Below are 131,746 nucleotides of genomic sequence, written 5' to 3'. Positions count from 1 at the left end.
GCGCTTCATATAGTGACCCAACTGCGGCATGTGAGGACGTCTATATGCAAGACGACGTGCAACACCCGCCGAGTGTCCCCAGCTCAGTTGACGCACCCCTAACTACCCAGAAACACACTCTCAACTCGGACCTCTCAATGACCGTGCTTCGTAGACTCGGCCAACCTCTTCCACCAGCAGAACCGTGAACAAAACAACCAGATCCAAATTCGGCTCATACCATCAAAATAATTAACGTCTATCATCGCCCAAACAAACCACTACCCTCTTTTTCACCCTATTTTGCCCGATCTCCTCACAAGGATCAGGCTACGCTGGTGTTGGGGGACTTAAATTGCCCCCACCCCCTTTGGGGGTACACTAAGGCCAGCCAAACGGGCCGAACCTTGGCCACTGCAATCAGTCAGGGCCGTTTTTGTCTCCTGAACGATTCCGCCTTACCAACCCGCCTCGGCAACTCTGTCGAACGCGACACCTCCCCAGACTTGTCGTGCTTACAGGGCACAGGCAGCCCTTCGTGGTCGCACCTACACGAAAGCCTCGGAAGCGACTATTCCATTATTGAAATCCGTTTGCCGTTTATACGGGCCCAACCGCATCCGGAATCACGCGTGGCTCTCACCGACTGGCATCGTTTCCGCCTGTCGGATCTCCCCACCATTTACCCAACTAATCCCGACGCTTGGTTTCGTGCCCTCATGCGCAATCATGACCGGCACACTAAATATGTTGCCCCCACAGCCGATGCCCCTTTCATAGACACCCATCTCGTGCACCTTTGGCAATCCACCTCGTGCACCACGATATCTGATCGCCGATTTTAAAATAAGCCCTGTTGACAACCCGTAGCACATTTTTTTACCACACTAACACCTACTTTCTCGCATGTGGAACTTCTTTTTAGCGACCAGATTGATTCGAAAGAGCAGCGACAAGCGGTTGCTACCGTGGTCTGCGCCGGTTCGAGCCGCTGAGTGTGCCGAGCTGGCAGGCGCGGCCGGCGTGTGCGTGGACTGTTTCCGTAGGCAGAAAATGCTTCACGATTGCCTGCTTTATCCATTTCTTGCGAACGACGCCCGTATACTATACACAATTCCGTATTTGCAGCCCTCGCCATCTCAACTCTCGTCCCTCGAGGACTCCCTCCGAACACTTCACCGCATCGCTGTGGGAGAACCCTCCTACGCCCGAAATCTCACCCGAGGAGAGGCAGTGCTGATACGCCAACTACAGGTGCGCGCGATATGGACGCCAGTGTTCGCAAAACACGTGTGCCCTGAGATATACCAGACAGACGCGTGTGCGGTGTGCGGCGGCGACCGAGCTACCATGAAGCACATGCTCTGGGAATGCCAACCAACGGACTCAACCGCGGATCCGCTACCACCGCGCCTGCAAAGTGCGGTAACCAGCACGGACTATAATCTACAGCGAGAGGTCGTTCAGCTCGCGCTAGCGGCCATCGAGCGCCAGCGGCCGAACCCGCTGCCTCCCCCCCCAGGAGGCCGGCGGTAGTAGGTAACCCTTTTCGCAGGCCAAATAAATATGTTGTTTCTCTCTCTCCTACGCCCCCAGCGCCACCCTTCTGGAACTCGGAATATACAATACTCTTGAAGAACGCATCACGTGCCATCGCCAGGCCCAACTAGAACGCCTGCAGACTTCTGCCCAAGGTCGTGCAATTCTCAGTACACTTAACTACCCCACTTCGCAACTGCCCCTCATACCACCGGAACTCCCTCTTCGGGCCACTTCCGCTAATTTACGGGTTGAGTCTTTGCCCCGCCACATGAACCCTGATCGACACCCTGCTCGTCGTGCACTGCGTGTTCAGGCCCTCTCCAAACGAATTAATTTTCTACTCTCCCATGGTTCCACCGTTTACTTCACTGACGCCAGCGACATCTCCTCAAACTCAACGGGCACGGTTTCATTTCTCCAACTCCCTTCTTTAGACATGCCACGATTTCCTTTCTTTCTCCACCGGATTCGACCTCCCTCGAAGAATACGCCATTGTCCTTGCAATAGAGCACGCTGACGCCAGTCTATATCTTCTCCGACTGTCAGTCAGCCCTTAGTGATTTTGCTAACCATGAGACCCACCCACACACCGCTGACTTCATCACTCCGATACTTGCATCGAATCCTCGGCCACGCTTCACACTGGTTTGGGTTCCTGGTCACGCTGGCATGTGCGGAAACGCCTTAGCAAACGCGCTCACCCGAGTACCTTTCCCGGGTGCGCCCATGTCCTGGCCAACCTTGTACCTCCCGCCGACGGTTTGTACTCAACACCGCGCTTCCCGCCGTTACCAATTACACGCCCAACGCCTATCAAGCACCTTGTACCCACCGCCCAGTTCCCGTCTAACTCGTGAGGCTGCATGCCTCATTCGGCAGGCTCAAACCTCTTCATTCCCCTCCCATCACATTCTTCACCGCATCTATCGGCGCCCAGGCCATCATTCCTGTCCCACCTGTTCTTCCTACCCATCCATCCCTCATTCTTATTGGGACTGCACCCCGCCATCACTTGACCCATCCCTCGCCTCCATCACCTCCTGGGAGCTCTGGCTGTCTCCCCCGCCGACAGTAAACATCCAGGCTGCCCAGGAAGCTCTCTACAAACACGTGCACCGGATCCGCACGGGCATTCTGGAGTACTACGTGGATCTGGCGAACTGAACTTTCAAATTATGACCTGGACTTAGGTCCTGCGGAAAATAAAAGTTTGTTCTCTCTCTCTCTCTGCGGCGAGCGCATTTCTTAACGGCAAACGCGAAAGCAGCGTTTCCACAAAAACCAGTGGAAAACGCGCTGTGAGTTCGGATCAGGGAAGGAAACGGTTGAGCCAACACCAGGCATGCATGGGCGATAGTATCCGCCGACGCCACGTCGCGCTAGGACAGAGGTATTTGTCGAATGTTCAAAGACAAAAAGTTTTCTTCAATTGAGTACGAGCCAAATCCGAACTTATCCTAATATTGCTCAAATTTTCCGCATAATTATTTATTACTTGTCGCCATAGATTGTCTCTAGTTGACATCTAAAACATGTCATTTAATAGTTTTGACGGCATTGCATTTAGGTCCGGTTCCAAACTTTCGTTTTTTTTTCCCTCAAATTCTCGTTAGGTGGATTCGGCTCATTTCGAAAAAAAAAAAACGCCTCAAATAGCTATCAAGCCCAGGATTTATATGGCGGCGCTTTAGGATGTGTACGAGGGGAGGTATGGCCCGAAATATTTCGGGGGGGAGGGGGGGGGTTTCTGGATACGTCCCTGGTGGTCATCGTCATAGCCATCTGTATCTCGTCTTCCTCATGCATGACTGGCGGACCCGGATCGTTTTGTCCGCAGGCTTTCACATTTATCCCAAGGTGGAACGCGTCGGCACGCGCTAGAAGCGGCGGCCACCGGCTTCGCGAACCGGGCGCCTGTAGCACGAGCTCTCTTGTGCTCGCCCCTTGAGGCGCGGACGCACGTGAGCTGTTTTCTTAGTATTTTTTCCGGGTACCACGCACAAGCCTGGACGACGCCGGGAGCTCCTCGTAAGGTGCGTGCTCACGTGCGCGGTAAACGGAGGGAGTAACTACGACCCGGGGTTTTCTGATGACGCCACACCTGCACACATTACGGCCTGCAACAACAACCCCGCTGTTAAAACGTAATCTGTAGTAAAATGAGATGATGCCACCCCATTTTCTTCTTTTTTTTATACCGGCTCCAATAACCGTGTTTTCCTCCTCCCTGCTTCGCGATTTCATCTCGGCCTCCGGAAGACATCCAGTTATCCCTCCCCTGCAGATTGTATCTGGTTCTTTCTTTTATCTGTCTATTCTCTCTCTCTCTTCTTACCATTGCGTCGCCACCGGCGCAGACAAAACCAGCCACGACAGCGTTTGGGCTCGAATTGATTTATTCCACCATGAGCGCACGTGAGCGCGCAACTCGAGAGGAGCGCCTGGAGTCGACCAGGCGTTCATGTGGGCTCGCGCCACGTGTGGAGCTTTTGTCGTAGTCGTCTTCCGCGCGGCGGACATTTGGCGCGCCAGTCGGTACAATTGTGTTATTTAATTAAATAGCCGTATCAAGTAAGGACCAATCCAAATTAGCCGGTATATGAGGCTAAGGGCCAATCCAAATTAGCCGGTATATGAGCCCACACTTTAAAAAAGGAAGAAGACGAGGGATAAGAACAAACACATTGAGGGCATCATCGTCGTCGTCATCATCATCATCAGGAAGCAAAACAAGAAACAGTTCCAGTTCCTCTCTTTTATGGATGCAGTCAACATGCAAGCACCCAGACAACAGAGCGAGGGCCCTGTGTTGATCGTGCGCGGCCTCCACCCCTACAAGGTCAACGCAGACGGGTTGTTCAACCTGCTGTGCCTATACGGGAACGTGGAAAAAGTGAAGTTCCTTGCGGGGGAGCCGGGAAGCGCATTGGTGCAAATGGCCGATTCTCTGGGCGCAGAACGGGCAGCGAAGTTGCTGCACAGCGCCGAATTCTTCGGCAGCGTGGTGCAGGTATATCGCACGACGCTCGATTCCGCCGACTCCAGCGAGCCGCTGTTCAGGCTTGCGGACGGCACGGAGTCGCTGAAGCACTACGCGTACAGCGACTACAATCGATTCAGCACCTCCGCGGATGCTGCCAGGAACCACATCCGGCCTCCGTCACGGTGGCTGCACTTCTTCAACGCGCCCGCCAAGATAATCAGTTACGACATTCGCGGGCTACTCTCGCTTCTTGGCTGCTCCGCGCCGGAATCGATCACGGTGTTTGCCTCCAAGACAGGATTCACCACCTCTGGCCTCATTCAGTTCGAGACAGCATCGGCTGCAGTCGAGGCTGTGGTCGCCTGCAACCACGTGAGACTTGTGGACGACTGCGGCAGTGCCGGGCTCGTGCTCAAGCTGAACTTCTTCCCGCGCAAACACTAGAATACCCACGGTGACTACCCGGGGCGTTGAGTCGGCACCAGTAGCGTACGTGTGCATCATGGACGATCATGTCCTGACGCAGAGGCTTCGGAAGTGTTGCGCAGGACGGGTGATTGTTGTTTCTGTGATTCTGGAAACCAGTGCTTTTTTTTCGGATGTGAAATAAATAGGTTTTTCCCGGACGTCGGCCTTGGCGTTTCTAACTGAATTTTTATTCACCCAGTTCAACCATCCTACATAAAGCAAAGGAAATTTGGAATCCTGGATCAGGACGAATTTTTTTCAACTGCGAAATTTCCAAGAAGGCTGCAGAGATTTCCCTTGTAGCCGTACAGCTGCATTTTAGGTGTATGTCTAAATTTCCTTCGCAGAAACTTAACCCTTATGGATTTCCCTAAATATGGTCAACCCCACATAATGTACTAATTAAGGTTATTTTGTTGGTAACGGAGGAGCAATCACACCCTCTGCGTGTTATTTGAACAGCACTTGCAAGCGCCTTAGCACATACGGCTGGCATCATGCATAATATAATAATATAGAAATAATTTACTCTTCCCTACTGAGAGTGAGAGGGAAAAGTACTCCCAGCCTGCACCCCAAATGTATCGCAGGTAGTACCCCTCTTTACAGGATCCGTAGAACTGATAGTAATGTGTCAGTAACAAGTTACAAGAATAAAAGAAATCGCACATTTGGAATTCAGAAACTTGGCAGACGAGTCGTACATTATGGCAAAACGACTGATGTCACGTCCGTCATCTGTATCTACGTGAAATTTCTGTGGTGCCAATAATACCCTCCCGAACTTGCTTCGCTTGATTTGGTCATGTCTGACATTCGAAATCGGTCGATCACAGCTGATAGCCTACTGCCCGCCATAAATTACAAATACGGCACACCTGGAGCTTGTACAAACAGATGCCACTGTTTTCGAATGCACTGGAATCTACTCAGTCACCAGTGGTCTTTGCAAAGCAGTGTAGAGCTGTCTGACAGCCTTAGCAGGGCCTGCCGACGGACGACAGTGTTCCATCGGTTTCGTGAGAACTTTTGCCTCTTTCATCGCCTCCCAGTAACCCCACAGGGCCTCGGGCCTCTTTCTAAATAAAGTCATTAATTCATTCACTCTTTTTAGTTTTAGATCCATCATTCGTCAAATACTTAGGTACCCACATCAACTAGGATTTAACCTGGTACCACCCTATTAGTTACGTCACTAATGCAGGAAATTGTGTCCTTGGCTATTTGCATCGTAACATTTCCTTGGCACCATCCATTGTTAAATTATTCGCTTTACCTACCACGGTGGCTGAGTGGCTAAAGCATTATGCTGCTCAGCACAAAGATGTAGGTTTGATCCCAGCTGTGGTGGCTGCTTTTTTGGTCGAGGTGACAATCGGAAACATCCGTGGCGAGCTTTCGGCGCACGTTCAAGATCCCCAGATGGTCAAAATTAATCCGGAGCCGTCCACTACAGGCGCCTCATAGCCCAGGTAAAGTTTGGTGCCTTAAACCCCACAATCCCAATCAATCAATCAATCAATCAATCAATCAATCAATCAATCAATCAATCAATCAATCAATCAATCAATCAATCAATCAATCAATCAATCAATCAATCAATCAATCAATCAAAATTACGTGCTTACAAAACACTCATTATTTCAAAACTAGATAATGGCAACACCCACCAAGCCAACTTTTGCGACGCGCTTGAATCAGTTACAAAATCAGGAAACCAGGTTCATCCTTTCCGAGTATTTGTATAACTCGAAGCGTTTCGGCACTAAAATTGCAACTTTGCCTCCCTCACCTCACCTTCCGTTGAATAATAGCACGTCTGTCTTTTCATCCCCAATTCTTTTGTTGTTCGGCCCCAAATAACAAGTTAATCTTACCTGTTCCACGAGTCTCGTGCCAGTCATTGTAACGTTGCTTATCTGCCGAACACCCACACCACAACACTTTCCAGCATTCATTTTTCGTTAAGCAGCACACGACTCGAAAGACCTTCCTGCCATCATTGCCAATACCATTGAAAGCAATCGTTTAAGGGCTGCCCTAGAATTTTATCCTGTTATGTAACCCTTATTGTACTGCACTAGAAGAATTTCATCCTGCTATGTAACCCTTATTGCTTGTACCTTTACCCTCTATTCCGCCTGCCATTTTGTTTGCCCACCCCTCATGCGATGCCCCTGAAAGGGCCCTGGGGTGTCAATAAATAAATAATGAAATGATCTGGTTTTACTCAAAACCAGTATTTGAGTTCAGTGAATCTTGTCGTAGCGATGTGATATATTTTTTCTGCAACTGCAGTTGAGAATAATTGATGTCTATCCAGGAAACATGTGCAAGCATTGATCATCACCATAAGCCTGCTTGTGTTCACTGCAGAACTACAGTGTACTAGAACAACTCAATATTCTGGAACATCCAAGCAACTAAGGTATAAGCAAGACAAAGGGCTCTCCTACATTACTCCAGCTATTGCTGTCTTGCAATGCCGCAGTCCATTCTTTGCCTCTGAATTTTCTGATTCCTTCCCTCTGCCATGTGTCAGGGTACCCCCGGAGAGGGGATGCACCAACCCCCCCCTCCCCCCCCCCCCCCCCCAAAAAAAAAAAAACGTGAAAGACAAGAACAAAGGAACAGAAATTTGCAGTGCGCGGCACGAGCGCACCAATGAGCGAACGCCAGCGCCAAAACCCCGAGGCACCATGATGATGATGATGATTAGTGGCTTTCCCTTTAAATCGGGGCGTCGGTTGTCAGCAACCGGCTTGCCTGTTTTATTACGTTTACTTGCCCTACTCCCAGCTAACCTATAGATTTGCTTCCTCCCTCCCGGCCATCTCTCCCTCTTTTCTGTTTTAAACTCATCGCCCCCACCCCCCTTTTTAAGTGCTAATGCACTTCTTAAGCGACCCTGAACCTGCGTCCACCGGCGATGTCCGCGCACATGGAGATGGGCGCGCGCAGCCTGGACGCTGACATGGCACATACCCTGGCCACGTGGGGGATTGGCCAGGAATATCCTAGTCTTCCTTGGCAACGGGGGGAGATCTATGGGCGCGCGCTGCCTGGCCGCTGACATGGCACATACCCACGTGGGGGATTGGCCAAGAATCGGGCGTGAGAAGGGCTAATGCACCTGCTTAAAGGAGTACTGACACGAAATTTCAAAGCTGAGATCCGCTCTAGCAATCAAGTACAACGACAACACAAATAGGTGTCTGTGAATAAATGCATCTTTCTTACTTTGTAGTTGTGTGTGTGTGTGTGTGATCTCTCTTTCGCGAACATTACCGAACCGCGCAAATTCAACTCGTGCATTCGCACTTTCACATTCTTCCCCTCGGGGAAATGCGGGGAATTTTTTCTCCCCTCGCTGTTCTAAATTCTCGTCCGCGTGATTACTCCGCCTGCGTACCGATCCCTTCCCTACTTTTCCTCCACCACCACTCCAGTCGCCTCTTCGTCACCTCTAAATATGGCAGCGCGCTCGTCGGCCAATTAGAGAACGCCGCGCAGGATACCAGTGGCGTGACGACCATACATGAACATGGAAAAGGCAAAGAGCCAATGCCAATGAGAGTGCGCCACGGGAAAGCCCAGAGGGGATAAAAGCGGGGCGCACAAAGAGAACCGGGAGGCAAGAAACCGAAGAAACCAGGAAACGGTAGGAGCACGTGCGCTTCAAGGAACGAGCCATGGGGACGCGGCCAGGCCATCGACCATGCCATCCGAGTCTGAACGGGAGCGGGCCGACTTCGCATCGGCACCGTCATCCTAGGTGCACCACGGACCTGTGTCTTCGTGGCCCCAGCGGTCGGGCCACGAAGACACAGGTCGGGAAACAGCGGCCAACGTCCACGCTCCGTCGACGTTCGTCTCGACGGCCCCAAAAGGCTACGTTCGTGCCGAGCCTACCTGGGACCTCCAGCGGCAGCGGCTACCAGGCGGTAGCCACCGATGAAACCAGTCGGGACGCGCGGAGCCCACGCCGTCAATGGAGTGACCGCGCGCATCGAACGCCGGCACCGAAGCGGGACGAGGACGGCTACCACCGAGTCGCGGCCACGCAACGGGTGCGACACGTCAGCGCCGACGACAGCGGGATAGGCCAGTACATTATAGGGACATAGTTGTAGGACACAACTGAGGAGTTTTGGTAGGAGAGACTTTAACTAGGACTTGATGTAATTAGGTGGATTTTGAATAATTGGGTAGAACTTTATTGTGGAGACTTTTTGGGTTTTGGTGTGAATTGTATTTTGAGATATTTAGTTAGGGGTTGAATTTTGAATTGTTTATTGGCCGAGTGCTTATTTATTATTAAGTGGTTTGCTTTAGGGATTTTTCAAGTGTGTATTAAATGTTCGTTGTGTTAAACCTGTCAACGGCTTTCCTGTGTCCATCTCTCTGAGCTGGCAAAGACCTCACCATCCGTTCACGTGACACCCTCCATTGAGTTAGTGAACTGGCCTCATTAGAAAAAAATAAATGTGCAGGAGACAGCATTTCTAAGTTGGTGATCAATGTTGGCCTCGCTTTGGCCAATGTACGGCATGATCAGCCAATGGTTAGCTGCCGGTAAAGGCTGCTTGGGGCAGTGGCAAAGTTAATGGGAAATCCTTGCATCAGGCAATGAATGCACTAGCAAGCAAACAAGTGCCAGCATTTTGGGGGAAAGTTAAGGTCATTACACTTGCAATTAAACGAACTCTGCAACACTTGCGATAAAAACTTTCTATCTTTCACTTCTGAAAGCACTATGAAAGCTGCACTTATTGCCAGCATGGAGCCATAGATTTTCATACTAATATTAGTATGAAACTCTATGCATGGAGCGGCACTGTGCGATTTGCTCATCGCAGCAGATCTGCCTTCTGTTTGCATTTTGCTTTTGTGGTGATTGTTTTCAAAAGTGGCCATCGAGTGCGTTCACTGCAGCAACAGAAAGGAAGTCCGCCAATGGCCACTAAGTCGCTCTAATGACATAATTGGAGTGCTCCGAAAATGCCAAGATTGGAGAAGAGGGAAAAATCTTTTGAGTTAGTTTCTAAGCTATCTGATGGGAATAGAGAGGTAATTCTGGGCTGAGGTATTTTGCGACCCTTATTCTAAGTACTGAATGTGTTTGTTGACTCTGTTCTGAAAGCACTAAAGATTAAAAATTAAAAATAAAGTGTTGCAGGGTCCCTTTAAGACTGGAAGGCGCGCAGCAATGGTTACATGTTGAAACAGTTCAAATGACAGTGCAGGAAGGAAGATGAGGGGGGGTTGTCAACCATCAATGCTGTTCGAGCTGCTAATCACACTTCACTGAGAAGACACTGCCACTCTTGCCTGGATGGGCACAACAGCAGTTTATGCGGTGGTGGTGGTGGTGGAGTGACATTGAGAGACATTTACGACAAAATCTGGAACTAACATCGGACGTACATCATGTTCTACAACGAAAAGAATGTGTTTGAAGATTCAGTAGCCAACAGCCTCAATAGAGGTTTAGCACTCTCGTGAAACTTGCAAGGTTCCGCTAACTTAAACATTTAACGTGTACACAGAAACACAACAGTCGAATTAATATTCATACACAAGTGACCAGGTGTTTGTTATGAAGGGTATTAAAACACCTCCAGTAAGTACATTTTGTTAGTATAGCAAGGTAGCTTTTACATGCGCTTGATGGTTGAAATGTTTAGGACTTCAAGAGTTTCAATCAGCACTGGTACAATCTTAGCCAACATTCCATCATTCTTTCAAGCGTTAAGTTTTCATTTCAGTCAACCAGCTTGTGCGTTCTCTGACCAGTGCGCTTGTGAGAAAACAAAACGGTTGCTGTGGGAATTGTGTCGGCAACAAATTGAAATCTAATCTGCACATTCACCCCTGCATTAAAAGGAGTAACCTGGCGGGTCTTTTGTCATAGTTTCAAAAAGAACCTTGGCAGAGCACTGCTGAGCACATCAACGCACAGCAACCACCTCTAGAAAAAAAGTGAAAAGAAAAACCCTTCAACATAGCGAATGTTTATTATCATCGTCAGCTCACATTTCTACAGGAAGGAAATGCCACCATTTTCTAAAACAACGACAACAAATGGTACAGTCAACGCAAAAGTAGACGTCAACGAATCACATTTAGCAAAGGACTGGTCCTCCTATTCCCTAACACACCACCACCTATGGTTAAAAGGAAGGGTGATGTGCTGAAATGAGCAGTACAATAAAGTGCTCCGTGCACTGCCACGTATATTATCACAGCTTCAAAGGTCACTTCAGGCTCTACAAGATGGCGACGCAAACACTGCTGCAACAAGCTTCGGGAAAAACACAATAACGAAAGATCCACAGCACTCTCGGAAATTAGGAGATGAACAATATCTGCTACTTCCGATGACTTCACAAAAAATTGTGTCCACCCAAGCTGCACTTAAATGATGAGAGGTTGGGACGCAGGCCTCATCATAAAAATGACCTTCCACAATGCCACTCCCCCATGCCCCTGTGCATCTCAATATATTGGGAACCTGCCGTATATATTGCCGCCAAATTCAAACAAGTTGTCTGTGCTCTTCACAAAGTACTAAGAAAATGCAGTGGTTCCTGAGAACGCAGTCCCCCGAATTCCACCAGTGAAGCACCAGTGTCAGTTCGGTAGCTTCGCCCAGGCGTTTGCCAACATAAGTGTCGCAAAAGACGAAGTAACGAAGAGTCCGGCTGGAATGGATGACATCACCCACCAACTCCTTCCTGGGGAAAAAAACAGAAAAACAGAAATAGAAGTACATTGCATTAGGCCAGGGCTTATTAAGGGATCACACACATGGTTACAGAGCATGCATCTTTGAGTCCTCAGTACGAACAAAGTGGAAGTACACCAGGAGTAAGCATCATGTACCTTTAATGCCATTTTACCTGGACTGTAAGTCTGGTATAGAAAAGAAAAGGAACAGCAAAAAGGCAAAAACTTAAAAATGGGAACCAAGTGTGCTGGTTGGAATTGAGGGTCAGCAAATGAAACGCCAGCAAAAAGAAAAGCTACAAGTACTTTGAAGACCAATAAATGTTCAAACCAGGGCTGGACACAACAGCCATATCACTCTGCCCCCAACCTCCGACTGTGATGCCTAAAATGCCGGGAAATGTAATTTTGTGTGCGCAGACATTTTTGGCATGGATGCTACAAAATCGAATTTATGCGCTCTCAATACCAGGGATGGGTGAATGGTGAATTTGAGGTTCGAAATGAATTCGAACCAAATAGTGCCTTTCAAATTTCAAATCGAATAGTTCGATTCGTACACATTACAAATTACAAAGAAAAATTACCGTAATTACCCGATTCTAACGCGCCCCCGATTCTAACGCGCACCCGATTTTCCTGGCAAAAAAAAACCGAAAAAACTTGCACCTCCGATTGCAATGCGCACGGAACTTTGTGAGCCAGAAAAACGAGTGCGAGAGAAACGGGCGATTTATTTCTCGAAGTAATCTCACTCATCTCACTCCTCGTCACTCCCCGCTGACCACGGCGTCCTTGGTGCCGTCAAGCGCGTTCGCGATGCCACACTTCTGAAGGAACGTTCAACCATGATCAATGGGATCGTGGCCCACGCCTCGCACGCACATCCCACGAGCTTCTCCAGAGGCGCACGCTTATGCCGACCGCTCGTTTTGAACGCGTGAGAGCCGCTGCTGCCATTGCTGTTACCAAGCGCGCAAATGGAACGATTTGACGATTTGTGTGAACGCCGATAGAAAAACCTAGGCCCCTGTGCTTCCTGCATCCGAAAAAATGTTGCTAAAAGCTTTGGCGCCATCTTGAGATGGCGATGGCGATGGGTGGGACAAAATTTCCGCTGTTTCGGCAGTTTAGGTTTCGTATCCAATTCTAACGCGCATGCGATTTTTCGACCTATTTTTCCGGAAAAAAAGTGCGCGTTAGAATCGGGTAATTACGGTAGCACATTGTGACCAGACTAAGAATTACAACTCATGTAGGCACAGCACTTTGTGAAACTATTAACACGTGAGTATTTATTCAGAAATTACATGCACAGCTTTCCTCTACTGTGTTCACAAGTTTCCATGAAGAAATACTTGTTGCTCCACAAGCTCCAACCTCCGGGGGGAGAAATAGCTCCCGCCGGCTGCTGGCAACATTTCCTGCATGCTGTCCAGATCGTCCTCTCACTCCTCGCCTGCATGGCAGGAATTGAAAGGTACTTTTGTGCCACTTTGGCCAGCGCTGGGTGAAGCCAGCTGCCACGGTGCCTTCACCGCTCCAGAAGGTTTTTAAGACCGTGGGAGCACAGGGGCACACAAGTAGTGTGTCACTTGTCTGTCACAGCTCACGCAGTGAGCTGCCGTAATTTTTTTCTAATTTACTAAATTCTCAGCAGATACTGAAAACAATGTAAATACAAAAGTGATGGGCCTACTTAGATCAGAAGATTTATATTCAAGCGGAATTAGTAGTCGCCAAAATAGAAAGGCGGCACGCAGTTGGCTCCAGAGTTATGAGCGCTACCTAGAAGCTCCACTAAAGAAAGAGTATGGTAGCCACTAGTAGTACCTTTGGCCGTAGCCAACCAAAGTGCAAGTTACGGGCCACCATTTTGAACAGTGTTCCACTAATTTCGTATCAAATTGGCAGTACAAGTGCACCGGCTTGGTGCCGCTATGTTGTCAGCGGTGTCATTTTAGTGCCGCCTTTGAAAGGAAAGTGTGATGGTGGCTGAGAGCTCATCCAAACCTCTATTCAAGGCAACAACTTTGCACTGGTGATAGGAATATCCATGTTGGCAAGGTCTGGCGACAAGCCTGGAATGACATCTTGGAAGGCTTGACCGAAAAGCCTTGGCTTTTGGCTGCCAATTCGGGAGAGCCAAATAATTAGAAAATATCAAATACCTGCATTCGGGTCAAAGCGAATAATGAATAGAGAGCAATTCGATCGAATATTCGACAACACCGAATATTCACCCATCTCTACTCAATGCTGAGGTTCAAACCAATGCCTTGCAGGCGGAAAGGTGGGGATCCCCACAGCAGTGCCATGAATACAATGCCAGTTTGACAGCACGACACTGCAGCTTCCCGATATACAAGTTTCACAAAATATTCGAACATTTCAGGCATATTTCTGTGCTGACAGAAACACAGAAGAAGTAGAGTTCAAGCGCAATCTGCATGACCTGCAAGTTTTTTTAGTTAATTATTCTTCTGAAAGTCTGATGGCCACATCTAATATTTTGGACAAACGTTTGCATAAGCAAAGCTGATACTATGGCAGAAGGTCACTTCTGATGTAAATAAACCATTTATAATGCTTCGGCCAATCCCCTAGTGTGGACACGTGCTACACCATAGCTCATGCCGATTACGAGATTGTGGTTGCCGACTATCATTGGCATCGTCACTTCGGTTTAATCTTCCCGAGCAATTCTTTTTCTGAACATCCGTAGACCAGAAGCATTGCAAAGTTCTATGGCCATTCCCACCTCCTCAGCTAACCCCTTATGACATGGGCCTTCTCATAGCCAATGTGCATGCACTTTTGTATGTGTCCCACACAGTCATACTCCCTTTGTTTTGTTTTTTTTCTGTTTCAGACTGCACAGAGATGGTGCACTTGTTTTGGGTGCAACAAGCTGCAGATTCCTATTCCATTGGGATTATTTATCGATGAAGTGCTTACGCTGGTCTAATATGTCACTCTTCTGTGATGCTCAATGATTATTTCCAGAATAAAAGCTTATTTATCGGAATGCCAGCACACATGCATGCAATAGCACAAACTCAACGAATCCTCTTTAACACAAACAGATGACAAATTCGCTACTGAGGAGAAGGATCATGAAGTGTCATTTTGCTTTGCTGTCTGCTCATCCACCCCTGTGTCTTATGAGCAGAGGGCCAATGTTGCTGATGATGACTTGTGGCATCATTATCATCATCACAAGCCTGTTGATGTCCACTACAAGACGAAGACCGCTCTCATGTTCCTCTCTCAAGCTGTTCTTGTCTAGCGACGCACTAGTCCCATCCTTGCCTTCGAATTTCTTTATTTCATCCGTCCATCGGTTTAAGTTAACCAAACTTTTTCTTGAAGCCAGGCATAGAATCGTCCTGTACTAAAAAGAAGAAAGCCTCTACATGTCTCTTTAGAATCTACCAAGGGAATTCTAAATGTCTAGTAACTTCGGACGCTGCACTTAAAAGAAAACTGAATGACTTTGGGGCAAGATGCAAAGCCTTAGACCATGACTGCCTTGTTGCCTTCACCCCTCAAATGTTCAGCTTCTGCATCTTCCCCCTGATAGTTTCTGTGGTGAGACACTTGCAGGCATTCTCTGCTCGTTTCAGTATCTAACTAGTCAGATTACCACACCAGTCGATTCCTCGCAGCAGCACGTGCCATCACTGTGTTGTGCCCATGGGCAGGTTTCTTGCATCCCATCCCCTCAAAGATAGCATGCTTATGCTAATTCCCTTTACAACATGAAACAGACCTCACTGACCATGACGAAATGCGTCAAATGCATCAGATTTTATATTTGTGGGGTTTAACATGCTGACACTACTCAGGTGGTGAGCAGCGCCGCAGTCAACAGGTCCGGATTAATTTTGACCACCTGGGGATCCTTAATGTGGGCCAAAAATTCAGCGCATGGGTGTTTTTGCTTTGGGCCTCTGTCACAAAGCCGGCCGCCGCAGCCCAGATTGAACCCGTGTCCTTGGGTTCATCAGCACAACACCATAGCCACTAGCCAGATCCATCAGAACAATCAGTACAGGTGTGTTACACAAGCCAGGAGCTGCTGCCCTGGATCAGTCAGTAGTGCCTTCGCTTCGAGTCCATGGATCAAAAGAGAACAGGAAATCAAGATCCCCCCCCCTTCCTACCACAAGGTGAGGTTGACTATCCAAAGGTGACAGTCGATCACATTTGATTGGCTGATCGTGGTAACAAGTGTCGTGCTCACAGCAGGAGAGGTGATTACAAGTTGGCAGTTGTGCTCAAGCAAACCGCACCGTGGTGGCATTCCGCAAAATGCTGATTTTTGCATTGATTTTCACGATTGAAAATAGGGGGTGCAAAAGAAAATTGAAAATTTATGGCTATTGTTGGGGAGGTGCATTCATGATTTGAGTGTGTCTTCTACGCAAGCCAATACAGTGTCTTACTCTGTGGTCTGAACTTGTTGTATGCAGTGTACTGCTGTTGCTGTGGGAGCGCAGTAATTGTGGTGCAACTACACCTCCAAATGCTTTAATGTTTCAACTAGTCTAGCAAATGGCTAAGACAGGTTAATCAAGCAAAAAGCTTAAAATTGCAACAGTGCGATTTAAAAACTCAAAGCAAATGTGGACTTGTTGTCCCTTGGTGTCGCGGAACATCAAAATTAGTGAAACACCGCATATACCGCGAATATTTTACACTAGGTTGGCTTTCAAGTCATTGGCTGGAAATACACAAGGCAGGGACATAAAAACACTGCCTCCCTCACAAAATTTCCAAATATTTGGCTGCAGCCGCATTCTGAAAGTAAACCTTAAAATACATTAGCGTTTTATTCGTGTTACGGTAATGAAACCGTCATGCACTCTACAAACCAGAATGCCCTCACCACAGAATTTCACCCTCATTTCACACAACGGACTTCTGGAAGCATCATACAAGCTGCGATGCTCTAATGGAGGCTAGATTCTAAATTTTTGTAAGATGAGCCAGTCTTGTTCTAATTCCCTAATGTAAACACAGCCCCTCTAAGAAACTTGTAACTATTAAGTCAACGCAAGAATAGTTGTTCTCCGATGCCTCTCAAGAACCACGATAACAGGAAGTTCAATTAAAAGTGGAGAACGTCAGTGGCTAAATCTGTTGCATCTTGCTCCAGCCTTTTGCTGAAACAATCTTTCACATATGTGCAGGGCATTTAAAAAAAACTTGCAATGCCCACTCCTTTGCAGGCATTTTCTTTTTTTAAATGATTGTTTGTTCCTGTATATTACCGGCACCTTCGACCAACAGAGAAGTCGAGTCGGCCTTTTAGCTTTACATCAAAGCTGCTTTCGTAGGATGTGGTACTATATTATGTTTCACCCTGAATTAGTCTCCGACAGGGACTGGTTCAAATAAAACAGTTCCTCATGAACTTCCCTCACGTTGCAGCCCACAGCAAGCTGTGTTCTTTGTGTAACAGATTTAAGGTAAACTTGGCAGAGCTCAGAAATGAACCAATCAAGCTGTTGATGTCGGGCAGTTATTGTCAGGTGTAGTGTATGCACAGGAGGCATGCTATGCATGCAAAAAGGTACAGCGTTCCCGTCAGAAAAGATCCAATGCCTTGGTTGTTTCATCCCCTCAGGTGCCAATTATTTTAATTAGGGGACACTGCTGCAATAACCGAAAAAAAAGAAAAAGGTCACGCTTTCATGCAACCTCCACAAACACTAAGGGTCAGCGGGCTTCAGGCACACCAAACGAACGGCACTCCAACCCTGAGCTTCGGCAGCGGTTCTTGTACAAACGATTCGTCGTTAGCCAATCTCGTTAGCAAAATCATTAGTGCCCACCAGTTTATTTTCCTGGCATCCATGCAGGTGTGTTAGACTCGTGCCTTTCCACCTGAACAGAAGAAACAAACAAAACAGAACAGAATGGCTCACGAGCAATTAGCAGCCACTTAAGTTCTTTTTTTCTTCTGCACCGTTTTATTCAGCTGGGGTGAGAATTCAAAAAAAAAATAAAGTCATGCAGGAACCTTCATTTCCGAAACTCGCAAAACCATTCAAAACGAAACACACAAAAAAGACAAGAGGCAACTGACGGATTTGCGTGTTGGCGTCTGGTGTTGGGGTGACATCTAAATGCGGTCAGTAGACTTCGTGTTTGATCAGCAAAAATTTAACTTTGCATGCTAAAGCTAAAATTAATGTAGAAGCTGAAGGTACGTGGTGCGGTTATGTTGATCGTACCAAGCTAAAACAGTTTCGAAGTGCAGTGGCAAGCACCTTCAATCCTCTTTCGATGTCACAACTTGGCGTAATGGGGAAATACAGTAAGTGCTGGTTATTTAGTACTCTGCTTAACATAAAATGGCTGTGTCAGCCAGTAGCACAGAAAACAAGAATAACGTAAGCACTGTTGTAAAACCATGCCTTCTCAAGCATTGATTTTTACACTCTAACAGCGCATGTTAGAGTGTAAAATCACTCTAATATGCAAATCACTCTTGGCATATGACTGGCATGAAGTACATTGCCGCTGAAGATCTTTCTGTCTTGATTGCCCCCAGTGTTTTCAGAATGCTTTCTGTTGTCTCCGAGAGCTTCCAAGTTGTCTGGACAATAGATATTAACAGAATTACCGTATCTACTCGAAAATAACGCGAGGTGTTTTTCCGAAATCCGTAGTCAGTCTGAAAGTCATACCCCGCCTTATATTCGAATAAATACGGTAATTATATATACATAAACATGTGGCGATTTTTTTTTACCCCCCAAACTGCACCCTTGGCTTATAACCGTGACTGCCTTATAATCGAATAAATACAATACTACCAGTAACTGAAGATAACAGTTTTTGAAGAGGGTAGCACTTTGAAGACCGGAAAATGCGTTTGAGAAAATTTTCCTTGTCTAAGCAGCTGTTGTTTGTGGGTGAATTCTTCACTTTTCGAAAAACTAAGTAAAAAATAAGGGGAAGAAGTTTGCTCAAAAGCACTCCTGTGATCTAAAAATTTTCGCTCTTGAAACTACCAGTGCAATACTGAAAACCTCAAGTCTCCCATGGATGTACAAGAATGTGAAAACATGCGACGGCTTAGGCACATGACTGACACAAGGCGACTACTGGTTCAAGATGAACAATAAGGTTGGATTAAAGCAGCTGATATTGATGAAGCCAGACAAAGCTGCAATTATCGCAGCCAGGTTAGAATAATGAAGCTGAGCCAATCCTCAAAAGCATACCCCACGACAGCCAGCTTTAAATGTCACTGCTGCGACTACAGGCTTCTAAATGACTGCACCGATAAAATGCCCCACGATGCCGAAAGCTACCACCGCTCATGTTCTGTAAATCAACCTCCAAAACATGCAAGGATCCACAACTGATAATTCCAATCCAGCAAGATAAAATGGAGATCAATGAGCATCTGGTTCTAAAAACAGCTTCATTATGAAATAAATTTGAAGATGCTGGATACTATAATAAAGTGTAATTACCATACTAACACGAATTTTGATATTGAAAGCCAAATTTTCGATATTGAAATTTTGCTATTGAAATTTTGATTTTGACATTGAAAGCTGAATTGATAGCTGAAAGCTGCCTGGACTGTGTTATCACGAAACTCCCTACTTCCATAAGGAAGGAATACACATGCAACTGGATGTGATTTAATTCTAGACCCTTCGTCCTATAAGTCTCCCTCGTTGTTAGAAACACGGTGCTGCTTGGCAACAACACTCCTGCAATGCCATTGGTTTTGCTTAACAATGTTCTTCTAGAGAGCTAAACGAACTCATCGACTAGAGAACTAAATCAATTCATAGTGACCTTCTCTGAAATAGTCAATTATACATTCTTAAACTTTTTTGCACGAAGAAAGAAGTATTTCAGGAGGGGAATCCGCTGGGCTGAGACAGCGCAGATGGGCATGCCGGCACGGTAATGTCACTGTTTGGCGAGGAGGAAATGCAGCTTGCGGAGCAGCACAACAGATGACGCGTCAAGCGCGTTGCCATAGTTTACGTTCTTCTACGGACGCGACGCACAAAAATCGCAATATCATCGAATATATTGTGAAAATTGCCAGATTTATTTCTGTAAAATAAATAAATTGAAGTGCTGGACATTCGAGCAGCAGTTATTAATAAATACTGCCCCAGTTATAAGTCGCACCGCACTTGAAACGAAGCACTAGAAGGAATCTCGGAGCAGACGACATCTCCCGATGCCGCTTCTCGCCACGAGCGGTTCTTTCTCGCCGCTCTCTCCTTTTGCGGGCTTCTTAGATTTGTGCACGCTTATCATGTTCCACAGGCAGGGCGGGGAAGTTAGGACAGTCTAAATATGAACCAATGGCATAGAGGTTAAGAACCATCATTCACTGGAGCTCGTCACGCCTAGCTTCTCAACCATGTTTTTTTTTTATTGCAAGTTTCGTGTTCTAAAAAGAAATCACGATCCCTTCGTCTAGCGACAACGATGTTTGATACGCGAAGATTTCTTCAGCCGCAAACCGACTCAATGAAAGTCCAGTCGCGCGAGGGATTCTCGGCGTCATCTGCCCATGACGGCAGCCGGGTATGCACTGACTGACCTTGAACCGGCAAGCTTTTTCGAAAAACGCGCTGCGCTCGGTTTCTCGTGACAGAGGGCGCGTCGGTGCCGTGCCCGGCGCCGTGACTTTATCGCGCCGCTGGGGCAAGCCCTGTTGCGCCTCCTCAATGCTTCTTGCTCCGTGCTCTTTTGCAAACACGGCGCCCTTGCAATTTTTGTTAACTTGTTCAGAGATAGCAGAACTGCACCTGTCGGAAACAATGTCATAATGCACATTCACGCCCTGCCCAGCCCTGGTTTGAACAATGCTTTTAATGGCGAAATGCAGACAAAGCACATGGGTTAGCAGAGGCCAGACAGACATCCACCTTATGGCGTTCCTATTGCCTCAGATGACAGCACAAATTTGATGATTGTGGGCTTTAACTAGCCGAAGCCACAAGTGGGCTATAAAGCGAGCCGTAGTGGAGGGCTCCAGATTAATTTCGACCACCTGGGGATCTTTAACGTGCACCCAAGTTTCGACATATGGGAGTTTTCGCCTTTTGTCTCAATCTGGAAAGCAGCCATTGCAGACAGGACTGAACCCGCGTCCTTAGACTCAGCAGCACAACGCCTTCCCCTGAGGACAGCAAAAATTGGCTGGATCTTACTTACTACACAATTTTTTTTAACACCAGCTTTGCGTGGACACAGTGGGTTGTAATGCTGCCCGCAAAATAAAAGTTCTGTGCAAGGATTTAAAAAAAAAAATTATAGCCATTCCCCTCAATGTGAAAGCTTCCGGAAGTGCAGAGGAGTGATTAGCCATAATGGGCTGCAGCGCCATTATCCGCTCACTGCTACCACCCAATGCCATTCAAATTTCCCGCCTTTGCAGTGCTTGCGTGCCCCCTGCCTGAAACTGCGCCAGCGGCAGTTCTGTTCCTTTTGTGCTTGCTTTTCCTCCCGCACTAGACGGCTGGCACTGCCACTTTTTTCCGCTTACTATCGTAACAACCAACCCAAGCAGCGTTCCTAAAATGAATGCGGCCTTTGCCGGTTAGTTACGCACAATTTGCCTTAAATGTCCCTTCAGTTTTTTTTAGGCTAAACAACGAGATGTATGACAAGCACCAGCGGTTCACGAATTTCGAACGCTTATGACTATATATAAACCGCTTGGCTTTCGAAGCCTCTGGGTTACGCCGCGACGACGAAACGCCATGTGGCTCTACTTGGGTCCAGCGAGCGAACTACAGCAACAAGGCGAACCCCAAAAGTGCTCTGCACTTAAAAAAAATAAGTGAATGCCTACAAAAATAATTTTCTTAATTGTAGGCAGGGAGAATGCAATTTCTATACAAAACTGTGGCTTGGGATACACTGATGAAGTGTAACCTTAGTGGGCAGAGAAGTTGGCTAAAAGGAGTTACTGCACAACAACAGCACTTGAGGTGTTGTCCAACTAGGCGTTGGTTAGAAGTTACCATGAAATATCATAAATTCGCTTTAATATTCATTCCAGAGGAATACAAATCAGAGCCCCCCTCCCCAAAAAAGAGTAAACGCTGCCACCACTCCAGGGTTTCAGAGCTCTGCACCAGGAAGGTTTAGTTATTGGTAAAGATGATCCCACAAAAGCAGAGAGATAGAGAAAGAGGGCAAAAGAAAAATAACCACAGCAGACCTTTTCCTGATAAACCTGTTGAGTGCATAACATGGGAAAATCAACTGTCTGGCTGAGCAAGTGAGCAAGAGAGCGAGCAAGCAAGTGAGCAGGCAAGCGAGCAAGGAGGCATTTCTAGAATGGTGCACGGAAGCCTCATGCATGCATTCATGGTCAGTGCCTTATGCAATGTGGTTCTTTCTTTCCCACCCGATGACTCTAGCACCCGACTGCCCTTGGGTATGGGCCGTAACTGCCAGGTGCGATTTTTCTTCTAACATATGGACGTTTTGCCATCTGCAGTTATGAGCCATGATCAATTTTTCAGGAGCCTCTCTGACTTCATAAAATAATAAAAAATGTAAAAAAAACTCAAACTTTCATTATTAAAAAAGTAGTTGCAGCCAAGTGGTTATGATCTTCTGCCTCAGAACTTGTAGGGTGGGGTTTGACCTCTAGTAGCAACAAGTGTGCTTTATTTTCATAATTTGGGAAAAAAAAAAAAAAAAAAAAGTTCACTGGTGCATGCACAAAACTTTTTCTGGTGGGCTGGGCACTGCTAAAAGCACTTCATGCACAAAATGGCCCGCACACAAGACAATGAAAACAATACATTGTAGTGTCACCTTTTTTTTTTTCCTGCAAAAACTAGTCGCTCTTCATTTTTCATTTTCAAACTTCTCACATGTTGCATTTTGCGGTGCACTTCAGTTAACCACTAATTTTTGCAAGACCACAACTTCATTGGGTAATTTAGAACAAAATGTCCAGCTTCACAGAAACTCTGGTTTGCACCGTGAAAGTGCATAGACGCTACAGCGAGACAAAAATTTTTCAGCAACAGATCATTTTGACTTGTTGCGATGGACACACCTGCCATCAGGAAATCAAGAATGCAACATAACCAAGTGCTTGAAACTGTAAAAGCCAATAGGTGGGCTCTTGTAGCGAGAAATTCACAATATATTCGAGCCACATAACCCGCCGTACAGCCAATGAAAAGAATAACAGAAAAAAGGGTACAGCAGAATCTCGATAAACGGAAATCAGTTAAATAAAATTACTGCAAAGGTCGAGCGAACACCTTGGTGCCTGTTTTGTGTCAAGGCAATGTAAAAGAAGTCTTATTAATCAGAACCCACATTTTCTCAGCACTGTGTAAACAGAACCAAACACAGACTCAAAATCACAGTCAGTTGGGCAAGCCCTGCGCCATCACAATACATATCCCTCTCGGGTTTCCATCCCCGGTGGTTTACTCCCCCCCCCCCCCCCCCCCCCCGCTCGGTTCACTCCACACACTGCACCCACTTCTCTTGCTTGCAGCTGTGGCCAGGTAGGATAAATCCTGGTAGGATAGGATAAATCCAGGTAGGATAAATCCTTAGAGACTTTATTAGAGCCTAGAGACCGCTGACTCTGATCCTGTGACGACACCTGCGCAGGTGGAATTGGCAGTACAAAGGCTGAACAGTTTCCTCCAACGGGAAGGTTCCGAACTGTTTCTGCGGAGCCTGTTGAGTACATATCGTGCAAACTTGTGCACAAGAGACAGAACAAGCAAATATAAAGACATTTTTTCACTAGCCAACAAATCACAGTTGCGACTGCCTTTTACAGGTGCAATGAGGAAGTGGGCAGCTGCAATTTTTTTTTTTAATTCCAGTAGCACTTGAAAAAATTATCCACAGCTTACTTCTTTCCAATAAAAAATGTCCCCCATGGTGTAACATTCTCCTGGTAACCTAAATTTTGCAATCAAAACTCCTGATAAATGGAACATATTTTTCCATTCCCTTGAGGTTCTGTTTAACAACAGTACACTGTATATATCTTCCTGTGTTACGTGCAAGCAGACTCAACATGCAGTTGGCAAGCAGGATAAATGAACAACAAAGAAAAAAAATGACAACTTTTGGTACAGCTCAAAATGCCCCGAGAGAAGGAAAGAGAACCGCGTTGTTGTGACTTGCCTTGTTGCTTCCGCTTCGCCTCTTCCGGATTCACCTCCTGCCAGTGCAGTGACCTCGATACGGCATCCTTCCATTTCGAAAAGCGCTGCTCACGCTCTGGAAAAACGAAACAAAACAAAAAACGAATGGAAGGGCCCTGACTAAGTACGAAAACTGGCACTGCCTTCCACTCGTTTCACATCCAGTTTGGTTCATGCTTTTTCAAAGCGGAAATAATGTGAAACAATGTGAATTCACATTGCTTTTAGAGTATAGGCACTCTTTTCTCTTATTTTTATGTGCCGCCAGGATTTTCTTTGGTCGGTCGGCACCACGTGATGTTTGTTTACATATGGGCGCAGCCATTGTGTTTCTGGGCGCCTCTCCTCTCTCCCTCTCTCTGCTGCGCGGACGCTAGAGCGGCCGGTCGCACTCTGCCCGTCACAACTGGCGGCGGTTTCGTTGGGAGAGACGGCAACACTGCAAGCCAGAAACAAAATGGCCCCCAGACGCTTCCGGGTGCACGAAGTGGCGGTGCTCTTAACCGTAGCTTGTTTAGTGACGCTAGGTAGCACATGATAGGGGTGAGCAAGCGTAACACCTTAATACCTTGCTGCGCAACCAGGATGTGATTGACTGATTGATTGACTGGAGAGTTTAACGCGCCGATACAATGCAGGTAATGAGGTACGCCATAGTGGAGGGCTCCGGATTGATTTTGACCACCTGGGGATCTTTAACGTGCGCCGAAATCTCGTACACACGGGCATTTTTGCTTTCCCCCCTTCATGAGGATGTGGGTACAGTGTTGAAATGAAAAGCAAACATTGACTGAATGACAAATATTGACAAACCTTGACAAATATTTTTGACTGAATGGAAATGACAACAGAACATTATTTTCCCTCTGGAGTGAAAATAAAAAGTCAACTATATGGTTTTTACATCTTGTTACGTCCCAAGATCGCTCTTGGAGGTACAGATTTAATTGTTGCAATTTCGGGCAGGGAAAGGTAGGTGCCAGAACGTTACACTTAGGCAAAACGCTATGCTGACTGGCCCCACAGGTCAGCGTAGAAGGGCATTCATGGTTCCAAAGTGTGTATGTCAGTAGGCACACCTGCTGATTTCCTTCTGCTACGGCCGTCTTGCAAACAGGCACTCCTTAGTTACAGGAAGCGCATATCTTGCATGCCGTATTTTCGTGCACGTGGCCAGAACCAGTAATTGACAAATCTTAAAAGTAAAGTCGGGGTGCGGGCAATAAACAAATTTTGGGTAAAATGCGGGTGACGGGTAGGTAATACGCCATCTTTTTCCCTTCTCTATTCTAGCTGGCCGGCTTATTCTAAAAAGCACGAATGAAGTTTAAAGTTCACTCTTGAACCTGTGTTATCCTATTGTCACCGCAACCATGTCGGCCTTTTCTCAAGTTCAAGTACCCTGGTGAGATGTCTAATGGACGAGATAACAGGCACAAGCTGAGAGGCAAGCTTCCGACAACCTAGCAACTACCTCCAAGCAACTAGTTAAGCACATGTACCTTGCCATACAATTTCTCGGCCGCATTCTTTGCTCCAGTAATAAACCCCGTAAGCCCGAGTTCAGAAAGAAGTGATAACCAGTCTTATGTTCACTATCTGAATAAGCACAGTGCAATTGCTTGGTACTCTTTTTCTAAGATTACACAGCCAAAGGGGTCGGCAGCATAGGGGAGCGGAATGCATGCAGAGGTGGGATACACACACAAATATACAGGATCTCTCTTAATCCCGATATTGACGCTGCTCTTACTACTGCTTTAAATCCAGATTTACCCGGGGCGTATATGTACCAGAATGTGTTTTTGTCATTCAAACTGAAATATCATTACTCCGTCCAGCAAGGCTTCTGGTGCTCCGTAATTCGATAATATAGAACAAAATTGGCCCTTTATTTCGTAAATTATTTTTCACATGTCCCCTGTAACAGTTCAAACTGTTTCCAAACAGGTACTTATTGTTTCATAGCTGAACCAAAACTGAACACATATGAAAATGGGAACGAAAAAAACTTACACCATGCATGTAACAACGTTGAAATGCAATCTGCACAAATTTTTTTAGTCCCTTCTGTTCCTAAACAAAAAGTGACGTATATAAAACTGCTAAACCTGCAAACAACAAAGTGGGTAAAACGAGGGAGGCACGGGAGCACCTCAAAAGTCCCAAAAGATGATGATTAATGGTTAAAGATCAACAATCTATCAAAATTTATTTTTAATAAATTGGCACACAGCCATCATTCTCCCCCCGGGGGCACAGAAATGTTACACTAAATGGTAGTGTTGCATGAAAACAACATGATCTAATGTAGCGAATTTTTCAGTGCGCAGTGCAGTACGGCAGTCAGCTGTGGCAAGTTTAATGCCAGCAAAACCATCTAGAAATGACAATCACAGCGGCTCTGCCACCAGGATCTTTCACAATGTGCGCCAACTAGATAAATTTTGCAGATAAAAAAAGAGGGAAAGCCCTCACACCAGTTTAGCGCCAAGGCCTGAAAGATGACCCAGGAAGCCCGAAGGGCCGAAATGCTCACCGGCGGGCAGGATGGACGGCTCGAAGACGTCGGTGGTGATCTTGGGGAAGTTGCGGCTGTCCAGGCTCCACACGTCAATGCCCTCGGCTGCCCCAGCGGCAATGGCTGCTCCCAGCGCGGTCGTTTCCGGCATCTGCGGCCGCACTGCGGAGAATGTGCAGTGACTTACCGTGGCTAAGCCACTCTGTGCTAATACCCATGCAGCCCCAGATTCAAGTCCCTGCCTCCCGGTGGCTGCATTAATGATGGAAGTGGAATATTCAGCGCTTCATAAAGCTCCCCAGGTGGTATAAGCTGATCTGTAAACCTCGACTACAGTGTACCAGTAGTAAATCGACCAACACATAATTCTAAACAGTATCGAAAGAATCCAAAGGGAACCTTCACATCCGTATCAAAGTGCTCTGCTTTTTTATCTCCCCTTTCCTACTGTTGCCCTGTTTTGTTTTGCCACCAGTACAGCATCCTCAGAATAATGTACAATGTCTCTGCTCGAGAGAGGCAAACTTTATTAACAAGTATTAGTCTACCCGTGGAAGAAATATTTGCACACGTAGCAAGCAATAATACAATAAATGAGTCAAAGCAATCTATGATATCACAACCAACATACAATGCGGGCTCGACATTACGCTGGCTGCAGCAGGGCACTCACCGACAGGGATTCCCAGCAGATCAGCCTGCAGCTGCATGAGCAAATCGTTGACCGCCATGCCGCCGTCCACCAAAAGCTGCTTCAGCCTGGTCCCACTGTCATGGTCCATCGCGTCCAGAATTTCTCGCACCTGCACGAAATGCACAGAGCAACGCAAATTCCACACACAGAATGGGCTGAGAAGTGCAAAGTACACACAACACAAAGACCCTCTGACATCGGAAGACACATTCTTGCAACTGAAATTTGTGCAGGAAACTTTGTTAAGCATTCCCAATACTCCTTACCTTCCAGGCTGTCTCTAGCGGTTTAAAAATTGGCCAACCCCCCCTTACTCTTTTTACTTTGTGACCACAAATACCTCTGCAGCCATTTTTAGACTGGCAATAAAGGTAATCACATGGTTTCTCCACCTCATTATCAAAATAAGCCCACCCGGTGTACGCTACACTTACTAAGCATTTTTGCATTACAAATAGAAACAAGAATGGTTATTGTTGCATGCAAGCATACTTTGAGGTGGAAAGCTCTCGTGCTAAAAACATTTTGCTTCATGAATGTTTATTCAAAATTATTTTTAGCAGTGAACGGGCTGATATGTTTTGCTAACCGTGCCACTGCTTCAGCCACTACCCCACTTCCTCGTTTGAGGGCCCACCTGGAAGCAGACGGCCTCCAGGGTAGCCCGAGCAATGTGTGCGCGTGTGGTGAACTGCGTCAGCCCGCAGATGATCCCTCGGGCATCTGGCTGCCAGTGGGGGGCGTACAGGCCGGAGAAGGCCGGCACAAAGTACACGCCGTGGGTGCTGCCCACCGTGCGGGCAACCTTCTCTGCACAGGGGAGGAGGAGAAGAGACACGTGGCACAAAACAAAACACATTGCTTCCATCAAAAGAGAGCCAGCCAGACATATGTGCTCACTACAGTGCAACAGAAAGGTAGACCGTATGAGCTTCTTTTGCATTTATTAGGTATCTTAGCTGGGGACACATGCACCAGCACACTTCCAATCGTATTGAAAGAACACAAGTTTGTTCTTGCTGAGTCGTGTTATACGACACCACATCATTCAGTTTCAGTTTATCCAGAACACCAATTTTAGTGAAATAAAAGTTGCGAGTAGGTGCCCCATGAGTGGAGTCAGTGCTGTCTCCTTTGAGTCCCATCTCCTTTCTGCAGTAGCAAGTATAATATGGTCGATTCAACTTTGCTAACCACTCCTTTGAGAGCTACAGCCAAGCAGAGGAAGAGTTAGGCTGGGTAGGGATATTTCACTGATGCTGCACAGGTAGAGCACAGCACATGTGGGCAGATAAGTGCCAGAAAATTCATGCTGTACACCCCCTAAATCCCTTTACTCTATCACACTTCCCATACACTAGCTGCCTTGTCAACAAAGGCATAAAAGATAGTTAGCCTGCAGATGCCATCACCAACCTAATTTTACTAATGCTTTTTGCCAGTTACAAGGTTTGTTTGAACAAAGGTTGGCCAATAGCTGCGTCCAAAAAGTAGCACTTTTTATAATGGTAAACAACAGCTCATGGTTGACTCAGCCAAACCAACCAACCAACCGACCAATTATATCAATCAAATTACATCTCAAAGCCACAGCCTGATACTACAAATTCCAGAAATATCCTGCTCTTAACCAATGATTACATCAGATAATTTCAATGCAATGGAATTCTTTCTCTACTTCTCAGGGTGTTTTTTGTGCATCTAACCTCATCAAAAACCAGTCTGTCACAGCCCACATCACGCCTCGTGCTGGAGAAAAAATGGCATCACGCAGCATGCCCATCTAGTATCTTACAGCGATATTTGGGGCTTAGAGGCTCTTTATGCAAGAATTCCCTCGCATTTCACAGACATTGCCCATAACGGTTCTAACTTTTCCGTGCCCATCTGGCACAGGCCTCACCTAGCATAGTTTAGTTACAATGGAGAATGCAATAGGTCACCCTTTCCAAAGCCTCCCATACACAATTATTGTGCAGGTCCAACACAGAACTGCAAAACTTTTCAACTGTATAATCACAGTGGAAGAAATTTTGTTTTTTTTTTCTAGCTATTTGCTTACATTTTGTAAAAATGTCCTCGCGTAAACAAACCGAAGGACAACAAAAGCACGCAGAAGCACAGTGGAAATCCCAGCGTGCCCTTTACCTATTTCTGCGCTGCTGCTGATCAGGCTGAGGTTGTCCCGGAGCCAACGGACTGCAGCTCCCGCAATGGCCACAGACCCCTGGGGATAATTATAAAGTAAACGAACAGATGAGTATACAAAACACACTAATATATCAACCAGAAAACAAATAAACCATAAATTAAGATACCCATTCTTGTCACACTCAAATGATCCCAAGAACGGAACCTCCCATATTATTACATACCACTGTTACTGCCACAATCGCCTATCCACTGACATGCTTTATGATCCTGTCGTGTAATCATGATTATGCAAATACTTTCCACTTTTTTAGAGTCGAATGGTTTGGCCTTGTCCGCACATAAAATTTTACATTCAGTTCATTGCCCAACAACAACACATAAAATGAGGCCAACCTTGCGCATGACAATACAAAAACGAAAATTCACCGTGTATAACCAAAAGCCACAATATGTACTCTATTGTTACAATGCAGGAAATTATGCTAAAGGTCACCTTTCTGTGCCTCTCACCGCAGCATAGACATCTTCTGTCAGCCAAGCTACTGCAGATTGTTAAGTGGGGACACTGGTCTTAAAACCACTTTTTAATTTTCGAGTAAACTCTGTGAAACTTGTCAGCCTTGCTGCTTTTTCCCCACTGATTTCAAATATGCCATTATTTTTTCAGTTGGTCAATTAATTGATTTGATTGTAGTGTTTAAGGCGCCGACGCAACGCAGGCGATGAGGCGCGCCGTAGTGGAGGGCTCCGGATTAATTTTGACCACCTGGGGATCTTTAACGTGCGCCGAAATCTCGTACACACGGGCGTTTTTGCTTTTCGCCTCCATCAGAAAAGCGGCCGCCGCGGCCGGGAATCGAACCCGCGACCTCGTGCTCAGCAGCGCAACGCCTTAGCCACTGAGCCACCGCGGCGGGTCAGTTGGTCAATTAGTTCCCAAGGTAATTAGATATAATTAGCCATTTCTGGAGGAACAACAGACAGAACAGTGCTGGTCGTAAAACTGTAATCTTTACATTTTCCAATACTCTGAACCCTGGTGAATGCAGTAAGAGAAGCAGTTTTTCAATGCACCACTCAGAACTAATTTTACAGCTCATTAAATGTTGGTGGAACCAGGGGCAAGGAACCATTTTGAGTGTCCATTTCAAACACTGGAGTTTAATGAGCTGTAAAATTAGTTCTAGGCGATTCATAAAAAAAAAACCGCTTCGATTATTGCTTTCACCAAGGTTCATAGTATTTGAAAATATAAAGATTACAGTTTTATGACCAACACTGTTTTGTCTATTGTTTGACCAAAAATGACTAATTATCTCGGGAACTAATTAATTGACCAACTGAAAAAATAATGGCCTATTTGAAATCAGTGGAGAAAAAAAAACAGCAAGGCGGACAAGTTTCACAAAGTTTACTCCAAAATTAAAAGTTGTTTTAAGACCAGTGTCTCCCCTTAAAACTTAAAGCAGGCAACAATGAAATGTGCTCTATCGAATGAATGTGCCTGTGTACCAAGAAACGTAGTTCTTTTTTTTTTTTTTTTTTTTTGAAATACAGTGCATGAACTAGTCCATCAGCAAACCGTTCTGCATCTTAGTTTGTTTTTAAAGAGACAATGAAGTGCCATGTGCTATATACCCTTTTGCAAACCAAGCCAATCTATTTCTGCCAGTCTTGTACACAGGGCGTTAAGGAAGGCCAAGTGTTCCAAGCTGGTCAAAAAAACTGGTCAGGAAGCTCTTCTACCTACAGCAGAACCTAGTGCAGCCCGTTAGAGAGTTAAACTGGGGCTTAATTCTTAAAGACACGGGCGTTGTTTCGAAGCTATGCCCGTGTTTTAGAAATTTGAGCGTGCACTCAATTTCGGAGCTCCGAATACATTCCTACACAGATGTCGCATGAAAAATCTTGGTGCTGCAATCGGAAAAGTTAAAACAAAACTGACCACAGTCTGTGGGAGAAAAAAGGAAGAGGTTACTCGCAAGGAAAGAAAAAAGGGGGGAGGGATTTCCAATGAATTCCCCCCTCCAATTCAAAGACATGCTTTGTAGGTATATACTACTATCTCATTTGCAAAGCCCCGCTGATGCATGCACCGAGTAACCCTGTACTTTCTTCCTCCACTTTTCAGCGAGTTGTGGTCAGGTCGATGAACGCCAAGGTGGTGTGGGCAAAGCGTGCATAAGTAGGTACTCTGGTATCGCATTTTAGTGAAGCCAAAGGCAAGCATAACAGAATGAATAAGCGGAAGTGGAGTGGAGAGGAATCCCTCACCTCCACGGCATACTGTACAGGCCGTTTGGGGCCCAGCTTGTAGGCCACGGTTGTCAGCAGGCCGTGAGAGGATTGAACCATCTGAAACGAAGACCAGAAATGCAGTCAGAATCATGTATGTCCCAACACAACATCTGCAGCGTTACCTTCAGTGTATAACTTGCTGGTGAAAAAAAAAAGAGAGAAAAGGGGGAAAGAGGGATGGCGGGTGATGCATGTGCGCTCAATCAGTTATCTCTAGGATGGTAAAAAGTGCAAGTGAGAGCGAAGTACGAATGGACCACTCATTTCATCACCGCTCTCAGGATCTCTATTCAATGCCGAGTCTTATCTGGGTCATCCAAGTAACCTCGCACTATAACCTTTCCGTGGGAGTATCACGTTTACACATCTCTCGCAAAATTGTTTAGTATAAAATTTAGTATTAAATTTAAGATAAAAAAGAAAACAAGAGCCAGGCAGTACAGTTCTCTACCAGAGATTTCCACAACTAATGTTTTTAGCCTCATTTTCGTCGAGAATGAGCCTCAGCAGAATATCTTCGCAGTGCAAAACAGACAGGACTAAGGGAAAAAAGGAACACAGGAAAAGCGCTGAATTACAACGTTACTTCTACTGAATGCGAGCAGCTTCACTGCTACATTATCTTCACCCAATGTCCTTCAGAACTGCAGTGAGTGACAACATTTTGAAGAAAAAGAATAAACACTTTGTTAACTTTATTACTGCATCTTTCTATTGAAAATTTTTTTTTGTCATCCTTCATTCTGCTGTGTTCGTCTTTCCACTGTCTTCAACCTCCTCTAGAGCACCCTTCAGGAACAGCAGCTATATCTCAAAAAGTAAATAAACTACACCACTGTGAGCAGCACTCTGGCTCTTACGAAATTTGCAAGGAAAACAACAGGAGGGGAAGCAGAAAGACATCGCGTCCCCTGGTGGGGACACGACTGGTGGCACGACGTGGCAGGACAAGATTAGGTTCGACTCAATCTCAAGCTGAACAATGTTGCCAGCAAGTAAGCAATGAAGGAAACAAATTACAAGGAAACAGAAGCCGCCAGCAATGCCCCAAAAGATGCAATAAATCTAAAACCATGCAAAGAAGGAGAAATCACGTAGAAAGGTTGCTGAAACATTAACATAAAATACCATCAGCGGGCTTGTCCTCCTAAAAAAATTTAAACAGAAGAAAAGCAGTTAGCTTTCCACACACCAAAAAGGCTATACAGGTTAAAGTGTTGTTTCGTGAGGCCTTGTGAAATTGCTTGGTGCAGGAAAAGAAAAAGTGCACGCAGACCTCAGAAATTCCTCTCTTGCAGAGTTGCTCAAGAGCATGGAAGACACACACATTAGTAATTTGGATATGCGCCTAAAAAATGCGCATATCAAGCAGTTATATTACCTCTAGGCCAGTGTTGCACAGAAGGAAGCATCCAGTTCCATACCTAGGCAGAAATCAAGGAGGGAAAAAAAAGGGGGGGAAGAGCATTCTTAATAAATTCCCCCTCCAATTCAGAGACATGCTTTGTAGGTATATAGTACCATCTCATTTGCAAAGCCCCGCTGATGCATGCACAGAGTAACAGAGCCACCCCTTGTTTAGCCCTCCATCAAACCTAATGACGCACCCACATCTACCGCAAATCTCTGCCAGCTACCTTAGCATATTAGACCAACACATTTAACCAATCTAGCCTGGAACACAACTGCATCTGGTGCATATTTGCAGCTTTGTAAGCAAGGGCAAACGTTTCATTCAGTAACTTGCCTAGCATCGCTTACCACACAAAGTGCTCACACACAAGACTCTGTGGAGAGCTTTTTCTTCAGAGCAAAGAACGCAGTGCAGCATCTAGCAGCATGCTCCTTAACATACATGCATTCTTTTGACCCTCTGCTAAGGGCACGAAGACCCGGCAAATTTTGATAATTTTTCTTGACCTTTGCGCTTGGACAAGGTATTTGTTGCCACAGGTTTAGGCCCTGCATCATGACATATCTATGCTCGCGCCTGTGATGATGGAATGTTTAATATCCTTTTAGGTCAGTTTTACCAGAGGGCGCAGTAAACCAATACACTCAGCAGCACTAATCACTTTCCATGCCCTGTGCCCATGACAACATGGACACACACAGCCGTTACTGCAACAAAAATGCAAAACTGTAGCTCAAATTGTGTACATACATGAAGGGCTCTACACTTTTTTTTTGTTTGCTACAGAAAATTCACAGCCATTATTAATGAGATCAGGCACTAAACTAGTCGAAGTGGCTCACATCTTGCGTTCTATCAGAATTATAAAACTTTATTTTCTAATAAAAATCACCACGAAGGTTGTTTGTACAGGGATTTTGATTTGCTTTGATTGTCGGGTTTAACGCGCTGATGCAACGCACGTGATGAGGTGTGCCGTAGTGGAGGGCTCCGGATTAATTTTCGACCACCAGGGGATCTTTAAAAGGCACCGAAATCTCGTACACTAGGGCGTTTTTGCTTTTCGCCTCCATCAGAAAAGTGAGTTTGTACAGGAAAAAAGAAACGTGTTTCTTTTAAAGAAATGCCAAAGAGAAAGCTGTGCTTAAACCTGCATAGCTTGCAAGCAAAATGCTGATGCGTACCAAGTTCCCTGTCACGCTGCTAACAGAAACCAACAGGATCGGAAACTGATGGAAATGATCCAAACTAAAGCTAGTGGCTCAAGTGGACTTGTTTCCACACTTGCACACAAAGTACCGTGCTTGAAAAATGGTGCAGCTACTGTATAAAACTGCTATGACTATACACAGACACCAAACTAAATTCTACAAAAAATTAAAAAAGAGAGGGGGAGGAGAAGCTGGCTCTTTGGCGTACAACAGGAGCTAAAAAACAAAACTGCAGAAATTCCTAGAATTGTCTACTAATGCGTAGCATTCTTCTGCCCCTTGTATATAGTGCGAGTTCTTTACAGCCGAATTTCTTGGTTTTTCTAAGTTCTGTTTGACCAATGATCTCTATTTATGCTATTATAACGATTACAGGTGGAATTCCGCCAAATCTGCATTTTTGTGGGAATGCATGGTTTGCCACTTTTCACTATTTTTCCTTTCTTATTTTTAGGTTTTTCTAGACTAATCATCTCCATTTATGCTATTATAACGATTACATGTTGAACTTCTGCCAAATCTGCCTTTTTCTGAAAATGCAGGGCGTTACATGGTTCGCCACATTTCACCATTCTTTTCCATTTTTCCTATTTTTAGGTTTCTCAAAATTCTATTCAACCACCTATAGCCATTTACGCCGCTACAGCGATTACAGGTGGAACTTCCACCAAATTTGCATTGCTGTGGAAATGCGGGGCGTTACACGGTCCTGGCTGTGGGGGTGCTTGGCAAAGAGTGCTACGCATCAAAAGAAACGAGAGACATCCAATTAGGCACTACTCACGTGCACTTTGCTTGCCCTATGTCAAAGCATAGCTGGCCTACAAGGGCAGCGCTTTGGTCTCCAAGGCACTAAAAATAGAAAAGAGAACATTGCCAGTGAGGTGAATGTAAATGAAGCTGTCTGATTTCATTTTATACAGACTGATATCAAAGAGATGTAAAATTTTAGTAGCGGCTGCCAAACAACTACCAAATGTGATCAGCCATCTCTGTACAAACTGGAAGCGGGTGCTTCAGCACTTTAGAGGACCACGAAGATAAAATGCAACTTCATTTGAAATTGCTTTTGAATTGCATTGAAGGTTAAAATAAAGGAAATTTAAGAGATTTATGCTGCTACACCAGAGTAACGAACTTCTTAATTTCAACAAAAACCCCGATCCCCCAGGCCAGACTTGGCTTCCCCTGTACGCAACACAATGCAAGGGAAAGTGCTGTGGGCAGTGCAAATGAAATGACCCACTTGTCCAGGAAAAAAAACCTCCGGTTGTTAGCTGCGCTACCACTCAAAGATTCCCAAAAAAGATGCTCAAATGCAAAAATCTCGTATATTTACGCAACATCCATTTTGAATTTCAACGACAGCGGGGCTAAACTAAAAGCAAAAAAAAAAAAAAAAAACCACCACCAAGAAATATAGCTCCTACTTTATTCGTCAGTGTAACAGCCCCATGTACCAGCTAAAGTGATTCGCGTATGGGGATAATTTATGCAGAAATTCAGTCAGAGGACTGATGACATGGTAGCAATATACAGCAATTAGTACTGTTGTAAAAGTGCAATGCAGGTAGCAATTCTTGGATCAAGAGATTTTTACGAATGATGCCTGTTGTCACCCAGGTGCAAACCAATCAAAAGCAAGTACCAAGGTCCTATGACCAAGAGAGGAAAAATGGCACGCACTCTCACACGAGCGGGGTCAGGGGTATGCACGACCTTGACATGCGTGAAAAATAGGAGTGCACACTAGACTTTCCATGGAAAAAGTGGCACTGTCATTGACATGTCTCAAAAAAAAAAAAAAAAAGTGCTCTGACAAGGAATGAATGAATGTGAGGAGGAATGATGAAGCGCAATAATGGCTTGCAATCGCCAGGCGAAAGAGATTTCAGATGCCACGGTGCCATGGTTGACTAGCAAACAAAGGATATGCAGTCTTGCGCTTACATTAAGTGGAACCACACTGATACGTCCGCCAGGGTTACGACGGCCCACTCTTAACAACGGATCGCCGCGGTCCTGGCACACTCCCAATAGAAACAATACATTAAAAACCCCAATTATACAACGCTCGAGTGCACGCGGTCCGCTTCATATGACGGACCCCGATGGGGATAAACCGGAATTTTCCCCATCTTTTACACTGCTTCGCCACCTCGCCCTGACCTTTCTTTATTCATAACCGCTGTTTGACGCCACTCGATATGCAAAGGTTCCGAATGCGGGCCAGACCACTTGCTAAACGGACGCAAGCAAGCAGGCGGGTGCGGGCAGGAGTTAACCTTCGACGGCCCCCTGTGGCAGCAGAATGCCAATGTGCCAACCACGGGAAGTCAGAGTCTAGGTGACCGGCGGAATGCAAATTTGAAGCTCCCATTGAGCCTGCGAGCGCAAAAACACATATGACGCAACCTTACGGCGATGACGAAACACCCGCTTTTCTCACCCGCTCGATCCAAGTTTTTTCCTTTCACGACGCTCTCCCCCCCCCTTCTCTGCTCTCTGCTTATCAGCGTCTTTCAAAGTCCTGTTGTCGCTCCGCTCCTTTCTATGCCGCCTTGTACTATCATTTGTTTCGCTTGGCCTTGGCAGTTTCCCTCTCTCGCCTTTTCCACTCACAATCTGCTCGACCACGTGGGCCTTATCTTGTGCCCCCAAGGCGCAGAGCCGGCGAGCTATAAATAGTACCGGATGGCATGGGGATTGAGTAGCGCACAGCACATGGCTGGCGGGCTAGCGGTGACGCCATAGAGGGAAGGGGGGCACAATATAGGCGTTTTATTTTTAGAAACTTTTCCATTTCAGTTACGGGTTAACAAATTTATTTATTTACACACTCTCAGGGTCCAGGGGCATTACAGAGGGGAGTGGGTGATAACAAAATTATTTCAGAAAGATACAGCCAATAATATAACGACAAACAGCTCTTTACAGAAAATTATGAGAGAACGAGCTAAATATAATACGTCGTCAGCTCACCTGCCGCGTGAGACCGTCTACTAGGCCGGCATTTACCCATACCCCGGTCATACAACACTCCGTTCATGCGATGCTTTTGCTTTTGCGTGGTCCTTTGAAAGTCATATTATTGGGGTTCCCCTGTACTACCAGAAACATGAGAAAACTACTACCTTGACCTTACACAAACACTTCGCAAGACAGTCCAAACAATCCAAACTAAACGCCAGCAGTGCGCAGCAATATCCTTGGTGTACAATGCTTGAGCACATGCTTGCATTTCATTGCAGCTGAAAGGAAATGGAAAAAAAAAAAAAAAAGAAATAAAAACTTTTTTCCGCTCACCCCCGATATTGGAACACCCATAAGTGAACCTTCGCACATTTTCCCATAGATTTCGGAAGAGCTGTGGATCTTGGGAAGTATCGACATGGGTATGCCAAAGAATCTGGAAGAGCAAGGGAACCAAAACGTTGTTGGTTAAAAATATACAGCTTTGCTGTAAAAGTCTCTTGTCTTTGAAGCATGAAGCTCTCTAGCGCAAGTGTAAACGAGTGTCCTGGTGTTCTTTTTAGCAAACGTTACGTTCTAGCATGAGGCGTAAATGAGTTTCCTGGTGTTTTAGTATCGTGACTACCTGAGACGATGATTACGATGACGGCGACGTAGCCCCAGCCCTTAAGGGGCTTCGCCCCTAAAAGGAAACTGAAGTTTATGCTATTTTGAATCTAACGTATGCATTTCAACACACAAGTTCAGTCTGCATAATTAAAATCAGACATTGAACAAGTTATTGAGCTTTGAAGCAAGCATTTTGTCTGGATAGAAAAAGAAATAAGCATCAAAACGTCCTAGTGTTCAACCACACATTGCACACCACATTCATTGTAGCAGCATTACATTTCTCCCCAACTCAAAGGAACACTAAGGCTGAACGGAATTTATTTTTAACTGAAAAATCATGCCTTTCGTAGCTTTCTGAGCATTTGTTCGACAAGAAACAGTGCATGATTTGCTGAAAAATCCATAAATAAAGCTGGCCTTTCTCTCTCCCGTGTCCCTTTAATTTTTTTGTGACATAGCTACTGTGCCACAAAGTAGGAGTGAGGCACTGGTGCGATCTAGGCTATCTCACATGGGTAACTAACAGTAGCTTTTACATCTCCAAGCCATGGCCGACCCCGACAACGTTGCTCCTTCTAAGTGCAGAGCACTTTAGGGGCTCGCCTTGTCGTCGTAGCTCGCTTGCTGAACCCAAGTAGAGCACCCCGGCGTTCCATCGTAGCGGCTGTCGTTGAGGCATCTCACAGAGGCTTCGAAAGCCAAGCGGTTTATATAGTCATAAGCGCTCAAAACTCGTGAACCGCTGGCGCTAGTCCTACATCTCCCCGTTGTTTAGCGCAAAGAAAACTGCAGGTACATTTGAGGCAAAATATACGTAATTAACCGGCAGCGCCCGCGTTCATTTAGTCAGGAATGCTCGTTGGGTTGGTTTTTATGATAGTAAGAGAAAAAAAGTGGAGGTGCAACGCCGGCACGTGCGGCAGGAAAAGCAAGCACAAAAACAACAGAACTCCCACTGGCGTTGTTTCAGACAGAGGGCGCGCAAGCACTGCGAAGGGCGGGAAATTTGAATCGCATTGGGTGGTAGCAGTGAGCGGATAATGGCGCTACAGCCCATTATGGCAAATCACTACTCTGCACTTCCGATAGCTTTCCCATTGAGTGGAACGACTTTAATTTTTTTTCTTCTTCCCTCTAGTTTTTCCTCCATGCGGTTCTCTGACCAAAGAGGCTGGCTTGGACTATCATGATTTGTCACCGACAGAATTTTAAATGCTTTCAAATGCTTGAGCGGCCAGTGTGCCCGCCTATGCCGCCCTCCCAGACAGACCCCATTGAGCCGGCTGGGCGTGAAGCCTCTTCTGAAGTGACAAGCGCCGTTTCGAATTTCAAGCTCGGTGTCCTGGCTAGCGCCGTTCTGGTGGGCTTCTTCACCTCACCCCGTCTGGTGACCACAGCCATCTCATATCTTCTTTCGCGTGAACCTAGCGTGAAAGTAACACTCTCGTCCCCACAGCCGTGTCGAGTAGTCACCGCTGCCCGCGCTACCCCTGCCCAAACATAACAAGGGCAGAGTGACGTGTGATTTATAAATTATCAAGAGCGGCTTGTAGTGAACGGAAGAGCACAAGGTCAGATCGGTCAGCTAACTACTCACAGACAGCTAACTACCGACTAACTACCCGCGGGCAATAAGGTTTGAACCAGGCTTGGGCATACTTTGCCGATAGCAACATCTGCACGTGTAGAATGGGAAATTGGAAGCTCAAATGGTTCGCTTAACCCCCTGCAGTGCATCTTGTTCCTTTTGCCACTATCATGGGTTGACTTGGCTAATTCGCCTTTTTCAAGACACCCCTGCGCATGCGCGAAGCCCTAGCGGTGAATGCGAGAAACTGTTTGGAGGGCCACTGCAACATCCGTCTGCAGCGTCCACCGATACTCGGCTGAGGCCCATGCATCGTCGGCAACGTGAACTGCAAATATCTAGCCGCTTTTGTGTCATTTGAATGCAATGCCGCTTTCGTGTGCTGCGTACAAGTGCACCTCTCGGGCCAAGGGGGACTAGAAGAAGCGTTTTTTTCGCTTCCCACCAGCTACGCGCGACAGGCAACGCCGAGAAGCCTGGATTAGGGCTGTGAGATGCCAGTCTGAAAATGGGAAGCAGAAGTAACCGCAGTTAAGTTTAACCATGGTTACAAAACTTTAACCGCGGTTAACACAAACTGCGGTTTTGTCTGTTACACACAAAATTCCGATTGTGGTGACCACGGTCACTTGGTTGTGAGCGGAACAAAAATAAATTACCACACTTTTAACTTAACGAGAAAAAACAAAAGAGAAGCAGTGTAGACAAAACGAAATATCGTTAAAGCAGTCGCTTCAGACCCAATCGCATCGCACTCGCGCGCGGCGGGGAGAGGGGCTTCCCCAACTGCTCACAACCGGCTTGGTTTGCTCAGGTCTGCTCGGTGTTGGGAACTTTAGGCTTAGCATCGCGGTGGATATTTGACCGCCGCTATCTCAGCAACTGCGAATTACAATCCATAGCACAATTTTTCACCGCATTGACATCAACTTTCTCGCATGTGGAAGTTCTTTTCTGCGATCAGATTGATTTCGAAGAGCGGCGATAAGCTGTTGCTGCTGTCGTCTGGGCCGGTTCGAGCCGCTTTCAGTTCCATGCGGGCAGGCGCGCCGGCGTGTTCACAGGTACGGCCGACGTGCGCGCCGATCGTTTCCGAGTGCTGAAACACTTCATGATTGCTTCATGATCCATTTTTGTGGCGGTCGACGTGCGGAATTTGCAAATTTAGCACGGCTTTTGTCGTAGCTGATTGGGTGGATCGGGAAACGAGCCGCTGCTGATGGGCAGTCGCGCTGCTTGCGAGAGCAACGCAAAGAACGCCAGCGTTGGGGAGCCCGCTATTTGAGAACCTTCGTCTCCTCCGAACGCCAGGTGATTTTTTTTTTTTTTTTTTTTGCCTCTGCTGACGCGCCGCCACTTGCGTTTGAACTGACTTGCGCGATTTTGAGCACTGCGGCTGCGGGAACTGTGGTTAGCGTGACTGAACTGAGGTGGCTAAGCTCAGTTTGCGTTAATTGTAGTTAGCGGGGTAACCGCAGTTTCACCTGCCGTGTAACGCAGCAAACTGCGGTTTTGCCAAACCGCGGTTCGCTTAACCGTGGTTAACTGCCTGCGCCCGTATAACTAGGGTATCATGGGTAGTCGAGCGGGCCACGTCTGTCCAGCCGTTGGTAACGGCAAGAAAGCCTCCCGGAATGAATTGTTCCCCTGGCGATTGCATGCTGATGCAGTTGCAGTCGTCATCAGGGAAGTATAAGATTTAAAAAAAAGCAACTAGGTGAGACGGAAAGCTACCTTCTCCTCGAGCGACTAAAAACAACGCGCTCACGCCGAACGCAAGAACCACGACGCACCGCGCTAACCTTGACCTCCGATCTGCTTTCCGTCGCTACCTCAAGAGGGCGCCACACCGCAGTGAAAAAGGTGGATTACACACAAACGCTTTTCCAAAACGAAACTGAAACATGACGGCTGACTGAATAGTGAGGGAAGCAGCCCACTTTACGATGTATAAAAGCTGTAGTCTGTGTTTTTAAATAAAATTAGCTCATGGAAAGCTTCGCTTTAAGTTTATTTCACATGCTTAACCACTTCGAAACTGTTTATTTCAGGAAAACATTTATAGATGCTTCTCCAATGAGCTCTTGCCGTTTACAACTTTTTGTGACGTCACAAATTGTAGTACCCAAAAGCGTACGGGGCGTTGACACCTGTTTTCAGGTTCCTGGTATTTTCTGCCTTATTAAACAACTGCTAGTTGTGACAAATATGTATTTAGATTATTGACACCATAATCTGCCTATACAGGCCAACTTGTTTCCACCCTTTAGTGTCCCTTTAAGTTACCAATATCTCGCACTACAACAAGCCTGCTGTAGAAATTTTCATTAGAGGGCCACCCTTAAAACAAGAACAAACTTCAGTCGTGTCAGCATGGCAACCTAAGCTTGTGGCTTAAGACTGCCATTAAAACAGACACCGATGTCGCTTATTACCGTCTATAGCCTACTTCCACACTCCCTTAACTAATCAATACTTTTGAAGAAAGCATCGTCTTTGAAAACAGAACTACCCCCTTCCCAAGAAGATTTGTCCGAAACCCGTGATATAGATGTGCTGACTAGTAAATGATGCAGCGTGCTCCACCCACTTGCAAAGGTAGTGGTCCCACTGCAGAGTCTCAATGTCCATGAGCATGGTCCGACTGGCATTTGTCACGTCCGTCATGTGGACACCCCCTCTGGCCCCTCCCGTGAAATTCTGAAAGAAAGGAAAAACCACAGCCAACCAGCTCAAAACTGCTGAGAGCAAACCTGTCTGCAGGGAAGTACACTTGATGTTAGCGCACAAACTGCTACTCACATGATAAAATATGGCAAATGTTTTAGCCCACGAGAAGATTTTCAGTCTATTTTTTATTTTTTTTTAGTGTATGCAATTTGGATTTACGTATTCAGATTATTTTACCACCCTGAGCCCAAATATACAGTTAGTGTATAAAGATTTACACCATGTTATGTATAATGTATCGTAACACCCCGTATCATGACGCTTAACGATTGCTAACAAACTATATTTGCAGTGTCACTAATAAAATTACAGGCGCAAGCAGCAAGGCAAAAAGAATGAGGGACGAAGGGGAATGAGCACGGCTAACAGGCCACAGCTTAGCAAGCCCCATTACATAAAACACATTAAAAAGCAAATACTTAAAATAGTAAAACTGCATTGTAAATTCAATCGAACAGCAAACATCACTTGTGAAGTATGTATTAAAATATTTGCACACATCTGAAAGCCGTGTCTCATTAGTTAGTGAGCAGCCAGTTTTCTGGCTAGCCAATACTGCACCCACAGCTTGCTTCTAAAACTACAGAACATATTTGAAAATATAAATACTATGACTCCACTCTCATCCTCACGAAAGCTCCAACCTCACGAAGGTGACCACCCCACCAAACAAATTTGTTGCAATAAGGGCTCAAACATAACACAAATAGAAACTGATGGTGAAAAGATGGCAGGTGGAAAGAAACGTTGAAATCGTAAAAGCCCCATTGCCATGAATACGAATAAAACTTGCCATGGCAAAAAAAGAAAAAAAAGAAGTTGAGTCCCCGGCTCTCAGACTAATGCCTCTTGCTCAAAGCTTGTTAACACATTGCACAGACCGATTTCATTATTAATGTTATTACTAATAGCCATGACATCTAAAAACACATGCTGCTGGTAACTTTCACAATTCCTCTAATTGGAGTAACAACCACGCCCAATGCTGCACAATATACGTACTAACATTTTATTTCTTTCCCATTATACAGGTTGCAAAATGTAATCAAATGAAAAAATGCCTGCCCCGCCAGACATCTGCCATCATTGCTGTCATTATCATTATCAAGTATAGTAAGCCCCTGCCATGACGAATTTTCGAACTGAAAACTTAGAAATTGCCAATTATTTTGCATTGTGGATATTAATTTAAAAAATGGACGCCCTCCCACCCTGCGCAAAAAAAAGTGGATGTCCAGCGCAGCTGTTGTAAACCACTACACATGCTGATGGGTGGTATGAAATGTTCCTCGTTGCCTTGGCTGGCTTGCCACTAGCACTCTGCTTCTCTGGCGGCAAATGCTGGGTCCTGACGCATGCGCTCGGCGTCTTGGGCGAGAACTGCTGGGTCCTGCCTGGGTTTTTAGTTTATGACAAAATTTTCCAACCAACCTTTTTTACAGCTTCGTTGCAAAAAACAAAAAAAAAAAAGCACTTTCTAAAATGTCTACACTGCGCTTAGAAAAAAACACCAGGGCAGTTACCTGTTCAAGACCGTAATTCTCTTGCCCTTGAATAAATAGAATAAAAAACCTCACAGGAATGTGTTTGCTTTGTGTTGGCACTCACGTATATGAGCCACGAGTCGACTGTGCCAAACATGCACCGGTCTTCAGCAATGGCCTTCTGGACTTCGGGAACGTTGTCCATGAGCCATTTGAGTTTGACGGCACTGAAGTAGGTGCTCAGCGGCAGGCCACACTTTTTCTGCAACGCACAAAGCCGAAGCCTTCAGCAAGAAGCCAGGGTGACAAAAGCGAGACAATCCCGCAATGCTCTGCAAGGGGCATCGCATCACACTCTCCCATAAGGTGCAACCGTGATGAGTCAAAAATTAGGCGCAGCAGCTCGCTAGCTGATTCAGAAACCCCACCTTTTTAGTCACAAAGCAAACAAGCCACTTGGGGGCTATCAAGGTGATCACAACTGAAAAAAAGAATGCTTCCAGCAATGTTTTGACGCACAGCATCAAAATCAACACTGTCAAGGGGGTACAGTAGCACATGTGAAAATGCAAGGTAGTGTAGCCTAACAGAATCGACCCTTGTGATGCGACACCACCATGGGCATCACAAGGCTGGAAAATGCATTGCTCTCAGCTCTGGTTTTCCACCAGCAATGCCTGGTAGCACGGAATTAGTAAAAAGGTGGAGAAATGCACACAGTTTGTGGCGCTTATGTTGGCTGGGGTGGAGGGGTTCACTACGTGTCAGGCATTCCCCATGTACACTCCTAGGGTTCCAATGTAGATCAGTACAATGTAGACACCTGTACTTTGCAGCTCTTAGGCTGCCACGAGGTTACTTTGGTTACCAGCGGAGATTTATGGAGCACATTTGTACTTGCACACACGAGTAATGCAAAACAAACACAGCAAGGTCGATTTCAGCCCTGTGTCCTCCATCTGCCTTTCATTCCACTTCTGCCCAAACCTGAACCAGCCAAAATAAAATGTTAAATCTGATTCTTTTTCTTTTTTTTTGATGGGGCAGGGGGCTCGAGTAGCTTGACAATGCTTCTAGATACAAGAACCAAAAAGAAAGAACTGCATTTGAAGTTTTACTTGGCGCTTCTAATGTAATTTAAACACAAGCAATGCAGCTGCTTTCACACCGTATCTGAAAGCCGTCAGTTTTTTTTTTTATGCTGCACAACTGTGTTCTCTGTTATGATTGAATCCTCCATCTACAAAGACTAAAAAATCGGAACTCAAACCTCACCTTGAGGAAATCCTTGTCGTGGTTTGGCACCTTTGCCAGCAAGTCCTCGACAGTGCCCATTGTCCTGTTGTCCAACCACACTGCAGAATTCAAAATGAGGCAAGAATAAATGACCGGGCGTATGCCCGTGAGCAAGCCTTTAAACATCACATCGGCTCCCATACTGAATGCACACTTTGCATTGATCATTGAAGTCATGAAGCATTAGAAAACACGGTAAGTCGAAAATGCGGTGCCCCTGGTACACGCAATGGCTCACCGCTCAAAGAACAAAAAACCCGTGAGAAAATGGTCGGGACGAAGGCGAATTTTTCAGGAAAGCACCTGTAAACAAAGTAAAGTAATTGAATTGAAAATAAAATTGGGCACAATTGAGTCTAGGTTGGATTTGAACCAAGGATTTCCAGGAATGTGAGACAAGCCTGCAACTCCAACCCCACCACAGCACATTTATTCTAGCTGAGTAAAAGTGTATGTAATGAATGCATTGTGGCCTTCCCCTAAGAAACACGTGCTAGACACATGCACTGAGGCCTACATGAGTAATTTTAGCACGCTAATATTTACAGAAGTCGATAATTTAAAACTGTATAAGCTTTCCCATTCTTTTAAAGTAGAGCTATACAGAAAGGACAAACCCATAAATAACCTAGCAAATTTGACAGAAACCAACCTCTTATAATAACTGCCACCCTGAATTATGGAAGGTCTCCAGGTGTCGAACAAACTATGGAAAACAAATGCTTAAATACAGTCTCCCCACTATGCTAAATTATGCGTGTTTCCAACAATGACTTAACCAATATTACTTTCAAAAATTCGTGCCAAAGTTTTGTTGCGAAATGGAAACATGTTGTTGTACCTGTTTATCCTTTCATTTGTCCTATTTCTGGTTTTTACTAACCACATGCCTACTGCCGTGTATGCCAAACTGCCTGAAGGTAATCACGGCCTGTCAAGCTGTTCCAAGCTTTTCTCCTGATTACATTATGTGTCAGGGAACAAACGCGTGTTAAGGACATATTAGTAAAAATTAAGAAGAAATGAATGTGGGCAGGGCATGTTATGCGAAGGCAAGATAACCATTGGTCATCAAGGGTAACAGAGTGGATCCCTGGAGAAGGCAAGCGTGGCAGGGCGCGGCAGAAAGTTAGTGGGGTGGATGAGATCAAGAAGTTTGCGGGGATAAATTGGTCACAGTTAGCACAGGGCCGGGATAATTGGAGGTTAATTGGAGAGGCCTTTTTTGCCCTGCAGTGGGCGCAGATAGGCTGGTGATGAAGACCTTGTATAATGTTAATTATGCAAAATAAAGTCAACCTGAAAAAAAAAAAAAAAAAAAACTGGAACTAAAGTAGCAAAAAGGACAGTAGCAAAGTGCACTCCCATTAAATGTTCTCTTTGCTTGGCGATGTGAATGCAGGTATGTGCAGTCCCAGTAACCGACAGGAGACGAAAAAGACCCAAGGGAGAATTGATGACGATAACAATAAGAGGACAAGTTAGGCAATAAGACACTGGGGCTTTTGCAATCACTGAATCATAAGAAGTGCCTAAATGTACTCGCAACTTTTTTTAACACAGCCTATGTGTCTGACCAGAAGAACACAACCAAAATTTGTGTTTCGCAGAATGCCACCACTCAGCAAGCTGTGCAACTAGCTCCATCAAAGGTGTCCCACAAATTTCTCCTTTTATCACACGATACTCCCTGTAGTTTCCAATGCGGCCGGAAAGATAAGTGGAAGTTTGAGAAAACCCTCATGTCACTTCGTGGTAAACACACAGCAGGCCTCATGACATACTCAACAGGGAACAAGAAACTCCCATTGAATTACGATTTCTTTGGCATCCGATTGTACAGCAAATCTATCACTAGGTGCTAAGGGAAGCTTTTTCTGCTATATGAAACAAAAAACAAACATTTTCCAACTGCCACTTTTTCCCTGATCCCAGAGTATGCTTGCGTCCTAGACCCATTTTTGGACGTAAAAGAATGATTTGGAAATCGTGTGGAAGAGGATATAATGACATGTGGCATATACTGCCAAAGCAATCCACTCTTGCGAATAAAATTATTCGAACTTCATTGCATGCCTTTTGTGCGATGGGCTTTCTCGCCATGCTTTGCTGCATGGCAGAAATGCCAACTTAAACAGGCGCTGTGTAAAGAAGACAGAATGATCGATATGCATTGAGGCTAAAACGCTTTGCATTAACACAATGGCTAGACAGAAAAAAAAGTAAAATCAAAGTGAGTGAGGGTATTAACCCCCCTCCCTCCCACCAAGACAGCGAATATTCTCTGTATCATCAATTCGAGGTCTCTTCTGTCATAAATAAAAACCTACGCTAGCGTTTTCACCATGCTAAGGTGGTGTTTACTGTATAACGACAATTTCGCAGACTCCATTTGGCTAAAAGACTGCTATTAAAGAATAACTGGTCCACATACGTGGAGGCTGCACAGGCCGTTTGTTTAAAAATAACACTTCAATAACAATAATAATAAAAATAAGCCTTCGCTCCTGTGACCAGGAGCAAAATAAAGTCAAGAAACTAGTTCGACACATTGTTTTGCTCAATACTTGCCGCACATACCGATGGCATTGTACAGGGGATTCCCGGTTCTCTTGTCCCACACAATGGTCGTTTCTCTCTGATTGCTGACTCCAAGTGCTGGAAGAAAGAGACAGGGAAAAAAATGCTAGCATTACAAACGCCCATGAGATATACCAGAATAGCACTACTGATCTCAATACCAAGTCCTGACGAAGGTTACAGGGGCATGCTAATACGAGAACTGGGCCAATCCACCACGCGTCCAAAAGCTGGGTTGACAACCCACGACAATTGAATTTGTGGTTATGATCAACAAATAACTGCCACCAAGCCCGCAATTAAGCCACGAAAAACTGGCCCATGTCAGTGTTGGAGAGAAATACAGACAAGGCATGGACAGCAACCGTGGTAACCAAGGAAGGAGCTAGGCCAAAATAATTATAGGCAGGTTGCTGCACTTCCCGTAGCACAAGGCACGGGAAAAAAATAACACAGTAATAAAAATGAAAAAGGGCAACAAATGAAAAACAAAAAGAAAGTGAAACACTGACACAAGCTATGAGAATGTAACTGTACTTCAGTCAGGGGCTGTGTTCCCACGAAATATTTAAAAATTCAGGAAATAGGGAAGCTACCAAGTATATTTTATAGCCCCGATCCAACTCGCTTCCATGTACTTTTGTTTGAGAATTTCATCTTCCTTTATTTTTATTTCACAGGCTTGTGGTCTCACACTTTTATGCTGCTAAAACAGTATGTTTTCCATGATTATGCAAATAAAACAGAAATACATGAGTGAATAAACCACTCGCCAAAGGGGCGTCCGCATCAGGCCCTGCATTTTGGGGGGTTATTTTCTATTCAACACCACAAGGTACTATATCTCTGTAGTTCATTTTCTAGAGAAGGAATTTGAAGGTTTCTTGAAGCTGCCCATTCCGGGATGGCAAGTGTTTCAGTTTTTATTTTATAAAGAAAAATTTCATTTCAAATGTTAAAGGAGGAGATACAGATGAAGTACCCAGAACGTGAACATGTGAATTTTATGGCATCAAAGGAACCGTACTTCATTAAAGCGATTTTCTCTCACCTACATTTTATATTTACTGAACAAAGTAAAGTTGGGGAGCACTAAAAATCATGTCTATAATTACGAACACCACAAGTTCATAGTACTAATTTACCTACTTCACAACTGTATAAGTGCTTGTTGCTAGTGTGCGATCAGTCAACATACAAGACCTCATATAAACAATTATTAACAGCCAGAAGAGTAGTGCATATGAGTACAGCTGGGTGCAAGGTGGTGAAACAAATACGCTGGGTTTACAGAGGCATCAAAATTGATATACCTATGTAAAAAATCAGTCTTTCTTTTCTTCGAGTGTTTTCGGAGGATTTAGGGGATTAGGTTTGCTCAGAATGACATCCAGCTAAATATTGCTTGTCTGTCTTACTGCCCCTAAATGTACCGCTATCACAATAGTCAACAGAAATTCTCTTAGCATTAAGTTACACATACGTTGTGAAGCACTGCCTACTGAAATCATTGATTGATTGTAGGGTTTTACGCACTGACGCAACGCAGGCAATGAGGCGCGCCGTAGTGGAGGGCTCCGGATTAATTTTGACCACTTGGGGATCTTTAACGTGCGGCGAAATCTCGTACACACGGGCGTTTTTGCTTTTCGCCTCCATCAGAAAAGCGGCCGCCGCGGCCGGGAATTGAACCCGCGACCTCGTGCTCTAGTGAAATTATTAACTATGCCAGCTAAATGCACAAGCTGAAATGAGGCTTAATGCCTCTTCCTAAAAAAAGCACTGACTTATCTAAACACTTTACTGCATTTACGCACCGAAACTACACCAATGCTAAAAGTTGCCCCACTGTGGATAGCTATGGATTACTTCAGACTACCGGGAGGTACCTTTTGAGAGCCCCAAACTTTCACCCCCATCAGGAAAGCAGCCACTACTACTGACAAAATGAAGCATTCAATGCCACTCAGCCAAACCGGCAACATTTGGAACGACGAGTGCATTTTTACTGCACAAGATGGACACGTGAGGCCTTCAACTCTGTGAGCGTAACTGAGTAGCCGTATTTTAAGTAAGCTCCCCCAGCGGCGGCGCGCTGCAATCTAATCACTGGCCACGCGAGAGACGCAAGACGTCTTTGATATCATTTTTCGCAACTGCGAACCAAACAACTCAAAGTCAGAGTTCCCGACTGGCTGCCTTCTCATGGAGCTGGAGGCTAGCCAACATTGTTGCCATATCACGGCAAGGATTCGGCTCCAAGTCTCCAATCGGGATAAACAGGAACATGTAGTGATATCCCGCAACCACGTTGAATTTTGATTACCGCAGTCAATGTCCCATATATAGGTGTTTTGAACAAGCCGCACCTTTTACAACCCATTGTAATGGGCAGATAATACCACAGTCAATGTCCCATATACAGGTGTTTTGAACGAGATGCATTTCTTATTACCCATCGTAATAGGGCGATAAAAGACATGAGGACAGCCTACGCATCGAAAAATGTTGATAGGGTGGCAAGCCATAGAACGCCTTGCTGAGTAGACACTGCTGAGTCTTTCTTTATGCCAGAATGAAAAAAAAAAAAAAAAAAATGCAACTTTTCAATTTATCTATGCATGTCAGAGCGGGGAATTAGCATTGACATAAATGGCAAGGCTGATGTCATATGTACGCCTTCAGGGTTTTGCTGAAGAGGCAGGTGGGAAGCTTTTCTGGTAAACTAAGGGTGCTGTAACAATACTTTCTAAAGACACACTACGCACGAGTGGCTGTGACATTCATCTGAAACAACCAAATAAAAATCCTTCCGGCCCTAGCAATACCTTGCAGTACGTACGTGCAGCTGCTGTTCTTATGCACCGAAACCCAAACTACTCCATTGAATGCTCATAGCTATGAGCTGGGACAATAAAGAGTACTTAAAGGAGCCATGAAGAGAAAATACAAGTTGGGTTTATTAAAAAGACTGCTTAGTCCCGATAAAAATATCATCGCAATCTTCGAACAAATAACGGAGATATTGAAGAAAACGTGTGAAGCAGTCGCGACCCCCTAGCCAATTTCCCGCAACTTTTCTATGACGTCACGGAACCTTGTTTGTGCGGTTGGCGGCCGCCTAACTGACCTGTCGCGACGACACATGACTGGACGTCTGGTAATGGGGCCTCTAGTTCTATTTGACCGCATCACTTGAATGCTAACGTGCAGTGAACGCACTGAAAATCATGTTTTATTGTTGGCCCGTATGACGTCATTCTTGCTCATAACACGTCACTGTGGCGCAAAATTTGAAAGTTTTTAAATACTTCTTGCTTTTTTTTTTTTCGTTAAAAAAACATCTTTTGGGGCTATAATGGAGCTGAGTGAGATACTGAATCCCAGTTCTTTCAAATTACACAAGTTGTATTTTCTCTTCATGGCTCCTTTAAGCTCCTGGTTTCACTAAATGGTGGGAGAGTTTGCAGATTTCTCAGCATTTTGGGGCAAGAAAATATGTTTCCTTCTCTAGAAATTCTTTTTTTTTTTGTTACGTAGACCAAGGTGTCACAGATGATAATTAAGCCAGCATAACATTCAAGCACCAATGAAATATTAACCTAGCAAAGGTTACAGAAAACACAATCCACATATATGCAAGCAGTACATGCATTTAATTGTACTCTGCCATACCTGAGTTTTATTTCTTATTTATGGATTTCATCTAGCACACCAACCTGGCTTCCCTGCTATAATGTTTAGGTGCCTGACTTTCCCATAAGCACTACGGCTACATAATAAACATATCAACAACACCAACACGCACTACCTTAATCCCTATAAGTGGCTCCTGCAATCTGCTTTCACAGATATATCTACAGCGGAAATCCATGTTTGCACAGCTTTACTGTCCTATACTAAATTATAAAAGCTGTTACCACAGACTGTGGCATGCTTTTTTATTTAGATACATATTTTCATCTTTTTTAAAGTCCCTTAAAATACACCAAAACAAGAAAGAAACGAGCATGGGAAACCAACCTTTGATATCACTGGGGTCAATTTCCAGGGCCCTAAGCTTGTCGACTGTCTTCTCTATGCACTCGTGGACAGACTTGAGTATTTCGCTCGGGTCCTCTTCTACCCATCTGCGCAAAGGTAGAGTACAGATTACGACAACGGCTAACGCACAACTGCTGAAACCAGCCCACTGACGTTTAAATTTAAGCGAAAGGCGCGCAAAAGCGGTAGACATACCCATCGTTCGGAAGGACGTGCTGTATTTCTGTTTGATGGTAGGCAATCAGCTCGGACGTTTTGCTTGCAAAAACCTAGAAGAGCCGGCCAGAAAGGGCAAAGTCAGCAGGTTCCTCGTACACCCGTACACGCGAATGTGTCGTCAAACACGGTACGCTTAAAAAAGAACCCGCAATCGAGGAAAACCCTTTTATCCTTGCTTCGTGTTCAAAATAAGGTGACATTTCCGCACGGTACGGGGAAACCATACATTCGCCCTGTTGAGGATTTGCTTGAGCACTTCAGATAAACAAAAAAAGAAACTACGCGACAGTTGCGAATAATGCTCTTCCGAATAGCAGTTCAGGTGGAATGAATGAGTACTGCACGCGGGTCCCAAAAAAGGTCCGCACAGTTTAGGATAGGTCACGCGCAAAGCAATACGGATCAGAACTCCGTTGCGCTCGTAGACAGGGCCCCACATCTTACACGTTGTAGCAGAATCTTACCAGAAATCGTGTGCTGCTCGTTCCTTGGTCGATGGCACCAACGAGAGGGCCATGTTTACTGCGTACGAAGTTTGACTTCGTTGCCATTGAAAGCAACAGAATGGCTTCAGAGAAATCTGCGTTCCCGGTCAAACTAACAGCCGAAGCACAGTTGGTAACGACGGGGGGTTGTTCCCAGGTGGGTCCACACACCTACAACGTAACGCACGCAGAGGTTACAACGACTACGGCAACAGCAACAAGCCGGATAAGTCGCGTGCAAGCGTGCTGCGGGAATGAACGCATGTTTCTTCCTTGGTAGCAGCTGGCAGCCGGCGGCATGGACATCGCTCTTTCAATGTTGCAAACCCTCATTTGAAATTATGCTCAATTATTGAAAGTTACGGTTTCGTTTTCGCCAGGAACAAAATTTATAGCGTAGCACTCCGCAAGTTCCGGATCCACCGTCACTGACTCACTGCAAAGCGATAATTAGCGCAGAGCAACCCAAACAAAAACAATTAAACAATTTCTTGTTTTTTTAAGTAGATCCACGAAGTTGAAAATGAAGCTGAAAAGTTCTGTAACAGAAAATCAATTTTCGGTTGCGAAAGCGCGCTGAATACCGATGTTTCTCTGCGAGTTTGTTGAACGGGAAAGTGGTCATGATGTTCGAATGAAGTATCCCACACACAAAAACGCTGGCGACATTCTTAGCGCCCTCTTAACTACCACTGTGGAGAGTTGCTCTACAACTGCAGGGGATTGAGGGCCGAGAGTGAGTTTTTCAGTCATAAAACGTTGTGGCCTATTCGAAAATACGTGCAGTTGACCATCGAAGCATTTATGTAAAATGCCTTGACGGAACTACGTCTCAGGGATCCAATGCATATCAGAAAAGGGTAGAGTGGAAAGGAAACATACACAGGAACACTAATGCGAAAATGGTTGTCTCTTAGCTTACATCCATGGTAAACCCTCGTGCCTCGCGGGGTTCAAAACACAAGGGGTAGAAAAGGAGGTTGTCAACAAACGCGAGCAGTAACGTTGAGGGTTCAACAATACAAATGTTCGTAGACATATGATGGGAGGTTGTGACCTATAGCATAACACGAGGCCGGACAATAAACACGAACAGTAGCGCCAGGACCACAACACCGCAAGTGTTCGGAGTCACAGAAGTTTCAGGCCTAGTACTATAACCAGGGGGGACAGTTCCTTCTGACGAAGTGCTTTTGCATGGCCGCTGGACGAACCGTGGCTGCTGGTGTCCTTAAAGGAGCCATGAAGAGAAAACACAAGTTTGGTTCATTCAAAAGATTGTCTCGTTAGAATCATACTGACACCACTTTTAACGTAAACTTCGCTCAAATAAGCTACATAATTAGGAAAAACGGGAATGGTCATGCGACCCACCAGCTCATTTCCCGCAACAGAACCTGTGATGTCACATGGGCTAAGCTCTGCGATTGGCGGAGGCTGGCAGAAGCAGACGCAAATTAGGTAGAGCTTACAAACTAGACGAACGAGCGATTTGCGCTTAAATTTAGGGCACATTCTTTACAAAGCAATAAGAATGATGGGACAAACAGTGGAAGTTACGAAAGCACATGTAAACATAGAAGTACTGATGCGTTCTGCTGTTCATACTGCGCACAGCATGCTTTGGTTTAGCTGCACAGCACTACGGGGCTTGGGGTTGTCTCAGACGACACTGGCCGATTGACGCAAGCAACGGTGTCTTACGTGACCCCATTTGTCGAGCGAGCACTGTTTCAGGGAACGAATATTTTCTCCCAGAACAAAAACAAGCCAGGTTTAAATGCGGGCAAAAACAAACCAAACGCTTGCCACGGTATGGTGGCGCGATCTAGGTTACGGAACGTAAAGAAACGCGGGAACAAACCACACCGCTGTACAGGGTGGAGACAACCTTTGAACGGTCCCGTGCCGCCGCAATTGGGCCAACGGGCTCAACGCGTTATTCTTTTCGTTTCCCACGAGACCTAGCAACGCGAAACAGACAATATGATTCAAACTTCTTCAGTAAACAGCGTTGCGGCGATAATTTTAGCGCGGTTTTGACACAATGACTTGCTTCGGCGGCGAGCGAGCAACCGAACATGGCGGCGCAAGCGTTACGTGTCTCTACCCTGTACGGCGGATGCGTGAATGAAGGTTCCCTAGGCTGCAGAGCGGTCGGTTCCCATGATGTCACTTGGGACCACGAAAACGCACGATTGAGCGGGAAAATCAAAATTTTAACCTAAATTGTTTAATTTCTCAGTGAATAAAGCACCGTTTGTATCCGGACAAGCGCTGGGGGCACTATAAAACACGAAATCTTTCGAATAAGACCAACTTGCATTTTCTCTTCATGGCTCCTTTAAGAGCCTTCGGGTGTACGCCTCCGGACTAGACAGCTCTCCGAACCCGTGGATATTCAAGGAGAAAGCAGAAGGCAAGCGTCGCGCATCTACTTTTGTATAAAATCACTTCCTGACCGGCCCGTTAAAGAAAGAAAAGATCACGGAAGGCTGCGAAAAGTCGTGTTTTGCTGCTCGCGACACTACGGGTCGATGCAAGAAAAGACGGTGTCGGTCTTATATACTGTGCCGCTTACGGGCGCGCTGCAATAAGCGACACGCGCATAGCCACACATATCCTACAAAACAACGCAGCGAGCTATTGATACCAATGTATGTGTCCCGTCGCAAGAACAGCCCGTTAAAAAAATTACGGAGGGACTTGAACTTTTGTTGCCTCTTCGGCCGCGGCCCTCCCCCCAGACAACGCACATACATCCTAGGTAAGTGCCAGGGATGTCCCACCTGGGAGTTCGGGAACTCCCAGGGACATCCCACTTAAGTTCCAAAAACATCCCAAGTGATACAAAAAAAGACCTCGCTGGGATGTCCCAGACTAGGACTTTGCTGGGAGGTCTGACATCCCATGTAGAACAAAGAAAGGAAATTTTTGGGATGTTCCAAAAAGGTGCTCGTAGGTCCTTTTCAGGACATGTTTGATTAATGCTTGTGGTTATAGCTCAACATTCCATTGCAATGGAGCTTTTCCTCCACTCAAGTGCACAATTAGAACTCTGCAAAACCTTGCAAAACCATTTTATTGGACGAATTTCGTACATAACAGAGATCAATGGCAAAATCAAGCAGCACTTGAGTCTTAAAGGTACACCATACACTTTTAATACCACAAACAAAAGCTCTTTATAACTTGATGCACGACTTTACTTCTGTTTCTGACAATAAATTCGACTAGCTGAAGCAAAAGTGAAATTTCACATGAAAGATTTCTAAAGGTAGCACGAGTTATGTACAGAAAGATAAGAGTCGTCCCTTCTCTTTTACATCAGAAATGTGCCATGCACCTGAATAATTCATTTACAAAATAGAGTAAGCCTAATTTCTAAGCAATTTATGGCACAAAGAATAAGGTCTGAAAGTGCTGTACTTTATGAAATACCAAAAGGTGAAACATGTTTCACGACACAGGAAAAGCACATTAGTGCACAGAAAGTTACTGAAAACCATTAAAAGGGCCATGCAGACAAAACACAAGTTTGGTTCATTAGAAAGATTGCCTCGATAGAAACACTTTGACACGACTTTAAGGGGGCCATGAAGACAAAATACAAGTTTGTTTTATTCGAAAGATTTCGTGTTCTATAGTGCCCCCCAGTGCTGGTCCAGAAGCAAACGATGCTTTGTTCACTGCGAAATTAATCAATTTACGCTAAAATTTTGATTTTCACGCCAAAACGCGTGTATGAATGACGTTTGCAGTGATATAAGAGCAGGTCTTTCAGCTAAAGTTGGTGTGGAGCGGAGACTTGTTTACTGTTAGTTGACCTAGATGGCGCCACCACACCACGGAAAGCAGTCTTATATGTTTTTGGTTTGTTTGTGACCATATTTAAACATGGCTTGTTTTTATTCATGGAGAAAATAATCATTTTGTGAAACATGGTGCTGGCTTGACAAATATGGCAACGTAAGACACCGTCGCTTGCGTCAGTTGGCCAGTGTTGTCTGAGACAATTCCAAAGCCCCGCAGTGCTATGCATCTAAACGAAGCATAGTGCGTGCAGTATCAACAGTAGTACGCAGAGGTACTTCAATGTTTACGTGTGCTTTCCTAACTTCCACTGTTTGTCCCACCATTCTTACCGATATAAAAAGAATGTGCTCTAAATTTAAATGAAAATAGCTCTTTGGGCATGCTTATGAACTCTGCCTAATTTGCGTTTGCCGGCCTCAGCCAATCGCACAGCTCGGCATATGACATCATAGGTTCTGCTGCGGTAAATGAGCTAGTGGGTCGCATGGCCATTCCCTTTTTTTCCTAATTATGTAGCTTATTTGAGTGAAGTTTACGTTAAAAGTGGTGTCAACCTGGTTCTACCGAGGCAAATCTTTTGAAGGAACCAAACTTGACCTGTCTCCATGGCCCCTTTAAATGTAAACGTTGCTCAAGTAAGCTACATAATTAGGAAAAAAGGGAATTGCCATGCGACCCACTAGCTCACTTCCCACACTAGGACACATGACACCATACGCACAGCCGTGCGATTGGCTGAGGCCAGCAAAAGCAAACGCAAGTTAGGCAGGGCTTATAAGCTTGCAGAATAAGCTATTTTCGCTTAAGTGTAATACATATTCATTTTATAGCAGTAAGAATGGTGGGATGAAACAATGGAAGTTACAAAAGAAGAACCAGTGCGTATTGCTGTTAACTACTGCGCACACTATGCTTGTTATAGCAGCACAGCACTGTGGCGCTTTGGGGTTGTCTCAGACGACACTGGCCGAGCGGTGTAAGCGACATTGTCTTACGTGACCCTAATTGTAGACGTACCCCATGTTTTCACGAAGCAATTAATACCTACGGTAATAAAACCAAGCCAGGTGCAAATACAGTAAAAAACAAAGCAACGGTGAAGACAGCATGGTGGCGATATTTAAGAGGATTGGTGGTAAAAAAGGCTCCGCAGTCCGCTGCAGGCAGGACGGCGCACTTGAAATTAGCTTGAAGACCCTTCCTTGTGATGTCATGGCAGACGTCACAAAACACACGATTTGGCGAGAGAATCAAAATTTTAACTTGAACTGATTAATTTCTTGGCGAATAAAGCATCATTTGCTGCCCGACACGTGCAAACGGCACTACAATACCCCAAATCTTTCGAAAAAAAAAAGCTTGTATTTTGTCTGCATGGCCCTTTAATGTGGCAGTCACACTCCCTCAGGCCGCGCGGCCACTTTTGAACAATACAAGGCTACCGTAAGACATCGCTTTGCACCACACACACATAGAAATTATTCGAAAGGCCAGCTGATCTAGTTCTGATTCATATAAAATACTAGTTCTAAAACCTACTGCAAATGAAAAAAAAACTTATAAAATAAAATTTTGGATCACGTGTACCTACATTCGAAAAGAATTATGTAGAACTATTCAACGTAAAGGGAGGACATTTGCTGTGTGCTTAGAAGCCATGCCAATTGGCCACATGATGACTTTTCACCTGTCTGCTAAAAGGCAAATAAAAGCTAACAGAATAAAATTGATGAATAGGTAACATTACATGGCTTAGAGCAGAAGAATAACACTTTGCACGTGTTGGCTGTATGCATATTTTCCTACCTTTAAAATTTGGCTGCATTTTGTTACCATTTTACGCACTGAGGTCTAAATGTGGAAATATATGTGCATGAATACTTATGAGTTAGCGTTGAAAATGTGGGACTGTGTAAGGATGTATATTGCGACATTTTAACCTTGGCAATTAAAAATTCCAAATAAATGCAGCCAAATTTTGACGGCAAAAAAATCAGTCTACAGCCAACATGTACAAAAACTATGAGTGCTCTGCACTGAGTCATGTAAATATCAAGTAGAGAATTTCCATTTTTAGACTTTTTTAGCAGAAATATGAAGAAATCTTGAAACCAATTGAATTCCGTCATGCAGCCACTAACTGGCATGTATTATGAATGCACAGCAATCTATCCAATTTCTGTTGAATTGTTTTCTATAACTTCGAAAATACAGAGGCAAGTGAAGCAAAATAAGATTTCTCGAGTTTTAAATTTGAATTTGTCTCTCATACACCACGATAAATAATATTGATATCACTCAAAACTAGACAGGCTGCACTTTGTAATAGTACATTAGCCATGTATGTGGTGTTAGTTGACGCACAGCAGAGACCATACAAACGCGCAAATGGACAACCACACCCTGAGGGAGTACTGGTGCCATGCACCTTATTCTGGCATGATGCCCTGAAATCCGTAGTTTTTTTACCACGTAGTAGCTTACCACACACACACACACACAAAAAACAGTTTAGATTAGTGTCAGGAAAATATACATGAGCAATCAAGAAAAAGAAAATCAGATTAAACGACTTTCATATCATTCCTTGGCAGTCACTGCATTGGAGCTCCAAGGATTTTCTAGTGTGCCGCAGCTCTTTCTGCAGCACGTCAGAACTGTGTCGCTGTCTTCTTATCCTTTGGAGTTCATTGTGGCTGGGGAGGCTTTCCATGGCCCATGAAGCTGCCTGCACATAATTTAGAAAACAACTTGTAATGAATTCAATGAACAGTGCAGACACCGGCTAGCTTGAACACTGCCAGTAAGGAAACACAACTCGAGCATTACCGAAGTGTACAGATAAACATTAACCCATGGTGATTTCACACCATGGGTAAAACGGCATGCTTACGAGTACAAGCTGAGCTTCGCTGATCTCTAACAATGCCCTTCCTGATACATGCTCTCGTGATTGCGCTACAGTCAAAATAAACCTTGCGGCGAGAACTCACAACACTAAAGCAGCCCGCTGCCACGCGAAACCTTGAGGAGCTTGCGGGTTGTTTTGCGCAGAAATGTGATGTGATAGAAATTTTGCTATTTAGTTCTGTTTCATGGACGTGACCTTTACATTCCATGATTGCCCAAACATTTCACCTGCTTCAGATGTAAATGAAACAGTTTTTCTAAATAATTTTCAGTCAAGAGATTTTGAACTGGCTCTTACAATCATGCTTGTTGGCACAACGCATCACACACATGCAAGCTACTGCAGCCATTTACCATTAAACGTTTGTCAAATGCGCCATTACATTAGTATTCCCTGGGATCCAATGGTGCAAAGCACAATGAAATATAACAGAGTAACAATAACAAGGACGACACTAGACACGAGAGTCGCAGTTTTCTGGTAATGCCCACCAGGTTTAAAGCTGCCTGTAAAAACTGCTAACTGCATCTCTGAGTGTCTGCTTGCCGACAAGAGACTACAGGAAACTGGCAAAAAAAAAAAAAAAGAAATGTAGCTGCTTGGCAGTTAAAGACTGACTGCAATACCTATATGCAGAGCATGTCGTGCAATTTGAGAAAGATTACAAACAAAATGAGTGAAAGGTTGTGTTTACCGCTTATGAAAAATTGTTAAGGCTTTTTAAGAGTAACCGCACTGTGAAGTCAGTCTTCGCAGCCCTTTAAACATGATGCACAACTACCCCCACAGTGCCCTTGTTTAAAACAGTCGTCAAAGCGGCCCAGATCTGAGTATTCAAAGCGGCCCAGATCACGTTGCCATTCCATTTGTTGCATAGTTTGCCGGAATTTTCTTTGCTGTGGAGGTTGTGTAGTCACCAACGTGCCCATCTACAAACGGCCGCAAAGTTACAGCAGCAAGCCACATCTAGATTGCAGCACAGTCATTAGCACATACAAGGGCAGGCGATCACGCGAGCTGAGTAAAGTGAGCACATCACACACTGACATGCTACTCAGTGAAAAATTTTAAACGCGTAAATTATAACGCATAACGCCTGCGCTATGCCGCTCTATCATTTCTGAAAAAAAGAAAAAGGAAAACAAAAAACGCAGTCAGTACCGAGGGCTGTCACTGGACTGTCTCACGCGTTGACAAAACCCTGGACGTGGTTTTATCTAAATACATGCGAGAAATGCGTGATTTCGTTCCGGGTAGCGCGGAACTGATGATTGAGGACTAGAACCAGGAACTAAGCTACGCGAAAAGTTTTAGTTAGTCAAACTATTGAGGCCCAATAATGTCTCTTTGTCTAGAGTTGTTCTTGCTCGGCTTTCCGGCATCTGCGGCGTTTTTTTTTTATCTGTTGCAGTGATTCCCTTCTACACTAGTTGTATAATAAATTCATGTAAAAACAGCTAGAGGTACAAAACAAGTTGAGCGACGCGAAACAGTGCAGCAAGCGTTGCAACTTCTCCCGCCACCCCGGGAGAAGCCTTTCGACCGTTTCCGCACTGAGCACCCACCTTCGACCACAGAGCAAGAAATCATGCATAAAACACAAGAGGGGCATTGGAAGGGTTTAAACACTGAGTGGTACACATAAACGACTTGCAATAGTTACCTTGTGAAATGACGTTCCAGCAGCACGGGAGCACGGCGCACATTCCCATCCGCGGGCGGCCATGTTTATAAAACTGCGATGGCTGAATCGGCTGAATCAGTTTTGTAAAAAGCTCACAGACGTCTCGAATGGTGTAGAAACAACGAAGCTTTAAAAATGTATTGAGATATAATTAAAATAAAATAGAAATTTTAGTTTTTAACTTATAGTTTGTAATATTGTGCATAAATACGAAATAAAATGGCAACAAGGCAGACCCAGAACCAAGCAGCAGGCCATCTGAGCGGGACGGTTCTTTCCTCCCTTAAAAGTTGCCGTGCTCAAAAGCAGCGTTTTCAGTTGGTTTAATCAGTGTACTATCCTTTCTCTGAAGCACTTCCTGTAAGAATCACGCGCTACATGGAGGTACGCGAGGCATTTGCTCATGGAGGAAACAAAAGTTTTTCTTCCTCCATGCATTTGCTTTACGGCTGTACTGGCTGTACCAAGGTAAATATAAATGGTAGCGAAGGCTCGGGCAAAAAGCGGTTCAGAACCTATTGCCAGCGACATCAGCATGGGGGCTTATGGGAGTGGCGATTGAAGCGCGACTAGGTGAGGAGGGAACAAACACTAGTAACAAAAAACCAAGTTTTGTTCAACAATAAAACAACATTAATATTTTACGAACAATATTTATTTCTGAATCACATTTATTTAGGCACAATGTGTAAATAATTTATGAAAATGCTGTTCATTCTCAAAAACCTTTTTTGTAGCGCCCTCTGAAGAATGGCACATGTCATTGCTTTGTGATGCAGTCCTTGTAGTGTTTGGAAAGGCGCTCCTAAAGTTCGTCTGCTAGGAAACGCCCCTCGCGTGTTTTGGTGGTGCGCATTTGCATTCGTTTTTCCATGTCAATTTGGTGTGCACTTAATTTTTACTGTGCGTGGAGTTGCGAGGTGCGTTGTATCGTCGGTGGACACGTCTAGTACCGTGCCCGGCGGGGACGGTAAACTACGGGACGATGCTGCCAACGGTTGGAGCGGAGCGCTTTCCTCGGTACCTACGGAAACGATGTGCCGTACAAGGTTGCAACAGCAACTCCCGTACACCTGGCGTTTTGCTGCACCATTTTCCTCTCATTTCCACAGGTAACGCGAAACTATAGTACTGTTAATACGTGCACGGGGGTTGTGTAAGGGTAAGTGGTGGTGCTTCAAAAAAAAAAAAGGGTCTAAAGCTTTGTTATGTAACAGTTATCTCTTGATTTCACCTCAGGCTGGCTCGGAGCAAGTGGTGTCAATTACTCTAGGACTTCTCAGCGTAGTACCAATCGAATTTAAACGAGTCGCTTTAATTGTCTATCTCAGTGTTTTCTCTATTGCATTACAATGCTTGTAGTGCTCGTTGCTTCCCGCAATTGTATGCGCAAGCATTATTTCCATCGCAGTACTGTGTTGTGCTGCTCCGTGCTGCGCTGCTGCCAGATCTTTCCTGCGATGTGCTTTTACATACTGCCATCGCTTTCGTTTGCATTGATCCATTTTTCCTCTTTTTACTTATCTGTTGCGACACTTGCCTAATAATGCAACCAGGAAATTGCAGGCGTGAATGTTGAGTGAACGTCTGTAGAAACACTTGTCTACTTGATAAGACGCCGAGACAACTGCGGTGTGCTCGCTGCACTTTCGTGAATCGGCATTCCTGAGGCCCGGTTTTCTGCGTCAAGATGCAGTGCCTAGTTCTTTTCTCTTGTTTCGAAGTATTTCTGCTGCTGACGCTTTCATTGCTCATAATGCTATGTGTTACGGGTAAAGTCAATTTTTCGGCGCGTAAGGAAAGTCATAATGCATGTAGTGCCCACGAACATTTTGTACTTATTGTATACGTGCTGATTTTGTGCAGTGTGGTAAATTTGTTTTATGTTTATCCTGTAATAAAATTCAAATGTCTTGATTATAGCATGACTATGCGTTATTTCTTCTCTTAGAACAGAAGTCCACAAACTGAGCAAGCATTATATAACCTTGATCTATACTTAACGCACGCACGCAACCTGCGTATGTGCGACGCAATTAAACCCAGCAGTGGCGTTGGTAGAAACTGGTATCGGGGTGAGGAGTGGGCACGTTTTTTATATGAAAGGGGGGCCGGGGAGAGTGGTAAAGTGTCATTTTGTGCTCTGTATCCCAAGGCAGAAAAAAAAAAATGTCGGGGGGGGGGGGGTACGTTTGCCACCCACTGCAATCAAAATAAACAACTGATTGCTTTTATACAGCAGTGGAAGGCATCAATACAGAATTAAGGTTCAGAGAAGATGCAAGATGTTTTTATAAACACCGAGGCTAATCATACGACAGTATGCTAAAGTACGTTTCTCTAGTCACGAGTATAAGCTGTCGTTGACTTGAAACACACACGCCAAGGGCTCGCCAACTTGCGTCAGATGGCAATGACTTGAGCCCTCAGCGATCAGAGGCCTGCTAAGGCTATTTTGAAGTCAAATGTTCCCGCTAATGCCACCAAAATGACGTCACTTTCTGACCGGATCTTGCGTCACATCCTGTTTATTTTTTGTTCCGCCGGAAGTGTTCCCTCCTCACACAGATGGCGCTAAGCCCCATGAGCAGCTTAAGAGCCGCCATTTTCTGAACGTATGGGCTTCTATGGAAGCTTCGCTACCAGTTATATTTACCTTGGCTGTACCTCCTTCACGCGCATTACACAAAACATTGGGCTGACCGAATCAACAAAAAGCACGCATGCGCTTCCGCATACATCCCAATCACACCCATTCGTGGACATTTTTAGGACACTCCCAGTGCGGAAGTCCCAGGGATGCCCATAGGCTGTGCTGTTTGGGACATGGGATTTAGGGCCTTTTTTGGGATGTCCTTAGGATGTTTGGTGTTGTCTGGGCCCGCTTTACCAGGCTTTGGACAGCACCTTCCGAAGGTCGTTCCGCTCGCTCGCCATCGTTAGGGGCCTCTTAAAGCTGGTTCATATATCGCTAGCCATCGCCAAAAACATTTTGTTCGCCCAAGTCGGTACCTTAATCTTCAAAGGCGCTCCTCCCCGTTTTCTTTCTGCCGAAAGAGAAAGAAAATGACTTTATGGAATCTTTTCCGGCGGGGAGGAGGCGGATCAGGCCACGCAGGGCTTCACCGCTCCCCTGTCTATGAAACGTGGCAGACCCCGAAGCTATGCCTGGGCTGTAGCGCAGGCTACGCGAGTCCTCAGAGAGGTCTCCTTTTCGCCTTTGCCGCGCCAGAGCAGCCTCGAGCCGCTGGACCGCTTGCAGTTGCCGCTCGTGTTCACTCGAGCTCATGAGTTCGATAATGTTCGGTGGGAGATCTTTGCTCCCCATGCACACACAGTGCCTGTCACATCCCCACATCAGGTGGGCCAGGTCCGCAGTCACCAACGCACACACACTGCACTTGTCCCTCTCGTAGACGCCTGGGCACACGTGGCGCGCTAGAGCCGGGGTGAGCACCGTTCCTGTCTGTAGTTGACGAAGAAGCACCGCCTCGCTCCTTTTGAGCCTCGGGTGAGGCGGGGGCAGGGTCCGTCTTCCCATGCGATGCCATTGTAGCACGTCCCCGTGTGAAGTCAGGGGCTCCATGTCCTGGTCTACCGTTGGCGAGGGACGGGGTGGCATTGCACGGCACGATGCTAGTTCGCGTGCAATGGCGTCCGCCTCCTCGTTACGGTTGTCCACCAGGCCCGCCACGTGAGCGGGGAACCAGCGGATGTATGCAGTCTCCGTCCTCTGGCCGCCACCAACGATGCTTGCCGTTGTCCCGCAGACTGCGTTCCTGGCAAAGCCCGCGATCGCCGAACTAGAGTCGAGTATGGTGGTAGTTGTAGGGCTGGTGAGCGCTATGGCTATGGCAGCCTCCTCTGCCTGCTTGGCCGTTTTGGCCATTTATGCTGCAGGCATTTATCAGTTCATTAGTGGTGGCTCTGATGGCCACCGCTACAAAGGTGTTTGGGCGGTCGCGGTGCTTGGCCGCGTCCACGTACACGGCGCCCGCGTCTCCCTTGTGCCAGAGCCTTCTATACAACTAGAGTTTGGCCAATAATGCATTTCAATGGGAAGCCTAGCACCATGCGTAGGCCGCAAATACGTGTGACGTCACTCTCAGTTTTGGTAGTTGTATAGAAGGCTCTGCCTTGTGCGTTTCGGCGAGCGCTCGGGCTCGCGCCGCCCTCCGTTCCGCGCTCTTGTCCGGGTGGACGTTGCGCGGCAGGGGCAGCACCTTGATTTTGCGGATGATTTCGTCCCTGGCGCGACTTGGTCGTCCTGCAGTGAGGTCAGGGGAGGGTTGATGCCTAGCCTCTGCAGTATTCTTCTTCCAGTCTTTGTGGAGCCGAGGCGTTCGAGCTTCTCCCTACTAAGCGCTATCCCTTGTAAAGCCCGTGCCTTTCGAGCGCAATAAAGACCTGCTGGATGCCCCATGCTTGATCCGTCTTGTTAGTTGATTCGATGGCTCTTTGGAGTTCGGCCGGATTCTTTGAAACTCGCGCCCTCTGGGTCGGAGGTTGACGTACCACCGGTTGGCCGGCCCTTTCTTACATGCGCTGCATTGGGCATTTGGGTATTTGTCGGGGTGCACGTGATGTAGCGCTCACGGTGACGGGACCGACGCCGCCTGTAGCCTACTGAGATACGTTGCCTCTTCGCGACCCAGCGGCCGGTGGGGCGGTGGATACACTATTCTCGTCAGCCGCATGCTCTTGAGTGCTTCGCCGTAACCCCTGGGTCTGTCTGTAGTCTCTACCCACCATGCCCACTCGGGACGACTCCCCCCACTGGGGGCGCGGTGTGTTATTGCGCGCGCCTCCCTGTGGGCCGTCTCGTTGTCGTTCGGTGCGTACGGGGAGCATTCGCCCGCGTGCGCCCGGATCCGTTTGATTTCTACTCGTCTTTCTTCTTGGACACCCATTTTCTCAATGATCTTGGCTGCCTTTCCGCTCACTCGGCCATTCGCCAGTTTGCAGGAGGCCTCTTGCAAGTGGCTGAGGATCGTGTCGCAAGTGGCTTCAGACGTCGCCAGGGCTATGGCGATCTCTTCCGCCTCGGTTCACCGTTCACGCACTTTGCGCTCGCTGACAATTGGCCACTCTTCCCGTTCTTGCGTTTATGGTTACCATAGCATACCTGCCTTGGCCACAGTCTGCCACATCGACGTACCGTGTTCGTGGGTCGTTAATGTACTGCTCGATTATGTATTTTGCTCTTACGCGTCTTCGTTCTTGATTGCGTTCTGGGTGCATGTTCTTCGGAATGAGACTCACCCGCACGTTCTCCCGATCCTTTCCGTCTAGGTCTTGGAGTTGTCTCCCCGTAATCTAGTAGCCGTAGCCCAGGGACTCGAGGATGGCTCTACCTGTCTTGGTAGCTGCCAGTCGTTCTCGTTGTGCTTCTAGCTGGGCCTCGATGAGTTCACCGTGTTGTGGCCGCCCAGTTGCGTCAGCAGTTCTGTGTTAGTCGATTCGTTCTGTCCTAGTGGCAGTTTATACATTTTTCATATCCTGATGTCGATCTTGGCCTTATCGGTCTGCGTCCACTGCGTACGCCGCCGTGTATGCCATGTGGCTGATCGCGAAAGACTGCACCAGTCTCGCGAGCCCGTCTTCGCGCATGCCCGTCTTTTTGGTCCATACGCGCTGGAGCAACCGCAGGATACTTGCTGGTTTGTTCGGCAGTTTCTTCACTAGGGTCTCCTTGTTACCGTCCGCTAAATAAAAGACAACGAAGGCGGCGGAAGGTAATTTGCACTGATTTGCTCTCACTTTAAATTCTTCGGTTAAAATTTTCCACTTCTTTATGGATTAAAAATGCTTTCTAAACGCTTCAAGGTATCTTTATACAGTGCCATATAGATATAAACACTTTTTTCTTTTCCAACCACTGATGCTTAACCGATACCCTCAATGGCGGTGAGCCTATGTACATACTCGAACGAACATCTTTATCATCGTCACCATCAATATCATCATCATCATCATCATTTTCGTCCTCGTCGTGCATTGCTGCTCGCGACAGCGCGGGAAAACACGCAGGTATCACCATCATCATCACAATCGGCCATCGTCATCACCAACGGCCCGTGCTCGTTCCAAACGTGGTTCCATTTTCCGAGAGGACGCCAAACGGTGAGTACATCTTTGAGGACCGTAGAATATACCCCGGTGTTACTCCATGTCCCCCCATTTACGGCTTATTGCCTCGTACAATGAAGCGAGTATTCCGGTGGCGGATCTAGTAGGTGGTGAGGACAATCACACCCCACACGCCCCTCCCGCCTCCCTGGATCGTCCTCTAGGCTTCCACTGCTAGGCCTACCACACCTTCATCCCTCGCCTTTTCAAAGCCGTGCCGAAGAGCGCGCCCTCCTCTCCCTCTTCCGTCCTGCCGTATCGTAGAGGGAGAAAGAGAAAAAAATCCCCCGCACCTCCCCGAGGGAGATTGTGAGGATGCATTAATGCGAACGTCGAACGCAACGTCCTCGGGTACCATGCGAGGAAGGCACCGCACAACCTTCGATACGTCGATGGGCACGTTCACCGCCTTTCCCTTGATTCCAAACTGCCCGTTGCCTCGAGTCAGCCGCCTGATGCTCATGAAGGGGAGTCGAGGCGCGATGAGCCGCTCTTCGACCGGGTTCAGATCTGGAAGATGCGCCGGCCGAGGAGGATAACGGTAGCCAAAACTCACGCAGCCCTCCTCTTCGCAGCTTTGTCTTCTTCTCTTCTTCTTCTTCAGCGGTTCCCCTACGGGAATTTGACGATGGTGGTTGAACGCGAAGCTATCTGGTGATGGATTGTTTGGTTGGCCAATCCCTAGGGGCATCATGCCACAATCATCATCAGACGCGCTGCGGACGCCGGCCAAGGGATGCACGACAACCCCCGACTATAATGCATTTCTGCATAAAAAACGTTTTAGTATTGAGCATTTGCTTTGGTCAGAGTGAATACCCGTGGCCTCCGGGTTGAGCCGGGCGGAGACTCGGGTGGAGACTGCGGTAGCTCGGGTGACCTCCTAGGGTGGCTTGTACGTCTTGGTGCGGGCTACGCGGTGCCTCCTTCCACTGTTCATCGGAAATAAGTAGAGGAAAGTTATTTCAAAGGGAAGACCCATATTATGGGAAGACTGACTTTATACGCACGACGTTGTGTGGTCTGGCGGAAGCCATTATACGCACGACGTGACTGAGGCGCCAACGCTGCAGTTGCTGAAAACTGAAAGCGCCCTCATCATACGGGTTGGCGGGTCCCCCAAGCCCCTTGGCGGCTTCGACGGAGGCTCCATGGCATTCGAAGTTGGGGCACGATTTAGTTGCTTTAGCGATTTCGATCGCGCCTTTAAAGAATTTAAGCTCCGGAACAACGCCTTTTTCGTAGTGAAAGCTATATACAAAAACAGTGGACGTCGTCAATTCGCGGATAAGTGTACGACTTGAACGACTGCAAAAGAAACTGAAGTACACAAACGCGACGACAGACGCGGACATCACGATAACAGAATCGGACATTAGACTCGCACATCGCCGTGAGTGTTAATTAAAGCGCCCTATTATTTTCGGAAAGGTCGGTGCAGTTTGTTGTTGAGTGTCGCGGTTGCTCGCAGGACTGTACACGCTGATACTTCTATATGCATGCCGTTTTGTTTTATTGTCCGGAATAAACTGGTTCTTTGTTTCTTGCGTTTCGGCGTCATTTCGTCGAGGTGGGTCAGGCTCGCGAACCCTTCGCACATGAAGTTCCTTCACGACGCATACATAAACCAAGCAGTTCTTGGAACGTTCAGTGAACATTTGGTTTCTAACTTTTAGTGTACGTAAATGGCTAATGCCTAAAGCAAACATGAAAGCTGTTATCATTGCTCAACACATGTGGATGTACTTGAAAATAAATGTGGTGGGTATTCATTTTGAAATGGTGAAAATTGGCTTGCACGTGGCCACCGAAATCCGTTTAAGAATAAAATGAAATGGGGATGCATCTGACTTCGTTTTTTTATAATTTGTTGCAACTCAACTTGAACCTGTAACATTCTTAACGCGCATGAGTAGAACAATTTGAGTAGAACAATAAGTGGAACAATCATTTAGGCTATCGGTCAACATAATCCTCCATATACGTGTTAATTCTAAATATAGGACAGGTGCTTCCATCTCACAGTATTAATTCGGAGGCTGGATAATTAAGAGCACCGCCATCCGTTGTGGGTTCGATGCGATCGCAACCCGAGCGCTTTTGAACTGCATTGACTATGTAGATTGTAAGCCGAGATAAGAAATACGCGAAAATTATAACCTAGGTTATTTTTAGGGAGCTGAACGTTATTTAAGAGCCCCAAATTTCCCATCGGTAATTGGAAATATGGTCGGTCTGTCAAGGACGTAATGTGGCACAGAGCATGTTAAATAAGTCGCATAGCTGCAATCGTAGGTGAAATAAATTCATTATCCGGTTCTATGTTTTGCTTTGCATCCATAACATCAGCTGCGCTTTTTTTTTTATTGCGATACGGGGCGCGAAAGCTAAACGAAAACCAATTTCGAGGAGCGTTGTACGGCTGTCATTTGAACCATCGGCTTCGCGACCCGTGGTATGGTACCCGTGGTGCGACGGAAAACGGCGATAGAGCCGCTTGGAAATTTGCAAAACACTCTATCAGGGCGATTGGGACGGGCGGAGCAACAGCGCGGCGCCGGCTGCTTTGGCTGCCGCGTTGGCGCGTCATTCACGTCGTGCGTTGGCTTCCGCCAGACTTCACGACGTCGTGCATATCAAGTCAGTCTTATGGGAATATTATTATGGTAAGTATATATACCCCACCCCTGACTCCCCAATCTGCGGCTGGGTCGCCGCAGATTGGGCAGTCAGGGGTGGGGTATACTGATGGGTGAAAGCGTGTTAGCCTTGCAGGGTTTGGGAAGCCGTTTGTTTGTAGGAGGCGCCAGGCATGTGCTTGGTCGTTCGTTAGTTTGTTGCCTGCCGGAGGGTAGATTTGGCGGTAATGTCTTGTGATCTCATTGTCAGAGACTAGTCTGGCCCTTGCAGACCTGGCTCCGTTGTTTCTATATAGGCTAGCTCTTATCCAGATGGTGAGGCTTCGAGCCAATTCGTGAGATGCCTCGTTCCGTCGAAGCCAAAGTGGGCTGGTGTTCAGACCAGTTCTACCGGGGACTCAGGGGGATTTCAGTTCAATATTTAGAAATTTGGTTTGGAGATGAAACCGGCAGCGAAGCATTGAGTCGCGACTTTAGAATATGACATGACTGTGGTAAGGTGCGTTGAATTAGGACTGTTAGGACTATTGCCGCCTATACCGCCGTCTCAGGGCTGGGCTCCTGTACAGCCATTGTTACCCGGGGCTATGTAAGCTATGTACGGGCAGGGCAGACCTGCGCCATATTATTTGGGAATGTCCCCAGAAGAAGAATTCGTTAGGGGCTTTGCTATTAAGACCGCGGAGCAGTGGGAGGCCGTTCTGCGCAGCCCCGATCCGGACGTACAGATCCGGGTTGTCCAAATGGCCGAAGACGCCGCCGCAGCCCAAGGACTTCTGGCCGCCGTCTGAGGAGGGTGAAGAGGCTCCGCCTCCTTTGCTTCAAAACCATGTTGGACAAATAAATGTTGTTTCTCTCTCTCTCTTGGTTGGTGCGGTATCTAAAGGGGATTCTTCGGCATTCACTGCGGCGATCGCGTATGTCTCGTGACATCTATGTCGGGCATATATTTTGGCTCCGTGATATTCGGCTGCATCAACATACACAACGGGCTTGCTTCTAAATTTCGTCTGGAGAGCTCGGGTGCTTTTTCCTTTCAGTCTACGCGGTTTATGGGATGCATGTGTCGTGGGAGTTGTCTAATTAGTATGCGGACATGTCATGTAATATCGGGAATTTGCAAGTGGGCTGCGCTGGATGTTCGACTAAGTTGTGCAGGATGTGTACACCTTTGGGGTTTTTGGATAACTGGGGATATTGATTTACCAAAAAAGACCTCTATAAGTTGGTCCTCTTTATTATAAACTCCTAGTCCCTCGAGCATGGCTGTAGAGGTACACAGGTGCTGTGCGGGTTTATATACTTTTCTGATTGACTGATTCACTTTTTTAGCTCTGTTGTGCTTGGGTTAAATAGGGCAGAGAATAGTTTAGAATAGTTTATTCTTCTGATGACAAAAACAGCGCGACCTTTTCTCTTGTTTGAACCCTCTGCGTCTGTTCGAAATTCGGAAAATCAGACCGATTGTTCGATTCATGTTCGATGCGGGGACGGCCACATGTGGCCCGCAGGGCAGTATTTTCGGGCCCCCAGCACGCTCTCGAAACCCCCACCCCCATCCCCCTGTCCCTGCCTATCTGGAGGTCGTCACGGCATTTTTGACCTAAAATGGTCCCGGGTTAGACGGGAGAAAAAAAAGAAAGAGAGAATTGATTGCTTCCATTTGGCATTGTTTCCCATCTGCACACTTTTCAGATTAATTGTCAAATATTATTGTAAATTTGCTGAATTTTTTTTTGCCTGCAAAGCTGACCCCTCCCCCCCTCCCCTTCTTCCCCCGCGATTCGCCTTCCGACTCTCCGCTGTGTCAGCTTGATGTAACTCAGCCCTCCACCTCAAAAGTTTCCCGACCCCTGGTCGAGGGTAATTTAGTGTTTGCGTTGTTGTTGTGAGTGGGGAGGATTCGGATTTTTAGTGGTGAGACCTCTGGAGTCGGCTTATTTATGTGTACTTTGATATCAGGGAGTTGCTGTTTTCTTCGTTTAGAAGGATTAGGCGGAGTTAGATTTATTTGGTGAGCAAGGTAACATTTCCTTTTTTTTTCTATTACCACGTGTGAAGCCTTTGCAATGTTTTCTCCTTGTATGCGTAGTTTCCGCCTCTCATCCGCGGAGTGATGTCATCGGCGTACAGACTGAATTTAAGGTCAGGGATTATACTGAACTTTCTGGTAATGTTTAGTATTGCCAGGTTAAAAAGTATCGGGGCGAGCACTTCCTTGCGGTGTTCCCTTGTCTGAGACTGAAATAGGGTTCGAGGTGACGCTTCCTATATTAACTACTGTAGTTCTGTTTGTAAGGAAGTTTCTGGTGTAGTTGTATAGGGGGTTTCCTGGGTTGTTTGATTGAAGCTTTTCCCCGATGGCAGCATGGGTGACATTGTTAAAAGCCCTGGCCACGTTAAGGGCCAGAATTGAAGCTGTGTCTAGGCTATCTGAAGGGGTTATAATGACGTACGATAGCTGAAAAAGGGTATCTTAATTTCACAGTCCTCTGAAACCAATCACTGTGCGTGGGAGCTGCTGTGTGCCTTGGATGTGCTTTGTCTTTGTTGCATCGTAGAAAAGGATACATCTGTGCTCTTTGGACGCTATAAACAATTTTCCTGATTTTCTGGTTTTCTTTTGCGATCTCTGCGCAACACGTTCTATTCGCCCTTTCGTTTTATTTTCGTTTGTGTGTGCTAAATTTTCCCCGCTGGAAAGAAACGCATTAGTGGACATCTAACATCAATCCATTGCATAGTCCTTTGGGTTTTTTGTTGTAGCGGTCTCACCCACGTAGGTGTGGCGGCAATAGGACGAACTGGCAGCGGAGGCTGCGCTGCACGTTCAATTTGTACGGCTGTCAACTGTCGCCCACTGGCAGGTGGCATGATAACACGAGTCGGCTATTGAAGGTGCAGTTCTGGCTCCATGGTACGTGAAGCGTGCGCTGTTGGGGCACACCAAGCGTTGCGCTTCAAAGTTCGCACCGCTCGAACCACGAGCCAAAGCGCAAGTCCTAACATGTCTCAATTAAGCGTTATCCTTCTGCAAAATATGTACTCAATGCGTAGAAGGTATCGCATATTTGACTGTATACAGCGAGCGTGTGGTAACCATGCTTGTTTTTCGAAACAAAGGTAACTTGGAGCCAGAAGCAAATTTAAACGTTTCAGCATATGGACACAACTCACTGGGCCTACGAATCGAAGGCACGAACACCATTTTTCCGACTTTCATCTTTTCGGCGTTATCAATGATAGTTTTGCGCCGTTTGGCCTCGTCTGCATAGCGTAAACTGGCTGACGCGCCGCTGAAGTAGAAGCCATCGGCACCCGCTTCCTTGTCCCGTCGCACCCCACGCAGCAACACGTCATTCATTTAACATTGCCGACCATCGAAATTTAGGACTTTTATTAATCGGCTACCCTTCCGATACTTCTATAGGTGATCTAAGTTTCGGAGTATTTCCACAGCTTTTTTTCTCCCTTCGTGTAATTCCTTGGCGCGAACAACTCTCGGCACCGCCTCCATTTCGTTGCATGTTGACCTGTCGCTGTTTTGCGATAACATTGGAGGACAACTTTTGTTGTTCTTTTTTCTTCTCATCCTAGGTTCTTCTTGCCAAGTCACGGACTGATTCTGTGTACCGGGCTGGATGTACAGTCTCTCGGGCTGTGACACCCGCTCGGCCTGGCCTGACACTCACCGCGCAACCCGTGGTACCATCCCTTCGACTGGCTCACCCAGCTGCCCGACGGACTCACTCCCTACGAGGACTACTCCATGTCAGCGACCAAGTACGAGACCACCGAGTGCTCGGTTGTCATCGTCAGCAAGGACAACTTCGACAAGGACACCTACACGGATTCACCCTGGGGAGGGCAGTTCCTTGATGACGACGACGCAGCTACGAGCACTCCGGGCACCGGCGGCGAGACACCGCAGAACCAGTCGCTGCTTGACCACAGCGAATGCCGCAAAGAACGGCCTTCCAAGCTCAAGGAGCCGGAGAAGCCATACCGCTGCGAGCACTGCCCAACGGCGTTCGACCTGGAGTCGCAGCGGAGACACCACATGAGGTCGCACACCCCGGTGGCCGGCCACAAATGCGAGATTTGCTCGAAGACGTTCCGGTCCTTCTACTCCCTGGAGAAGCACATGCCCACGCACAGCGGGGACAAATCGTTCGAGTGTCGTGTATGCGGGAAGAGGTTCCCCTTCCGCAGCGAGGTGGGCAGGCACGTGAGGACGCACACGGGAGAGAGGCCCTTCAAGTGCAGCGTGTGTGCCAAGGCGTTCACCAATTCCGGGAACCTCAAGGTGCACATCCGAACGCACACGGGCGAAAGGCCTTTCCAGTGCCGTCGCTGCGGAATGTGCTTTTCTACCTCGGGAAAGATCAGAAGACACCTGTCTGCGCAGAGTTGCAAATAGGGCCGATACCGTCTTGTGTAACGGAGAAGATCGAACCGAGAACGCTCGCCCTACACATTATACCTATGCGTTTAAACAGAACTATCCGTGAATTGTTGAGCGCACGCACGCACTTCTGGCTGCGTTGAAACGCTTTTAGTAAGGAAAATATTGTTATACGATAGAATAATGTGTGCAGTATAATATAGGTCTAGTTCGGTATAATATAATATAATGTATTTCCTTGCAGTATAATAATACAGCTCCATGTGATGGCTCCTCCCGGTGTTTTGCAGGTGATTTACGATTATCTTGAGTACACCACATCACTTTTTAAGATGTTCGGCAAAAGCGTGGGTCATTTAAATCGACGATAGGCGATTTTGGCACAGAGCACTGCACGGGCCTGATTTTAAGGCCCGAGCCCGGCTCGAGCCCGCTTCGCGAAGCCCGAGCCCGACCCGGGCCCGTAACACCTAGCCCGAGCCCGGTCCGGGCCCGGGCGTTCATTAGTGAGCCTGGCCCGAGCCCGGCCCGGGCCCGCCATCTTAAGCCCAGGCCCGGCCCGGCCCGGTGATCTATTTTTTGGCCTAGGGAGGGCCCGCGCGTGTTTCAGCAGTCCCGGTCTTTGACGCTGAAGAAAGTTTGTTTATTATATTCCGGGCGATCAGACGGAGCAGCTAGTCTGTACAAGCACGTCATGAACTGAACGCAAAAAATAAGGGTTTAAAAGTGCACGTAGTTTAGCTTTCGCCGTCTGCCACATCGGCGTAATAATAGCTCGTATTCTTAGACGAGAGACACCATCACCTTTGATTACCAGACTCTTGACACGTGTTTTGTCTCGGCCGCAAGTTAGTATTGCTGGAATTTTTTATCCGGATTTGAATCAACGAGTATGTACGCGCGTTGAAATACTTCACATGCAGTGGTCGTTAAGCGCTGGTGTTTCTCTGGCATGCGTGTTTGATTCCCGGCCACGGCAGCCGAATTTTGATTGGTGCGACATCTAAAACACACGTATACAAACATAGATATAGGTACACAGCTCCAGGATATCTGAGTTAATTCGTTCCCCTCTTGGGCATTCCTTGTAATCGTATCTTTGGTATGTTATACCCCAAAATATAAAATCTTGATGCAGTACAAGAAATGTCATTAAAATTGCAGTATAGTGGCCATCAGACCTAGCAAAACACGTTTTTAAAACATTGCGTACAACTAACAGCAATAAGCGCGCAAAAATAAACCAAGAATATTCACTTTGATGCTCTTTTCTACACTTCACGTCAGACCTATTAACGGCCGTGGACTCGTCGTAAAAAAATGAAAGCCGTTCTACTCAATATGTAAGGTGCACGAAGTGGAGAACAGTGATTCGCCATAATGGGCGGCAGCGCCGTTATCCGCTCACCTCTGCTACCCACTGCATTTCAAATTTCCTGCCTTCGCAATGCTCGCGCGCCCCTTGCCTCAAACTGCGCCAGCTGGAGTTCTGTTCTTTTTGTGCTTGCTGTAATTTCGAATGCTGGAGCTGTTTTGCGTCATTTCGAACGCATGATTTTTTTCTTGCGCGGCTGGAGCCTTTCTGGAGCATTTCGAACGCGCCACTTTCTTCTTGCGCGGCTGGAGACTTTCTGCGGCATTTCAGACGCGCCATTTTTTTCTTGCGCGGCTGGAGCCTTTCTGCGTCATATCGAACGCGCCATTTTTTTTTTCTTGCGCTGCCGGCTTTTTTTGCTTACTATCCTAAAAACCTACCCAAAGAGTGTTCCTAACTGAATGAACGCGGGGGCTGCCGGTTATATACACAGATTTTGCCTGAAATGAACCTGCAGTTTTCTTTGCGCTAAACAACGGGACTAGCGTTTCACGAGGTTCCAGCGGTTATGAGTATTTAAACCGCGTGGCTTTCGAAGCCTCGGCGTGACCCCCTGACGACGGTACATCAGGCTCTACTTGGGTCCTTTATCTCGCTGCTTCGCCTGATTCCGGCAGTCGCATCGACCGTTAGCGAGCTAGGATGACATGGCGAGCCCATAAAGGGCTCTGCACTTAAAACACCGTCCTGCTTTACAGGTATTGACCTGCCCATGCAGCCGGCGCCTACGGGAGCCAGGGCACGTAAAATTTGCTAGGGTGGAAGAATATACCGTCAGGTGGCACTGTCTTTAATCTTAAGCTTAACCAGCTTTGTTTTGCACGCACTGCCGTTTGCCACTGCCGGCATATAGCGCAGCAGTCGTTCCCATTAAGTACCGACCATTGCCAATTCTGCAAATGGCAGCGACTAGAGCTACTAGTGGTTCTAGCAGCGACCAGTACATAGGACGTATTGGTCAGTCCGGGTATGGCTCGACCTTGGCCATGGAAACCCAAACGTACACTAATAAACTACTCCGGCGTCATATTCGTCCGCTCGACTGTCATATCTTGTTCTTGGGAATTTCCGTTCATTTAAACTCTCAGACCCGTCCTTGAATAATTTTATGTTGATGAGCTTTCTGTTAGCTCCGTTTGCCCACGTGCAAAATTCGACCGCAACCTCGTGAATTTCTTTACAAGTAGTAGTAGTATAAAACTTTAATGAGCATTATAAAGTAGGAGTGGTTCCCTAGTCCGGGAATCCATGTGACGACCGGGCGACCGACGCCCTAGATGCCAGTAGTTGCTGGACGTCCAGATGGTCGCTGGTGATCAGGTTCTCCCACAGCTCATGGAGGGGGAGGGGGGAAGGAAAGGGTGGGAGGTCAGGGTTATGCGTACACTCCAATAAAATGTGGACGAGTGTGCCAGGCTTAGAGCAAAAAGTACATTGGGCGAGAAATTGAGTGGGAAACATGTGGTGTAAGCGAATTGGATGGACGAAGGTATTCGTTTGGAAGCGACAGAGAGTCGTTTCTTCTTATTTGGACAGCTTGGAGTGAAGTTGAGGGAATTGTCTGTCGAGTCGATAATACTGCGTAATGTCCAGAAAGAAATGTAACCAACGGTGTGGACTGCGCTTGTTCTTCTGGGGCCTGGGAGGAGAGTGCGCAGGCTTGATGATGGGCAAAATTATTGCCTGTGAATGTACAGTGGGCGGGTGTCCAGACGAGGGCGACGTTTCTTTGTGGCTGATGTTGCGAGAGGAGGCGGAAAGTTGGTGGGGCCACCCTCCCCGCCAAGAAGCTCCGAGAGGCAGCTTGGGAGTCGGTTAAGATGACCGCGCTCTTGGTGTGAATAAGTGCGAGTGCGATCGCCAGTTCCTCAGCAATATGCGTGGATGTCGTGGTAATTGAAGCACAGGTTATAAGGGCCGATGTGGTGGTGATGGTTGCAACCTTGTGCTGCCCGCCTGGATACGAGCTAGCGTCTGTATACGCGACGTCCAGACGGTTCCCATAGATGTTCTCGTGGGCTTGACTCCGTGCTTGTCTTCTTCCAGGGTGGAGATCAGGGTGCATGTTCTTCGGTATTGGGCGAACCCGTACAGCAGATCTCCAAGCCTCGGAGAGGACAAGAAGAGCAGGAGGAGATGCTGGGTGCGCGAGTCGTAGGCGTTTGAGTAACCCAAGGCCCGCAGGTGTTTGAGTGAGCCGGACACATTGGCTGGCAAGGTGGCCTTCAATTAATTCTGAAACCGTATTATGAAGACCCAGTTGCAGAAGCCGCTGAGTAGAGGTATTCATAGGCAGGCCTAATGCCTGTTTGAATGACTTGCGTATGAACTTGTCAAGGGCGTCCAAGTCTCCTTTCGTGAGGCAGAGGTATGGAGCAACGTAGGTAACTCTAGAGATCAGAAGTGCTCGAATCAGACTAATCATATCTTGTTCTTTCAGGCCCCGGTGGCGCTTAGAGATGCGTCGGAGCATGTGCGTAACTTGAGTGAATGTCTTGGATAATTTGGATAAGGTCAGATCGTTGCGCGTATTTGCTTGTATGGTGAGACCGAGAATTTTGATTGAAGAGCTGGGTTTGATGCTGGCCGTCCAAATGTAAGGAGATGGGCTCAATAGTTCGAGCAGGTGGGTGCTTGCGCACAATTATTAATCCGGACTTATGAGGTGTGCATTGAAGACCCACTGACAATGCGTAAGACTGCACAATGTCCGTGGATTCTTGGAGAGCATCTTGTATGTTTCCTATAGAGTGTGTATCTGTCCATATGGTGATATCATCTGCATATAGAGCATGATGTATCTTGGGGATGGCATCCAGATGTTTGGGCAAGTCGATTAAGGCCAGATTGAACAGAAGTGGGGACAATACGGAACCTTGCGGCGTGCCTCGACCACCAAGCAATATAGGATCCGACGTGAGGTCGCCAACTTTCAGGATAGCCTGGCGTTGGGTTAAAAAATCTGAAATGTAGGAGTAGACGCGATGGCCACATCCAGTCTGATTGAGCCGGGAGAGAATAGCTGAATGTAAAACGTTATCGAAGGCGCCTTTAAGATCAAGTGCTAGGATGGCTCTCGGAGAATGACGGGTAGCCGGCGCCAAGACTTCTTCCTTCAAACGGAGGAGGATGTCGTGGGTACTGAGGTGTTTGCGGAACCCATGTCCTCCAAACATGGTTGAATACGCCTCAGTATAAGCCGTTCTACCAGCTTACCCACACAGGATGTGAGGGATATGGGGCGCAAGTTGTCCAGATGGGGTGACTTGTTGGGCTTACGTATGAAGCGTATCTCCGCGGTTTTCCATTGGGGAGGAAGGCGACCAGATGACCAGTGGGTATTAATGTGGTCTTAAACAACTGCGCAAAAGACAAGGACTAGGGAAGAAGCACAGACAAGCGCTGACAAACAACTTCTTCCCTTCCTTCTGCTTCTTCCCTTCCTTGCTTCTTCCCTAGTCCTTGCCTTTTGCGCTGTTGTTTAAGATCAGAATGAACCAACTGGCCCCAGTCGAGACGCTAACTAATGTGGTGAAGTAGATGATCAAGGGAGTTGCCGTCCAGGTTTGCCAGAAGCCTGTAAGTTACTTGTTCTGGTCCGGGAGCGCTATTCATCTTGCATTCTGAGAGAGCTGATTCCAATTCGTAAATTTGAAAGTCCCTGTCAAGTAGGTCATTCGGCAGTCCTGTGTATGGGGGCGGGGAAAAGTTCTTGCTGGTGTTGAGGTATCGATCTGTTAAGACTTGTAGAAGGGCTTTTGGGGAACCTTGAAACGAATGTATGGTCCGAATATCGATCTGTTAAAGGGACACTGAAGTGAATTTGTCAAGCTCCCGTTTTTGCTTGCACTGCGTAGACTGGCTCAAATTAGCACACTTTTCATCGTTTATCCTGTTGACAAATCGGTAATTATTTTACAAAGCGCGAAAGAAGAAAAACTACCATGCGCGGTTTGCGGCGGCCGCACCAACTAAAGCTGTGACGTTAGGAGGAGCCGCACCGTGATTGGACGATGCCCAAGGTGAGCAACCAAACAAGTTTCGGTTTCGGTTTCGGTTCTGTAAAACACAACCGGTGGCGTTGTTGGATGGGCATTCTCAATAACTCAGTAATCATCGTACCGCGCTTCTGCCATGTTGTCACCTGTAAAAATGCATAAAGATAAGCCTCCCAGGACGGCTTGGAATCGTAGCATTCACTAGCCGAGGCCTACGCAGTGCATGGACGCCCTCCGCGTACCCGCAGACGCCCAAATCTCATGCGCTTTTCCCCCATATTTGGAGCTTGCCTCACTCATGCCTGTACCGTAAAAAGCGTGTTCGCACCAGGCCAAGGGTCTGTTCATTCTGGCCTGTGCCCACTGCCCGCAAGCAGTCGGTGCTTATGGCAACAGCACGCCAACGAGAACTCGCTAGCGCGCCAGTGCCAGCCTGCGCGCGTTCTGTAAACTAGTTCGTGGAGCCATGAACGTTGCGGCCGAAAAAAAGGTGAACTCAATGTAGAAAACATCGGCAGAAAACGAAAAAGTTAACTTACCAAAAAAAAAAAAAAGCACGTACCCGCGGGGATTAGAACTCGTGACTTGCAAAATACTTGCATACCTAGCGCCCCAGACAACTAGGCCACGAAGGCGGGCTCTGCTGCTTCTGGTAATATAGAGTATATATTGTATAACCAGTTTACACTTTTATTTAGTTTTGGCATTTCAAGTAGCTTAGGTGACTATTTGTTGTAATGCGCTCGTGCAGTAAGCGTCGCTTGAGTTTCCACAATAGCTCACGTCTAGCAATTGCATTTCGTAGACGGAAAAGCGTTCGCAGATGCGTAGTCGTGCTGCTAACCGCTGTGCTTGTTCGCCCAGCGCAAAAAAGTGCTTCCCGCACCCTAGTTTTACGCTGTACGGTAAAAATATCAGTTGATTTTATTTCCTTAGTACCTATATTGACTTCTCTGACTCTTCTCCCGCCTTCAAGAGGCCTTATATTTTCCTACTGGCGTACCAGTCACCGAAGCGTCTCATGTGCGCTTGTGCAGCGCTTGTGTGAAGCGACCTTGACTTGGAGCTAGATACAGTGTACAAACTAACCAAGTAAAGAAAGGCAGATTGTTCCATTCACAAACGTGTCCTGGCTTCGTTTCAACTGAGCGAACGAATTGCGACGACTCGTCGGCGGCCGGCGGACGAAACGCTGGGCCGACTGACTCTGTCTGAAGGCCGGGGAGCCGTGCAGTAACGCAGCCAATTGCCAGCTCATCCCCTCCTGACGTCACACGAAAACGCCGCAGAAAATGGGCGAGCGTAAAGAGAGGAGGACAGCATTTTCGAATTAATTTTTCTACTAAATAAAATCGCGTAAACGCGCCCAGGGTGGTCGAAACATGGCCTGGGGACTCCGGACTACAATTTGCGCAAGTAATCCCGCAATGTTTACATATCACTTCAGTGTCCCTTTAAGGCTTGTAGAAGGGCTTTTGGGGAACCTTGAAACGAATGTATGGTCCGAATCATGCTTCGTTGGGATTCACTCTTGCTAGTTAGGGGGTCGATCAGATGTCTAAGTAAGCGCCAAGTATTACGTGTGGTCAGGGTCCCTTGAAGACTATCGCATAGTTGAAGCCAATTTTCTTTCGATAGTTGTTTGGCATATTCAGTGGCGGTTTGATTTAGTGCGGCAATTTTATGGCGAAGTCGGCGATTGTGGCGTTGGTGTTTCCATCGCTTGGTGATGCTTAGACGGGCTTCCCAAATGTGAAGGAGTTTGGGGTCGACGCTGGGTGTTTGATAGGACGTGGCGATGCTTTTGGTGTGCGTCCGTACTGTTTGGACGAGGTCGTCAATCCAAGCGCTAAAATGTTGAGTGGTGTCAATTGAGCGGGAGGATGTAGCCTTTCGGAAGGCGTCCCAATTAGTAATACGGGCCACACCTGTTTTGGCGTTGTAATGCCTATTCCGGATGGTGAGTTGAACAATGTCGTGATCAGAGCCCAAATTTTCATGAGTTGAAGTCCAGATGACATCGAGATTCCCGGCTAAAAAGATAAATCGGCAGTTGTGTCCCTGGCAGTACTTGTGCCCGTACGGGTGGGTGAATCCGGGTGATTGAGCAAGATAAGTTGAAAATCTTCTGCGGCCTGGGCCAGCAGGGCGCCTCTTTTTGTTTTGTACGTGTAACCCCACTGCGGGTGGGCGGCGTTGAAGTCGCCCGCTATGATCAATGGTCTGCCATTCCCAAGGAGATTTGTATCTCTTATAGTCACCAGGTGTTGAGGATGTTCGAGAATGTCCCTATGTAATGCTTCCATATCTGAATTTTGAAAAACACTATGGTTTAGTCTATGAAGATAAAAAGCGGAGCAGTGCAGATTAAGATGGTCCATGTTTGCTTCACACACAGTGTGGCAGAAGGTACATGTGCAGGGGGCAGCGGTGCCAATACCCTTCTTCCGGTCAGCAAGTGTCTGCCATTTATGGATCATATGAGGCGTAGTGGCCGTGTTGGCAAGTACTTTGTTAATAAATATTTCTTGCGATCGGCTGAGGGGTAAATTCTTAAAGATTTGTGGAGGGGTAATGCTTTGTAATCTCTCGCGGTGAAGAAACCGGAGGTAGCGTCGTACTCGCGCCATTTCGAAGTGGCCGCCTGGCAGCGAGTCCGCGTAGGGGTGGTCGCGGAGGTCGGGAGATCCGAGCAGGAGAGGCTGGAGATGTACAGGTATAACTCCAGATTGTGAGGTGGCAAGACCATGTGCCACCTCGTTACCACCCCCGCGATCCCCGACGTGTCCCGGCGTCCAGCTGACCCTGGCGTCAATGTCGTTCCTCTGCTTGTGCTGGAGAGCATTGAAGAGCAGGGGACCCAAAATCGAGCCCTGAGGGACACCACGATCGAGATAATATGTCACAGGCTGGACACTGCTGGTGCTCCGAAGTCGAATTGGTCGGGCCTCCAGGAATCTGGTTTTGGCGTTGCCAGTGGCCTGGCGAGCGTGATTTAGTGGGCGTCTACCTCCCTCCCTATTCCCCCTCTTCCCCCTCCAGCGACCTTCGGTCCTCCCCTTCCTAATAAAATAATTTATCATCATCTCTTATAGTGGTGGCGATATCAACTGTCTTTTGAAAGAGAGAGAGAGAGAGAGAGAGAGAGAGAGAGAGAGAGAGAGAAACATCTTTATTTGCCCTTCTATAAAGGCCTCTGCGTTGCTGGGGGAAGGAGCTGCTGTTACCAGTCGCCCCCAAGAACTGCCTCAGGAGGAGGGCCTCCCAGTGCTCCTCTTCTGTCAGTCGTAATGAGGAGGTGGTCAATTGTCGGACTGAGAGTGCGTACCGGCCGGCGCTTTTCGTCCGCTTGCGGAGAGCGAGTTCGAGTTGTTTTTGGGGATCCTCTGGGGGTCAAGCCACTCCGCCCAAGTGCCAGGAGTAGGGGAAAGGGAGTCTGTGTATATGTTTCTTGTCTGTATAATCTCTAAGCAGTCCCACATGTAGTCTGGTTGTTAGGGTACCCGTGACCGCAGCGTGGGCAGTGGCCAGGTTTATTTTCTATGTAGTGCATGATATGTGGGGTGCGTAGGACACCTGCTTGAGCTCGGCGGATGCAACCTGCCTTCGATCGCGGCCAAGAGATGGGAGGAACGCAGTGTGTGTCTTGATCGGTGCGAAGGTCTATCAACTTTTGGTGCCTGGCTTGTCTTTCTTCGACGCGGCTGGTGTGGCGGTCGTATTCCTCCGGCAGCGCAATGGGAGGCTCAGACTCGCGGAAGAGAGTTTCGCGCGTGAGTTGGTGAGCCGCCACATTTCCTGGTATCCCTTGATGACCTGGGATCCAGCGGAGTTCAACCGAAGGGCGACAATATACATTAAGGATGAAAAGGCTAGACTTAGTTTTAGTCGAAGGGGAGAGGAGCTCGATGAGAACTTGATTGCATCCCCGTTGTGGGGTGACGTGATGAATCGCTGAGATGGTTTTATGCACTAGAGTAAGCGTAGGAAACGTGTCAATGGAACCATAAGGGACGTAGCCAGGTAGTTCGACAGATGAATTAGCCTCCTGCAAGGCGACAACCGCCGGTTTTGGGTCAAGAGTGTTAATGAACTGATTTAAGGCAGCTGCTTTTTGTTTAAGACCGCGGCAGTTCCATTGAAGGATGGTCGTAATATTAGACTGGGTCCCGGCAATCTGGAAGAGATGCGGTGATGCAGTTGTCGGGAGTGCGTGAGTATGGGACGCTTCGGCTATGGGCTCTGATGGGCCCTGTAGAAGACCTCTCTTGACGCGTGGTTCCCAGTTCATAATTGTAATCGGTTGAATTACCGGCGGTAGTAATTTACTGTCGGAGGGAAGTGTGATCGGAACGTAGGGACCGGAATTCTTGCTGTAGCAACTGATTTTCTTGGCGGTTGTTTTGAAGTTCTTGGGTGATGGAAGTCAACCGACTAGCTAATTCAGAAAACATGTCTTGGATCTGAGGTGGGGGAAGCGGTTGTGTTTTCGCCACAGGAGGATAGGGAGGGGCCTCTGTTGTGGCCGGATTCGGTTTCCTGCGTTTTTCGTTGGGTGTTGCCTGTGTTTCTTCAAGTAAGTCTATGCGAGCCTTGAGTGACGCTGTTAGTGTGTTCTGTTGCTTAAGTAGTTGAGGCAGATGTTTGCAATCCACACAAGAAGTAGGGTTTTGCGGTAAGGTTGGGGGTGTTGGAGGGGTAGTTTGGGAATGAGCTGTGGGAGAGACCCGTTGGGCCCAGCTTACTTGATAGGGCTCGTTCTGGTCTTGTGGTCGGGTAGCCAACTTGCTTCGAGAGTGGTGGCGATTATGTTCGGCTGCGTTGATTCGCGAGCTTGATCTTGATTGCCGCCTCCTCTGGCTGCTACCGTCCATGGTGGGATCCCTGGAGCTTCTTCTCGCACCCCTGCTTGGCGTTGCCGACCGGTCCCTCTGCCCACGGCTTAGGGTCTGGTCTCGAGTCGACTCCGTCCGGCGCTGTTGCTGCCGCTGCCTCTGCCTGATGACGTACGGGGTCACGTATCGTTCTGGGCAACCTTTGGCACCCGTGACGTGATCTCCGCCGCACAGCGTGCACTTGGCCACGCAAGGGTGGTCTGGGGCCAGGTCTGGTAAGCCGCACCCGTGGCAAGCTCGTGTTCCTGGCTGTGGGCAGGCAGTGCTACGGTGACCCACTTTGTAGCATATCTCGCAGACGGCCACGGTCTTCTTGTGCAGGGTGCACCGATACTCCGCTCCATACAGCCCGATGTAGTGCGGCACTTTGGGCCCCGAGAACGTTAAAAGGACGGTGGTCGAGTCGTTTCCCATTCGTCTCGCCGTGTAGATTTCGAAGCCGTCCTGAAGTATATTCTCCTTGATTTCTTGGATAGTCAGTCGCTTTGGCACGCCTTGAATCACTCCCTTCACAGCATCGTCGAGGGCTAGCCCGTACAATTCCACAAGATGTTCTGTTCCTTCGATCATGATCTTGGTCACTCGGAACAACTTCTCCGCCACTTCTTTGGCCGGAGTGCTGACGGTTACCGTGTTTTGGTTCTGGTCGACCCCTAGTTTGAAGTTTGCTTGCCGCCACGTTGTGTTGGTGGCCTGTAGCAGAGCCAGCGACAATTCAGATGGCGCGAGCTTGCCCACGTTGAGTCCGTTTCGCGGCCGGAGAACTAATTTGTAATCGTCCAGGGGAAGAGGCACTGGTCTGGGTGCTCGCTTTGTCCTTGGGGGTCTTGGTTTCTCTTCCTGGGGCGAGGAAGGCGGCGGCTGCCGGTTGATCTGACTTAGCTGTCGTTGGTCTCTTCGGCTTTGCGTCTTCGAGACGTTCATGATCCACTCGCCTGCCGCCGGTGAATCCTGGTTTTCCTCGATGTCGTCGTGTTGCATTTGGTTGTATTCTTCTGCCATGTCTTGATTATTATTCCCCACGTACGCAGGGGGGGGGGGGGGAAGCTACTCCAAAAGGTAGTTCTGTACGTAGCTGCACCATCCTTCTACTTGAAAAAAAAACGGTTTTTGTTTAGCTATCGAAGGACGCAGAGACGCGATCTTCAACGGCTTCTGCTCCTTCACTATGCCACATTATTGTTGTTTTTGTCGTCGTCGGTTGGTTGGTTGGTTGGTTGGTACCAAAATTCAATGGCGCGTACCCACTCTGGGGGATTGGCCAAGTCAGATTGGGTAAACTGGTTCAGAATTCAAACTAAGGTAAAATGGAGCTGCGGAGAATGTGAGGGAAGTGATGTTAACAATTTTGAGAACCCAAGAAAAAAAAACTATGACATACTGAAGTAGAAACCGATATTACACGTGTACCAGAAAAAAGAATGTACGAGATGTGTTTTAACAGGGTAGGCGACCTGATTGTGAAATAAAAGCGTGAAGGGCGCGACAAACATCCCCGTGGCAGAAACCTAAACCCGATGCCCCAAATGACAGTAAATTCGACACAGACAAGGAAAGACCCAGGCACAAGAGGATACCCCCAGAAATCGATTTCGGAGGGAGGAGAACCGCCGGCAAGACAGCAGGAAATGTTGAATTGTCTCCTCCTCTTGACAAAACTCGCATTGGGCCGTTGGCGTTATGCGTGTGCGGTGAAGGTAGAAATTCAGATTGGGCACTCAGCAGCGAAAGCTGGTCAATGTGACCTCGCCCAATCGCGACTGCATAACGTCACTCTTCCACGGTCGTCGTTGTTGTAGTCTTCATTGTCCTCCTCCCCGTCGTTGTTGTTGTGGTTGCTGTTGTTGTTAGACTTTTATTTCCAAAGGGGACTGGACCACGTAGGGAAACCACGGAGACCACGTAGGGAAGATCCACATCGCTATAAGGAGATCCACATTGTTGTTGTGGTCGTGTGATTGATTGTCGGGTTTAACGCGCCGACGCAACGCAGGCGATGACATTGTTGTTGTTGTTGTTGTTGTCGCCGTCGTCGTCGTCGTCGTTGTCGACGTCGTCATTGTTGTAAGACTTCTATTCACAAAAAGAGGAGCTCTGGACCATGAAGGGTATACGGGAAAGGAGAGACTTAGCTTGAGTTCATATTGCTAGGGGACTGAGTGATCGGCCTAAAGAAGGCTCCATTGTGGGCCTTCGGTGATCCGCAAGTGAAATGTATGGCTCGAAGCGCTTAGTAGTCCGTAGCGAGCTGCGTTGAACGCGTGACACCACTTTTATTGCAAATTCAGCAACAGCGAGTATAGTGTGGTTGCAGAGAGATCATGGGTTAACAGGGGTGTTGGGCATACAGGTTGGATAACTGAATTATCTATATCGCGTGAACTTAGGGCTGTACCAAGTGTCCTGTTGGGGATCTCCTGGGTTGCACCATCCCCTTCGAGGTGGCTCACTGGCTCCACAAACGAGAAAGCTGGGTACGAAAGCACACCGGTGGCAGTGACTGCGATGAGAACCGTATTTATCTTCAAGATGTCTTCTTTAGCGTCCGTTCTCGTATCGTATCGCCAGGAACCTCGTGAAAACTTGCGTTTTTCGCCGCTGGTCTTGCATACCGGTAATCAACAATGAATATTGCTTCCTGTAATGCACTCACTGGGACACACAACAAAACCACAAAAAATCTAGCTGAAAATCGGCCTCATCAGAGCAGTATATGAGGCGAACCTGATAAACCCCGCAAGATAAAACCAATGGCTGAAGGCACGAAGACGTGCCACCAAGGAATATCCTTCCTTAACCCCCATCTAACTACCAGCCTCCTCACTGAATAAAGATAATCAATCAATCAATCAATCAATCAATCAATCAATCAATCAATCAATCAATCAATCAATCAATCAATCAATCAATCAATCAATCAATCAATCAATCAATCAATCAATTTAAGTACTCCTTCTAGCCCCAACATGTGTGCAAGCCCACCATGGTGAATTGGCAAAGACTACGCGCAATCTCCCCATAAAGAGAACGAAGTAACTAGTGCGGCCGTCCGAGTCCCTTTGCATTGCTGAAGAAAAGAGGACGCAAAAAGCTGCTCAGCTTGTTTGGCTTTTTAAATTTCCCTCCCACACCACTGCGCCGACTGGCGCTGCATTTGATCCTTACTCCTATGCCGCACGGAGATCGCTTTGCATGGGAAGCATATCTATGAACACACCCCTCCGCTGTTTACCTATAAAGTCGATGGGAGCTCAAGCTAACAAACAATCAAAACGAAAACAAACAAACCGAATGGACATAGATATACCGAAAGTGGTCGAAAATACAGCTGTGGGCTCATAACTGATTTGTAAAGCACCACACGCAAAATCCGAAGGTTGTTGGTCGGATAATTCCTATCCCCCTCCCCCGATATGTTTTCCCGCGCATCGTTGCATTCCTACATTTACATTCAGGTCTTCCTCCATAAAATTATTCAAACTATGCTTCCCCTGCGTTTGTATTGGCGTTATAGGACTTTGCAATCCCGGACTTTGGTGAGTTTTAATTCCGATCATTAAAGGGGAGGGCCCGATTGACTGACTGACTGATTCATCAACATCTATTCGAAACAGCTCGCCCCAAAGACTTAAAATTTCATCAGTGCCTTCCTGTCAAGGCGTTGGAGGTGAATAGCCCGCCGCATTAGATCAGGGGCTAAGACGTTGTGCTGCAGAGCCCAAGGACGCGGTTTCGATCCTGGCTCAGTGGTGGCTTTTCTGTTTGAGGCAAAAAGCGAAACCGCTGGTTTGTGGAGATTTTGGCGCTCGTTAAAGATCGAAATTAATCCTGAACCCTCCACTACAGCGTGCGTCATAGAAAAACGATAGCATTTACACCCCTCCTGACTGGGAATGCCCCGTGGGTAATGTTTGGAGGAGGATGATTAAACAAATTTATAAAGCAGTTAGCCAGTACCCCTTGATTCCGTCCTGCTAGAGGAACCATGGCTATTGATGTCCCTAAGAAACTTCGGTTGTACTTATATCTACTGTAGCCTCTTGAGATGCATGGTCCCTCCGAACCTGGGAATATTGGGGGGAAAGAATAATGAAGGCTTCGCGCATCTGTTTTTATATTAAATCACCTCCTGACCGGCCGGATGAAAAAATTGGCCGCGTATCTGCTCCTTTCGTTGCAAATGTCAACAGAAGACGATAGTCGACTGGCGCCCGTGGCAAGTAAATGCATCCCTTCTCTTTCCCGCTCACCTCTCATGCTGTTCCTCTCCCGTCTCGTTCCTTCCGTGATAACACGCTAGATGTTTGCTTAAGTCCATTTAAATTTACCGCGTTCCACTGCTCCCAGGCGGTGCTGGTGACTCCCCGGAAAGGCAGCCTTTCAAGGAAGGACCACGAAGCCTCAGACGAGCATAGGGAGCCTGGACTTTTCCGAGACGACGACCCACTAGTCGGCAATAGCATCGTCAGTGAGATGTCATTTACAAGGGCGAGGACATCCACATCGTCGTCAGGAAAGCCGAGACATCATCGTGCCAACCACCGAGTATCGACCAGGACAAGGACGTCTACTAGCGAAGAAAGGACGCGTCAAAGACAACGTTCCCTCGCAAGCCGAGGTGACGGGATTGTTCACTCAACGGGTGACCTGTTGCCGAACGCTCACACGGACAGTCCACGAGACGTTAGTCCTCCGGAACTTGCCCTCGAACCAGACAATTCAAGAATGCGAAACGCTGATGGCAATGTGGCGAAAGAGACAGCCGTACGGCGGAGACGCGCGTGAATCAAAGCACCCTACTAAACATTTATAGAACCACGTTGCCCCACTCCACGAGCGTTCCAAGCGGAACGCGGAACCCATCTAGTGGAACCTTTTATTGCTATTGCCGTTGGATTTTTAGGATTCCGCCAGGTAGCGCGGGCAAAGCAGGCGGCCGTTTTCTGCAGCTGATGTAGTATTTGATTTGTTATCGCAAAGGGCAACCACTCGTAATTTTTTAATAAAGGAACTCTGCAAATACTACTCATATATTGATTTCCTGCATTATATTTGCGTACTGTCTTGTTCGTGTTCAACAATGTTGACAAGTATGAACATCAACACCGGACTTAGACATTTAGATTTGGATGTGAGTATATAAGACTACTGCGCAGATAGCGCTTCACTTTGGCCGGGTGGCTGAATCGAGTCACAGACAGAGAGAGAGAGAGAGAGAGAAAGACTTTATTCAATGCCAGCAGAGGGGAGGCCCGGGCTACGCAGAGCCGCACCCCCCGACGCGTTTACGTCGCCCTCGGGACAAGGCCCCGCCGGCGTCAGCGAGAGCGGCGCGCGAAAGGTACTCGGGAACTCGTCCCCTTACCCCCCGTCGGCGCCTCTCTCCGCCTCTGCCTGGCGAGAGCAGCCTCGAGCTGCTGGACGGCGAAGGTTTGTGATGTCAGGTCCGGTGAGTTCGCGGCACTGACAATGGTGTCCGGCAACCGGCCGTAGAGGTCGGCTGATTCTACAGGATGCACTGCACAGTCCCACAGGATGTGGGCCAAAGTTCGCGCTCACATAGACTGCACACATCACTGACCTATACGTCCGGGCACACGTGGCGTGCGAGTGCCGGCGTGATTACCGATAGTGTCTGTAACTGGCGTAACAGCACTGCCTGCAAACGCGTGAGTCCCGGGTGGGGCGGTGGCGCGGTGCGGCGGCCGAGCCGGTACCACCACTCCAGCACCTCGGGGCTCCGGGTCCCACCCGTCGTCGTCGTCGTCGTCGTTGTCTTCTCGGTGGTCTTCCGCCGCGGAGCTCGGAGGAGGAGGGAGGGGGGGGGGGGGGGGGGGGGGGCCGCCGGCAGCTCGGTGGCCGCCGGCCGGGCTCGCCGTCGCCGCCGCCGCGCGGTTGGTCAGTCCTCGCGCGGCGGCGACCGCCGTCTCGTTGCGGTTGGGGAGACCGCCGCCCACGACTCAGACAGACACAGAGACAAACAGACCAAAATTTTCCTGTTCAAGTAGCCCAAGAAAGACTCGTCACTAAAAAACGGAAGGCCACGAAAAGTCGTGCTCTGCTGTTCGCGACTCTCCGGATCGACGTAAGAAAAGGCGGCGTTGGTCTTTAAGTTACGCCGCTTACGGGCGCGGTGCAATAAGCGACACGCGCATATTCGCACATATTCTGCGAAACAACGCAGCGAGCTGTTAATACCAATGTCAGTGTCCTTTCCAAGAACAGCCTGTTAAAAAAATTACGGGGGGATGCTTAGAACTTCTAAGAATATGAAGGCCATAGCCTGGTAGCACCTTCTTGATGTGCTCTTGAAGTTTTTGTTCCCTTTTCGGCCGTGGCCGTCGCCACTTGACCAGGCCTTTGGACAGCACCTTCCCGAGCTCGTTCCGCTTGCTCGCCATCGTCATCGGCCTCTTAAGCTCGTTCAGCTTGCCAGCCATCACCAGGAACATCCTGTTCGGCGACGTCGGCACCGTCATCTCTCAATACGTATCATACTGCACGTACGGCAGCGGCCTACATGTTTTTGACACGGCTGCTTTCTTTTACCGGCGTGTGCTGCGTCGCCCTTTCTCAGAGTCCTCCACCACCACCATTTCCGCATAGCTGCTTCATTTTCCTGGTGCGGGATCCCGGGCTCACGCTCCCTGGACCGCGCAACCGCTACGTTTTTAAGTGCGAATGAATTCCGTTGACCGCCGTCCGTCCACATAGCAACAGCTGCGGGTGCGCGCGCTCCTCGTCTTCCTTGGCAACGGGGGGAGATGGCACATACCCACGTGGGAGATTGGCCAGGAATCTCCTCGTCTTCCTTGGCAACGGGGGGAGATGGGCGCGCGCTGCCTGGCCGCTGACATGGCACATACCAACGTGGGGGATTGGCCAGGAATCGGGCGTGAGAAGGGCTAATGCACCCGCTTAAAGGAGTACTGACACGAAATTTCAAAGCTGAGATCCGCTCTAGCAATCAAGTACAACGACAACACAAATAGGTGTCTGTGCATGGTGGGGGATTGGCCAGGAATCGGGCGTGAGAAGGGCTAATGCACCCGCTTAAAGGAGTACTGACACGAAATTTCAAAGCTGAGATCCGCTCTAGCAATCAAGTACAACGACAACACAAATAGGTGTCTGTGAATAAATGCATCTTTCTTTCTTTGTAGTTGTGTGTGTGTGTGTGATCTCTCTTTCGCGAACATTACCGAACCGCGCAAATTCAACTCCTGCATTCGCACTTTCACATTCTTCCCCTCGGGGAAATGCGGGGAATTTTTTTTTTGGACGATTTCGCCTGCCTTGTGACGATATTTTGTATATCGAGCGTTTCATGACTTTTAGATGCGACGCTGAGAGGAGCATCTCTTGCCGGCGGCCCTGTCCTGCGTCCGTCGTCATCGTCGTCCGCGTCCGCACAGCTGCGTCTCTCCGCCGCTCACCCCCTCTCCTCTCTCCGATAGCGAACACTCTCGCCCAACATCTGCGGGCACGTGGCGCAGCGCACTCTCACTCCGCCGGTGGGCGGCGCTGCGCGCTGTGCGCATGTGCAGTACTCTCTCTCTCCGCGGTCTCCTCTCCTTCGGGTGCACTGCGCGGCGCTGCCGTGCGTGAGAAGCGTGCTGCCGACGCTGAGCTCCGGCGACGCGAAGCAGCCTCCTTCTAAACGACAACAACAACGTCTCTCATTATGCGCAAAATTACGCCCGCATCTCCTCGCGTGGAATCCAACGATGTGATTGAAACGCAATTCACGTTCACTAAGCGTTTCACGCAATTCGACTAATCGACTCAACGGAAACACCCAGCGGAACCCCCTTCAGCGTCGCATCAGACCAGGGTTCCGCGAGGGGAGGTGGGCGTAATTTTTTCCTTAAAAAAATAGGATGAATGCGGCAAGAAATCGCGCCCTGCTCCTCGGTATACAGTGCAGGTTGATGTAAGAAACCACGGCTTTATCCACCACTTACGAACGCGGTGAAATTCTAGGTAATGACATGGGCATATTCGCATATTATTCTGTGAAACAAGGAAGAAGGTTATTGATACCATGTAAGCGATCCGTTTCAGGAACTGTCCGCTAGAGAAAAGACAACGAAGGCGGCGGAAAATATTTTGCACTGATTTGCTCTCACTTTGAATCCTTCGGTTATCTTTTCACTTCTCTATGGATCCAAAATGCTTTCTAAACACTTGAAAGTATCTTTATACAGTGCCTCGCAATTAGACAGAAACTTCTTCTTTATTCCAACCCCTGATGCTTGGCCGATACCCCGAACGGCTGTCTGGCTATGTACAGTGGGGGCCACTGTTAAAGGGAAACGGCGAGCGCGTGCCCGCTGCGCTCCGCGAAGCGCCAGCGCCGAGAAGTGGCGAGAATCGGAGACAGCCGGCACATGCGCACTGACCGCTCCATGCGTGTGAAGCCGCGCTGTCGTCTGCTACGGCGCTTCGCCCGAGAGAGAGAGAGAAAAGACTTTATTTACAGGATCCTGCGTGGGGTAGGTGCCGGCCTCGCAGGGCGCGGTCTACCCTTCTAATGTTCTAGTCTATGCAGTCCTAGAAACACTGGGCCTAGAACTCGAGGGTTGAACCTGACCCGACAGAGCCGCTCAGATCCTGCGAGTACAAGCGGAGCGGCGGAGCGCCGTAGCAGACGACACAGCGGCTTCTCACGCCTAGAGCGGTCAATGCGCATGTGCGGCTGTCTCCGAATCTCGCCACTTCTCGGTGTCGGCGCTTCGCGGAGCATAGCGGGCACGCGATCGCCGTTTCCCTTTAACAGTGGACCCCACTGTACATACATATGAAGAAACATCGTCATCATCCATATCATCATCATCGCCACCGCCGCAGTGCATTGCCGCTCGCGACAGAACGGAAAAACACGTAGGTATCATCATCATCATCACAATCATCACCAACGACCCGTGCTCGTTCCAAACGTGGTTCCATTTGCCGAGAGGTCGCCAAGCGGTGAGTACATCTTTGAGGACCCTAGAATATATCCCGGTGCTACTCCATGTCCTCCCATTTAGGAGTTATTCTCTCGTACAGTGAAGCGAGTATTCCGGTGCTGGATCTAGTAGACGGTGAGGACAGTCGCGCGCAACAAACCCCTACCGCCTCTCTGAAACGTTATCTAGGCTTCCGCTGCTAGGCCTAGTACACCTCCATCCCTGGCCTTTTTTAAGCCGTGTCCTACAGAGCGCCCTCCTCTTCCTCTTCCGTCCTGCCATATCGTAGAGAGAGCCTCTCTGAAACGTTCTCTAGGCTTCCACTGCTAGGCCTAGTACACCTCCATCCCTGGCCTTTTTTAAGCCATGTCCTACAGAGCGCCCTCCTCTTCCTCTTCTGTCCTGCCATATCGTAGAGAGAGAAAGAACAAAAAAAAATCAATCTGGTAATTGAGCATTTGATTTGGCGAGAGTATACCCGATGGCCTCCGGGTTGAGCCTGGCGGAGACTGCGGTATCTCGGGTAACCCGCGAGGGTGGCGTGTACGTATGGGTCCGGGCCACGCAGTGTGCCCTCCCACCGCTCATCGGAGCAAATTAGAGGGAAGTTATTTCGAGGGAAGACCCGTATTATGGGAAGAATATTGTCTGGGTCACCGAAGAGGGCGCAGTCAGGTTTGGGGTGTACGATGGGTGAATGCGTGTTAGCCTTGCAGTGGTGTGCTTGGCCGTTCGTTCGTTTGTTGCCCGCCGGAGGGTAGATCTGGAGGGAGAGGCGGTAATGTTTTGTGATCTCATTGGCAGAGACTACGCTCACCCTTGCAGATCTCACTCCGTGGTTATAAATATCGGCTAGCTCTCATCCACATGGTGAAGCTTCGAGCCATTTCGTGAGCTGCCTCGTTCCGTCGAAGCCAAAGTGGGCTGGTGTCCAGACTAGTTCTACCGGGAACACAGGGGGATTTCAGTTCAATATGTTGAAATTCGGTTTGGAGATGAATCCGCAGCGAAGAATATGAGATGACTATGTTGAGGTGCGTTGCATTGGGACTGTTAGGACTATTGCCGCCTGTTCCGCCGTCTCAGGGCTGAGGTCCTGGATGGTGCGGTATCCAAAGTGGACCCTCCGGGATTTAGTGCTGACGTCGCGTATGTCTCCTGACATCTATAATCGGATATATTCTTGCTCCATTTTATTCGCTGCATCGACATACACGACGACGGGCTTGCTTGTAAATTTCGTCTGGAGAGCTCGGGCGCTTTTCCCCTTCGGTATACACGTGGTGTATTGGGTCGGGAGACGTGTATGTCTAATGGGTGTATGGGACGTGGTGTATGGTTTGGTGGGATTTGTCTAATTACTTTGCGGGCATGTCATGCATTATCGGGAATTTGACCGTTGCGCTGGATGTTGGACTCCACAATTATGCAGGATGTGTAGTCCTGTTGGGTTTTTGGATAAGAGGGGATATTGATTTACCAAAAAGAACCTCTATAAATTAGTTCGCTGTATGGTAAACTCCGAGTCCCTCGATTATGACTGTAGAGGTTGTTACGAATCGGCCAGCGCCGCCGTACTTTACCGCATCACTCGTCGGATGTGCGGCGAAGCCACTGCTTGCGCCTTTCAGCCGTCACGCGCCACCATGTCGGTGACAGGTTTCGACAAGCCGAGTCAGACGCTTCGCTTTCGGCGCATTTCAAAACTTTGGCGGCTACCGGCGAGGCTCGTCTCAACGCTCTTCAAGGACACACATGCCCCGCGATCGCACCGAAGTCGTCCTCTCTCCCCTCTCCCGGACTCAACGTGCGCCGAGGCTATGAACTGCTTACGAACTCTGGAAAGAGCGTTGTGTGTGTCTGTGACGTTCGTGGCGTGTTGCCGCTTGTTGGCGTTTTGACCGTTACCACTTTTGGGTATAAATGGAGCTTCCGAAGCGCTGTAATTGATTCCTGTTAGAGCAGCGAATCCATGCTGTCACTCTGCTCGAGTACTGTATTGTAAACTCGCCCGTTGGGGCATTGTTCTTTGGCTTCGGCTCACCTGTCGCAATGAAGTAAACAGTTACGTTAGCCTACGGCTTCTGGACTTCTTCACGGCTGCAACAGCGGCTGGCCGCTCGCATCATACACGCTACCACTCGTATGTCGGAGGCCACGGAGCTCGGATCGGGTGCCCCCACTCGGTCGCAACAAGGTGCACAGGGACAGGTGCAGGGAGGGGGGGTAGGGTTATATACTTTTCTGATTAACTGGTTAACTTTGTTTAGCTCTGTGATTCTGGGAGTTCATTCTGCTGATGACAAACGTTTGTAACAGCCCGTCGTTTCCTTTTGTTTTAGCCCTCTGCGACTGTTAGAAATTCGGCAAATCAGACCGATTGTTTGATTAATGTCTTGATTATCTAGGACAGGGGTCGGCAACATGAGGCCCATGAGGCAGTATTATGCGGCACGTAGTCAGGACCCCCCCCCTCCTCCCCCTGTTATTTCCTATCTGAAGGTCGTCACGCCAGTTTTGACCTCAAATGGCCCCGGGTTAGACGATAGAAAAAAAAATCAGAAAATTAATCGCTTCCATTTGGCAATGTCCCCCATCTTCACACTTATCCAAATTGTATTCATTTGTCAGTTATGATTGTAAATTTGCATAATGTTTTCTCCTTCCCTGCAAAATCCGCCTTCCCCGCCCGTCGATTTGCCGTCCGGCCCTCCGCCTTGTCAGCTCAAACATTTTCCGACCCCTGGTATAGGGGAATATAGTGTTTGCATTTTGGTTCTGAGTTTGGAGACCTAGGAGTTTTAGTGGTGAGACCTCTGGAATCGTCTTGCCATTTATGTGTCCCTTGATTTCAGGGAGTTTCTGTTCGTTAGGGGGTTAGGAGGAGTTCAGATTTATTTGGTGACCAAGGGAATACTTCCTTTGTTGCTTCTTCTATTACCACGTGCAAAGCCTTTTCAATGTTTTCTCCACATACGCGTCGCTTCCGGCTATCATCCGCTGAATGATGTTATCTGCGTACAGACTGAAATTTAAGTTTGGTATTAGATTGAGCTTTCTGGGAATGTTCAGTATTGCCAGGTTAAATAGCATCGGGGAGAGAACTGTCCCTTGCGGCGTGCCCTTGTCTGAGACTGAAATAGTGTTCAACGTGATGATTCCCATCTCAACTATTGTAGTTCTGTTTGTACGAAGTTCCTGGTGTAGTTGTATGCGGGGTTTCCTGGGTTGTTTGAATCTAGCTTTTCCCCGATGGCAGCATGGGTGACATTGTGAAAACCCCTGGCCAGGTTTTGGGCCAGGAATGCCGCTATGTCTAGGCTACCTGAAGGGGTTATAATGACTTGATATAGCTGAAGGACGGTATCTTTAGTGGACAGTCTTTCTCAGAAGCCTATCATTGTGAATGGGAGCTGCTGTGTGTCTTGGATGTCCTTTGTCTTTGTTGCATCGTAGTAAAGGATTCATATGTGCTATTTGGACGCCATACACAAATCCCCCGATTTCATTGTTTTCCATTGCGATCCTGGCGCAGCACGTGCTATTCGCCCCTTCGTTTCCTTTTCGTTTGCGTGTGGTAAATTTACCCGCCAGAAATAGACCCGTTAGGAAAGAGCTAACCTTAATCCACTGCATATGCTTTTCGGATTTTTTTTGTTGTAGTGGTGTCACCCACGTACTTTCTTTCCTGGTGTGACGGAAATAGGGCGAACGTGTATCAGAGTTTGGGCTGCACGTTCGATTTGTACGGTTGTCAACTGTCGCCCACAAGCACGAGGTACGATAACAAATCGGTTATTGAACGTGCAGTTCTGGAGTCATGGTATGTGAAGCGTGCGCTGCTGGGGAACACCAAGCGAAGGCGCTTCAAGGTTCGCAGCCCTCGAACCACGAGCCGAAGCGCAAGTCCTAACAAGTCTCATTAAAGCCGTATCCTTCCATGAAATATGCGCTCAGTTGGTAACGGGGAATTTATCGCTATTTGCCTTTATATAGAGAGCGTGTGGTAACCATGCTTGTTTTTCGTTACAAAGCTAACTCGGAGCCAGAAGCAAATATAAACGTTTCAGCATAGACACACCTCACTTGGCCTACGAAATGAAGACACGAACACTATTTTTCCAAACCATCATCGTTGATATTGCATTCCTCCAATCCTTTCGCCGTTATCACTGATAGTTCTTCGGCGCTTGCCCTAGTTAGCATAGCCTAAAGAGGCTCACGTGTCGCTGAAGTAGAAGCCATCGGCACCCGATTCCTATTCCTTGCGTACCCCACGCAGCAACAGACCATGCATTTAACATTGCCGACCACCGAAGTGTAACGAAGACATTGATTGACCCGCTACCCTTTCAACACTTTTATAACCACTCTAAGTTCCGACATATTTCTACGGCCTCTTCCCCCCCCCCCTCCCCCACTGCGCGCTATTCCTTGGCGCGACCAGCTGTCGGCACCGCCTTCATTTTGTTGCACGCTGGGCTGTAGCTGTTTTGCGATAACATGAGTGGGTAACTTTTGCCGTTCGTTTTTCTTCTCATCTCAGGTTCTTCTTGCCAAGTCACAGACTGATTTGGTGTACCGGGCCGTATCAACGGTCCCTCGAGCTGTGACACCCGCTCGGCTTGACAATCACCGCGCAACCCGTGGTACGGTCCCTTCGACTAGCTCACTCAGCTCCCCGCCGGACTGCTCTGCTACAAGGACCATGTCAGAGACCGAGTTAGAGACCCCCAAGTGCTGCGTTGTCCTCGTCAGCGAGCGCAACTTCGAGAAGGACGCCTACACGGTCTCACTCTAGAGAGGGCAGTTCTTTGACGACGACGACGCAGCTACGGGCACTCCGGTCAGTCACTGGCGGCGAGACACCGCAGAACCAGTCGCTGCTTGACCACAGCGAATGCCCCAAAGAACGGCCTTCAAAGCGGAAGGAGGCGGAGAAGTCATACCGCTGGGAGCACGGCCCGACGGCGTTCGACCTGGAGTCGCAGCGGAGACACCACATGAGGTCGCACACCCCGGTGGCTGGCCACAAATGCGAGGTTTGCTCGAGGGCGTTCCGGTCCTTCTACCCCCTGGAGAACATGCCAAACGCACAGCGGGGACAAGTCGTTCGGGTGTCGCGTGTGCGGCAAGAGGTTTCCCTTCCGCCGCGAGGTGGGCAGGCACATGAGGACGCACACGGGAGAGAGGTCGTTCAAGGACAGCGTGTGCTAGGGCGTCCACCAGTTACGGGAACCCCAAGGTGCAATCCGAACGCGCACGGGAGAAAGGCCTTTCCACTGCCGTCGCTGCCGTATGTGCTTTTCTACCTCGGGCAGGATCCGAAGATACCTGTCTGCGCAAAGTTGCCAATAGGGCCAATCCCGTATTCTGTACTGGAGAGATCGAGCCAGAACGCTCGCCCTGCACATTACCTGCTGTTCAAACAATACTATATGTGAATTGTTGAACGAACGCAGGCACTTCTGTCTGCGCTTAAATGCTTATGATTCGGAAAATATGCTTAAACAAGATAATACTATGTACAGTATAATATAGGCCTCGTTGTATAAATGTATATGGTATAATGCATTTTTGTACAATATAATAACACAACTCCATGTCATGGTTCTTTCCTGATGTTTTGTAGGTAATCTACAATTTGTGAGTGCAATTCATTCCTATTTGAGATGATCGAAAAAAGCATGTCTATTAAATCGACGATACGCGATTTTGGCATGATTACGAAATGAGGGACTCGTCGTACGAAAACACCGACCTCCTTGACCTACCCATGCACCGGCGCCCACGGGAGCCAGGGCACGCAAAAATTGCTGCAGATGGGTGATCCCGCCCTCAGATGGCGCTGTTTTGGTTCCGGGTCTCACGTTTGCGAATACAGTGCTCTGCTTGAACTCAGACGCTCTGTTTGGCCATAGGAGCGAATTGAAAAACAACTAACGAAGCAGTGTAGAGAGATATGGGCTGGGCGTCGTTGGGAGTTGAAGAAGCGCAGAGTAAAATATGTTTTGAGAGGAGGTTGAGAGCAATGGATCAACGTAGGTGAAAAGCTAAAGTTTTTAGGTACCTATACATGAAAAGCGTGGACACGCAGTGGCTAAAAAAGTCTACAAGGCTAATGCCGAAATACGGAAAGAACAGCTGATAATCCAAGACAGCCAAGGTAATCAAAATAGAGGCAAGGCAGATAGAAACGAATAAATGGAGAAAAAAAAGGAAGCTAAAACTTCGTTAGAGATGCACAGGGCTGAGAAATTAAACATCTGAAAAGAAAATTTCTGCGACAATTCCAAAGGCAGTGCTTTGCTTTTTGAGGATAGAGTAGGTTGTTTGCGAACTAAGAGCTTTGTGGGGAAGTATGCACAAAATGATCGGGTATGCTTGGTCTGCGGGTATGCTTGGTATGCATACCAAGTTTGCGAACTGAGAGCTTTGTGGGGAAGTATGCACAAATGATCGGCTATGCTTGGTAACTTCAAGGCTGTTGAGACGACGAAAAGAAGATTAGAATGCTGGTGGACGAAAAATAGAGAGGGGAATGTTGCCTAGGATAGGTACCACCTGTAACAGAAAAAAAATAAGTAGTTTGTGCCTAATAAGTTTTTGTGCCTGCCCTAAGAGCAGCGCTAGTATTAAACGTAGAGTGGAATATGTAGGTATATTAGTTTCTTTTTAGTTTTTTTTCTAAGATGACGCGTCATCACCACGCTACAAAAGGGATACCACTATCAATCATCTATCATCATCCTAAACTTAGCCAGCTTTTTTTTTGCACGCACTGCAGTTTGCCACTGCCGGCATAAAACGCGCCAGTCTTTTCCATTATATACCGACCGCCGCCAGTGTGTACCAATGGCAGCGACCAGTTCATGCGACGCATTGGTCAGAGAGATCATGGGTCGACAGGGGTGTTGGGATCAGAGGTATGGGGCCGGTAGTTTCTATATCGCGTGAACTTAGGGCAGTAACAAGTGATGTGTTGGGGACCTGCTGGGTTGTGGCAGCCCCTTCGAGGTGGCTCACAACCTCCACAAACGAGAAAGCAGCTCGGTCCACCTCTGGCAGTTACTGCGATGAGAACCGTATTTATCTTCAAAATGTCTTGTTTAGCCACTGTTCTCGAGCCGTATTCCCAGGAAACGCGTGAAAACGTGTGTTTTTCGGCGGCTGGTCTTGCATTGCGGTACGCAACAATGAATAATTGCTTCCTCTAATGCGCTCTCTCATATACACAGCACATACACAGAAAACTCTCGCTGAAAAGCGCCCTTATTAGAGCAGCATATGAGGCGAGTCTGATAGCATTCCAAGATGGCATCCATGATTGAAGGCCCGAAGACGCGCCACCCAGCAATCTCATTCCCATGTCCCTAACCCCCTTGAGCTACGAGACCCCTCATTGAATAAAGGCAATCAATCAATCAATCAATCAATCAATCAATCAATCAATCAATCAATCAATCAATCAATCAATCAATCAATCAATCAATCAATCAATCAATCAATCAATCAATCAATCAATCAATCAATCAATAAATCAATCAATCAATCAATCAATCAATCAATCAATCAATCAATCAATCAACCAATCAATCAATCAATCAATCTAAGTACTCCTTCGAGCCCCAACATGTGTGCAAGCTCACCATGGTGAATTGGCAAAGACTACGCGCAATCGCCCCATAAAGAGGACGAAATAACTTAGCCGTCCGAGCCCCTTTGCATTGCCGACGAAGGGAGGGCACGTGCCCGATCGGGGTGTTCGAATGAGCGTCACGTCGGCTCCACTGAAATCGTTTAATGTCAATGAAAAATCACCCCGGCGACTAAAACTGACTACCGGACATTCTTCCTAACGTCACCAGGAAGACGAGGATACCATCTACATCCCTGTGAGTCCAAAATTCGTAATTTTACAAGCATCTCAAGAGGACAGACGCGCTAAGCCTAACATCACCGGCGACGCAACCACGCCGCCGGCCCCTCTGCCGGTGCGCATGGCGTCAGCGCGCACCCCCACCGACGATCCAAATGCAAATTTGGCACCTCCCTCAAACCGACCTGAAGACATGATGGAAGCCAACGACATAGATATTACATCCCCGCCCGCAACCACAACCGAGGAAGAAATATCCAGCCCATGGATTGAGGTAGTACGCCGCTCCCTCCGGCGACGTCCTCCTTCCCCGTCGAAGTCTACTCCCGAATCGCCACCGACACCAGCGCTCCGCCATCGCCCGTCGACGCGTCAACCAAGGCAACCACCTCTACCATCGGACGACTTCAAAATAGGCATCCGCCCAAGAAACGGCCTCCAGCTTTCCCGTGCGGACCCCATTTCTCTCACTGCGTCAATCGCTCGGGAGATCGGGCTCCCCACTACACCAGCACCTTTCCAGCTCCGCGTTGGTGCAGAGCAGAACGTCATAGTCGTCAGCACACCTTCTCCAGCAGCTGCACGAGCGCTCGAAAGCCTCCAGAAGATTGTGGTCTTCGGCAACCGACACGAGGTCTCAGTCTACCCAATCACTCCGGACAATTCCTGCCGTGGCGTCATTCACAACATCGCACAAGAACATCCAGAAGAGTACGTCAAGTCACTCATTACTGCTCCCGGATACGAGGTTCTCACAGCTCGTCGCCTCGGAGAGTCCAAAGCCTTCGTCATAACATTTCGAGGCAAGCGAGTGCCGTACTACGTTTACGTCAACCAAGCCCTGCTCCGATGCTACCCTTATCGCCGCACGGTCGCCTTTTGCACCCTCTGTCATCAAACGGGCCACCGAGCGGACTTTGCCCCTCTCCTCCAGCCACGCCCAAGTGCAACGTGTGCGGTGCCCCCCTCAACGAGCCTCAGCACATCTGCACACCGCGGTGTGGGCTTTGTAAAGGCCCACACACCACCGCATCTAAAGACTGCCCCAAGCGGTACCTACCCACCGTGTACAAGGCCAAGAAAACTCCGAACAAGTCCACATCGGATGGGCCCTGCCGGTCGCGCTCCCCCTCTCCTGGCTCGCGACGCAACCGGGGACCTCACCGTTCGAGCTCAAGACCGAGCCGAGATCACGGTCGAGGGCCACAACACGGACGGTCAACCACCAAGGAACGCGCGCCCAGCCAGGCACGCAATCGAGATCAGACCCCAGGGACGCAACGCAAGCCACCCAGAGACCAACGCTCGGCCAGCTCCTCAGTCAACAGGAGCTCCGCGCACAAAGAACCACGCCACGAGGACGCACCCAAGGTGAGCTGGGCAGGAGTAGCGGCCTCCAGAGCTGATAATAAGTATGGCGCACTCATAACTCAATTACAAGCTGAGAACGCGGCTCTCAGACAGGAACTTGCAGAACTGCGTGCGTCCTTAACAAAAACAGCAGCCAACCCCCCTGCACCCTCCCCGCAACAACTTTCTCCCGCTATCAAGCGTCCCCGAACTTCCCTCCCACCGGGCAGTGATGCAACCCCCCCTCTTCCCACAACCCTCCCACCAATTTCGGGCCAGGCGATGCCAGCAAACCCCACGCCATTTATCACTCGAGACGAGGTGGTGGGAATACGTTCTATGCTACAGCAGCTGACCGCCTCGCAACAAACTATTACTGACCAACTGAACCAGACCATGCAAGCCCTCAAAGAAATGAATACCAATTTCGAAGAACGCCTCTCGAAAATGGAAGCATTTATTCCTCAGTGCACTCGCGTCACTACCTCCCTTCCTCCTCCACCCAAAGATGCCATGGAAGAAGATGGGTCCTCCTAATAAGAATAGTCAGAGCCGCGGCGAAACAATTGTTTGGCAGTGGAACTGCCGCGGATTCCGCGAAAAACGCTCAGAACTGATCCAGTATATTACAACACAAGAAACACCTCCACACGTTGTCGCATTGCAAGAAAGTAACACCCACGCTTCGCTCCCCGGCTATATCACTTTTCATGCGGATGGCACGCGGGTGTTACACACGCTGGTATCCAGGTCTATCACCGCTATACAGCACTCCCTTCCATTAGCAGGAGCCCCAGGCGTACTACTAGAACTACTCCCCGCCAAGGCATCAGACTTCCTTACCTATCTTCCACCTTAATGTCTATTGCAGGCCCAAATGTTCTCCGCAGGCCCTAAATGACACGCTGGAACTGGCGCGAAAGAAAGCTGGGAAGCACCAACTCATCGTAAGTGGAGACTTCAATGCGGCGCACCCCCTTTGGGGTTACACTTACGCTAATCCAAGGGGCAACTACCTTCACAAGTACGTAGACGAGAAGGCGTGGCAGATACTCAACGAGCTCAGCATACCCACTCGCACGGGCACAAGCGTCTCTCGCGATACTACGCCAGACCTCGCCCTGAGCAACCAGCAGGTGACGTGCGTATGGCGAAACAAGCAAGAGGCACTGGGCAGCGATCATTTCCTTATTGAATTAATCATTTCAGGCCCGGAGCTAGTCCGCACAATGGGACGTGCTGCCCTGACAGATTGGTCCGGTTTCCGAAAACTGAGGTCAGCGCGCAGCACAGAGGACACCGCAGATCCGGCAGAGGAAGATCAATATTCCGCATGGATAGCCCAACTTATTCAGGACCAGGCCGCTTGTACTACTAACATAAAGACAAATACCGACAATCCCTGCGTAGACACGCACCTTCTACACACATGGGAAGCTAGACGCAGCCTGCAAAAGCGCTGGAAAAAGCAGCGGCACAATAAAAAACTCCGCATCCGCATTGCGCAGCTCAATGAAAAGGCGGCCAAATACGCACGCGAACTGTGCCGTGAGAGCTGGCTCTCCCTTTGCGACGCCATGGGAAACCACGTGAGCACGTCAAAAACTTGGAAAATTCTTCGTTACCTCCTGGACCCCTCCTCTTCGAAGGCAACGTCATCAAACCAACTACGGGCCCTCCTGCACAATCACTCAACCGACACACTTTTAACGAACCTCGAGGCAAAATTCTTCCCGCCCGGTCCGCAACAGAGCCACACAGACTACGATGGATCGCCGAACCCCTCATTGGATCAAGACATCCTCATCTCGGAGGTACGAGCGGCACTGTCCCGGATACGGAAAAATACCGCGCCAGGTCCTGATGGAATTTCCAACAGGCTACTAGCCAATCTCGATGACGACTCTCTCGTGTACCTCACCGCGTGCCTCAATAGAGTGTGGCGAGAGGGCAAGATCCCTGCAGAATGGAAGCTCGCCTACATTCACCTCATCCCCAAACCGAACAAGACCCCTTCTATTGACAACCTACGACCTATATCGCTAACGTCCTGCGTCGGTAAACTCATGGAGCATATCGTCCTCGCTCGCCTCCAGCGTCACCTAGACGATCGGAACCTCATACCAACCTCGATGTTTGGATTCAGACCCCACCTCTCCACCCAGGACATTCTCCTCCAGATTAAAGAAGAAGTCATGACCCCTGCCACCCGACACTCCCCCACGGCAATGCTGGCATTGGACTTCAAGGGGGCCTTTGACAATGTGTCCCATTCAGTCATTTTGGCCCACCTGCGAGAGCTACATTGCGGGGAACGCACGTACACTTACGTGCGAGACTTCCTTACTAAGAGGCAAGCGGTACTCCACGTTGGCGAAGTGAAGTCCAACCCCATCAACCTGGCGAGCAGAGGCACTCCACAAGGAGCAGTGCTCTCCCCGATGCTATTTAATATCGCCCTAATCAAACTGCCACAACGCCTTGCAGCTCTTCCGAACACCAAGCATGCGCTCTACGCCGACGATGTGACAGTTTGGACGGGCACAGGCTCGTGGGGGGACATGGAAGCTCGCCTTCAAGAAGCGGCCGATGTGGTCACTGAGTACGCCAAATACTGCGGACTCTCGTGCGCCCCGCAAAAGTCTGAGCTACTCGTGGTCCAACCAGGAAGACCCAAGCGTGACCCACCTCCACTGGTCGAAATACACCTCGAGGGCCACATTATCCGCCCCACTCCTCAAATCAAGATCCTTGGGATGGTCTTCCAGCAAGATAAACGGAACTCCACCCTCATAACTCGGCTGAAGCACACTACGGACCAGGTATCCCATATGCTGCGCCGAATCATCACGAAGAGGCGCGGCTTCGGGGAGAATGCGGCGCTACGTCTCGTGCACGCCTTCATTATTTCCCGCATCACGTACGCGATCCCATATGCACTTCTCAACAAGCACGAAGAAGAAAGTGTCAATGCAATAATTCGAAAATCATACAAGCGCGCACTGTGCCTTCCCACAAACACATCCACCTTGCTACTTCTTCAACTCGGTATCCACAATACGTCGTCTGAACTAGTTGAAGGACATCTTTTACAACAATACCGACGGCTTTCTCTAACCAACGCGGGCCGCCAGGTCCTCTCAGGACTGGGAATAAATACACCGGGCTACAATGGCCCCCTTCTAGAGCCCCTCCCCCGACCTACTCAAGAACTCATTAAAGTACAACCCTTGCCGCGTAATATGCACCCTGAGCACCACAGTGGACGGCGCAAGGCTCGCGCGGAGGCCATCTCACGACAGTACAGTCGAGATGCTGACGCGGTCTTCACAGACGCGGCAGCATACTCCTCCTATCCAGCGTTCGCCTTGGCAGTAAGCCCCGCCCAAGGAGGACAGGCTATCACTGCCTCTGTCAAAACACTTTCACCAGCTGAAGCTGAAGAGGCGGCAATCGCACTTGCCATCTGCTCCACCCAGGCTACTACTGTTGTGACGGACAGCCAACAGGCCTGCCGACACTTTCAGGCCGGAACCGTTCACGCTGCGGCCCGCGCAATGCTACTCCGCCACCCGCCGCAGCGACAGATCCACATAATATGGACTCCAGCCCATCTGGGAGTGAATGGGAACGAGATGGCGCACGACCTCGCGCGAGAAATGACACGCCGCACGAGGAGTGCAGACACCGCCTCGGAGAGATTTACTCCCCTCCTGACATATACAGAAATGACGCAACATCTACGCCTGGCCCGACGCACCCTTCCCCCACCGCACCGACACCTCTCTATCGAGCAGGCACACCACTACCGTGCCTTGCAAACAAACACCTTTCCCCACCCAAAAAGAGTCTGCCACTACTCCGAAGAAATTACGTCCCCTAGCTGCCCCTTCTGTGGAGCAGAGTGTACTCTCTTCCACATGGTTGGTGGATGCCCCTCCCACCCTCTCCCCAAGCCGAATCCTTACAACTCTCCCGAGCTCTGGAGGCGCGCCCTATCCAGCTCATGCCTGTCCGACCAGCTTCGGCTGGTGGAGCGGGCTGTAGCGGCTGGCAAGGCATATGGGGTCCTGGACTGAGGACTTCACCTCCTGAAGAGTCCACGCAACCTTTTCCCTCAATAAAGATGTTTATCCTCCTCCTCCTTGCCGAAGAAAAGCGGACGCAAAAAGCTGCTCAGCTTGTTCGGCTTTTTAAATTGCCCTCCCACACCACTGCGCCGACTGGCGCTGCATTTGATCCTTACTCCTATGCCGCAAGGTGATCGCTTAGCATGGGAAGCATATCTATGAAGACGCCCCTCCGCTGTTTATCTATAAAGTCGATGGGAGGTCAAGCTAACAAACAATCAAAACAAAAACAAACAAACCGAATGGACATAGATACTCGCACGAAAAGTGGTCGAGAATACAGTTGTAGGCTGATAACTGAATTTGTAAAGCACCAGATGCATAATTCCGAGGGTGTCGATCGTTCGGATAATTCCTATCAACCCTCCCCCGCGCATGTTTTCTTGCACATCGTTTCATTCCTACATTCACATTTAGGTCTTCCTCCGAAAAAAAAAAAAGTCAAACTTCTTCCCCCTCGACCTACTAACTTTTCCTTCCGTGTCTTTGCATTTTAATTCCTATTGTTACGAGGAAGGCGCAAGGAATAGTGCAGTATTAGCAGGTATTTAGACAGAGAGAGAGAGAGAGAGAGAGAGAGAGAGAGAGAGAGAGAGAGAGAGAGAGAGAGAGAGAGAGAGAGAGAGAGAGAGAGAGAGAGAGGGAACTTTATTTGAGCCCAAACTGGTAGAAGGAAGGGGGTGACAGGGAGGAAGTCACCTAGCCTTCCCCGTTAGATGGCGGCCATGAGCCCGTGGGCCCTGGCGGCATCTTCCGCCAGCTGGACGAGTAGTTGTTGTAAGTCGGGGTGAGAGCTGAGCAAGGCGGCCTCCCATTGCTCTGGAGTCCTGAAAATCAGTCCAAGTGGGAAGAGTCACCAGTCGGGCAAGGTGGCCGCAATACGAGCGAGAGGCAAATCCTCGTCTTCCTCCCCGTTCCCTGTCAGCTCTAGGCGCATAGCCGGCATGGCGCGGGCACATAGCCCCATGGTCAGTCAGGCGGGAAGCATGAGGTTTCACTCCTCGGAACACTATCATTAAAGAGAAGGGCCCGACTGATTGACTGACTGATTCATCAACATACATTGGAAACAGCTGGCCCTAAGAATTGGAATTCCGACAATGCCTTCCTGTGATGGCGTTCGAGGGGAATAAATTGCCTTATTGGATCAGTGGCTGAGGAGTTGTGCTGCTGAGTCCAAGCCCGCGGGTTCGGTCCCGGCCTTTCTGGTGGAGACGAAAAACGAAAACGCTCGTTTGAGGAGATTTCGGCGCACGTTGAAGACCCCGGGATAGTCGAAATTAATTTGGAGCCCTCCACTACTGCGTGCGTCATAGAAAAATGGTAGCAGTTATCCCCTCCTCTGGAGTAACGCCCCGTGGGTAATTTTTGGAGGAGAAGGACTAAACAGCTTTGTGAAGCAGTGAGCCCTGGGGAAGAGTCCCCATTCCAGTACCCCTTGAGTCCCTCCGGCTAGACAGACCGTTGGCTGTTGGTGTCCCTAAGAACATTCGGTTGTGCCTACGCCTAGTGCGGCCTCTTAAGATGCATGGTTCCTTCCGGAGCAGACAGCTCTCCGAACTCGGTGATATTCGGCGAGAAAGAATAACGAAGGAATCGCGCATCTACTTTTATATTAAATCGCTTCCTAACCGTCCCATTCAAAAGAAAAAAAAAAGGAATAGAAGGCGCCAAAAAGTCCTGCTCTGCTGTTCGCGACGCTACGGGTCGATGTAAGAAAAGACGGCGTTGGTATTTTATATTATGCCACTTACAGGCGCAGGCGATAAGCCACACGCGATTATTCACACATATTCTGCGAAACAACGCAGCCAGCTATTGATACCAATGTAAGTGTCCCGTTGCCAGAACAGCTTGTTAAAACATTTACGGGGGGATGCTTAGAACTCTCTGAGAACATAAAGACCATGTTCCGGCAGCACCTTCTTGATGTGCTCTTGAAGTTTTTGTTCCCTTTTCGGCCGCCTCCACTTGACCAGGCCTGTGGACAGCACCTTCCCGAGGTCGTTCTGCTTGCTCGCCATCGTTATCGGCCTCTTAAGCTCATTCAGCTTGCCAGCCATCGCCAGGAACATCTTCTTCGCCCACGTCGGTACCGTCATCTCTCAAGGCGGCTCACATTGCCCGTACGGCAGCGGCCGACATTTTTTTGGCACGGCTGTTTTCCTTTCCCGGCGTGTGCTGCGTCGCCCTTTCTCAGAGTCCTCCGCCACTACCATTCCCGCATAGCTGCTTCATTTTCCTTGTGCGCGATCCCGGGCTCACGCTCGCAGGTCCGCGCAACCGCAACGTTTTTTAGACGATTTCGCGTGCCTTATGACTATATTTTGTATATCGAGCGTTTCATGACTTTTTCCTTAAAAAATGGGAAGAATGCAGCAAGAAATCGCGCCCTGCTCCTCGGTATACAGTGCAGGTCGATGTAAGAAACCACGGCTTTCTTATTCCACCGCTTACAGACGCGGTGCAATTCTAGTTAATGACATGGGCATATTCGCACATATTCTGCGAAACAAGGCAGCGTGTTATTGATACCAATGTAAACGTGCCGTCGCAGGAACTGTCCGTTAAAGAAAAGGCTACGAAGGCGGCGGAAAGTAATTTGCACTGATTTGCACTTTGAATCATTTGGTTATTTTTTCCACTTTTTATAAACCCAAAATGATGTCTAAACGCTCTAAAGTATCTTTGTACAGTGGGCCGTAATTAAATAGAAAGTTTTTTCCTTCTCCAAGTACTGATGCTTGGCCGATCCCCTGAATGTCTTTGTTCTAGGTACCATACTAGAAGGAACATCGTAATCATCGTAACCATCAATATCATCATCATCCGCATCATAATTGTCGTCGCCGTCTTCGTGTATTGCTGCTCGCGACAGCGCGGGAAAACACGTAGGTATCATCATCATCACAATCGGCCATCGTCATCACCAACGGCCCGTGCTCGTTCCAAGAGAGAGAGAGAGAAACAACTTTCGCTGAGCCCATTTCAGGTGACGCTCGCAGGCGTCAAACTGGTTCCATTTGCCGAGAGGACGCCAAGCGGTGAGTACATCTTTGAGGACCGTAGAATATATCCCGGTGCTACTCCATGTCCCCCCGTTTAGGACTAATTGTCTCCGAAATTGAAGCGAGTATTCCGGTGGCGGATTTAGTAGGTGGTGAGGACAATCACATTTCGCACGCCCCTCCCGCCTCTGTGGAACGTCCTCTAGCTTTCCACTGCTAGGCCTACCGCACCTTCCTCCAAGGCCTTTCCAAAGTCGTGCCCTATAGAGCGCCCTGCTCTCCCTCTTCTGTCCTGCCATTTCGTAGAGGGAGGAAGAGAAAAAACCTTTTAGTATTGAGCTTTTGCTTTGGTCAGAGTATACCCGTGGCCTTCGGGTTGAGCCGAGCGGAGACTGTTGTAGCTCGGCTGACCCGTTAGAGTGGCTTGTTCGTCTGGGTCCGGGCTACGCAGTGCGTCCTAACACTGCACATCGGAGCTAATTAGAGGGAAGTTACTTGGAGCCAAGACCCCTATCATGGGAAGAATATTGTCTGGGTCGCAGAATAGGGCGCAGTCAGGGGTGGGGTATACTGATGGGTTAATGCGTGTTAGCCTTATAGGGTTTGGGAAGGCGTTTGTTTGGAAGAGGCGCCTGGCGTCTGCTTGGTCGTTCGTTCGTTTGTTGCCCACCGGAGTGCAGACCTGGCGGGAGAGGCATTAATGTCGTGGTTTCTCATTGTCAGAGACTAGTCTGTCCCTTGCAGATATGACTCCGTGGTTTGGATATAGGCTAACTCTCACCCAGACGGTGAGGCTTCCAGCCATTTCATGAGCTGCCTCTTTCCGTCGAAGCCAAAGTGGGCTGGTGTCCATACCAGTTCTATCGGGGACGCAGGTGGATTTAGGTTCAATATTTCGAAATTTGGTTTCAGGATCAAACCGGCAGCGAAGTTTTGATTGAATATAAGATGAGTTTGGTGCGGTGCGTTGTATTAGGAGTGCTAGGGCTTTGCCGCCTACTTTAGCGTCTCAGGGCTGGAAGTGTTGGTTGGTGCGGTATCTAACGGGGATCCTCCGGCATTCATTGCGGCGATCGCTTATGTCTCGTGACATCTATGTTAGGCATATATTTTTGCTCCGTAATATTCGGCTGCATCAACATACAGGACAACGGGCTTGCTTCTAAATTTCGTCGGGAGAGCTCGCGCGCTTTTTCCCTCCAGTCTATGTGGTGAATGGGAGGGATGTTTTGTGGGATTTGTGTAATTAGTTTACTGGCATGTCATGCCATTTCGGGAATCGGCCAGTTCCGTGCGCTAGATGTTCGACTCTTAAGTTAGGAGGGTGTGTGCTCCTGTGGGGTTTTTGGATGACCGGTGATTTCGATTCACAGAAAAAGACCTCTTTAAGTTCACCCGCTTTATCTTTAACTCCTAGTCCCTCGAGTAGGATGTAGAGGTGCACAGGGGCAGGTGTAGTGCAGGTTAATATACTTTTCTTATTAACTTATTAACTTTGTATAGCTATTCGGTGCTGGGGTTTAAATAGGGCAGAGAATAGTTTATTTGGCTGATGACAAGCGCTTGTAACAGCCCGACCTTTCCACGTGTTTTAACAATGTGTGTGTCTGTTCAATATTCTGAAAATCACATCGATTGTTTGACTGATGTCTCGATTATCTAGTACAGGAGTCGGAGACATGCGTCCCGCAGGCCAGTATTATGCGGCCCACAGCACGTTGTCTGAGACTCAGAACCCCCACCCCTCCCCTTGTCACTGTTTATCTGCAGGCTGTCACGCCAGTTTTGACGTCAAAGAAGCCCGGGTTATACAGGCGACAAAAACAGAATTGATCGGTTCCAGTTTGGATCGTCGGGCATCTTTATACTTATCAAAATTATTATCGATTTTCAAATACTGTAATACGCTGAATGCTTTTCCGTCAAAGCCCCCGACCCTCCACCCCCCGATTGGCCTTCCGGCCGTCCGCCGTGCCAGCTTAATGTAAGTAACTAGGCCCTCCACCTCAAAAGGTTGCCGACCCCTGGTCTACGGTAATTTAGGGTTTGCCCTGTTCTGAGTTCTGAGGCCTAGGATTTTTAGTGGCCAGACCTCTGGAATCGGCTTGTTGTTTATGTAAAGAAAGGGACGGGCGAAGGGAAGATAGAGAGACTGTTCCATTGCTCCAATCCTTTCGGCGTGATCAATGGTTGTTCTTCACCCTTCGGCCTCCTTTGCGTAGCGTAGAGAGGCTGACGCGCCGCTGCAGTCGGAGTCATCGGCACCCGCTAACTTTTAAGTACAGTGCACTTTACGGACTTGCCGTAGCTCACTCGCTAGACCCAAGTAGAGCCCCACGGCGTACCTTCGTAGCGGCGTTCCACCTACGCTTCGAAAACCAAGCGGTTTGTATAGTCATAACCGTTAGAATCTCGTAAACAACTGGTGATTGTCGTACATCTCCCCGTTGTTTAGAACAAAATAACACTAATTAACTGGCAGAACTCGCGTTCATTTAGTTAGGAACGCTCGTTGGGTTGGTTTTCACGACATTAAGCGAAAAAGTGGCACTGGAACGCCGGCACGTGCGGGAGAAAAAACAAGCACAAAAAAATTCCGGACGATGAGAGGGGCGAAGCTAAAATGCTTATCGGTGAAACCGTGAAACATTGTTATAGGTCTTCTTGACGGCGCGCACCATCTGAATGAGTGGACATAAGGCGCGTTCGTAGCCATGCTCGCGTCTCGGTTTGTAGCGCAGTGGGAATTGCGCCACGTAGCTCCCGTCGCGGCCAGAGAGCCGTGGGATCGCAAGTCGCAACAGGGCACCGCTGCGTCAAGACCACCACTCCTCGCTCGCAAAGCTTGAGACTTCCCACCGCTCCGTTGACAAGCCCGTCGACGACGTCGATGTTTGTGGTGATTATGTAGGGCGTGTTTGGGATGATGAGAATATCCATGGCTAAGTTGGCGAATACGGTGTGTGACATTTTAGCCACCTTGGCGGTCGCCTTCTGCAGAGCGTCTTGTGTCGCGTACCCCCTGTACGTGTCTTGAGCTCGCAGGCGACGAACGACAACCTCTTCTTCTTCCTGTCCTCCTTGTTGGATAGAAACGAACGCGTTGAACGTTTTGACCTCTTCGGCCAATCTTTGGTTGGCCAATCCCTAGGGGGATTATCCCGGCAACCATGGGAATCACCGCCAGAAATATCTCACGGCAGCCGCCTCTCATTGGCTAAGCACACTACGCGGAGATTCTATGAGATACATATTCCATAAAAAGCCGTGTTTGCCGCTGCCCCTGTAGCGCTGTGGTGTAGTACTTGGTTTTAAACGAGAAGGTTCAGGTTCGAGTCCGCCAATGCGATGTTTTTTTTTAGTTTTCGGAATTTTTTGGTCATCGTGATGTTGTTAATAGTTTTTTTACTCTGGTTTTTACTATATCAGGAGATCGACGCACAGGACTTCTAGAATGGGTTGAATTCCGTTTAATATATGTTGTGTTCTGTGTCGTTGGGCTGGGTTAGATCAGGTTTGTTGCAGTTGGGCTGGATTTGGGTACGCTATGACGCGTTCGGTTAGGTTACTTTAGGTTCGGTGAGGTTATGTGATGTTAGGTTACGTTGGGACGTAATATTACTCAGCAAAAATTAGGCCAGCCAGCTTTTATGGAAACTGCCGGAAGAATTTCCTGGAGGTAATTCTCACGGATGCCATGAGATTAGACGCAGCCGAAGAACAGAACTCTCGCTGGTGCAGTTTCAGGAAGGAGGTGCCGTAGCACTGCGAAGGCTGCAAATTTGAATTGCATTGGGCAAACCTCAGTTCTATTCATCAAGAGAGGAGTGTGTCAGGGCTGCGCAGAGCGTGATGGGTGGTAGCAGTGACCGGATAACGGTGCTACAGCCCATTATGGCGAACCAGTCCTCTGCACTTCCGACATCTTTCCCATTGAGTGGAACGGCTTTATTTTTCCTTCCGCAACCGACGCAACAAAGCGTCAATCATTTAACATTGCCGACCACCGAAGTTTAACAAAGACTTTTATTGACCCGCTATCCTTCCAACACTTTTATAACCGATCTATGTTTTAAAGTATTTGCACAGCCTCTGGTCTCCATTGGTGTAATTCTTAGACGCGAAGAGCTCTCAACACCATCTTCATTTTGTTGCACGCTGACCTGGCTCTGCTTTGCAAAAACATGAACGAACAACTTTCGCCGCTTTATTTTCTTCTCATCTCAGAATCTTCTTGCCAAGTCACGGACAGCTTTGGTGTACCGGGCCGCATCTGCAGTCTCCCGGGTTCGTAAACTCGCTTGGACGGACTGTGGGACAATTACCGCGCAACCCGTGGTACGGTCTCTACGACTGCTCACTCAGCTCCCCAACGGACTGATCTCCCACAAGGACCATGTCAGAGACCAAGTTCGAGACCAGTGAGTGCTCGGTTGTCATCGTCAGCGGGCGCAACTTCAACAAGGACACCTACACAGACTCACCCTGGCGAGGGCAGTTCCTTGAAGATGGCGACGCAGCTAGGAGCACTCCGGTCACTGGCTGCGAGACACCGCAGTCGCTGCTTGACCACAGCGAATGCCGCAAAGACCGGCCTTCCAAGCTCAAGGATCCGGAAAAGCCATACCGCTGCGAGCACTGCCCAACGGCGTTCGACCTGGAGTCGCAGCGGAGACACCACATGAGGTCGCACACCCCGGTGGCCGGCCACAAGTGCGAGGTTTTCTCGAAGGCGTTCCAGTCCTTCTACCCCCTGGAGAAGCACATGCCCACGCACAGCGGGCACAATCGTTCGGGTGTCGCGTGTGCGGCAAGAGGTTCCCCTTCCGCAGCGAGGTGGGCAGGCACGTGAGGACGCACACGGGAGAGGGGCCGTTCAAGTGCAGCGTGTGTGCCAAGCCGTTCACCAATTCCGGGAACCCCAAGGTGCACATCCGAACACACATGGGAGAGAGGCCTTTCCAGTGCCGTCGCTGTCGAATGTGCTTTGCGACTTCAGGCAAGACCCGAAGACACCTGTCAGCGCGAAGTTGCAAATAGGGCCAATCTTGTCTTGTGTATTGGAGAAGATCGAACCGGAACGCTCGTCCTACACATTACGTGCGCGTTCAAACAAAACTATCCGTGAATTGTAGAACGCACACAGGCGCTTCTGGCTGCGTTGAAATGCTTTTAGTTGGGAAAACATGGTTACGCAATATATGCACAGTACAATATACGCCTCGTTGTTTAAATGTATATAATGTGTTATAATATACTATGATAAATAATACAGCTCCATGTGATGGTTCTTTTCCGGTGTTTTGCAAGTGATTTTCAATTATCGTGAGTACACCCCATCCCTATTTGAGATGTTCGGCAAAAGCGTATGTAATTTATGTCGAGGATAGGCGATTTCGGGATGATTACGAATGAGCTCGTCTTCGACCTGCCCCTGCAGCTGGCGCCTACGGGAGCCAGGGCAAGTAAAAACTGCTGCGGGTGGAAGATCACGCCGTCATGTGGCGCTGTCTTTGATTCTGAACATCATCATCATCATCTTAACCTCTATCATCATCATCAACAACAACTCGTTTTGCACTCACTGCCGACGCAAAGCGCAACGGTCGTTCCCATTATGTACCAACCGTTCTCAATCTGCACCAATGGCAGCGACCAGTACATAGGACGTGTTGGTCAGTCCGGGTATGGCTAGACCTTGGCCATGGAAGCTCAAACGTACATTAGTAATAAACTACGACGGTGTCAGATTCGTCCACTCAACCATCACATTCTGGTTTTAGGAATCTACGTTCGTTCAAACACTCAGAACAGTCCTTGACTGTAATTTTAGGTTGATGAGCTTTCAGTTAGCTCCGTTTTCCCACGTGCGAAGATCGACCGAAATGGCCCCGTGAATATCGTTACAAGCTACTGCAAAAGGTAATTGTGTATGTAGCTGCACCATCCTTCTACTCGTAAAAAAAGTTTTTTTGTTTTCCCTATAGAAGCGTGCAGAGAAGCGATCTTCAAGCAACGTTGTTGTTGTTCTTGTTGTAAAACATTTATTCACAGAGAGGGGGCTCTGGAACATGAAGGGGAATACGGGAAAGGGGAGACGTAGCTTGAGTTCATATTGCTAGGGGACTTAGTGACGGCCTCGAGAAGGGCCGATCACTAGATTGTAAACCATCGGAGATCCGAATGAGTATGGCTCGAAGTGCTTAGTAGGCCGTAGCGATCTGCGTAGAGCATGTGAGACCATTTTTAGTGCGAATTCAACTTTGCAGAGGGAGTATGGGTCGACAGGGTTGTTTGGATTACAGGGTATGGGAACAGAAGTTTCTATATCGCGTGAACTTGTGGCAGTACCAGGGGATGTGTTGGGGGTCTGGTGGGTTGCAGCAGACCCTTCGAGGTGACTCACGAGCTCCGCAAACGAGAAAGCTGGATACGAAAGACCACCGCTGGCAGTGCCTGCGATGAGAACAGTACTTATCTTCAAAATGTCCCCTTTGCTACGGTTCTCATATTGCCGCGAACCATACATTGGGTTTGTTTATTTGTGTTTTGCTTTTACCGCCCGGCCGCGCCGGTCTGTGTTATCTCTGCGCCAAGGGAAGCGCGTGTTCCATTCTTTCTTTCTGTGCCGCATGTGTTATCTGTTGTGATAGGGAGAGCATTCCGATCTAACGTGAACAGCCCAGAATAATCTTCTTGGATCTACTATGTTCTCGATGCGAATCGACGTTTCGAGAACCACGCGCGCCAAAAGATAAAAAGCCTGCAGTGCGGACGCCGGGGCATTCGATTCGACGACACTCGCCTGTGCGAGTCACTTTGTTGACCGCTGCTTCGCCGCCTCTGTATTCTTTTGAGTTGTTAGGGGAGCACAAGTTCGCTCCAATAAACGTGTTTCTCATTCAAGACAACTGCTTCGTCCTTGTCTTCGTGACATCTGGTGGAGGTGCTGGGTACGCACCCTTCATGTCCACTACAACCTCTGGAAGCCGCCAAGCCAGTCCAACAAGAGCCAGCCTCCGCGTGCAATATTTACCACCCGAGTTCGGTCTACTACCGGAGAAGACGCTGGAAGTTCGAACGAGGCAGTACGATCGCCCGGTCAACGTGATGGTTTCCGAGACGATCGGTGCCGGGCTACAAGCTCCGACACAGTGCGTGAGACCATCCGAGCAGTGGTCAGGGAGGAGCTTCGGAAGCTTTTTCCGACGACGCCGCAACCTCAAGTGGCTTCCCTGACTGACGTCATCCGCGAAGAGGTTCAACACGCTTTGGGCACTTCTATGCCATCCGAGGCACCCCGCGAGCCACAGGCGATGACCTTTTCCGCGGCTGTTCGTCGGCCCCGCCCTGCTCCAACCCGTCTACAAGAAGCTCCACCGTACCGCCGTCCACTCTCGCCGCCGTCCCCACTCTCGCCGCCGTTGACCTTACCGCCGTACACTGCCCAAACCCAGACTCCGAGGAAGACTGACGTTTGGCGAACGCCAGATCATCGTCCGCTGTGCTACCATTGCGGGGAGGCCGATCACATCTATCGTCGCTGCCCGTACAGGAGACTCGGACTGCGTGGTTTCTCCGTCGACGCCCCACGCCCCCGACCCGGCCAGCGCCCTACTGAGATCAACGAATACCTGTCCAACACCAACCGAGGACCAGCCCGCTCACACCGATCGCCATCGCCCTACCCATACCAGTCGCCTAACCGCCGTAGCAATGCTGATTTCGCACGTGGAAGGTCCCCCAGCCCACGCGGAGGAAACTAAAAGCAGCAACTTCTGGAGGTGAAGTTGCTCTACGGCGAAATACTGGAAACCCTCCAACGACGCAAGGACGCGCCGAAGACAGTGATTCACGACATGCCCTCATCCCGACGACCCGACCCAGCCCTGACGAGACTCCTGAACACGACGACAGCTACACGGCGCGACGCGTACCCGACGTGACCGAGACGTCCGTTGAGAAGACGACGACAACGACGATGCACAGTGCCCGACCATCAACACGTACAAGCAGAGATACGACGCCCCGACGAACCCGGAACTCGAGGACGACTGCATCTGACGTCAAGGTGTCCATCGACGGCTTTGACGTAGTCGCCCTCGTAGACACGGAAGCTGACTATTCGGTAATGAGCGGACCATTTGCGTCTAAACTGAAGAAAGTTATGATCAGATGGGACGGTCCGCACATACGCACTGCAGGCTTTTTATCTTTTGGCGCGCGTGGTTCTCGAAACGTCGATTCGCATCGAGAACATAGTAGATCCAAGAAGATTATTCTGGGCTGTTCACGTTAGATCGGAATGCTCTCCCTATCACAACAGATAACACATGCGGCACAGAAAGAAAGAATGGAACACGCGCTTCCCTTGGCGCAGAAATAACACAGACCGGCGCAGCCGGGCGGTAAAAGCAAAACACAAATAAACAAACCCAATGTATGGTTCGCGGCAATATCGTATCCCTAGGAAACTCGTGAAACCTTGTTTTTCACCTGCTGGTCTCGCATAGCGGTACGCAACAATCTATAATTCTTGCTGTAATGCGCTCACCGAGACCCACAGCACACACCCAGAAAAAAAAATGGCAGCATCTCCACTCCGTGGATGATAGCGAGGGTGCGGAGTACGCGGACTCGAAATGAGATTCAAGTTGCGCTCGAGTGACATACAGTGCGGGGGGGGGGGGGGGAGGAGGGATGAAAGATTAGAGAGGAGAAAGGGTGGTAAAAGAGATAGGTAAGCTAGAGAAGGAAAGCGTGGAGCCTCTGTGCAAAACTAGGCGAAGCAGCAGCAGCAATGGCGCGGACAGCAGACTGCCGTCTACAGGCGCTTGTTGAGTCCGGCGGCCTCAAGGTAGCGCAGCAGGGGGGCGAAGACATCACGGCGGGTGCTGTCGGGGCCCGTTGGGAAGAACAGGTCTTCCAGGCGCTGGTAGGGCAGCCCAAGACGCTGGAGCGAAGTCTGCAGCACTCCTCGGTGTGCTGCAAACTCTGGGCAGGTGAGACCCCAGATTGGCTCAATAATATCCCCAGTGCACTTCCTTTCCTTTTCACCCGAGCCACCATCTCTCTCTCTCTCTCTCTCTCTCTCTCTCTCTCTCTCTCTCTCTCTCTCTCTCTCTCTCTCTCTCTCTCTCTCTCTCTCTCTCTCTCTCTCTCTCTCTCTCTCTCTCTCTCTCTCTCTCTCTCTCTTTTCTCTTTCGAGTGACATCCTATGTGCGCCCCGACCGTCATTCGATTTCAGCCGTGAGTTGCACTTTGATTATTCCCCAAATGAAACTGCGACTCACGGCTCAAATCGAATTCCGCTTGATTTTCGCTTGATGGTAGTGTGTGCACGGATGGACGCGGACGGACAATGGGAGGTCCTAAGGTACTCCGCGCCGTTACAGGCGAGGGAGTAAGCCGTTTGACTCTCGGGTACTTACTCACGGTCGTAGCCCAATGGGTAAGACGAATGACACTAACTGTGTGTGGTCTACCGGACACCGGCTCGAATCCCGCCGGTGCCTGTGTAATTTTTTGCGATTGTAAATGCAATGCGCACGAACGCGGACGGACATTGCGTGGTCCTTAGGCACTCCGCACCTAAAATCTCGCTGAAAAGCAGCCTCAGTAGAGCAGCATATGAGGCGAGCCTGATAAAACCCCCAAGATGGCATCCATGATTGACGGCCCGAAGACATGGCACGCAGCAATCCCCTTCCTGTAATCCCTAACGCCCCTGGTATTACTAGCCTCCCCATTGAATAAACACGATCAATACACTAACAGATCAATCAATCAATCAATCAATCATTGCATCAATTAATCAATTTAAGTACTCCTTCGAACCCCAACATGTGTGCAATCCTCCATGGTGAATTGGCAAAGGGAATGAAAAAAAAAAAACTACTGCGGCAGACCGCACCTCTCCGCATTGCCGAAGAAAAGCGGACGCAAAAAGCTGCTCAGCTTGTTTGGGTTTTTAAATTTCTCGCCCACACCACTGCGCCGACGGGCGCGGTATTTGATCCTTACATATCAGCCGCACAGGAATCGCTTAAGACGCCCATGCAATCTTTATCTATAAAGCCGGTGGGAGATCAAGCTAAGAACCAATCAAAACGAAAACAAACAAATCAAATGGACATACACGCACCGAAAGTGACCCAGAATACAGCTGTAGGCTGATAACTGAATTTGTAACGCACCAGATGCACAATCCGAAGGTTTTGGTTCGGATAATTCGCCCTTATCGGTGTTATAGACCTACTGTCGTATCCTTCCGAGTCTTTGCATTTAAATTCCTGTCATTAAAAAAAGGGGGCCCGACTGATTGAAAGACCGATTCATCAACATCCATCCGAGACTGCTGGACCGAAAGACCTGAAATTCCGACAGTGCCTTCCTGCCATGGCGTTGGAGGCGAATAATCCGCCCCATTGGATCAGTGGCTAAGGGGTTGTGCTGCTAAGCCCAAGGACGCGGGTGCGATCCCGGCATAGTGATTGCTTTTCTGGTGAGGCCAGAAGCGAAAACGCTCGTTTGTGGAGATTTCCGCGCACGTTAAAGACTCCCTGGTGGTCTATATTAACCCGTAGCCCTCCGCTACGGCATGCGTCATAAAAAAACGACAGCATTTATACCCCTCGTGATCGGTAATGCCCCGTGGGTAATTTTTGGAGGACGGCTAATCGGCTGGTAAAGCAGTCAGCCCTGGGAAAGAGTCCTTATTCCAGGACCCCTTGAGCCCGACCGCCTGGACGAACCGTGGCTGTTAGCGTCCCTAAGAGCCTTTTGTTATACCCCTATCTTGTGTAGCCTCGTAAAATCATTCCCTCCGGACCAGACAGCTTTCCGAATCAGAGTTCTCCAACACCACCACTCCCGCATAGCTACTTCATTTTCTTGGCGCGCTATCAAGGACTCGCGCTCTAGGGTCTGCGCAACCTCAACGTTTTAATGCGTAGCGTTCTTTGCCAAGTACTCCCACAGCTAGGACCGTGTAACGCCCTGCATTTCCACAAAAATCCAGATATTGCCGAAGTTTCACCGGTAATCGCTATTATATACCGTAAGTGGAGATAACTGGTCCACAAAATTTTGAAAAAAAACTAAAAATAATAAAAGTAGAAAAAAAAAACGGAAAATGGCGAAACGTATAACGCCCTGCATTTCTACAATTACGCAGATTTCGCGAAAGTTCCACCTGTAATTGTTATAATAATGTAAATGGAGATAATTGGTCGAACAAAATTCTGAAAATTAAAACAAATATGAAAAATATCATATAATTACAGAAACTGGCGAACCGTGTAACGACCTGCATTTCCACAACAATGCAAATTTCGCGAAAGCTCTAAATGTAATCGTTATAATAATGTAAATGGCGGTAATTGCTGGGACGAAATTAAAAAAAAACTAAAAAATAACGAAAACTTACGGAAAATGGCAAAATGTATATGGCATTTCCACAATCATGCACATTTCGCGAAAGTTCCACCTGTAGTCGTTATAATACCGTAAACGAAGATAATTGGTCGAACGAAATTGTGAAATTTAAAGAAAATAAGAAAAATATAAAATAACTGGGGAAACTGGTGAACCGTATAACGCCCTGCATTTCCACAATAATGCAGATTTCGCGAAAGTTCCAAATGTAATTGTTATAATAACGCAAAGAGAAACAATTAGTCGAACGAAATTTTGAAAAACTAAAAAAATAACAGAAATATTAGGTAATTACGGAAAATGTCAAAACGATAACGCCCTGCATTTCCACAATAATTCAGATTTCCCTAATGTTGCACTTCTAATCGTTATCATAGCGTAAATGGAGATAATTGGTCCGACAGGATTAGGAAAAACTAAAACATCTGGTGGTAAAAAACGCACACTCAAGACAAGCGGCATAAGAACGCTACGCATTGGTGGATAATTCTCTGAATTTCTGCATAACTTTTTTGACGATTCCGCGTGCCTTATGACGATGTCTTGTATCTCGAGCGTTCCATGACTTCCACCTTAAAAAAAGAGGAAGATGTCGGCAAGAAATCATGCCCTGCTGCTCGCTACAGTGCTGGTCGATGTAAGCAACCACGGCTCGCTTATCCACCGTTTACGGACGCGGTGCAATTCTAGTTAATAGAGAGCTTTAGCTAACCGTTTTCGACGGTCCGCTCCGGTATTGTCGGCACGTTCAGCGCAACCGGAGGCAAGGCCGTTCGCGGCAATGCGTGCCACGCATGCGCAATGGCGCTCCCACTTGCTATCGGAGCACAGCGGACCGAGAAAGACGGTAAGCTAAAACTCGCCGTTGACGTGGGCATATTTGCGCGTATTCTGTGAAAGAAGGCAGCGGGTTATTGATACCAGTGTAAACGTGCCGTCGCAAAACTTCCCGTAAAAGAAAAGACAACCAAGCTAGGGGAAAGTAATACGCACTTATTTGCTCTCATTTTGAATCCTTCGGTAATTTTAAATGCGAATGCATTTCTTAGTCGGGGGTTGTCGTGCGTTGGCCGGCGTGCGCCTAGCAACAGCTGTGGCGCGCCTAGCAATCGGAGCACGTCGTAGCTCGGGCGGGAGTAGCGGAGGGCAAGGGGAGAGGAGGAGCGCGCTCGGCGTGTGAGGGCGCTCGCATCGCGGAGCTCGGGCGGAGTAGCGGAGAGTGAGCGTGTGAGGGCGCTCGCATCGCGGAGCTCGGCGGAGAGAGCTCGCGCGCGGGGGCGGGCGTGTTGCGCTGGTCTCTCTCTCCTCTCCGCGTACCCTCTCTCCGCTCGCTGCGCTCGGAAATATATATATAAATGCAGTGGAGCGCGCGCCTCTCTCCGTGACTGCTTGCCGCAGCGCACTCATCGGTGCACCCAATGCATTCGCATTTCCGCACAATCCCCTTCGGGGAGGTGGGGGGAGTTTTTTTTCCCACTTCCTATGGATCCAAAATGTTTTCTAAACGCTTTAAAGTATACTTATACAGTGTCCGGCCATTAGATAGAAACTTTTTTTCTTCTCCAACCAGCGATGCTTGGCTGATCCCCTGAATGGCTATGTCTCTGCGTACATACTAAAGAAGAAACATCGTCATCATCGTCACTCTCAATATCATCGTCGTCGTCACCCTCATCGTGCGCTGCTGCTCATGACAGCGCGCGAAAACACGTAGGTATCATCATCACTACAATCGGCCATCGCCATCACCAACGGCCCGTGCTCGTTCCAAAAGTGGTTCCATTTGCCGAGAGGACGCCAAGCGGTGAGTACATCTTTGAAGACCGTAAAATATATCGCAGTGCTACACCATGTTGAGGACTTACTGCCTCGTACAATGAGGCGAGTATTCCGATGGTGGATCTAGTAGGTGGTGAGGACAATCACACCCCACACGCCCCTGCCACCTCTCTGGAACCTCCTCTAGGCTTCCAGTGCTAACCCTACCGCACCTTCATCCCTAGCCTTTTAAAAGCCGTATCCTAAAGAGCGCCCTCCTCTCCCTCTTCCGTCCTGCCGTATTGCAGAGGGAAAGAGAGAAAAAAGAAACATTTTAGTATAGAGCATTTGCTTTACCCGTGATCCCGGGTAGTGCTGGGAGGGACTGCGGTTGCCCGGGTGACCCGCTAGTTTTTATTGTTTGTCTGGGTCCAGGTTACGCAGTGCCTCCTCACTGGCAATCGGAGCTAATTAGAGGGAAGTTATTTCAAGGGAAGACCCATATTATGGGAAGAATATTGACTTGGTCGCGGCAGAGGTTGATTCATTGATTGACTGGAGGGTTTAACGCGCCGACGCAACGAAGGCGATGAGGTGCATCGAAGTGGAGGGCTCCAGATTAGTTTCGACCACCTGGGGATCTTTAACGTGCGCCGAAATATCCTACACACGGGCGTTTTTTCTTTTCGCCTCCATTAGAAAAGCAGCCGCCGCGGCCGGGAATAAAACCAGCGAATCGCCGCTGAGGGCACAGGGGCGGGGTATACTGATGGGTGAATGCGTATTAGCCTTGCAGGGATTCGGAAGCCGTTTGTTTGTAGGAGGCGCCAGCCGTGTGCCTGGTTGTTCATTCGTTTGTTTCCCGCCGGTTGGTAGATCTGGCGGGAGAGGCATTGATGTCGTGGGATCTCATTGTGAGGTCTGGTCTGCGTGGTGTTTGGGATGCATGTTTCGTGGGATTTGTCTAATTGGTTTGCGCACATGTGATGCAATATATGGAATTCGCCGGCTAGGTGCGCTGGCTCTTCGACTCCCAAGTTATGGAGGCTGTGTGCTCCTGTGGGGTTTTTGTATAACCGGTGATATTGATTTAGCGGAAAGGACCTGTATAAGTTCGCCCGCTTTATCGGAAACTACTAGTCCCTCGAGTATGGCTGTAGAGGTGCACAGGGGCAGGTGTAGTGCAGGTTAATATACTCTCCTGATTAACTGAATCACTTTTCTTAGCTCTTCGGTGCTGGGGTTTAAATATGGCAGAAAATAGTTTATTCTGCTGATGACAAACGATTCTAACAGCCCGACCTTTCCTCTTGTTGTAACCCTTTGTGCCGATTCGAAATTCGGCAAATCAGACCGAATGTTTCATTGATGGCTCGATTATCTAGGGCACGGCCGGCAACATGCGGCCCGCAGGACAGTTTTAAGTGCGAATGCACTTTATAAGTGACCCTGAATTCCGTTGACCGCCGTCCGTGCGCACCCGCAGCAACAGCTGCGGGTGCGCGCGCTTCTCGTCTTCCTTGGCAACGGGGGGAGATGGGCGCGCGCTACCTGGCCGCTGACATGGCACATACCCACGTAGGGGATTGGCCAGGAATCTCCTCGTCTTCCTTGGCAACGGGGGGAGATGGGCGCGCGCTGCCTGGCCGCTGACAAGGCACATACCCACGTGGGGGATTGGCCAGGAATCGGGCGTGAGAAGGGCTAATGCACCCGATTAAAGGAGTACTGACACGAAATTTCAAAGCTGAGATCCGCTCTAGCAATCAAGTACAACGACAACACAAATAGGTGTCTGTCTGTGCATGGCACATACCCACGTGGGGGATTGGCCAGGAATCGGGCGTGAGAAGGGCTAATGCACCTGCTTAAAGGAGTACTGACACGAAATTTCAAAGCTGAGATCCGCTCTAGCAATCAAGTACAACGACAACACAAATAGGTGTCTGTGAATAAATGCATCTTTCTTTCTTTGTAGTTGTGTGTGTGTGTGTGTGTGTGTGTGTGTGTGTGTGTGTGTGTGTGTGTGTGATCTCTCTTTCGCGAACATTACCGAACCGCGCAAATTCAACTCCTGCATTCGCACTTTCACATTCTTCCCCTCGGGGAAATGCGGGGAAATTTTTATGCGGCCCCCAGCCCGTTGTCAGAACCTCTTCCAGTTGGTATTGTCCCCCATCATCACACTTTTCCAGATTATTGTTAATTGGCAAATGTTATTGTAAATTTGAATTTGCTAATTTTTTTCTCTTTGACTGCAAAGACCCCCCGATTGGCCGTCCGGCCTCCGCCTTGTCAGCTTAATGTAACTCGGCCCTCCACTTCCAAAGGTTGCCGACTCTTAAGTCTAGGGGAACTTAGGGTATGCCCTGTTGTTCTGAGTTTGGGGGCCTAGGGTTTTCAGTGGTGCATGAGACCTGTGTAATCGGCTTGTTGTGTATGTATGCTTTGATTTAGGGAAGTTGCTGTCATTTAGGGAGATCAGGAGAGTTCAGATTTATTTGGTGAACAAGGTAATACCTCCTTTGTTCCTTATTCTATTACCACGTGTGAAGCCTTTGTAATGGTTTCTAGATGTATGCGTCACTTCCGCCTCTCATTCAACAAGTGAGGCCATCTGCGTACAGACTGAATTTAAGTTCAGGGATTAGATTAGCTTTTTGGGGATGTTTAGTATTGCCAGGTCAAATAGGATTGGGAAGAGCACTGCCCCTTGTGGTGTTCCCTTTTCTGAGACGGAAATAGGGTTCGAGGTGACGCTTCCTGCCTTAAGTACTGCAGTTCAGTTTGTAAGGAAGTTCCTTGTGTCGTTGTATGCGCGGTTTGCTGAGTTGCTTGAATGTAGCCCTTCAAATATGGCAGCATGGGTGATATTGTTAAAAGCCCTGACCAGGTCTTGGCCAAGGAATGCCGCTGCGTCTAGGCTATCTCAAGGGGTTATAATGACCTGAGATAGCTGAAGGAGGGTATCTTGAGTGGACAGTCCTTCTCTGAAGCCTATCATTGTGAGTGGGAGCTGCTGTGTGTCTTGGATGTGCTTTGTCTTTGTTGCATCTTAGAAAAGGATTTATCTGTGCTATATGGACGCCATAAACAAATCCCCGATTTTCTTGTTTTAGTTTGCGATTCCTGCGCAGCACGTGTTATTCGCCCTTTCGTTTTCTTTTCGTTTGCTTGTGCTAAATTTTCCCCTCTGGAAAGAAACGCTTTAGTGGACATCTAACCTCAATCCACTGCATATGCTTTTGGTTTTTTTTGTTGTAGCGGTCTCACCCACGTACTTTCTTTCCTGGTGTGGCGGCAATAGGACGAACTGGCAGCGGAGCTTGGGCTGCACGTTCGATTTGCACGGTTTTCAACTGTCGCCCACTGGAACGCGGTATGATAAAACGGGTGGGTTATTGAATGTGCAGTTCTGAAGTCATGGTATGTGAAGCGTGCGCAGTTGGGGCACACCAAGCGAAGGCGCTTCAAGGCTTGCACTACTCGAACAACAAGCCGAAGCGCAAGTCCTAACATGTCGCAATTAAGCGTTATCAATTTATCGCTATTTGCCGTTATGTAGAGAGCGTGTGGTAACCATGCTTGTTTTTTGTTACAAAGCTAACTCGAAGCCAGAAGCAAATTTTAACGTTTCAGCATAGATACATCTCAGTGGACCTATACGGAACGAAGACACGAACACAATTCCGCCAAATCATCATCGTTGATATTGCATTCCTCCGCTACTTTCGGCATTATCACTGATAGTTCTTCGGCGTTTGGCCTCGTTTGCATAGCGTAGAGAGGCTCACGCGCCGCTGAGGTTGAAGCCATCGGCACACGCTCCCATTTCCTCCCGCACCCCATGCAGGAACACGGGATTTATTTAATATTGCCGACCAACGAAGTGTAATAAAAACTTTTATTGACCCGCTACCCTTCCAAAACTTTCTAACTGATCTAAGTGTGGGCGCATTTTCAGGGCCTCTTTTCTGTCTGCGCCTAATTCCTTGGCGCGAACAACTCTCAGCACCGCATTAATTTTATTGCACGCTGGCCTCTAGCTGTTTTGCGATAACATGAAAGGACAACTTTTGCCTTTCTTTTTTCTTTTCATCTTAGGTTCTTCTTCCCAGGTCACGCACTGATTTCGTGTACCGGCCGCATCTGCAGCCTCTCGGGCTGTGACACCCGCTAGGCCTGACAATCACCGCGCAACCCGTGGTACGGTCCCTTCGACTGGCTCACTCAGCTCCCCGACGGACTGATCTCCTGCAAGGACCTTGTCAGAGACAGAGTTAGAGACCACCGAGTGCTCGGTTGTCATCCTCAGCCAGCGCAACTTCGAGAAGGACGCCTACACAGACTCACCCTGGCGAGGGCAGTTCCTTGACGACGACGACGCAGCAACGAGCACTCCGGTCACTGGCGGCGAGACACCGCAGAACCAGTCGCTGCTTGACCACAGCGAATGCCGCAAAGAACGGCCTTCCAAGCTCAAGGAGCCGGAAAAGCCATACCGCTGCGAGCACTGCCCAACGGCGTTCGACCTGGAGTCGCAGCGGAGACACCACATGAGGTCGCACACCCCGGTGGCCGGCCACAAGTGCGAAATTTGCTCGAAGACGTTCCGGTCCTGCTACTCTCTGGAGAAGCACATGCCCACGCACAGCGGGGACAAGTCGTTCGAGTGTCGGGTGTGCGGCAAGATGGTACCCTTCCGCAGCGAGGTGGGCAGGCACGTGGGGACGCACACGGGAGAGAGGCCCTTCCAGTGCAGCGTGTGTCCCAAGGCGTTCACCCATTCCGGGAACCTCAAGGTGCACATCCGAACGCACACGGGCGAAAGGCCTTCCCAGTGCTGTCGCTGCGGATGTGCTTTTCTACCTCGGAAAAGTTCCGAAGACACCTTTCTGCGGAAAGTTAAGATCGAACGAGGAAGCTCCCCCTACACATTACCTGCCCGTTCAAACAGAACTATCCGTGAATTGCTGAACCCACGTGCTCAATTCTGCCTGCGTTGAAATCATTTTATTTTAGAAAGTATGATTATGCAATATAATATTTACACCATAATATGTACGTCGTTGTATAAATGTATATAATATCATGTAATATTACACAATATAATAAATGATGCAGCTCCATGTGATGTTTCTTTCGCGTTGTTTTGCAGGGGATTTGCAAATATCGTGGGTACAACACATCCTTATTTGAGATATTCGGAAAAGCGTGTGTCATTTAAAGCGACGATAGGCGATTTGGGGATGATGACAAATGAGAGACTCGTCGTATAGGAACCCCGACCTGCTTTATATGTAACTACCTGCCCATGCAGCCGGCCCCCATAGGGAGCCATGGCGCGTAAACATTGCCAGGGTGGATGAACACGCTGTCAGGTGGCTTTGACTTTCTTGCACGCACTGCGGTTTGCGACTGCCGGCATAAAACGCAGCAGGACCGTGCCAATGGCGGCGACCACTACATAGAACGTATTCTTCAGTCAGGGTCCGGCTGGACCTTAGCCATGGAAACCCGAAAGTACACTAATAAACTACTCCGGGGTCTTATTCGTCCGCTCGATCATCATGTTTTGTTTTTGGGTATTCGCGTTCATTAAAACTTTCAGAACAGTAGTTGAGAGAGAGAGAATAAACATCTTTAATTTCGAGCTTAAAGGTGCAGGAGGGTGAGGGCACCGGTGGGGGGCGTCCGCTAGTCCGGGATGCCCTGGTCCTTGCTGGCTGCCCGTGCCCTCTCTATCAGCATGCGCTGGGTCGAGAAGCTGGACAGCCGGTCCACCCACTGCTCGTACGTAGGACGGGGATTGGGAGTGAGGGATGGGGATTGTTGGCACTCCCAGACCAGATGGTACAGGGTGCCTGGCTGGGGGCAAAAGTGGCAGGTACTATAATACTGAGTGGGGTAGATATGCTGGAGGAGGGTACAGTGCAGATAGGAGTTGGTCTGTAGCCGACGGAGTGTGGTCGCTTCGGCTCTGGAAAGGTGGGAGTTGGGTGGAGGGAAGCGTTGACGCTCGTGTCTGAAGTGAGCGAGAATGCCCGCGTAGCCATTCAGTGTGTGGGGGGCCTTCTCCGTGTCTTGGCACTCTTCGGAAATGGCCCGAAGGGTGTGTACTCGGGCAGCGGCGTGTGCCGCCTCATTTCCGTCGAGAGACTCGTGTCCAGGGGCCCAAACGATATGGATGTCGGGAAGTTTCGGGATCGCATTAAAGGAGCCATGAAGAGAAAACACAAGTTTGGTTCATTCAAAAGATTGTCTCGTTAGAATCATACTGACACCACTTTTAACGTAAACTTCGCTCAAATAAGCTACATAATTAGGAAAAACGGGAATGGTCATGCGACCCACCAGCTCATTTCCCGCAACAGAACCTATGATGTCACATGAGCTAAGCTCTGCGATTGGCGGAGGCTGGCAGAAGCAGACGCAAATTAGGTAGAGCTTACAAACTAGACGAACGAGCGATTTGCGCTTAAAGGAGCCATGAAGAGAAAATGCAAGTTGGTTTTATTCGAAAGATTTCGTGTTTTATAGTGCCCCAGCGCTTGTCCGGATACAAACGGTGCTTTATTCACTGGGAAATTAAACAATTGAGGTTAAAATTTTGATTTTCCCGCTCAATCGTGCGTTTTCGTGGTCCCAAATGACATCACAGGAACCGACCGCTCTGCAGCCTAGAGTACCTTCATTCACGCATCCGCCGTACAGGGTAGAGACACGTATACGATGGCGCCGCCATTTTCGGTTGCTCGCTCGCCGCCGAAGCAAGTCATTGTGTCGAAACCGCGCTAAAATTATCGCCGCAACGCGGTTTACTGAAGAAGTTTGAATCATATTGTCTGTTTCGCGTTGCTAGGTCTCGTGGGAAACGAAAAGAATAACGCGTTGAGCCCGTTGGCCCAATTGCGGCGGCACGGGACCGTTCAAAGGTTGTCTCCACCCTGCACAGCGGTGTTGGTTTGTTCCCGCGTTTTTTTACGTTCCGTAACCTAGATGGCGCCACCATACCGTGGCAAGCGTTTGGTTTGTTTTTGCCCGCATTTAAACCTGGCTTGTTTTTGTTCTGGGAGAAAATATTCGTTCCCTGAAACAGTGCTCGCTCGACAAATGGGGTCACGTAAGACACCGTTGCTTGCGTCAATCGGCCAGTGTCGTCTGAGACAACCCCAAGCCCCGTAGTGCTGTGCAGCTAAACCAAGCATGCTGTGCGCAGTACGAACAGCAGAACGCATCAGTACTTCTATGTTTACATGTGCTTTCGTAACTTCCACTGTTTGTCCCATCATTCTTATTGCTTTGTAAAGAATGTGCCCTAAATTTAAGCGCAAATTGCTCGTTCGTCTAGTTTGTAAGCTCTACCTAATTTGCGTCTGCTTCTGCCAGCCTCCGCCAATCGCAGAGCTTAGCTCATGTGACATCATAGGTTCTGTTGCGGGAAATGAGCTGGTGGGTCGCATGACCATTCCCGTTTTTCCTAATTATGTAGCTTATTTGAGCGAAGTTTACGTTAAAAGTGGTGTCAGTATGATTCTAACGAGACAATCTTTTGAATGAACCAAACTTGTGTTTTCTCTTCATGGCTCCTTTAAATTTAGGGCACATTCTTTACAAAGCAATAAGAATGATGGGACAAACAGTGGAAGTTACGAAAGCACATGTAAACATAGAAGTACTGATGCGTTCTGCTGTTCGTACTGCGCACAGCATGCTTGGTTTAGCTACACAGCACTACGGGGCTTGGGGTTGTCTCAGACGACACTGGCCGATTGACGCAAGCAACGGTGTCTTACGTGACCCCATTTGTCGAGCGAGCACTGTTTCAGGGAACGAATATTTTCTCCCAGAACAAAAACAAGGCAGGTTTAAATGCGGGCAAAAACAAACCAAACGCTTGCCACGGTATGGTGGAGCCATCTAGGTTACGGAACGTAAAGAAACGCGGGAACAAACCAACACCGCTGTACAGGGTGGAGACAACCTTTGAACGGTCCCGTGCCGCCGCAATTGGGCCAACGGGCTCAACGCGTTATTCTTTTCGTTTCCCACGAGACCTAGCAACGCGAAACAGACAATATGATACAAACTTCTTCAGTAAACCGCGTTGCGGCGATAATTTTAGCGCGGTTTTGACACAATGACTTGCTTCGGCGGCGAGCGATAAACCGAAAATGGCGGCGCCAGCGTATACGTGTCTCTACCCTGTACGGCGGATGCGTGAATGAAGGTACTCTAGGCTGCAGAGCGGTCGGTTCCTGTGATGTCATTTGGGACCACGAAAACGCACGATTGAGCGGGAAAATCAAAATTTTAACCTAAATTGTTTAATTTCTCAGTGAATAAAGCACCGTTTTTATCCGGACAAGCGCTGGGGGCACTATAAAACACGAAATCTTTCGAATAAAACCAACTTGCATTTTCTCTTCATGGCTCCTTTAAGGATCTTAAGGGCGAAGGGTGATATGCGGCCGAGCTGGTAGTTGCGGCATGCTACTTGCGAGTCCGTAATGACTGTAATGTATTCGCTGTTTGTTGTGGCTGCTAGGGCGATGGCACTTTCCTCAGCGGTGTTTGCAGAGATGGTGAATATCGTGGCGGCTGTGACTTCGGTTCCCTGGTGGTCGATAACCGTGACTGCGTGGGCGGGTTTGCGGGTGTAGCGTGCGGCGTCCGTGTAGAGTGTCGTAGGGTTACCTGCGTGCTTCTTCGTAACCGCATCGACCCGTGCTTTGCGGCGTGCTTTGTTGTAACGGGGGTGCATATTCCGCGGCACGGGAGCTACACGAATGTGTTGACGGATGTGGAGGGGGACACGTTGGGGCTGGTCTTCTTTGGGCGGCACCGGGTATCCGGGCGTGTAAGCGTGTCTCGTCCGGTAGGTGTCAGCTTGAGACGGGTGATTTGGGAACAACGATGAGCTTCGTGCAATTCTTCCAAAGTATTGTGTACCCCTACTTGGAGCAACTTGCGCGTGGACGTTGACGGGGGCAGGCCTAGGGCGAGTTTGTAGGCTTGGCAGATAAAAGTATTGAGTTTTTCTTTTTCGACGGATTTGAGAGCCAGGTATGGTGTGCCGTAATTTAGACGACTGATCAGTATTGCTTGCGTTATTCTGAGAGTGTCCTTTTCCTGAAGGCCGTAGCGGCGGTGGGCGATGCGTCGCACGAGGTGCGTGAGTTG

General features: G+C 48.2%; 4 protein-coding genes across 7 annotated transcripts; 3 read left to right on the top strand and 1 right to left on the bottom strand.

Moving 5' to 3' along the window:
* The first annotated feature begins 4,295 nt into the window (after nt 1-4,295).
* LOC144179868 (heterogeneous nuclear ribonucleoprotein L-like) lies at nt 4,296-4,949 on the top strand. Its single transcript, XM_077708293.1, has one exon. The coding sequence runs from the start codon at nt 4,296-4,298 to the stop codon at nt 4,947-4,949; it is 654 nt and encodes a 217-aa protein (XP_077564419.1).
* A 6,022-nt stretch (nt 4,950-10,971) lies between these two features.
* On the bottom strand, nt 10,972-52,509 carry LOC144179140 (glycerol kinase 3-like). 4 transcript variants are annotated; one of them, XM_077707370.1, is made up of 18 exons: nt 52,179-52,508; nt 51,691-51,764; nt 51,475-51,581; nt 47,443-47,529; nt 44,851-44,930; nt 43,700-43,837; nt 41,952-42,061; nt 37,495-37,597; nt 34,973-35,040; nt 32,945-32,987; nt 31,540-31,620; nt 29,260-29,338; nt 27,749-27,921; nt 27,091-27,220; nt 26,436-26,579; nt 23,877-23,972; nt 17,543-17,594; nt 10,972-11,710 (listed from the first exon to the last, which is right to left on the bottom strand). In XM_077707370.1, the coding sequence occupies exons 1-17, from the start codon at nt 52,263-52,265 to the stop codon at nt 17,575-17,577; spliced, it is 1,620 nt and encodes a 539-aa protein (XP_077563496.1). In that variant the 5' UTR covers nt 52,266-52,508; the 3' UTR covers nt 10,972-11,710; nt 17,543-17,574. The 4 variants fall into 4 exon arrangements, with proteins under 4 accessions (XP_077563496.1, XP_077563493.1, XP_077563494.1 ...); XM_077707367.1 differs by lacking the exon at nt 17,543-17,594 and having other exon boundaries at nt 10,972-11,706; nt 23,873-23,972; XM_077707368.1 differs by lacking the exon at nt 17,543-17,594 and having other exon boundaries at nt 10,972-11,706; nt 23,873-23,972; nt 47,452-47,529; nt 52,179-52,507.
* A 14,108-nt stretch (nt 52,510-66,617) lies between these two features.
* LOC144180457 (uncharacterized) lies at nt 66,618-73,976 on the top strand. Its single transcript, XM_077708797.1, has 2 exons — nt 66,618-66,733; nt 72,976-73,976. The coding sequence occupies exon 2, from the start codon at nt 73,148-73,150 to the stop codon at nt 73,796-73,798; it is 651 nt and encodes a 216-aa protein (XP_077564923.1). The 5' UTR covers nt 66,618-66,733; nt 72,976-73,147; the 3' UTR covers nt 73,799-73,976.
* Nucleotides 73,977-118,169: 44,193 nt separating this feature from the next.
* On the top strand, nt 118,170-127,602 carry LOC144179867 (uncharacterized). The gene is made up of 2 exons (XM_077708292.1): nt 118,170-118,371; nt 126,836-127,602. The coding sequence occupies exons 1-2, from the start codon at nt 118,170-118,172 to the stop codon at nt 127,567-127,569; spliced, it is 936 nt and encodes a 311-aa protein (XP_077564418.1). The 3' UTR covers nt 127,570-127,602.
* Nucleotides 127,603-131,746: the final 4,144 nt, after the last annotated feature.

Source organism: Haemaphysalis longicornis, unplaced genomic scaffold, assembly GCF_048455015.1.
Source record: "Haemaphysalis longicornis isolate Haplotype H1 unplaced genomic scaffold, Haemaphysalis longicornis Haplotype H1 scaffold_4, whole genome shotgun sequence".
Taxonomy (NCBI): Eukaryota; Metazoa; Arthropoda; class Arachnida; order Ixodida; family Ixodidae; genus Haemaphysalis; species Haemaphysalis longicornis.
The sequence above is the reverse complement of the archived record's forward strand: the minus strand, read 5'-3'. Positions and strand labels throughout refer to the sequence as shown.

Bases quoted from the DNA above. Each gene is read 5' to 3' on its own strand.
- LOC144179868 (XM_077708293.1), top strand. From the start codon at position 4,296: ATGCAAGCACCCAGACAACAGAGCGAGGGCCCTGTGTTGATCGTGCGC.
- LOC144179140 (XM_077707367.1), bottom strand. From the start codon at position 52,265: ATGGCAACGAAGTCAAACTTCGTACGCAGTAAACATGGCCCTCTCGTT. The intron at 35,041-37,494 runs GTGAGCGGAAAA...TTCTATTTTTAG, and splicing joins TGGGTGTTCCAATATCGGGG to TGCCTTGGAGACCAAAGCGC. The intron at 32,988-34,972 runs GTGAGTAGTGCC...ATTTCTGCCTAG, and splicing joins ATAGGGCAAGCAAAGTGCAC to GTATGGAACTGGATGCTTCC.
- LOC144180457 (XM_077708797.1), top strand. From the start codon at position 73,148: ATGTCAGCGACCAAGTACGAGACCACCGAGTGCTCGGTTGTCATCGTC.
- LOC144179867 (XM_077708292.1), top strand. From the start codon at position 118,170: ATGGCGCGGACAGCAGACTGCCGTCTACAGGCGCTTGTTGAGTCCGGC. The intron at 118,372-126,835 runs GTGAGACCCCAG...GGACCTTGTCAG, and splicing joins GTGCTGCAAACTCTGGGCAG to AGACAGAGTTAGAGACCACC.